Here is a 137,091-nt window from a genome sequence, read left to right as displayed (position 1 = left end):
TAAAAAAACACAGAACATGATGTGAAATATAAGAAAAGCAGTAACTGTGCACAGACGCAGTCTCTTAATAGAAGAAAGAGCCCACTCTGCTGCGTGTTTTGCAATATGCATGTTCTTGTGACTGTAAACATATGTCTACATCTGCAGAGATCTTTGTCTTTACCTGCTCCTGTCCCAGGATGAAGACCCCTCCAGGTTTGATGGGGTGCCAGGGAGAGAGATTTGTCCCGGACCCCCTCTGCACTCCGTCCTGGTAGACCTCCCACTGCCCTTCCCGCGTGGTCCATGTCACACACACATGGTGCCACTTCCCGTCGCTCAAAGACAAGGGCAAGTTCACAGCCTGTGGAGGGGATGGTGAAAACTCATGTGAACATGTCCTGGGACCACATCTTTTAATACAATAATACAATAATACAATAATACACAGTGTATTATAAGTCAGCAGAAAGATCTTCATAGGAAAGGCTTAACATCAGGCTGAAAAGAAGTGTTTCACTGCCCTCTTGTGGTTGGAAGTGGTTAGACATGTGTATCAGACCTTTGTTCAAAATGTTGTTACCAGCAGATATCTTAGTTATACTGTAAATATGTTAAAATTATAATGTATTTAACACCTGCAGAAATAGGTGGAAGCGATAGTCATAGAGCCCTATTCTGTAAATTGTTACAATCCATAAAGGCGTTATAAAAAAGGTCCTGACTGGTTCACCCAACATGCGATGTGGCGTTTTACAGTAGAAATGTGGGTTTCTGTTTGTTCTCCCTCACCTTGTCATCGATCAGCAGCTCTATGGGGTTGTTCCCCCACTCAATGAGCACCAGCTCGTTGGCCTGTCCAGGTGCAGAGTAAGAGAAGGGTGTTCCCAGGCCGGACCCCGCGCCCGCTTTTATCCAAAGACACAAAGTCAGAGCGAAGATCTCCTGCAGCAGAGTCCTCTTCACCCGCCCGTACATGTAGTTGGTCCTCATGGGGAAGCTGATCTGGAACGCATCAGGACTCTGGGATTTCTTCCTGCTGGAACCTGTTCAAGGAAACACACATTATATCCTTTCTTGATTTTACATTTTAAGCATATGGCACTGATTCAAGGACTTCTGTTTATTGTGGTTGAGGTTGTTGTGCCCATAGATGTTTGAAAAATACAAATGTCTGAATTAAGTTAGGAGATAAGAAAGAAAAACACATGTAGCTGTAAAAATAGAAGATTGCCAGGGGAAAGTGATCTTAAGTTTGTGATTGTGTTGTGTTGTGTTGTGTTGTGTTGTACCTCCGAGGTGCAGCTGATTGAGCATCGTTTCCAGTTTATTTGAGTGGTAACCAGTCCGTGGCCCTGGTGCTCTGTGTCCCGTGTGTGGAAAGTAACTGTGACTGTCTGCTTCATTACTGTGGTGATCACCATCATCATCATCATCATCATCATCATCATCATCAACATCATCATCATCATCATGGTGGCCATCGTCATGGTCACCATCTGCATCGTGATGGTCATTGTGGCTGTCATCGTGGTGGTCCGTGCGGTCGTCGCTGTCACTGTGACCGTCGTGGTGCCCATCGTTGTGGTTGTCCATCGGGTGTCCGTCATCGGGGTGGTCATGGTGGTCCCCATCGTCCCTGTGGCGGCTGCTGTCGTCGTCGTGGTGCTCCTGGCTGCTGAGGGATGCGGTGCGATGGTGCAGCTGCTGCTCCAGGTCGCTGATCTTCCTCTGGAGCAGCTCCTTCAGAGAGCTGGAGTATGTGATGGATGTGTTCCTCTTCTGCTGAGGGACAACACACAGGCCAGGTTAGAATAGCAAAGTATTTCCTGTAACTTCAGCTGGAGGGTTCATGTCTGCTTTGGCACTGACTCCTATACGCACAAACCTGTCTAAGGGAATCATGTGATCATGCATTGATAGAGAAAAGTTTTTGACTTTACTCTATGTACGTTTGCAAATAGTCTTTTATTGTCAAATGCAGCAGCACAATGCAGCTGCTTCTCTCTCACATTCATTGCGTCTTCCTGTATCTGCCTCTGCCTCTTTTCCCCTCAGGTAATCCAGGCTTTGTCCCGGAGCATGCCCTGATTACAAGTCTGTCAAGGGAGATCACGATAATTACTGCTGATCTTAGACCCCCCTCACACACACTCCACGGCTCCTGTCATCTGTCTGTGATCACGATGCTCCAAGAAGGTCAAAACGGACCGTAAAAAACATCCAAATATCGACCTAAACTAAACGTGCCACTCAATCCACTGTAACCTTGTGCAGGAGTCTATTAAAAGCTGTGACATCCACTTCTGAGTCTGTTGCTGCCCACAAAGGGACCTCAGAGTGACTCTCTTGCCAAGGGACTGAGTAGCTTTATGCAGTTAAGTATAATTGTCTCATCTTTTGTCTAAAGTACTTAGTGGACACACTGCTTTGGGATTTCGTTGTATGGAAAACAAACAAGTGACGTAAAAGCCATGTGGCGCGTAGCACATCAAAAGCCTTCCTCTGTCTCACACTTCTCACACTTCTGTTGAAATACTCGTGTTCTTTCTTTCTATAGTTTTGTATTATTCAAGTACAACGTTGTAAAAGTTCTCTCTTCTTCTTGCTGCTCACCTGCAGGTTGTCCAGTCTCTCCTTCAGCGCCTGCAGCATCCTCTCCATCTGCTCCGGTGATGATGTGATGTCCCCTGGTGTCACATGTTTATCTCTCCCCTGGTTGTTGCTGCTGCTGTGCCCTCCATCAGATCGCTGCCCTCCCACTGAGGGCTGGTGCGGTGAGTCCGGTATGAGGTTGCTGTTTCCATGGTGACCCTGCTGGTTGCTATAGTGCTCATTGTCAGTGTACGCATGGTGACTGGCCGTTCCTGCGTGATGTGAGTGCGAGGGTGAGCCATGGTGCCCGTTGTGAGGCGACACGCCCCGTCCCAAGCCCTCACACAGGGTGAGCTTGGCCGTCAGCTCTCTGATGGTCTCCCTCTGGTCCAGGATGGTCTCTTTCTGTTGGACAAGGCTCTCCCTAAGGTGGAGGATGGTGGCTTTGGCCTCTTCGCTCGCCCCCCACCAGCCAGCAGGAGGTGCACTTTGATGGCCTGGTCCGCTGGGCCCTGTTGCCCCCATGCCTGGGCCTGCTGCAGGGAAGCAAGAAGGGTCTGCATCCACGGGAATAGGGGTGCACACAAAGCGTGGGTGAGCGCCATAGTCATATTCAGACCCTGAACTGGCAGATGCAGTGCAGAGGAGGAGTGACAGCGAAGAGAACGCAATAGGAACAAGGAACAGCTGCAGAGACAGAGAGTTCCTCATGATCTCCATCCACATTTCAGCCAGGAGGACTAAGAAGCTTGGCTTCACTTCAAAACGTGTGGCGCCAACTGAAGCGAAGGATGAGTTGACTTTGTTGTTGTTGTAAAGGAGACATCAGGAAGCAAGATGACAAAGAGCTCCATCCACAAAGCACCCACTCATCTGTGGAAAACTAATCAAACAGTTTTCTATTTTTGTGTTGTTTTATTGTGGATGTTGTTTGGTCTCTCTCTCACTGAAGAAGCAAAGAAACCTGTGAAACAAAATATTAGACATTAGACAAAGTGCTTTTAATGGTATTTATAAATGCTGATTGACACAATATTCGATTTGATGACACATCAGGTTGTACTATGAGGCAACGATTTTTGCTGTAACAGATCTTCTAGTAGAAACTCTAATTACGTGTTTGTTCTATTAGGTAACGTCTATCAGGCATCAGATAAAAACTTGTCTCTTTCGCTGTTTTCATTTCTCCATAGGACATCACCAGTTAGCTACAGGGGATTTAACCAGAAACCTTGCATGTGAGAGGCATGTGCTAAAAGAACCAAAGCCAGACAAGGATTAGACCAAATGAGAGGTGTGACATCCTGACCGCACGTTAGTATTTCAGGTGTGACTTACTTGGACGGTGTTGGCTTCCTAGAAGCCTGAAAGAAGGTCACATGATAGTGTAATAAAGAGACTCAATTATTTTGAACCATACTGGATGAATTAGGTGTTTAATTCAGTCTCTCATCTGGACGATGATCGTAAAAAGCAGAATAGAGGAGAAATAATAAAGTGGACACATTTCTGATCCATGTGGCTGCATGCATCTGTATCATGAAGGGAAGCTGACCTCTCTGTAACTGTATCATGTCCTTCATTATACAGGGTCGGCATTTTGAAATGGCACACACGTGATGTGGCAGCTAAACCCCACTGACCACCTGTGGCTCGCGGTGACCAGCCTCTCCAATGAGTTTCACAGTGCGCGTTGATGGTTCATACATGATTCACTGTGTTTTATGAATAATGGAAAAAACGGAAACCTAATTAGCGACAAAGAATGTGTTCCTTCAAACCTCCACAAATGCTAAAAGGAAACTATTTACTGGCCCGCAGAAAGTGGAGAAGAATTCATTTCTTATTTTAAATTAAGATAAGATAATCCTTTATTTATGCCACATTGGGACCAAGGAACCACTTAAGAGCACGTTTCTTTCCAGTCTTAAGAAGACAATCTTTGTATCCGATATGCTCCTGTTGTCATTGACAGGGCTTACAGGAGAGACAGATGGTCGAGGCACAGAACGGTGTCACACCCAATCTCCAACATTTACCCTGAGTTTATTACCACCAACAGGTCACTCAATTAACCTAATTGCAAACAGTTGTCGGGGCTAACTTAACCAGAGATAAGTTGGCTTGCACGCTGCTGATGTGTGTGTGTGTGTGGGGGGGGGCTATCTGGTAATCCACGGTGAGCGCTGGGGTTGTTCCCCATCCCAACAACATATGGTCGAGGTGGATCTTTAAGTAGCGAGATTAGTCTTGAATTAAAAACTGACAAATGCAGTTAGATGTGTGATTAAGAAACTGTTGATTCTAACAAAACAAAGTGGTCTCCATTTGTAAACAGATGTTTAAACCATAATCATCCCAGAGCGTTACAAGATCAGTACTGAGACACACAATCAAAGGGTTTTCAAATCATTATGTTATATATTTAGGTTTTAGTTGTTTGGTTTTTCCCAGCTTACAGTATTACTCATCTCTACTCTAGGGAAGTGAGCACCAGCATTCGCCTTTTCTGATTTGTTTGTTCCCGTTCTTTCAAACTGGGGTCTAACAGAGCCAGCATTATCTTTCTTGAACAACGCCTCTATAAAGAAAGTTTAACACATTTCAGTAAATTGTTTAAAAAGTCACTGAAAAGCCCACTTTACTTTTTGAGTGATAATATCTACACACGTTCTCATCAGTAACAGTTTCCCCTCACACCTGAATACATCTCCATGCAGTCTGAACTTCATATTCCCTCTAATTGTTCATTTTAGGGAAATAAACACTCACTTGCAAAATCATTAGGTCAAAATATGTCAAAACAGTAGAACCACTTGTCAGTACAAGACAATACAACTCAACAGTACCACAAACCACAGCCTCCAACATGAGAACACAGCTGAACCTACATCACTCTCTGTTATTTTAAATGAACGCTGAACACTATAACCTTCATGAAGACAAGACTGAGCGCATGACTGTTTTAATAAAATGAATTCGATTTCACTGGTGTACCTAATGAAGTGAGTGTAGTTCAGCCAATTTTGGCACACAGTCAAGTAGAGTAACAGAAAACCAAATAAATAAAATATAAAAAGTTTTGTGCCCATTATAGAACAGTGGACCTGATTTGTTTTTCAGATAACCGTATTTCATTTAACTTCCCTTTAATCGGGACGATCTAAAGCTTCTATTTGTTTTAAACACCAACATTATGGTTCTTATCTGCGTTACACCTCTGACATTATTATCACACACTATCCAGCTGCACATATATGCATAAATGTACTTTACATATTGCTCTGCATGGGGTGAAGATAAATGAATATTGGAGTCCTTACCTTACAGCTTCCACGCTGTGAGTTAGTCAGTCCTCCCCACACACTGATCAGATTGAGAGATTTACTCCAGGGGAGTGCTCAACTCTTTTTATCCCTCCTTCATTGTCTCTACCTCTCTTTTCTCTCCTCCTCCTCCCCTCCTTCTTCTTCTTTGTTGTTTACTTTTCTTAGAAGGCCACACCTCTTTTCCTGTCAGACTTTTTGGCATCTGTGCTCCTCCACCATCTTTGTTTTCACCCCACTGAGATTAATCAGATTCACAACTCTGACAAATGTACTGTATACATTTTATAGTTTGGCCACCCCTTTACCAATCCTGTCTAACACGGAATAAATAGTGGCCTCACCTCCTCCAGAACATGCCACAGAGCTCACCTAGATCTCAGCACGAGAGTAATTGGGCTGATTAGTTCCTTGTCTGACTGGCAGCCAGACAGGCAGCGGCAGGACGGCAGATGGCCGCTTTAAGGTCAAAGAAAATCACACACGAACGACGGAGGCAGCATGTTGATTACAGCGTTGACACTTATACTTCCATTAACAAAGATAACAGGTTCAGACACAGTGGCATATGTCAGACACTTGCTGTGCCTCCGAGTGTCTGTTTAATATCCGGGTTAACAAAACAAAAACAGACACATTCAGTTTTTTCTTTTCTAGAAATTCTTCAATCTTACTATTGTTTTTTTTATCTCAGTCTTTTCAAAAATGCTCGTCTGCAGACAGTTTCATTGGTACAAGTAGACATTTTAATCCATCCATCTAAGAGTCAGAGCGGTGAGAATAAAGTTAAAGATGTCCTTTAAGGTCATTTGACACCTGTTGAAAGATTACTGCGGTGACCTTTTGGTGTGAATAAGGTGAGAGGTCAAAGATCATGACCTGGCTCTCTGACTTGTACTCTGTCTGTCTCATCATGTACATCTTAATTAAGAAAGTTCCCCAGAGGTGTCTGAACAGGATGTCAATGTTGTGTCTTCAAGTCTGCAAAACCTTAAAAAGAAAAGACTAAATACAGACCATTTGTTTTTGTTTTTTTTAAATCTGTATATTTTCTGAAGCAACGTGCTGTGAAATGTCAATGAGCGTACAGCTATAATTATGTCTTCTCATTCGACACACACACATGGCCACAATAGGATATTATTTTAGAACTACATCTAATTATAAATGATGTGTAGACAAATACTTAATCCACACGTACATGCTGCTCAGTCACTCAGCGTTTCTACTCAGTTTCTCTCACAGTTTACTTTAAATTAAAAAGTCCTTCTTGATCTTGTCTTTTCTGCATCTCGCATGATGGCAGGAACATAGATGGGAGAAGATGACTAATCTTTATTGTTAATAGGTCAGAGAGAGGCGTGTTGTCTGTCAATCTCCTTATCTTGTGCTAATTAGTCCCAGAGGAAGTGAGTGGACACAAACAGCTTTACGGCTCAAGTCCAAGGACATGAGACCACAGACGCTCCAATATTCCCCCTACATACTCAAACAGGTGACCCAGAACCACACAGAGCACGCTCGTCTGCTACGGTTGCTGAGCTGGAGTCTGATGATGTGACGTCTTAGCAGGAGAGGACGTCTGGTCTGTTAAAAGAAGAGATGCTTCCAGACAGCCTGCTACAGATTAAAGACATTTTGATCTAGTGTTTGATGTGTTTGATTTGTTTTGATAATAATTAAAAATCATTACAGAGGTCTGGTCTGTGGAAATACCTCAGTAGAAAATGATTTACACTGTGGCTCTGCTGAATGTCTCAGTGTCTTCATTTAAAATGGACTTCTCTGCTTTTTTTCACATACATTTCTACATGTGTTCATGAATTTCAGTTTCCTACCTAACTTTTTAGATGCTCCAGACACAAATGTAGCACTTGTTTCACCCCACTGTGCTGCTGGTTCAGTATCTTGGAGGGAACTTGCTGTAGGAAGTGATGTGATACGATCGCCACCTCTAGGGGAAACACCTGCTACTGCAAAACAAGACAAACACCTGAACTTTCCACAGGTGATGATATTTATATCTTTTGAAACATAACTGGTATTATACATACATGTATATTATTTTAATGTGGCCTTCAAAGAAATTTAAATAAACCCATAATACACAAGTGCAAAGCAGCATTCTTTTACATATAGTTTTTCTATTTTCATTGCAAACCTGCAAAATAGAAATAACATATTACTAAATAATAACTAAGGCACACATTAAAATACAAACAAACAAAACAAACATGTTAATATTAAATCCACTCTGTGAAAAAGATCATTACCTCTTTTCTCACCGTGTCTTACTTTTGTTTTTATTTTAAGCTGCATTTATTAGTTTGTATTTTACAGTGAGGGGGAAAAAAATGACCAGGAACACAGTTGTTAGTCCCATAGAGCTTCAGTATCATTAATTTAATGTTTGTTACCTTATAATTGAGTTCCCGTGCTGTAATCAAACTTGTTTCCAGCAGCTCAAATAAAGTTAGCGACTAACTAGCAATGTTAATTCAGTAGTTTTCTTCTTTGGAGTTTGTTGGGTCCAAATATAAAATGTATAATCATCATATACAGTATATAATGATATAACAATGTAGGGTATGTTTTTTGTTGTATATCTGGATATGTAATTACCATACAATATTTTGTTTATTCATATATATTTTGCTAAAATACAAGTCACTTTGCTGATGCAACATGGCAGGACTGCCAATATATTCTTATGGTTCTATGAAGTTCTTCTGCCCTCTAGTGGTCAAAATCCTTTGATGCAGCTTTAAGTTTTTAAGCACACACTGATTTACTTTTGCAATATGGTCTGTTAGGTTCAGTTTCAACACAAGTCAATCTTATTTCATTCTTACTCATCTACTAGACAGATTAAGAATGTATTTATAAAGCTATACGGTGTTGGGATCTCATGGCTTAACTCGTGTAAAGGTAAATCAGTAGTAAAAAGTTTATTTAGTAATCTTGTTTGTTGCATGAATCCCTAAAATGTGGTAATTTTGTTATTCCCGAAATCCAGATATTTTGGCAGTGACATTAAATTATGGCTCCAATTATAGAATAACAGTTTCTTTTATCATATACAGATTAACTCATTTTCTCAAACTCCAATTATAAAGTTATTTGAAGTGTCAAAAAATAAAGTACTTATCACTCATTGGCCCCGCGGTGTTTCTGTATTACAAAAAATATTTGTATGTAAGCAGCAATTTAATGTTGTAGGCTATTTTATTTACTGTTAGGTAATACTCAAAGTGCATTGCTTTGTAAAATATACGGCCGTCATTCTATTGCCATTCTTTTTGGATCAGTCTAAAGGAAGTGTACATTCTTCAGTGTTTGTTGTGTATTTTATAAACAGATTCATATATTGTGCTTTGAGTCACTGTGTTTCAATTTTTAGAGTTTTAGATTAGTTTGTTAACAATCAAATTTAAGGAAAGTGCAACTGAACAATTAACCTACACAAAGTGGAAAAAACAACAACAAGTAAAGTTAGATAGATTGGACCCCAGTGTTTCTAAACTCCTCACTAGGGCACTGGTAAAGTAAAATACTTTACTTATATGCAGTACTCAAGTAAATCTACTCAGTTATACTTCACCCTAAACTGTTTGGAGACTTTTTCCACCACTTTAAACTCCCCTCTGCAGCACCTTTATTTCTTATATCAGCCTTTAATCTTCTGCTCAGTTTATTGCAGTAAATGAAAGGCCAGGCAGTGTCCATGCAGGGCCTCCTCCTCCTCCTCCTCCTCTGTCCTCAGTCTGAGAAGCAGGAATGTGCGATGGGCCGGGTGTATGTAGGCCAGTGATAGGCCTGCCTGTGCTGCTCTGTCTTTGGCTTAAAAAGTTCAAGTCATTATTCTCCTCCTGCTGCTATTCAGGCGAGGTCCCGTTGGCTCATTGTTATTCTGCCTGAGTGAGAGAGGGAGACAGAGAGAGGCAGAGGCAGAATGGGAGGCTGACTGTGGTTTCCAACGGCAGGGAGCTGGTCGCACTGGTGGTGGAGGTGGTGGTGGTGGTGGTTTTCTGGCCGGTTTCTGCGGGCGTGAAGGCATGTTGGTAATCGGCTCAGTAATGAGGAAAGGTACTGAACGGCACCGAATATCTGACCCCGATTCCTGGGAGTAAAGAGAGGCAGAGTGAGGAGAGGAGAGGGAGAAGCTGTGTGAGAGAGGAAAAAGAGAGGGCCATGTGAAAAAGGGGTGGAGGGGAGTTGAGATTTAGTGCTCTGCTGGATGAAACAACCCCCCACTAACTAACGGAGAGGGAAAGTAGCCTAATGGGAAGAAAGGAGGGGGTGTTATACTGTTCATTAAACACTCAAAGACACGCAGGAAGCCTTTATCGTTTCCCACAATGAGACCTGAAAAGGTATGTAACTTCTTCTTCTTTTTTAAGTAGCTGAATTATTAGTTACTGTTGCACAAATGCTTGAGATCAACAGGTAGCTGGTATTGGACTGTGCAGCCAAAGGAAAAAAAACTCAGGAGAAATCTGCTCAGATTTATTTGTGTTTCCACTTAAAATCAAGCCTTGCATAAACTTCTGTTAATTATTTGGATACTTCTCGTGTCTCTTAGTCAACTCAAAAGACTCATCTATCTTAGCTGAGGGGAGACGGTGTGGAAGAGAGAGGTTAATTTCGTGCTGGAGTGCTGCTTTAGCTACAAGATTAAACAACTAATTTAGGTTTAGAGAAATGCAAGATGCATAACCGGGAGCATTTCACCTTAAAACAGGCCTTACAAAATTCAAAGTTATGTTTTCATGTTGCATGCATTCTTTACATTATGGTGTTTTTGGTGATTTTTGGCAGTGATGATAAGGCTATCCAGAAAATGCCAATTACAGTTTCTTTAAAGTCAATAGGCAGTTCTCACTTTTTTTTCCTGAAACCCAAATATATTGTTTCACAGTCTCCATCAAAACAGAGATGGAGAACGCAAACAAGTAAAATCGTCAAAGTTGCAGATTCTTTTAAATTGTTTATATCCTGTTACGTTTGAAGAAATTTAAAGAGGCACATGAATGCACCTTCTGTATTAGCGCCTCAACCACCTGCAGACTTTTCCTGTTGCATCCCGAAACAAACAGCACTTTATTTCTTAAACTGGAATATAAAAACTGAATCTTTGTTATTTGCTTAAGTTTGAAAAGTGTGCAGACTTACAAAACCCTGCAAACTTAATAAAAAATACAAAGTAAGGGCACGGTTTTCTCTTTTTATCTTGTGCTACAGCAGACTGTATTCTCCCCTAACAAATTACAGACCGCATCAGGGTGGCCTTAATGAGCAAGAGACTGGAAATGTTTTCTTTGTGTCATATACTATTAGTTGATCTGGGTCACCGTTCTCTGTAATCTCACTGCCATAACAAAGGCGGGCCGCTCTGAGAAAACCAGTCTTTTTGCCATCAAATCCAGACTGGAAATCCTCTGACCCCGCAGCAGTCCCCCCTCTTGATCGTCCTCTCTGCCAAGGAAACATTGTTGTCGCGTGTTTATTCAGAGCTCTGACACCTGTGACTCAGACTGGAGGAGTCCATTGTTCTTATCTGAAATGGTATAACTCGCCTGGCACACGAATCTTGAAGAAATATTTGGGTTGCAGTGTTGTGGAGCGATAATGTAAGAACTGGCAGCTGAGACACGGACGGGATCCTTGTGAAAATAACGCCGCTGCCCTCAGACGAAACCCAATATGAGCCTCGTCGCTTGTTGTGATGTCTCAGTGGCCTTGAAAGTCCTTTAGCTCATTTAAATCCTACACTTTCAGTCCTTTTTGAAAGACAATCCTGAAAAAACACAGTATGAAGACATAAACACTTCCTTTGGAGAGAAATCTTGATTGCAAGGAAGAATTTTCCAAAGTAGTTGTGATTGTTGGTTTAGTATTGGTATTTGACGGATTCACTGTGAGTTTTATTAATTGTTTTTATCAATTAGTGTGCACTTGTTAAATTGATCTGAAACCCAGAGATTGTCATTTTAGAATCATTTAGAAACTGTGTCAAGCCTTATTCATTAAATGCTTGTTTTGTGTGTTTTGATGGTCATTTTGATAAATTGCAATGAATTATATCTTCGTCTGTTCTCTTTTAGGGGACATGTGTTTTCTGTAGAGCTTAGAGACGTGAGCGCCAGGAGGACAAGACAATACAGACACACACAGTGACAGCGGAAAGTTTGCAGAAGGAAAAATGTCTCGAACCGACGAGGTCAACAAGATGACAGAAAATGTCTACAAGGTACAACTGCGGTCAAATATTTGTCTGGTCCTAGAGTGAATCCCACAATAAACCGTGCAATAAACCTGACATCCATAGAAATGTTCAACCGCTTTGTGGATTTAAATGTGACACTTGTGTGTATCGTTGCCATCAGGGGATACTGGACCAGTTCAACCCCAGTCTAAAGAACTTTGTGACTATGGGGAAACATTATGAGAAGGCCCTGACAGGTTAGTCCAACATAAGTTAACTCAGATGCCAAGAGGCTTTAATTTATCCTCAGTAAAGATGTAAGGATAATTTTTTTTCTTCTTCTTCAGGAGTGACCGTGGCTGCCAAGGGCTACTTCGATGCCTTGGTGAAACTTGGAGAACTGGCGAGCGACAGCCAAGGCTCCAAAGAGCTGGGTGAGTGGGCGGCTGGTAGAGGAGGACCGGGAGAAAATAAACATGAGTTTCTTTTAGACCTAATAAAGTTTATTGAGTCACCGTGACAGCTGGGGAGAAGTGGGAAACGGTCTGCATGTGTTTTTGAGCGAGGAGATGAAGACAAGAGGGGATGAGGAAATGTAGAGAGAGAGAGAGAGAGAGCGAGAGGCAGAGAACAGAGGCAAGGGGAGAGAGAAGGGCCATTGTTGGGAGATTAACAACACCACATGATCTCATTGTAATGCTGAAAACAGCGGGGGAGGCAGGCAGGAGTGTCGGAGGGCGAGATGCCAGCCACCACATACTACAGCGCTGTGTGACCGAGGGACAGACTCATAGCTGACCGCCACTATGTGAATCAGAAATTTTGTCAAAGCAGCGAGTTTATAACACTTTTATGGGCCTGTTATCTGCGTTTGATGCCGGTGTCTCGCAGATCTGTGCATGCTGATACAGAGCAGCCATTATCAGGGCACACACCACATATTAGCTCTCACTGTCCATACCTTCTCAAAGTCTGAAGGTGCACTTTTACAAATAAAAACAGGAAATGGTTTTCTTCAGACTAAATCATGTGACGCTGATGCCTTCACTGCTCTGCTGCTCCTCACAGGAGACACATTGTTTCAGATGGCCGAGGTCCACAGACAGATCCAGGTGCAGCTGGAAGACGTGGTAAGAGACCAGATATCAGCCTGATCAATTCATGCCTCTGTTATATAATCACATGATCAATGTTTGGGTGAATATTGGTGCCGTGATGCATTGTGGCAGGTCCACGTTTTATTTTTAGCAGACACTTAATAGAATATGAGCTTTGCATCAGAAGGTAGCATGTTTCTCAGGAGAAACTTCGACATGCATGGTGACATATCGGAGTATGTTGTTTCAAATGCTTCTTTAAATCACTTTATTTATTGACAGTTGAAGCTGTTTCACTCCGAGCTGCTCGCCCAGTTGGAGCAGAAGCTGGAGCTGGACATCAAATACCTCACAGTAAGTTAACACAGTGACGATCAAGCTATTTAACTGAATGTCAGTTTTCTAGGCTCAGTCTACTTTTGAGTAGTTGTGGGACCAGCAGGGTGTTCAGGATTACTTTTAAGAAATGTTTTGCTTTTAATTAATGCTTAAGAAGGTAAAGATGCAGACAAAAAAGGCACGGAGAGAGAAATTATGCACAACACAGTTTATTTTTGCAGAGTGAGTTTTAAAAAAGTTAAACATTTCCCGATTGTTGGTAAAGCTGTACTTAAATCTTCAATATTCATTTGATCAAATGCATCTATATCTGACCTTTTTCCTTTCCTCTCAGGCCACCCTAAAGAAATATCAGAGTGAGCGAAGATCTAAGTCCGAGTCCATCGAGCGCTGCCAGTCCCAGCTGAAAAAACTCCGCAGGAAGAGCCAGGGCAGCCGTCACCCCAACAAATACGGAGACAGAGAGATGCAGGTGACTGAAGTTTAAAGACCAAACTGAGTCAAACCGGTTACATGTGACCCAAAAGCTGTGAAAACAAGTATGCCAAAGTTAGTTTGGCCTCTTTCATTTGAGAAATCCTTCAAATACGTGGATCCTAAACATCTCAGGCAGCATTACAGCAGATTAAAAAGAGTTGCGTGAGCGTTTGTGTGGAAAAGATTAAAGGTCAATCTGCTTCAGCTGATTTTTCAGAAAACAAGGAACTCTGTGCAAAACCTTTACTTGGAGGAAATATGAATGATATAAGAGGGTGAGAGGATTTGGCCAAGAGAGGGGATGAAAAAAAGGAAATCAAGGGTAAAAAGGTCCCTGCTGCAAAGGATAGTGTTTCGTGATTAAGATTTTGTTATCATTTGGCAACAGCCAGGAAATTATGTCACATATTTCTTCAGGCCTCTCTGTTATTCCTCCCTCTATACATTGTACATCAAAGGTCACCTTATCTTTGGGGAATGTGCTTGTGATTAGAAATGCGATGTTTAAGTTTGCAGTAAAATCTCTGACTGTCCCTTCAGTTTGTGGAGCTAATGAGTCGCCGTCAAGGCGAGCTCGACACGCTGGTGGCTGCGGGATACAAGTCTGCACTCACCGAGGAGAGGCGACGATACTGCTTCCTGGTGGACAGACAGTGCTGTGTCACCAAACTGCTCATTAACTACCACTCCAAGGTAATCTGTTCATGCTCACGAGTCTGTCTCTTCCTGCCGCCTCACTCAATAAAAACTCCAAAGCTAGCAATTCATTCACTACATTCATGTTTGTATATGTAATCAAAGCCTTATTCCCCCTCAAGCTTATCCAAAAACATATACGGCTGCACTGTGGCTCTGGAGAGCATTAGAATGATCCCATATCATGATTCTGTAAAACACTAACCCAAGAATGTGTATTACTCCACAGCTGAAAATAATCCCCATTATATATTAATGAAAAATGGCACTGAACAGCTGTTTTAGGAAATGATTTTAATAATGGAACTATATATTTGAGAAGCTGGGAGATTGAGAGCGTAACACATTTATTTTTGGTTTTATAATAAAACTTGCTGACTAATCTAAAAAGACAGTAGGAAAAGAAATACAGCAATTATCATCCATTAACAATGGTTCTTATTTTTGTGTTTTTGGACACAATCCAGGTGAGAGAGCTTCTGTCACAGAAACTGTCCTCTTGGCAGCAGTCGTGTTCTCAGCCAACAAAGCTCCCAGAGCGCGCTCTGAATCTGCTGCGTCACACTGCGCCTCAAAGCTCAGGGGCTGCTGGGATCGCAGAGGTCCTCCGTCACACCAAGCTTGGCTCTGCTCAGCCCGAACAGGTCAGAGCCTGCTTATGTATACTCTATCTCTTCTGTGCTGTTCTGCACTTCGTTGAGACCTTTCAACCAAGTAGCTTCTTCAGTCCTAAATGACCAGTGGGTAGTTTAGTTTTGTTTAGGAACATCTGTTGGCGATGCCCACCTGAAACTCACATGACTGAGCTCTGTTAACCACCCAGTACTGTTTCTCGCCCAATGAATGTTACTCTGATGTTAGAAAACTGAGGCAGCTACTTGGATGAGTGGCGAGACGTCTTCAAGAAAAACCAGAAAGTCTAGTTGTTTTTGTTTCAGTTTTGTTTTTTGACACATTCACAAAAGAGTTATTTTTAAATAAGGACTACTTTAAGCTAGCTTTACTGCTGATCCCTAAGAAATTGCTGATTGTCGAGTGATTGATAAAAGATAAATTTATAAACTCTGAAGGCTTTGTCGGTCCTTGTGTGGTCTGAGATATCATCTGTTGTCGGCACACTTTGTTATAAATTTAATAGAAATATGTGGTCACAAATAATTTTTCCATCAAAGTTAAACAGTGATTTCTGATAGTTACCATGATCTGCTCTTGTTCTCAGAGGCTCTCTGTTCAAGAAGTCCCTCCTCTGCTGAATGGAGACTCCAATCGCTCCCAGCAGCAGCGCTCACTCCCTTCCTCCTCCCAGAGCGACACCTGTCCTCCTCAGGGCTCCCCCCAGACCTTCCGCTCTGCGTCCTCCGCTGGAGGAGCTGCTGGAGGTTCCTCACGAGCGTCTCCTCAGCACACAAGCACGCCCATCAGTGCTTCAGCCAGCCCCGTCCCTGACAGCAGCGCCAGTGGCAGCGCCAGTGGCAGCGCCAGTGGCAGCGCCAGCCCAGCTGCATCCACTCCCACCACGTCTTGCAGCTCAGCCCAGCAGAGCTCTCTCCTCCTGGCCGCAAACACGTCCAACCTCTCCCCCAGCCTCATCCCCTCCACAGTGATGTCTCTGAGCCAGCTGTCTCCGGCCAGCAGCTCTTTGCAGGGCATGACCCTCCCTATCCCCCACAGTGCACCTCACAGTCCTCCACTGCCCCACAGCGCTCCTCTCTCCAGAGCCATGACTCCAGTGCAGCTACTGCACCAGCAGGTGGGACCAGGAGGAAGCAACACTTTGTCTCCATCACATAACCCCTGGCTGCTGAAGAACACAGAGATGTGTGCTACTGCAACACTTCCACTGCCAAGGAGACCTGTCAGTGAAATGAGGCTGGGTGGTTTTCAGGGTGAGATGTGATGCAGCATGACAGTTTTGTTTGGGTCCTCATCCCCAGCCCTCTCTCCTCATTTCATTCTTCTGCTCCTCTACTCAGGCTCCAGTCTCCCCAGGATGCTGCCTCTGTCTGGACCTACACGAGTGGAGGCCATGTTTCCTCACACACCTGGAGCTTCGGAAGGTGGTGGAAGTGGAGGCGGTGGGGGCGGGGCTTGCTTGCTGCAGTTCCTGCCTGGCGATAACATCACTCTGCTCATCTCTGAGCCCAGAGATGGGTGGCACTACGGTCAGAATGAACGGACTGGACGGTAAGATTTGCAACTCATTCCCTCAAATGTAGCGCACATTAGAAAACTACTGACTATTAAATTAAGCATCATTATCAAGCATCTGGGGCCAGGTTAGAAAATGTAATATTTTTTTTTTTGCAGTATTACATGCAGTGAAATTTTCCTTTACAGGAAAGGCTGGTTCCCTTTCTCATACACTCAGCCACAACACGGCAAGATGGATCCCCTCGGGAGGTAAGAGAGCAAAGAGCAAACCCTGAAATTGGAAATCATTAATTCATCATTGGTCATTTTAAAACTCCCTTTATCAGTAATACTTTGACCAGAAGATAAGTTACAGCATCGGTCGATTCACAGAAAATTATATCTGGGATCATTTATTTATTCTCCTTTCCATCTTCATTCTCCATGAATCAAAATATTTTTCCTGCCAGACACACAGAGAGTTGCAGAAGCTCATAAAATGCTGTGAGAGTACTTCTCTTTCAATCTTTCCACCGTCTTTCCCCAACTCAGTCCCTTCTCTTTCCAACAGCAACAGCGCTGCTGATGAATCTACACAAAATCAACATTTCTCCACTATCAGTGTGTTTCCTTTAACCCTGTGTATTCTTTCCTCTCTGCCTGTGACCTTCCGCGTAGCTCGCTCTTCTTATCTAAAGCTAACAGCACCAGTACCGGACAGCTTGACAAACTGGGATCCTCAGGTCTCCCAGCACTCACCCCTGAGTCAGAGGAGGAGCGTTCCCTTCCTCCCCAGAGGGTTAGCACCTTCCGTCCACGCCCGTACAGCATGGCCGACAGCAACAAGGTCAGAAACACAAAACTGTGGGAGCAGGTCAATGCCTAGAGCGACCGAGAGGGAGGCACAGGTGCTTTGTAGTAATGGGGATTCAGAAGTCTCCTCTTTCTTCTACAGATCACCTCAGACTTGGCCTCTCCACCACCTTCTCCAACCAGGTAATTTTATAAGTCAACACCACTAATTAAAGGAGCAATCCACCAAATTCATAGACTTTGATATATATAGTATATATATTTTTGAAAACTGAATATTGGCGTTGGTTCTGGGGGAGTTTTATAAAGTCTGTGGGTTTGGCTTTGGGACTGAACATAAACCTTTTGTTGCAAACTAGGAGCATGGAGTTAGATAAACTCATGTTTACCAGGAAAAAGGACCTAAAGAAAGAAGTTATCAGGTATTTATGAAAGAAAGTCTTGATCTAAATGTTAATCTATAGCCAGCCTTAAGGATGGCAGTGATGGTCTGTTGGCTGGTCTTTGATCCAGGCTGAAACATCTCAACAATCACTATGAGATGCTGATTTCTAACGACTTTACTGATGACCCACTTTATCCTCACCCCTGTCAGCTGTTGTCATGGAGCACGGAGCATGATGGTGCAATACAGCCTCACAGAGCTGCTTAACTTTACTTAATGTTTCTTGCATTTCCCACAACTTTATGGAAACACTGCTCTAAACTGTTGAAGCGCCCCTTTAATTTGTCAGTTTACGTCAATTGAGGTGTTCCACATTTATCGTTTCCTCCTTTCAGGCCCAACCCATTTGCCCACGTCCGGCTCAGAAAAACTGTCACCAACGATCGCTCAGCTCCCATCATTGAGTGAGCCTTTTATTGCCACCACAGCAGGAATCCTGATCTCCGATCTCCGGTCTCTGGCTCATCAGTCTGCGAGGCCTCAGGCCGACAGCACACTGACTCATGATGACTTTTGTTTTTGAATAGTACTTTGGATGTTCTATTTTTCATTTAATCAAATACAGCTCGTGTCCCGTGTGCAGGAACAGGCCTCTTTTTTAAAACCACATATAAATGTTTGATATGTAAGGGCTAATCTGTTCTAAATATGAATGCAGTCCCTCCAAATTTTAGGTTTTACGACGACTGTAACATGCGAGAGTGAAATGAGGGCATTATTATAAACTCTAGGTTAGTTTTTACAAAGAGTTTGGTTGTTCTTAGCTTAGCGTTTGAGATCAGCATTCTGTATCTTGCTCATTCAGAATAACTAACACGTATAAATGTGTGTTCTTGTTTCTTGATTATTATTTGGTTATTTTTTTTCTGTGCCATATTCAAAAAGGTTTTCTGTCTTCAGCCGATTTAGGGACTGGATCCTAATAGCAGATTGTGCACTTTTACCTTAATGAAGTGTTTACAGGAAGAAGACAGGCTCCTTCTCTGCTACAGTATTATATTTTATTGAGGCGCTGCCATATTGGTGCAGTTTCCTGGTTTCAGTGAAGGTGAGCTTTTAAAGTTATTAAAAGTATCTGGTTTATTTTAAAATGTGACTGTTTGGATGAGATACGTAATGAAACTGGCACACAGTTATTTTTGTGTCACTTTTATTTTAGTTGTTGTTCGAATGCACAAGTTGTTTTCTGATGTATTTTATTTTTATGCCGGTTAACGCCATCCATTCTGCTGCTGTGAAGTTACATATTAGTATTTGTAATTATAGATAATTTACCTTAACTCTTTATCCTAAATACAAAGAAGAAATACTACATTCTACCTTAGTTTTGATTATTCCGATAAAATACAGCGCAGCAGAGAAAAGCTCATAAACTTCACAAACTGTGACCGTTAATATTTGAACGTTTGGATAGTGGCATCATTGAAGTGTTTTTTTTTTTTTAGAAAGTAGCATGTTGTGGAGGGTTTTACGTCTAAAGAATGAGAGATTTGCGTGTTTAGTCTTCGGATTTGATGTCTTCTTGATTCCCTTTCAGTCCCAAATCTAAAGCTATCGAACATCTAGGCTAGCTGATTGTAGTTTTATGTCTACCAGTCAGACTGAGCAGAATCTTAGAGAGAGATGTGAAAGCTAAGACAGACGGCAGTTTTACCGTGGAAATGTATCTTTGAAAGTGATAAAGAAAGTAAACAGGAAGTTGAGCAACGTCTGAGCAAGTGTTCAGGGTAAACTAGAGACATCCAAAGTAACAGTCTCTAGCTCTGTGCTCTCTGTTGCCTCTAGCAAAGTGTAAAGGTGAAATGTTGTGAAAACTGAAATGGTTTATGTTCCTGTTCTAACCGCCTTGAGCTGCTGTGATCTTTTAGCACCTTCAGAGTATCGCCTATAAATGTTGCAGAAATGGTTTCTAACAACATTTACCTTATATTACTTTGTGTAGTATTGCATCACTAATATAGCTCACTGCTAAATGATAGAACTTACACTTACTCATGCTTGTAAATAGTGCTGAAAACATGATTATATGACATTGATTGAACTTCTTTTTAAAATGATATTTCACTTTGGTAGAATACTCTCACTTTATTGTTATACAGACAAAGTCACTGATATTGGAAAACAGGTAATATACCTGAAACAATGAGGACAAAACAAAACACTGTTTTGCCATTACTGCTTACTACACAGACACACATGTGTTTGTGACGTTGTGTAGTATTGATCATGTAGAATTTAATCTAAGTGGCCGGTTTACGACTCAGCAGTAGTGAACCTTAAGATCAATGGTTGCCAGAAGTATGCATTAAAATAATAATGAAATTTAAAAATGAAGTGATAAAGTATATAGGGGGGAAATGTTTTATAACACCATGCGCAAAAAATATTGTTGATTCATAATGTGTTTATGTTTCCAATATGCAGAACGTCGCTAGTTTACACTTTAAACTGTAGCTAATTAACACAGATAACAGCCGTCGCTTTTTCATGACTCCAGTGAACAGAAGTGCAAAATCTTTCTGCTTAAGTGAAATATTGTTTAAAGACTAGACATAAGTTTATGTGATTTTATGCAAAAAAAGCAGCATGTAAACAGACTGACAGGCTGTTGCATCAATATAAAATCCTGTTGAATGCAGAAGTTAATATACTATGGTGAAGAATAATGCTGAGGAACACTGAATATTGACATGTTGAGAAATAAAAGTTCTATGAAGGATTTTTCCCCCATTGTTGCCAAGTGTGTTTGTCTTTCAAAGAGACTTCTGTGTGTTTTAAAATGTAATTTCACATTACAACTACGTGGTACACCATTCAGTCTTAACATTATGACCACTGACAGGTGAAGTGAATATCACTGATTATCTCATCATTGTGGCAACTGTCAGTGGGTGGAATATACAGCGAGTGAACATTTTGTCTTCATAGTCAAGAGGAAATATTTGAGCAACTTTGAAAAGGGCTAAATTTGGATGGCTAGATGACTGGGTCAGAGCATCTCCAAAACTTGTGGTCTTCAGTGATCCATGCAAGGAAAGTGGAGAACAGACAACATGGTTATGGCAGACACAGCTCAGTGATTCATGTGGAGAGTGAAGGCTGGCCCATGAGGCCCCTTCAGATGAGCTACTGTAGCTGAGGTTGCTGAAGAAATCAATGCCATTTTTACTGCTAGTTCAAGGTGTTGAAGTGGCCTCCAAATTCTGCAGAATGTCCTGGACAAACAAGTCAGATCGATGGAGGCCCTATATGTTGCAACTTGCAGATTTTATAGGATCTGCCGCTGACGCCTTGGTGGCAGATACCACATTACACCTTCAGAGGTCAAGTGGAGTCCATGTCTCCATGGGTCAAAGCTGTTTTGGCAGCAAAAGAGTGAGCGGACACAATATTAGACTAATGGTCATAACATTATGGCTGACTGGTGAATGTATTAAATGGTATTCTGTGTTCAAGACGTGTTTTTGTGTGTGTTATTCTAGTGGGTTTTGCACAGCACCTCTGTTGCATATGAAAGTAGATTGATGCAGGTGTAACACGGTTAATCTGATTCCAGTTTTTTCATACTAAGCCTCCTCTAAAGGATCAGAACTGTGAAGCTTAGTTTCAACTCTCTTTAGCTGCTCACAAAATCTAACAGCAATTTTAACCCAGAGTTGTGTTTTTTGACAGAAGAAAATATATTTTTCACCTTTGTTGCTGTTTGAGAGTTAATCTAAAGCATGCAATTTGTCCCCTTTAAAAGGTAAGTTTTAGCTTCATGTCCACCTTCACAAAGTATGACCATGTCTAGGACACAAACGTTAACCAGCTTTGCTTTAAGTTTATTTTTTCATTTTAGATCAATAAAATACTTGTTGTGACACCATAGGTTCTAATAACAATATTACATATTGTCTTAACAATTAAGACATTTTTGAAATATACATCTGACATTATTGTATTGTTACCAATCTAAACATATTAAATGAATCCAGGCAAATTGTTGTAAAGTAGAATTAAACAGAATCTTTATTGTGAGACACTGGCGATCGGCGCAACTGAGCAGACAGATATGAACAAGAGGAGAAACATAGGCGTTGATTGTGAAAATGGTAAGTTATAGCTTTTTAAGCCATTCTAAGTTCGGTCCTTTTGGCTCGGATGGATGTGCAGGAACATCGGGCATATTTCCATCATCTCGCACAGGAACTGCAGCGGGAAAATCGAGAGAATACGGTTGATTAAACAGATGCTGAAGACATGCGGCATTCCACAACGTTGAAAAACACAACCTGAAAATAAAATAAACAGGATCACTGCTTACCTGGGTAGGTGTATGGCACAGCCGCATTCATCATTGCTGTGTACTTTGTGTAGGGGCTGATGAATGGAAGTGCTAAACCTGAGGAAACAACATTTTTCCACTTAGAATAATATAACTAAGAGCATATGTGACTAGATCAGGGGGGCGTGAGAAGCAGGGGGGACTTTCTGTATTAGAAAAAATTTCCATCCCCTGGGGGGGGGGGGCAGGACATTAAATAATTGAGGACTACATTGATCAGTTGACATACATTAACCGGTTACAGTAGCTAATAAACAAAGACAAGACATGGTACACCTAAATACTCCTCTGAATTAACAGTCAAGTTATTGTATACCCTTATACTGAAGCTCCAAGAACAGAAATAAAAGGGGCAAGAAAAAAAGATACTTAGAGGTTTGAATAAAACAAACACCTCAGCAGCCAGTGGATTCTTATTGGCTATGTCACATTTTATCCTCTCTTTCATGGTAAATGTTGATACACTGGTATTCATTAGCGTTTCAGATGTACAAGTCTGTTTCCCTATGTTATGCTCTCTTTTACATTTTCGTTTGCTTACTGTAAGAGGCTTACTTACCCACCAATCCGATAGTACAGGAGGCAAAGATTACGGGCTCCTTATTCCACGCATTTTTCAGGAAAGTGGCGATTCCTGCAGGAAATAAAGCCCCATAGACATGTTAGCTAACATTAGCAACATATCCAAGGTCATGGTTCTCGTTTTATTTCAAATAAATATAAATGTCTTAAAGTCGTTTGAGGACATAATAAGCGCAGTTTTGGTTATTTAGCGTATTTATGTCTGCTAGCTGAAGCTCCCAGTAAAGCTAACGTAACTGTTTCGAGGTATAAAAGGTGACAAAATATAAGCATACCTGCCATATTGTCTGGTGTAGTTCCAACCGAGAAGTGGCTCATGGGAAATGTAGTAAGGGTTGAGTGACGTAGAATATCTGCGTCCGTCGCGCGTAAACATCAGGTTAACAACAGGAGTGGGAAATGGAGCAGCACCCGTGGCCTTACGTTTGATTTCAGTCAATTATTATCTTAGCGAATGTGCTTAACTAACAAATAATACACTTTTATACAGTCTGTGGTTTAGTTTGACTATGAAAGAGTGTTTTTGGACCGATTACTCTGAAATGTAAGTACGATAATATACCAGAAATAAGCATTATTTTACAAATAATTAAAATAAATTGTAACTTTAATAATAGCTTCGAGTTATTATTAAGTATTCGTCTTTTATAAATTATTAATGACTCGGTAATTTTTTTATATGTCAAAAATATAACGCAGAACCTTTCTCTCCAGATGATGGAGGATTTCTCTGGTTTGGCTCTGCCTCCTCTGTTTGGAGGACACATCCTGGAGGCAGAGCTGGAGCCTGGGGGTGTGGAGCTGGGACCAGGAGAGGTAACGTTGACGAACCTGCTACTAACAGTGTTTATCTGAGTGAGTGGCAACATCTAGTTAATAGTCAGTGCTACCTAAGCCACAGTGTCCTCAGACAATACTCATGGTGCATATGCGTCAATACTGCCAGATTTAATGCAACTAAAATAGTCTATTTAAATTGATGTTAAAAGCTTTACCTTTAAATAAAGAAGCTACAATCTAAATGATATATGGATGTCAAATTAAAACATGAACAACTCTGCATCTTGTGCGATGAACAATAATTGTAGTAGGAAGGTCAACACACAAACATTGTGGCTCTTTTTTTGTTGTTGTACCTTTTCTTCCTTATTATATCGATACACACTTTAAGTACACTGAGAGCAATGTGTAGCCAGAGTCAGATTCTATGTATATGTGAGCAGATATGGCCAAATAACGTAGATAATGATTCAGATTCAGATTTGTAGAAACTCAGCTTTATTGTAATAAATTCAGCAGCAGACATTTTTTTTCTGAATGTTCCACTAGTACCACTTTTCCTTTTAAAAACACATGTAGAGAACAATGTTTAATGTGTGTTTAAGGTGGAACTGGGCCCAGGGGGCAACGAGCTGCTTGAGAGCACAGCACAAGAAGATGAGGAGAGAAAGGCTCTGGATAAAAGAAAATACCTGGCTCTAAGCAGGAGATGCAAAGACATTGAACAGGTGCGCGAGCGTGCATATACTGTATGTGGGTCATTTTGCACACACTTCCTGTCTGTGTGTTTTGAGAAATGTGCAACAGAGTGAAACTGGATTCAATAACGCACCTGACTTTTGTTTTGGGTTTTTTTTTTTTTTGTAAACCAATCTCTATTTTAAATATATTTGAATCCACATACTGTAGTACATTTTAGGTATTGTTTGTGATTGCTGTTTTAATACTATGACTACGTCTGCAACCACAATGCACATGTTCTGTTCAGGTAAATCAGAAGATCCTGGGTCGTCTTCACCAAGTACAGAGAATTACACGACGTTTGAAGAAAGAAAGACGGTATACACCTTTATTACAATAAATGTTTTTGGATATTTTCTGAGACGTTTCCCACCTGATGGCTCACCTGAGGTTCTGTTCATCCTCAGGTTTCTCATGAAGACGTTAGATTCTCATGGGGATGATTACAGAAATGCGCAGCTCACTATACTGCTTGAGGTAAGAAGCAGCAGATAGGTTAAGATACATGTTACATATTTAAAAGAAGACAAAAAATCTGTTCAGTTGATTAAAATGTAGTTCAATCTTGGCTGGCAAACTTTGTTGCTGGATGGGACAATATTTTTGATATCACTCCACATTTCCCCCTGTTGATTGCCCCACCACAATAATACAGTCCACCTTGGAAATCCACATAGAATTGTCTACTTTATACATCACTTGAATCCAGGCCTTATAATATAACATGAACTTGTTTTACATTAGCATTTAACTTGTTTGGTGATCCTAGATCAGACCTACTAATTGTATAATTTAAAATATGAATTTGAAAGGCGATAATGCTACCAAAACCCTGTTTGTTTGTCACCAATTAATTAAGCTGAGTACTTTTAAGCATTGCAACCAAATTACCTGCTCCTTCCCGTTTGATCTGTTCTTGAAACTGAATGAGCGCTTTGAAACTAAATTAGTTTTATTTAATTTACCAGAATAAAGTAAATAAATAATGCAACTGGAACTTGTTTCAGGATGAGTCTGGAGTCCATTTAGATCCTGCTGCTGGAGTGGAAGATGAAAGGCCTAACGGCGTGTCTGGTTCCACTTCGTCTGCAGCGTTGCATAATGCAGCTGGACCAAAAAAGAAGAGGCACCGAATTCCTCGGCAAGAAAAGGATAAAGACCAACAGGTAGATGAAGAACTCAACTGATCTAGTCCTGTTCATGAAGGTGTGTGTGTGGATGCATAGATCTTTGACTAGGCCTTCAACAAGCATTCAGACTTCTGACAGTAATTGATTATCTGTTTCTGCTTCTTTTCCAGACTGAACCAGATATGTCAGTGTTGGCAGAGACGCAGTTTGGAGAAATGCCCAGCCCAACCTCTCTGTCCCACTGATCAATGCATCGCCCTGGATATCATAATGATGATGACGATAGGAGTGTCCAGTTTCTTTAACTCTTCGATCAACAATGCTGCCATTCATCATTCAGGCTTTGCGCTATTTTTAGTTTCACATGAAGAGAGAGAGGAGATTGAAGTCATGTGAGCTGAAATTAGATTCACTTGATATATACTTTTGTTTTGTATATATTATTTTTTGTTTTATACTTTAACCAGGACAAGTGAGTTTGGTAAAAATGTGGCAGCACAGATACAATCGTAATAGGGTAGAGAAATGTAAGCAGATATAAGTCAATATTAAAGTACTACACGCTGCTATTTACTTATTTCATTTGTTTTATTTGTTTAAGTTGTTTTTTCACCTGGACATCTTCCACAAAAACCATGTAAAGTTCTAATACACAGTATAATATGTCAGTTTTAGGTAGAAATAAAATAAAAAAGTCTTGAGCCACATTCCATAATTTTCTTTTTCTCAGAACGCCAAAAAGTTTTTAGAATTGAATGAGAAAAATCCAAACCTGTCTAAAGAATAAACAAATGGGCATATCTGTATGGCCATGTATCATATACACTCACTTCTCTGTGCATTAGGTAAACTAGTGGGCTAGGCTAAATAGCAGAAACACATTTGTGTTTAATTCAATCCAGCGACTACATCCTCCAAAATCATACATCATCATAAAGTTGAATTTCTGCAGTTCTTACGCTGTTTCAGGATAAACTGCACATTATAACAGTAATGAAGGGAGATTTGGTGCAGGACTGTTACATGAGAATGTATTAGCTTTCACTAGTGTACCTCATGTTTTGGCAACTGAGTGTTTGTAAAAAATATTTAAAAATGAAACACACTAACGTGAAACATCAGACACAGCGTTGGTTTTGTGTCCATCACAATTCACGCTGCCGAGCCAATAGTTGTCCTCATTCCAGCGGATGTCGCGCAGTGACAGGCGTGTGCTCCGTCCAATCAGATCTCACGGATCGGGTTTAGGGCGGGGCCTATAGGCGGAGGTGGGATTTTAGCTACCGTCCATCTTCAGCTACATTACAGTGAGCGAGCTTGTCGAAAAGAAAACACAATTTGGAAGTAAAGAAGACTTTCTGGAATTAGTTTTGGCTGTATTTGAAAAAAGACAAACGAAAGCCCATACCCTAGGTAAATGTCGTACACAAATATAAATCTAGATTATCGGGTTGACCCAGTTTCCCTTTTTCCTAAATTTGGCTAGCTAAGCTGCTAGCTAGCATTTTTATGCATTAGCTAGCCAGACAGTTAGCTATATTAGCTAGCAGGTTTACGGTTTGAACGGATTCTATTATATTGTGCCTTTCACAACGCAAAACCACCATATAAAAGCTGTGCTGGACCCCAGAATAATGATGCATGTATATGAAATTAAACCATTAATATGCTCTGTAGTACTTGTTTTGAAGCGGGCCAGTAGGTAACCGAGCGAGGTGGAAGAGCTAAGCAACTGGCTAGTATTAACGGTAGCTCAACAACGTTAGCTTGTTAGCTGGCTAATTTTAGCTGACAACCATGTCTGTCATAATGGTAACACTGGTGAAGATTTACGTTCACGTTAATGTAACGATAGATACATGTTCACACCTAAGTTAAGGTTGATTGGGGTTTAATTCTGAAAGGGTAGTGTCACTAGTGCTGCTAACGTTAACTGGCCGGCTGCATGGCAGTTGATGTCAGTTTCCCTCTGGAGGGATTTTGTCTTTGCTTGCACTGTGTTTTCATGCACGTTTTGTTTCCTTACTTAGCTAACTTCGTGAGAGACGGAATGTGGACATTGTCGTAGTCAGAGCCATGGCTGACAAGAGAAAACTTCAAGGTAAGGATGTTGTTGAAAGTGTTTCCAGTCATATCGCACTGTATCAGTCATGCTGTCGAAACCTGCAATGCTCACAGAGCCTCAGGCTGCTCTCAGCTATAAATGTTGTTAATGTTTTTAGAAATTCGTATTGGATTTTTGATCAGTGATGTTGAACCACATCCTCTGTCTCTGTAGGTGAGATTGACAGATGTTTGAAAAAAGTAGCTGAAGGTGTAGAACAGTTTGAAGACATCTGGCAAAAGGTAAGCAGTCGTAACACTGGTTTATTCTCTCTATTGTAAGAGCAAACGCTGTAAAATGCTGCGTATAATGTCTCATTTTGTTTGTCCACACTTTAGCTACACAATGCAGCCAACGCAAATCAGAAGGAAAAATATGAGGCTGACCTCAAGAAAGAGATTAAAAAGCTACAGGTACGACAGGTTAACAAAGACACATGTCAACATATTCATGATGGGATGTGTGTTTTAATGAGTTCTGTTCTCTTCCCAGCGATTGAGAGATCAGATAAAAACATGGGTGGCCTCAAATGAGATCAAAGACAAACGGCAGCTAGTTGAGAACCGCAAACTTATAGAAACGGTATGGCTCCTCATTATATCGTTTATAAAAAAAAAGGATTTGTGGTTACATAAGAATTGCTGAAGGAAATTATTGCATCAAAACTTTAAGGTAAACAAGGCTCATGTGATTTTTTTTTTCCCCATTTGTTTTAGCAAATGGAGAGGTTCAAGGTGGTGGAACGTGAAACAAAAACAAAAGCCTACTCTAAAGAAGGCTTGGGTCTCGCTCAGAAAGTCGATCCAGCACAGAGGGAAAAGGAGGAGACGGGACAGTGGCTAACAGTAATAACCCTGCTCTTATTTACACATTTATTTTCTTGATTTTTTTTAATAGCCTTTTGTGCTGAAGGCAAAACCTACAAATGAAAACAAAACCTGTAGAATTTGCAATTAAACTGGAACTATTTAAAAAAAAAATATCTGTTTTATGAATATGGTTTGATTACCACTATTTCCGTCTTCTTCCTCATCTGCAGAACACAATAGACACACTGAATATGCAGGTGGATCAGTTCGAAAGTGAAGTGGAATCTCTCTCAGTTCAGACGAGAAAGAAGAAGGGTGATAAGGACGTAAGTCCTCCCATCTCATTTCTACAATCTCTGAAAAATACTGTTCTTCCTGTGTGTACCCAGTGTAATCTGGTAATTTGGCTAAAACGATGCAAACCTCATTCTTGCCTCCTCTTTCTTTCAGAAGCAAGATCGTATTGAAGAGCTCAAGCGGTTGATCGAGAGACATAGATTCCACATTCGCATGTTGGAAACAATTTTACGAATGCTAGACAACGACTCTGTGCCAGTGGATGCTATCCAAAAGATTAAGGATGACGTTGAATACTACATTGATTCCTCCCAAGACCCAGACTTTGAGGAGAATGAGTTCCTGTATGATGACTTGGACCTCGAAGACATCCGTGAGTAGCGTGAATGATGGTTTTATTTGTTCAGATAGACAGAATGAGATCTGACACTGTCTCTGTCTCTGTCCTTTCTATTTTCATAGCTGCAGCATTAGTTGCAACTTCTCCATCAGGTCAGGGCAACGTGGAAGATGAGATGTATCTCCACTCTAGCAGCACTCCCACTTCCACGACCTCTTCCTCGCCCATCCCTCCATCCCCAGCCACTTGCACTGCTGTAAGTTCCTGTCTTTGTATTATTAACACATCTGTCAGGGTGTTAAAGGGATGCTGGGTTGAAAAAGTATTTTCTGACTCAATTTTGCACATAACCTTCTTTTTAAGTTTGCATTTGGTTAATCCTTCTACAAGCCCCAGTTGTGTTATAATCCATTGGCTACTGCTGAATCAACAATTTCAAAAGTGGATTGTCATATCAAGGTATCTCCTCCTATAGGAGAACTCAGAGGACGATAAGAAAAGGGGACGGTCGACAGACAGTGAAATTAGTCAGGTGAGAGGCTCTTAACTGTGCTGTGTCTGTAGATGAACAGTTTAGTGCAGTGCTCTTCACCCTTGGTCCTGGAGAGTCATGGTGGCTGAAGGGTTTTGGCACTCAGGCACTGAAACGGAAATGTTTTCTCTGTGGGACCATGGTTGGAGGCTTATGATTTCGTTTGTGCCATTTCCTGTATATTTGGGGCTCCATAAATCACAGTAAACTTTGCTCCTCAGACATTTTATACTTCTGTAACTGCCCGTTGGACAGTTTTGCTTGAGATGCCTTTCTCTGATGCTTTGTCATTTACAGTCACCTGTGAAGAATGGCACACCATCTTTGCTATCTTCTTTCTCTTCCTCCACCACCTCTGGGTCCTCCTCATCCTCCTCCCTTGTGTCCATGGCGAGTGTTGTCGGAGGCATTCCTGCAGTTCCCACAAGCAGCAGTCTTATAGGAAGCTTCAGCAGTGCGGTGCAGCAACATCAGCCTCAACCTGCACAACAGCAACAACAATCTCAGCCGCCAAACCAATCACAGCAGCAACAGCAGCAACCACCTCAGACAAAACCTTCGGTTCCCTCAAACACCCCCAGTCCACCCAGCAACCCTCTTCTCCCAGCCTCCACTGCCCCTTCTCATCCTACACCCAGCACACCCAGTTTATCAGTTCCCAACTCTCAGTCTCAGCCCTCTTCTGGGCCCACCTCGGCATCCAGTTTAGGACTCGGGTTGGGGATCGGATTGAGCAAAGGTGGCATGACGGGGACCAGCAGTGCCAACCATATGACAGGTTTAGGCCTTGGTGGCCACCCTACTTCTTTAAACACAATGGCAGGGCTCATTTCTGGGTCCACACCTGCCCCATACGCTCAGGCAGCAGCATCAGGAGGTCTGGGTTTGAGCAGCACCACGCAGTCCAGCATTTCAGTGGAGAGCAGCACTTCCATCCCCACCTCTGGCTCCAGTGGAGTCACCACCAACGGGGCAGGGACAGGGCTTGGTTTGCTAGGCTCAAGCCCAGCCCACAGCTCACTGAGTGGGAGTATTTTGGGTCTGGTTCCTGGGCAGAGTGTGGCCCCTGGTTCCCCTCAGGTCCCCCCAAGCTCTGTCAGCACTACACCCGGAGTAGTTGGCATGATGGGAGGCAATGGAGGAAATGTTGGTGTGGTTGGAGGAGTAGGAGTGAACGCTGCTCCTGCTAGACCACCGAGTGGACTGAAGCAAAATGGAAGCACAAGTAGGTCTTCTTGTCCATGTGTGACTATATACTGGTGGTTTTCTATACAAATGGTTTTCTTCTTCTTCCAACTTTTCATTCACCTCAGGTTACAGTGCTGTGGTAGCAGAGAGCTCCACAGAATCAGCTCTAAGCACACCGAGCCAGTCACAAAGCAGCCAACCCTCATCTCTCAGTTCGTCAACCAGTCAGCCGTAAGTTATTTGATCGGAGTCCTTAAACTTAACGTGTTTTTTCTTGATTTTCATGCTCGTTCTTAACTTTATTTCTCTGCTGTTCCCACTCTACCTGATGCAGTATGGACAATGGTCCCAGTTTAATCACCTCCATCACCCTGCCTCCCAGCTCTCCGTCCCCCTCGTTCTCAGACAGCACACCCGGTGGAGGGAGTCTTCTCAACGGGCCCCATTCCTACACACAGGCCTCTGACGGCCTCAAGGTGAGTCACGCCAGTTAGGTTAAAACAGTAGGTTAGAGTAAAGTGTAGCAAGTTTTGTACCCTACTTATACAGTACTAAGTTATTTGCTATTAGAAGGAGGACGTCTCATCACTGACCATCGTGATTATCAAACATTATAGCCTTACTTTACGTCATTCTTCGATTTAGACGATTTGAACGTACTGACTGTGCTGGCATGCACTTTTCTCTGCTCAACAAATCTCTGCTCTGAGCCAGGTTTGTACCAAACTCAGAAGCCTACACTTAAACAACATAGCATTAAAATAGAAATCATGTCATGCAGTTATTTTTGGCCAGAATAAAGGACATGTCGTGCTAACTACAAACACAAAGAGGACTGTCGCGGGTAGTATGTAAAGCCCAGAGCAGTCTGCTAACTCACACTTATGTAGTCATAAAATATTTAAAATCAGATGAGTTTCTGTATTTTGTCTTTTTGGACTACAGCTAATCAATAACTGTTGCTTGGCTGTAGATGCCATACTTTTTAAGAGGTTCTGCTCTTTTAGAACTCAAATGAGGGGGAATAGTTTTTGGTTTTTATGTTATTTTTTTAGATATTTATGTGTTAAAGTAGTAATTTCTTAAAATATCTTAAATTCCCTGAAATGTAGGTTTTTCTCCCTCTTCCCAATTTACTGTATTTTCACTTCAAATCTACCTTGTTCCCTCCTCAGGCTCCTGAGCCGCTCAGTTCTCTGAAGGCAATGGCTGAGAGAGCAGCGCTGGGATCAGGCCTGGATGGAGAGATTCCCAGCCTGCATCTAACGGACAGAGGTCGGAACGGTCAGATATTCCATGTTGACTTTCTGATAAATGATCAGCTCACAATTTTATACAGCCTTCAGTCTCTAATGCTGTTTTACTAAGGAGGAGGTGACATACATTTTCATTATATTTAGGATGCACTCACATTCGAAAGCACATTAAAGACCCAAATCCAGTTTGTTTCACACATTAGATTGCTCTGTTCTGTGTTTGGGATTGTTCAGTTGCTTACCTGAAATAGAACTGGAGTTGCAATTACTCTAAGCATGCAACTCCAGTGTGGATAAGCCACAAGGGAAATACGAGGGGTGATTGATAAGTTTAAACACTTATTAGCCAACATAGTCCTCCTTATACACCAATCCATAACAGCCATAACATTAAAACCACTGACGGGAGAAGTAAATAACATTGAGCATCTTGTGACAATTCAATGTTCTGCTGGGAAACTTTTAGACCTGGCATTCATGTGGATGTTTTTTAGACGTGTACCACCCACCTAGACCAGACCAGACACCCCCACCCCATAGCAATGACACTCCTTGATGGCAGCAGACATCCCCAGCAGGATGCAGCCTGACACAGGCACATACATGAAAATGGTTTAGGAACAACTAAAAAAAAAAAAAACATGAAAAACTGCACAAGGTGTTGACCTGGCTTCAAATTCACTAGATCCCAAACTGATCAAGTGTCTGTGGGATGATCCACAGAGACCCCTCCCCTCAACCCATAGGACCCAAACGTCCCAACTAACATCCTGTTGCCAGAGACCCTCAGAAGGCCCAACTGATTCTAGCCTCTTTGTCTTGTAGATATCTTCTCTGGTTCATCTGCGGCGCCTGGCACACCCGCCACCACTCAGCCGTCCGTGTCGGAGGTCAGCATACCCCCCTCGCTCGGGGTCTGTCCACTGGGCCCGACCCCTCTCCCCAAAGACCAGCTCTACCAGCAGGCGATGCAAGAGTCTGCGTGGACACACATGCCACACCCCTCTGACTCCGAGAGGATCAGGTGAGAACATTTCTCTCAGTCAGCCTCTGCTTTAGATGACTCAACAAATCAGATTACTTTCACAGCAATTACACAAGATTTACTTGATTATTTGACACTGAATGAAATATTTAGAAGAGCTTGAATTACGTAATCTGACCACAAAAAAAGAAACCTGTCAAACCAACAGTAAACTGATTCATTCATAAATTCCTTTGTAGCAAAAGCCTGATACAGTTTATAGCTTATTATTGTCCAGAATCGTCAGTTAGCCACACCATTGCACTGGGGGCAATATTTGGATGGTATGGTGCAGCCTGCTGCCATAAATACAATACATACATTAAACAGGACCCATTTTCAGATTTGCATCTTGAGCAGGGACCCGTGGGATTCGAGTGCCACTGTCAAGCTGGGGAGGTCGGGTTAGATTCTGGTTGTTCTCGTTGCATTACTTGGATCACTTACTTCTGTTGTTGATTTATTTGTCTTTTTCCTAATTTGAAGGCAATACTTGATGAGGAATCCGTGTCCCACCTTGCCGTTCCACCATCAGATACCACCGCACCACTCAGACTCCATAGAGTTTTATCAGAGACTGTCCACAGAAACTCTATTTTTCATCTTCTACTACCTGGAGGTAATCACACACCCTGACCACTTAGTGTGTCTTTCTGTCTTCTGTACGTATTAAGGGAGTCTTCTCTCTGTCTCAGGGCACCAAGGCTCAGTATCTGTCTGCCAAGGCTCTGAAGAAACAGTCGTGGAGGTTTCACACCAAGTACATGATGTGGTTCCAGAGGCACGAGGAGCCCAAGACTATCACTGATGAGTTTGAACAGGTGCGACTTCATCTCACTCCCTTTCCATTCACACTGAACCTGAGGACTTCTATACTTGTGGTTCTGGTTTGTTAATGGTTCTTTTCACTCTGCCGTCCCTCCAGGGCACTTACATTTACTTTGACTATGAGAAATGGGGCCAGAGGAAAAAGGAGGGGTTCACCTTCGAGTACAGGTACCTCGAAGACAGAGACCTGCAGTGACGGACAGAGGGACGCAAAAGGACAGAGAGACAAAACATGCTGCTGTTGACATTCCGAGACTGAACTCCAAACTGTGGATAGAGATTGTGATGTGTAGTAGAAACCCTCTCCTGAAACGGAGACTGGTGTCTGTATAGGCTGCATCTCAGCGTGAAGCCCTTGCTCCTCATGTAGTGCTCTGCTTTTGGCAAAAATGCCCCATGGGTCTGATCAAAGGCATTGCGCTGCACGAGCGGGGAGGGTTCCCGTCGGAGATCTGCGTTTGTGCCTGTCTGTGTGCACACTCAGTATGTGGCATTAGGAAAGCCTACCCCGTGCATGTTTCTCATGTTTTGTTTTCTTTTTCCGTTTCAACATGATTCTCTGTACCACCTACCCAACATGAGCCTGAAAGCCTTCGACTTGATACAAAACAAACCTTGGATTTGATTGTTAAGTAAACTGCCCATCTTGTATTTACTGTAATTTGGTGGTTTAGAATGGGGACGTACAGCGGACATTTAGTCATGGTGTGTAGGAATGGCTTCTTTTAAGACCCTACGATGCCTGTTGAATATGGTCACTATTGAAGATAGTGAGCGGTTATCAATAGTTTTATTGATATTGTCTTGGTCGATTAAAACGCTGATTGAGAGTGACCACAGGGCCTCTCCCTGTGACAGGGAAAGAGTCCTTATTGGACATGGATTAAATTGCTATGCAATTGAACTGGTCTCTGACTCCCTCTCTTTACAAATAAAATGTTTTTAAGTTAACCTGTCAAGGAAATTGCATTATTATGGCGCCATCATGTTTGTGACAAATTAATAAACTTGTAAAAATAAATCTCAGAATAGGGTTTGAGAAATTAATCTACTCAATTCTTACACCGCTGAGGAATTTTCATCCTCAATGCAAAAAGACCACGCTGAGCGTAGTGAATGTACCTTTACCCAAAGTCACTTAATTACGTGCAAAATACACAGATATCATTAGAATAAATCAGAGTTTAGTTCAAGTCAACTTCCCGCCTTTATTCTGTTGATGTTACTTCATCCGAGAATCCACTGTGTTCAATGTACCACCTGGTATTTAAGTGAAAACCCTATACAGTGAATGTGCACTGACAAAACTGTTTACATGTAGAGTTTAAACGCAAATTCAAAAATTCTGGTGGTAGATTTAACTTGTGGGTCGAGTAGGAAATGTCTCGTCTGCCATGGTTGTTCGTGTTTCACCTTGAAGAACAAGATTTAATCTGAATCTGGCGTGGGACAGATCCCACCTTTTCTTGGCTGAGGAAGACATTTAACAACCATAAAAACTTCAGATTTGTACTGCAGTTAACATTTATGTTATGTGTGGTTACTTTTTAGGCTTTTTTGGTGGGCGGGGGGGAAAGGGGGGGTCGAGGATGTGAAGAAGTGAAATACAGCAAAGTTCAGAGAGATTTTGCCTTTTATAGATTCTATTTTTGGGGCTTTTAAGGTTTTCAGAAACGGAAGGTCAGTTAAATTGCTAAAAAAAAAAAAATGTGAATTTCAAGACATATTTACAATTTTTTTCTCATCACAGTTCTGCATGGGAGATGTCAAAGTGAGGTTATAACAGGATTGTACAATTTCAATAAATACTTTTAAGAAATTACACGTCAGTGTGTGGTGTAAAGTCCCGTCATTCCCTCAGAGAATAAGGAGTTATTTATTTTAGTTCGGATTTAATTTGGTAAACTGGTTTGAATTTTAAAAAGACACACAAAGTGGTGTTTGGTTGAGCAAGTAACTGCCAGCCTCAGGAAAATAAGAGTAAAAGTTAACCAGTACAACATTTTAATGACTTTTTTTCTTAAAATGACTAGACGCTACTGACTAGAATATTCACATGTTTTATTAAACTGGAGAAATCATAAGTCAAAAAATTGTAAAAAATAAAATACAAGATGAAGCACAATGTGACACAAATTAGAAATAATGTGACTTTGCAATGTTGAGTGCAACTGTCCACGTGCAGGTGTGTGTGCATGAGTTCACATCTTAGCTTCTTTCTTGACTTTGAGGAACTCTGCCATGTTGGAGAAATACTTCTGGTTGGCTTCAGCCACCTTCTTCTCTGCAGCCTGTGGGTTCACGATCTCCAGCCCCTACAGAAGAGAGCAGAGTAACTGTGAGCCAAATGAACGCGTGTGATGCTAAGCGGATATTCAATGTGTTTACTTTTTTTTTTTTTACCTGAAGAGGAGTGAAGGCTACACTGGAGCTGGTTCCTGAAGAGCGATCTCTGACGGTGGACTTTCCTCCGTATGTCATGCTCTGCTTCTGCAACGTTCTCTGTTGTGGAAAACAAAACCAAGATGTTAGAGAGTAAGAATAATGTGTCAGAGAGCAGTGGAGAGAAGAGAAGTCGCGGTTGAGTTTACCTGGAGGGATTTGGAGATCCTAGCCTTGGTGGCCTCGTTAACCTGCGCCTGCCTGACTCTGCCGCTGCCGCTCTTCCCCAGCTGACCCAGACTGAAGCCCAGATCCTCCTGATATGCATCATCTTCAATCTGCAAGACCAAGTCAGAAACAAGATCAAATCTCCCCGTTTGTTGAAAAAAAGATGAAGCAAGAAAAATCACAAGCAGGGCTGCTTTCAATCCTAATTTCTTTCAGGTTTGAAATAACTACAAGAAAAGAGTAGTAACAGTGACTTTTTTGTTGTTTATTTTTTGTCGTTAAATGAAGGGATTTCGTTTTTTTTCATCAAACAAAACCTTTAAATTCACTGTCACTTTATATGTAGATGATCAGTAAATGATATCCAATGTGATAAAGACTTTGTTTCACTGCTGTGTATATATATTTATAAAGATCAATTTCCTTCAGTTTCTTTGGGTACAAGATACTGAAACATATTGATGCATGAAAATGACACTGCAGTAAAAATGAATCGTACATAGAGAAAAGAAATCATGTACAGACCTCTGCAAAGGTCATCCTGTTGGCATGTTTCCTGATCTCAGTCAGCCCAAGCCGCTCCTTCATCTTTCGATACCTTCAGAAAAACACAAGCAAGCAAGACAAGTGTTTGGTTATGCTGTATATACATTTATATATATATATTTATAGGTGATGGTGGTGTTCTAAACTTGTCTGTAAGAGTTATGCAAGCCTCTTCCAGCTTGCTGATCCGTCTCATGCTTCCCTGCTGAATGTTTGACTTTGTGTTGTTCTGAATGTTGATCAGTTTAATCTCAGTGACATGGAGTTACATCACTACACTGCAATGCACTTTATTCCTAATCTGCAGCCGGACCAGGAGGCCAGCTTTATCGCTAGTGCAGAGACCGTGTACCTCCTTCCTCCTCTCTTCTTCCTCTGCCCGTCCAGGGGGGCTGGCAGTGGTTTGACCTGCTTCACTGGCGGGGGCTCCTGCCATTTGTCAAACTTCCTCTCGATCTCTTCTTTTAGATCATATCCAACCTGCAAAAAGAGACACGCTTTTAATCCGGAAGGGACAGAAATAAACACGTTTTGCTTCACGCTCAAATCATTTACCTTGATGTAGCAGAGCAGCATTTTATTGTAAAGTGTTTAAGTTACTTTGGTCTTTAAGATCTGTAAATGCACTCAAGGAAATGTAAACTTTAATTTGCATTAATGTATTCTTTAAAAAAGTCACCTTGCCATCTGAACTCTCATGGAAACCGTCCACTCGTGCAGCCAGAGTGCATTTTGCAGCAACCAGTCGAGCCGCTTTCCTCCTGAGGTCCTGAGGGAACACAAAGGGCAGAGAGCAGTTAGCCTGCGTGCTTCAGTATACATTACAGTGGATTCATGCTGTTAAGGTATGAACATTCACTGACAGGTGGTAGTGACTGCACAACGTCGCAGTGGTAGATGAAGCCCGTGTGGGGAAGCAGGGAGGTGCTGCTGAAGCCAGACAGAGTTCTCCTCTGAGCTCCCAGCAGCATCAGGTTACAGGCCGGCATCTTTGAGAGGTTAGTGAGGCCGCCAGCAATACCTGCAGCCAGAGCAAGAGCGGTGAGGAAAAAAAGAAAAAAAAAATCACACATTTACACATATAGATCGTCTTTGCTGAGGAAGTCCGGATTCCTCTCTCACCCATGATCTTTGCAGCTGTCGACGCTCCAACAATGATGGAGAGATTTGGGGCGATGAATGACATCCTGGATTCCACGTAGTCGTATATCCCGTGTTTAGACTGGTTCAGCTCCAAGGCCATGTCACAGGCCTCCTCCAGCTGCTTCAGTTCATCCTCACTCAGCAATGAGCTAAACATTGGCAAAAATCTAATCAATACACACTTTGAAACAAAGAAAGAGTAATAACAGACTCTGACACGTAAATTTTATTTATATAGCGTCACTAACTATCCTCTCAAGACACTTTTTAGACCTCAGAACCTGAAAACCTCAGAGCAAGCGCCAAGGTGACGACAGGAAGGAAAAACTCCCATAACTATGGCCCCGTTCCATTTGGCTTGGCCAGTAATAGTGCATTCTGAGTCGCTGGAATGGTTGTGGCACATTAAATTATCAATTACACCGTGTTTATGTTGCTTTGACATGTCTGTGAAAGGTATCTGTGATCAGAAGATTAGGATGTTGACCTGCTGAATCAATGTATGAGCCCGACAGATAGACTTACCCCTGTGTGGTTGAGGCTGTGACACTCACAACCATAATAGTGGCGTTGGTGAGGATTTGCTGCAGAGTTTCATTGGTTTTGCATTTCTCCAAATTGTTTCCCAGTTCCTTAGTAGGGGGCACAAAGATGAGAGGGTGCGTGATGTTCAAACTATATATCAGAAAATGTAAATTGGTGCATCTCATTTACTTTTCACATGACTTCATCTACCAACACACACATCCAGTATTTGGATAAAATTGTAATTGTAATGTAATCCTCTGGTGTCACAAACTTACAAAGGTTTTAAGATCCAACTTACACACCAATTTCCCCTCTGAAGGATGTAGTGGAACAAGTCAAATCTAAGAAAGCCCTACTCCACCAGCCCCCACTGGCAGGTGGATGTGGCTGATTAGTGTATAAATTGCAATTTTTTACTGTCTCTGTGCCTACTGCCTTCTAACAATGTTCTGTCACACATTGATCGATCATTTACCTAAAAACATCCTACCCATCTAACATGGTTTTAATTTCACATCTAATAAATATTTCAACTCACCTTGACTGTGCGGATGTAATCTAAAGAATCTGGCACCAGAGACTCGAGCTCTGGAAACCTCTTGGAGTATTTGTCTCTAGTAAACTTGTGAATGATATCTGAAAACAAGACAGAACACAAGTCCGGTTATAAAGGAGAAATCAAAATCTTTAGATGAAGATTATATGCAACCACACATGAATCCCCTACTCACTGAGCTCATTGTCGATCTCCACTGTGAGGTTGTTGGCTGCTACAATCAATCTGTATTCTGGATCAGCTTCGACTGGGCCAGAGACTAAAAGAAAACAAAACAACAGAATCACACAACAGTAACCGAGTTAACACTGAACTTCTAAAATCAAATAAATAGATCATACTCACCCTCTGAGTTCTTGCGTTGCTTTCCTATATATACTGATATTTTGTCCATGATCTCTGAAAACTGTAAACATAAAAGAAGGTTATACAGAGATGACCAGACGCATTTATAGAAATATTAACTTGTGTAAACCTCTGGTGTGATACAAGTCACCTGTTTGCTATTGCGGAGTTTGGCAATGGACGCCACACTTTCTGCTTTACTGTAGTCCACCTCCATCTCCTCTGGAATGTCTTCCAGCCCTCCCTCTGTCCTTCCCTGGGTCGGCTCTCCATCACTGTCGCCCTCATCTCCTTCTGGATACAGCCCGTCCTCCCCTTCATCTCCGGCCTCCTCCAAGTCAGCCAGGAGCTCGTCTGCCAGAGACATCTGTGAGGAATCAAAAGGAAAAGTGTGAGGAAGTAGAGGTTCAATGAGATAAAGCTAAGCAGATCAGGTCTCCCTAGCAGGGTGTTGCACTGTAAAATAGTTAAGTTAGTTTTTCTATTATGTCTACTACAAGATTGTGTGTAATCTGAAAACATTGAGAAACTTGAAATGCCGTCCTCCTTGTCTAGATTCAAGTAATAATCTTTTCTTTGCTTGGTGTGCTATTTAAGTAAAATTAAAGTTCTGCTGTCAGAAACAATGATTGTAACGTAAAATATTACATAAAAGCATCAAAGCACAGCTGAGACATGGCCGTTATAGTGTTCAATTTACACTGAAACAGCATTAGAAAGGTGGTAATTAAACTGTATGATCATTTTGGAGGATGTAAGCTGTGGTGCTGTTAAACTGGACTGAATGAAACACTCAAGTGTTTGTTATTTAGCCTGAACCATAGACTAAAATGGGGTTGTCAAAATAATAGAAACACGTGTCTGTGTAAAACAATACAATAGTACTACAACCACAGCCTCCAAAATTACAACTGTTGAATCCATAGTTCTTTTATTTTTTTAACAAATGCTGAATACCATAAGCTTAATGAAGATTTAGTGATAGATTATGTTATATTAGAAATCATTCATTTATTAGTGCACCTAATGAACTGGCAAGTGGGGGTAAACATATTTTCTTACATTTAGATTTGAACATATTGCCCAACATTAACTACAATCAATTAACACTCGGCTAAGAATTGCTTTGGGCCCTTTTAGCCCCTCAAAAAACATCAATACAAATAGCCCATTACAAATAATATGAAATAATAAAGCTGACCGTGGCTAATACATTGGATTTAACGTTGTTAGCTAGCTAGCTAGCTAGCATTAGCAAACGTTGGTTGGACGTTACTCAACGCTTTTAAATGAACATTAACTTACCTCTGGAGGTCAAAATCCGTCCAACAAAAGAAACCAAACAAAAGCGTCTTATGGAGGCTTCAAATTCTAATGCGTGGAGGAAAAGCTGTTTCTTTTGCGCTGTTTTCCTCGTCTGTTTTGGGGTTGGATTTGTGCTCCCCTGTGTGTGGTTTGTCGCAGATTAAATACGTAGGCAGCGTCGCAAGGCGTTATGGGAAATAGTGTCAATGCACCTTGGAAACCAACACAGGCCTTGCATACAAGCGTTACACGGGTTTTCTTGGTTATAACTCCAGTGCTGTATCATTACAAACATTGCGATTTATTGTCATGAAACAGTTCAAATAAGAGGCTCACATTTTGTAGTTTTTATTTCCCCTTGTTTATACATTACCCCTTGAAAACCATTCTTTAAACAATACAAGTTTAAACGAACATTTAAACAGACTAAACAAATGGACTAGTTGAACTGCGACTGCATAATGGACTGTTATTAGTAGAAAATGGGATAAATTAACAAATACACAAACAAATGAGTTATTTACTCATGAAAGGTTTTGAGTTTCCATGCTAAGCTACATTAACTGTCATTAAACAAGATAAAATAATGTTAAGACAGCTAAAAATTCATTGACATCAGAAAATAATGAAACATTACAAGACATAGTTCAATACAGATTGGCATATATTAACAAGTAAAATTATACAAAATACTTTTTAGCAATTAAGACGTTTGGGAAAATATTTTGATTTATTTGTTATGAAGATCTTAGAGAAGGTATAACTTAGATGCATTCTGTCCCAAACAAATTATAGCTAAGTTTATATATGTTAATTGCACCAAAGCAAATAAATAAATAAATTAATAGATAAATAAATATATAAATAAAATATTGCATGGAAACTGACTTTACATAAATACATAAAATGATATAGTAACTATAGAAATGAATAGAGTGAAAGAAATTAGTGCTTTTAAGAACTAAAAGTATAAAGAAACATAGCTTGTTTCATTTTCCGTGCAGTCTAAGAATACATCTAAAAGTAAACAGCTCTAAAATGGTATTGTATACACTTGTATTATGATATTTGTACAAATGTTAATGAGTATTCTCAAATACAGGAGTCAAGCAATTTCTGTTTCAAACTGCTGCCTACAAGAACAACTGAGTGACTGCAATGGAAAAAGGTCTTTAATAAAGAGAGGACTGGAATCCAAGCGTTTACATAGACAGATGAATGACTGAAAAGTGCATTCCCCCTGCACCCGGGGAATAATACAGAATGAAGCAGAAAAAGAGAAGGTAAGCTGGTACACAGCAAGACTCCCACTGCATAGCTGTCAAATCTGTTTCAGATTTTACTCCAGGCTCCTCTTCTTCTAGCATATGCTGCCTTTTCCAAAGACTTCTTTAGCCAAAGGCCATGAATAAACTCTGTAAACAGTGGCAGGCAGGAGCTCAACGAGCTCTGACATACAAAATCCTGTCGCTGGTAAAACCTGGAATGTGTCCAGCTTTTAGAACCGGAGTCTCAATCTTTCAGTTGCCTATTCAATAAAAAAATATCCTCTGGGTGAATGGCTGGTTGTTGGGTTAATTCACTGGCCAGTCCAAGAGGGTTCAGCTCTTAAGGTTCCCATGATGCATTGTACCATCACACCAAGTGGGGGTCGTTGGCAGGGCTGACAGTGAAGCGTGATGAAGTCACTGGATTGGCCCCCACAGGCGACCTTGGTTTGATTGAGAAATCCTCTTTCCTTTTTGATTCTCTGCTTTTGACGTGTGGCCCTAGAAAAGAGAATAAAATTAAGCATAATATCATAACTGTGCTAATTCTAAAACCATCAACATCAGGACCACAGAAATATTATTATATATTATCGGGTCTACCAGGTATAATCCTTACATTAGGTGCTACCAGCCTTACAAACCCAAACGTTCAGTGGTTGCATCGTCTGTAAAGTATGAAGGGTGGGGTGCCTATTACATGTCTGTGCCCAAATAATTCCTCTGTGATCGGGACACATGTAACTACCAATACTAAAACAGTCAAATCAAATGCAGAGGAAAAAAATAAACTAATAATCTATATCTATTAATATAACCACACTCAAGCAAGATGGTTTTAGTTAAAAATAACTCAAAGGGAACACAGTCTCTTCTTTCTGAGCTTTGAAGTCTCAACTAAAAAGGCTAAGAAGGATCATGAAAATATCTAATTTTGGTGCTTCTGTGTGTGCACAGCCGAAAGGAAATTCAGAACTCCGACCTTCATTACTCTGTGTAATGAGGTGATGAGTGTATGAGTGGAAGTCAAGAGAGCAAGGGAAAATATGTTGGAAAACACAGTTTAGGCTTGCATTGTTGAATGCAGGATTAATGTCCCTGCTCGGTTCCACATGTCACAGTGTCGAGGGGGATAATTACGGGAGATTAATTCTGGATGCATATTTGGAGAGGACATGGTTGAACTGAGGGTCTACCATTTTCAGTGGGAGTAGATCAGCTAGTGGCAGTCAGATTTTATTACACCATTAGTCAGCTCAATGTGGAGGCTAACCGAAGCTACATGTATAAAAATAATTGCAGACATTATCTTTACTGATCTGTCAGACATGTGGTGTTGCAGCTAGGCACTGCTGTGCTTTAAGCTAAAGGCAAAGGCAATGTTAAAACGCTAAATGATGCTAAATGCTGAGGTTAAGCAGATGTAATGTTTACGGTGGCCCTGAAGGTCAAAACACAACATTTCAGAAAACACAACGACATTTCAGATTAAGGAAATTGTAGGGACAACGCTCTCACTCTTGTTTCTGATTGGACAGAAATCGACAGTGTAACGTCATTTCCTGTTTCTACTCAGCTGTGTCCGTGCACGAGTTTTAAACCACGTTGGAAAGAATGGAGGACGGGATGGCATTAACAGAGGAATATTTTGAAAGAGAGCATACACGTAATGTCATTCTTGATATGCTTTCAACCCATCATAACAATAACATTTCCCTCGGAACCCTGAAAGCACGGTTGAAGGAGTTAGGCCTGAGGAGACGGGGCAACTACGTCCTCATCGTGCGTCCCCTCGGCCTCTTTAAATAATGCCAATGTCTTTCCGCAAGACATGCAGAAATTTGGCAACGGCTCATACTTCTTTCCACAATGTGGACAGTACATGATGTCTGCTTTCAAAGCGCATCACAGTGTATACACTTACGCGTAGCTGACCATTCACAAAGCATCATTTCTTGACTGGCAGCGAAACAACCAATCACATCAGCTTATATTTTCCATAATCTGAAATGTTGTTGTGTTTTGACCTTCACAGATTTAATTTAGAACCCTAGCATGAACCAATTAGCACCTAGCACACTACTGCTTATCTATTAGCCGTGATGTGAATGTCAGTTTTGTAATTATTTGTCCAGATGGTGGGACTACATGTCAAATTATTAAAAAAAAATGCAAATGTTATGACAGTTCATCCTGAGAGATGGATGTAGGAGTATACCAAATTTCATCAAGATCCATGATCAAATACAGAAAAAGTCAATGGATCAATAACCAATCCTATGGGGAACCTTCTTAGAGAATGGGAACATCTGGGACCTATCCAATGACCATGGCATGGCTAAGAATGACATGTTTAATTCTGTGAGGTGTCAATGAACTTACCATGCAAATCCAGCTTTGTGCTCTTGACAGACACGGGGGCTGGACTTGTGGGAGCTGAAGTGCCCAGCTCATTGGTTGGCGTTTCCTGTTGCAATGAAAGTGACAGTCAGTCTTTATTTTATTCTACAACTGGAATAAGTCAGTTATAACATGGACCGGGAAATACCTGATCAAAAAGATAGATTGTGACATCATCAAAAAAGGACACGTTTCTTCCTCTGTCCTTGTCTCTGTCCATCGGCTCCTTTGGCGATTTCAGCAGACTCCTCAGCCCAACGCGTTTGTCCACGTCTGTCTCCGTGACAACAATCACCCTCCGGGAGCTTTCATCCTCCTGCTCATCCTCCTCCTCCTCCTCGTCGGGGTCGTTTCCTGACGAAAGTCCTCTCCGTCTTCCTATCCGATTCCCAATGGCCCCATCCCCAAATCCTCCTTTACCAGTTGGGGTGAGGGGAAGAGTCAGAGCCAGAGGAGGGAGGGCAAGAGACAGGCGAGCTAGCTTTGCTATGAAAGTGAGAGCAGACGTTAGACACGAAGATTACCTGACAGGAGTCTTTGCTGTCAACTAACAGGAAACTGACAACAACACCTTCTCATAAAATCTGGATTAGAATAAATTAAATATGTACTAGAATTAGCACGAATATATTTATTCAAAGAACAGGGAGTTCAATTATATAAAATAAGCTCAAGGATCAGATATGCAAATAGAATAATCATGAGCACTTTCATAAGACTTTATTTTAGCTTACAGTTGTGGTCATGCATAGCAGAAATAGGTAGTTGAGGCTAGGGGTGAGGTTAATTTGTGGTGAAAGAAAAAAAGAAACACAAATTGATGGAGAAACAAGGCCACTGTAAGTGTTTGAGGAGGAGTAATCATCCAAAAGCTAGACAATACTGAGACTATACATGTTAAAAGTATTTGCAGTATGTAGGTACCTTTCATTGCTTGGTTTGCAGAAGGTTGAGGTGTTGTGGCCTCAGGTTGTTCAATCACAGTGAGTGTCTCTGCTTTAGTTTCATCGGACTCTGTGAGGAGCTGTTCGTTGAGGGCAGCTTCCTCTTCCTCTTGGCTAAAACCACAACAGATGAAAACATGAATATTAAACAGGTCACCAAAGTTAAAAAAAATAAATAAAAATGGACGAGTATACTGTAACTGGAGTAACATGGACATGTTTGTTTTTTCATAATTGTGTGCACCACAAGATAAACCCCATGTACTGGGGTGGATGAAGACAGTGCAAATGAAACCAAAACCTGCACGACACCTTTCAAGAATCTGAGGGCTCCATAAAATACTACTAGAGAGAGAAATCAATGACAATGTAAAAGAAACTGACATGTTATTCGGGATAAAATTTCCAAGTTCAGCCTTCATACCTCTCATCTTCTCCTTGTTCTTTCACTGTGACCAGCTCACTGCTGCTCTCTGCGACTTGTTCGCCCCAGGGCCGGAGCATGACCGTGTCTTTGACAGTCGATCCCCAAAGCACATTTGTTTTCACGTTTTCACAGAGGGAGAACTGCAGTCTCTCCTCACACACCTGAAGCAACAAAGTAAACCAATAAAGAAATAAGTGAATTGACTTGAATAGGTCACAAAAGGAGGGCTACATACACCACCAGAAAAGGAGCTCACCTGCATCATAAGGCCATTCTTAGTGGTCATCTTGGAAAGAGATCCCTGGTCCTTGACATCAGGTGTTTGGCCTGCTGATCTCTGTTCGTCATGCCTCTCCTCTTGTGGTGACAGAATGTCTTGGGAATCCAAGATCATGGGTTGTACAAATTCTGCCAACTTATCAGAGTGATCAGAGATCCGGTTCTCCTTCAAATCCATCCTGCTACCCTCAGGAGTAGAGGAGTCACATATTTCACGACCTGTCTCACTATCACCAGCACTGCTACCTTTCTGATCGGGGGTTTTCTTCAAAGACAAGAAAAGGTCCCCCAGGGTTTCCTCCTCATCTCCAGATATGCAACACAGTTGTTCCAGTTTTTCAAAGTCCTCCAGGGGCTCCTCATCCAAATCTTTCCACTCGGAAATGAACAATTCTGGTACATTGTTTAGGGGAGGAGTAGAGGGCATTGGAGGGCATTTCTGGCACAGGTTGTTATGACCATCCAGACTTTCTACATTGGATGTAAGGTTACTCTCGTTGTTCAGTGTTATATGCACACTGGGGATCTTCAGATTGGCTGAGATCCCTTTACTCTGAGTTGTAGCAGGTGGGGATTCTTGCAGAGATTGCTCTGAGGCATCTGTGTTGTTAGCTGGGGAAATACAGGGCTCTGTGTTGTGTGCTATAGAAATATAGGGCTCTGTCTCAGTACCGGCAAGAAAGTCGTCTAGATTAATGTGACTAATAAAGTCCTCTGCCTCTATAACAGATGGTGGTGGACTCGGAAAAGAGTCGTCTAAACTCTCCAATTTATCATCTTGCACATCAAGATCTATGCTTGGTGGTGGACTTGGAAAATCTACAGAGCTGAAATTGTCAACAGGCGGAAATGAGTGATCCATCTTATCCTGTGCATCAAGGTCACTGGGACTGGACGGAATGGGCATGTCTCTATAATCCTCCTCAACTTTCACAGTGACCGTTGTTTCTTCTGGGTATTGCCTAACAAGCCATGGGCTTATTTCAGCTTCTGCATGAAAGCATGATTCAACATTTTCCAGGTCTGAAGAGTTAACCTGAGGAGCTTCAGTGATGCAAATAGATATATCAGAGGTTTTATTCTCTTGAATGTGGCTCAAGTTGTTCTGTAAAGTTGATGAGTCTGCTTCTTTGTCACCATCTACGGCGATTGTCTCCTCATCTGTCTGGATCCTGCAGAGTTGATTCTGAGGCCATCTGTTAAAATCTTGGTTCTCCTCTGTCTCTGTGGAGTCTAGCCGACCTTCTCCGTCCCTGACTGGCTCTGTGCATGATGTAATCTGCCTCTCTCCTTGCTCCAAGGACTCTTTCTCTGGTATTTCCTTATTCTCTACTTCAATATCTGAGCTTTCTCTTTTTGGATCTCTTTTAAAACTCAAATCAGTTTCCCTCAGATTCTCAACATTTTCCTCTTGTTGTACGTCTTCTACAATCTGTCGGTTATCTCTGTCCTTAAAGTCCCACATTTTCTTCACAGGGAGTTTGCCACTCAGTCTTTGTGTTTCATTGTTCCAGGTTTCTTCACAGCCCTCCAAGACAGCAGGGTGAGGTTCACTTCCTGCAAGTTCATCATTTTCTTCAGTCTCCCAATACTCTTGACCCACAACAAGTCTCTCCCCCACCTCCCACGCCTTGTTACCAAAGCCAGAGAGATATTCCGGTCTCAGTTCGATTCCTTGGCACATCCTCTGTGGAGACGCCCACTGGTCATTTTCATCAGGCCACAAGCGCAAGTCGCTTGACTGTGAAAAACGGTGGCAGTCAAACTCGCCCCTAACTACTCCAGATCCTGGATCTTCTTCATCCTCCTCCAGAGCACTCCATAACTCTTTAGTTGTTGCATCAAGCCCCTCACAAGAGTTGTTATCCACATTGTTAGCAGAGTCCATTTCTATTGGTGCTCCCCTCATTGGAGACTTTTCCTTCAAGGCGCTACTGAGCTCTGCAGCAGCGTGCTGTTTCTCCATCTCTATCGTGACCCTCTCGTCCTCTCTGCCGTCTGAGTAGTGAAGGTTCCTCAGGCCCAGCTCGTTGTGGTCTACACCGGGCTTTTCTTCACATCCCTCATGCTCTTCAACCCCCTGGTCATCCCAGTGACACATTGAATCACTCACTTTATCATCAAAAGGCCTCCCATCATCTTTTGGCTGAGTTTCATCTTTAAGTGTGACGTCATTGATTTGAATATCACACAGTTTAGATAAACTGGATTCTGCATAGTCAACTTTGGATGGTGCCACAATTTCATTTTCAGATTTCAAGGAATTCAGTGCACTGAGATCACTGACTGTCTCTGTAACACTTGTGTAATCATTGTTGCTTGGTCTAAACATGCAGTCCTGGCTGCCAGACTTGATCAAACTATTTGTCTCAGCAGGGCTCTTGGAGTGTAGATTATAGTCGCTCTCTGCAGAGTCCTGGTATTTGTAATCTGTTATCTTAGAAATGATGCCATCTGTGTAGTGGCTGTCTATCACATAACTATCGCTGTCTGAGAGCCCTTTGAGTGGCTCAGCATCTAATTTTGAAAATAACGTATCAATTAGGTCAACACAGTCGTTGGCCTTGGGATCGCACAACAGTGCCGACTTTCTGCTCTCGTCATGGAAAATGCCAGAATCGTCCCTTTGTGCAGATTCCAACCCTTTGCTTAGAATATCTCCGTCATTACCTAATTGAGAAATGTTATTTTCAGATGCATTTGAATACAGTACAACGTTCTCTTCATGCATCTCAATAGTTATCCCTTTTCCAGTTTCAGTTTTGATATTTGACATCTGTATGCTATCTCGCAATGGGCTCTTTTCTCCCATCTCTCCCTCTTCTTCGGTTTTCTCCTCTATCCCAGTCAGTATTCCCCGATCACCTCCTCGACCGCTGCTCGGCCTGGAGGCAACAAGGCCATCAGTGCTCCTCCTGTTCATCCCATCACCCTCCCAGTCACTGTCACTGAAATAGGCAGAGTCTCGATGTGGTGTTTCATTTCCCAAAGCCCGCCACCCGCTGCTTCCCACTCCTCCTCCTGACCACGAGTCACTAGGTGTGAGGCAGTCAGCTGAGCTGGAAGTCATAGGTGACAGGACAGAGTCGGTGGGGGTTACGAGTGAGACATCAGAAGACGGGTCCCAGTCTGGAGTGGTTGGAGTGACAGCAGGAGTGGGTGCCTTTTGGGCAATATGGCAATGGTTTTTTTGACCACTGTCATTGTGCTGAAATGAATTTTCTCTTTTTGTGTCCTCAAAGCGTTCATTATCATGAGAACCAACATTTTGAAAATTCTCCAAATCACCTGTTTTCTCAGGGTCATGTGTGGTATCAGCCTTTGAACATGTTTTATCTTCTCTGTCGGGGCTGTGTGCCTGTAGGTCACCTTTCATTACCTCACCATTTCCTATAACAGCAGCCTTTTCACTTTCATTTGTATTGAGTGATTTGCTCCTATGCTGTGTCACAGTGTTGGACTCAGTGGATTCAGTAGGGGGGTGCTCCGACAGATCTGTTTGGTCTCCTCTGGCAGGTAAGGCAGGTCCATCTGAACACACCTCCTCTTTTTTCTGAGAGGCGAGTGTTTGATTGTGTAGTAGACCATTTTTGGGCATGATCTCTGAAAACACAAACTCACCAGACTGGCAGTGGTCAGCATTGCTTCCTGGGCTGTCCAGTTTAAAAGGTTGTTTATTTGATCCTATGTGAAGAATTGGGATCTCAGGTTTCATGGAAATCTTTATCTCGCTCTTCTTAGCACGCTTAGTCACTTGGGCATAAATGGCCTCAGTTTGTTTATCATCTTTGCCTTTGCTGGATGCTCGTATGGAGCTCTCGGACTGAAATCTGATGGTCTGAGCAGAGTTTGGGTCTATGCATATGGACTCATATTCAGGGGACAGTGGAGTTGGTGAGTAAGCTGAATCGGCATCCTTCTTGTTTGCAGCAGCATTTTGTCTTGATATGATTTCAGTCAGAAAGGTCTCTGCTGACTGGATCTCTTTAAGGAATTCCTCCCTGGTCATCTCACTTCTCCGTGGCTCTTTCTCAGTCAAATTGATTCCAGACTCTTGCTTCTCAATAGTGATCTCTGACAGGAGAGAGCGGGATCTCCGTATACCTTTTGAGTAGGCTTCCTCAGCCTCTGTGTATGAGGGCAGGCCAGGAGCGCAGACGTAGGGCCGCAATCTGGATCCTGCAGGATAGAGGTATTTGACTGGATCGCTTTCAGATCCTCCTTCCACATCCATGTCCATCCTTCCCGTGTCGATCTCTGTGAGAAAAAGATCCCCCTGGAATGATTCCTTAGTGACTGTACTGTCCTCAGCTCCTGTCCTTTTGATGTGTTTCTCTGGTCCCCATGACTGTCCTGCTGAGCCCAACTCTGTGATCAGCGACTGGGAGCGGCGCATCCCTCTGTTGGGAAGCACAAAGTTCCCCCATTTCTCTCCATCCCTGTTTTCCTTCTTCTCCCCAACCCATGGCGCCTCTGACTTGGAATCACTTGACTCTGTCACACTCGATATCTCCGTCAGAAATAGATGCATTGGGGATTTCTTGGCTGCGGCGACACGTTCTGCCTGAAGTTCAGCATCTTCCTTCCAGATGGCAGGCAGAATAGTGTCCAGGCGTGACTGGGTCCTTTTCATTCCCCTGAAGAAGTTCTCTGCGGCGGCTGGGTCTGCATCTTCAGACAGGCTGGAGTGAGTAACAGTCGTCCCACCACTGGGTCTCTCAGGGGACATGAAAGGAGAGTCGTCCTCGTCTGAGTAGGTGGGACTGGATGAAGACTGTCTATCAATCTGGGAGTTTGTGGGCTGAGGACGGGGCAGATTTCGGTAAATAGGGCGCAAAGGGTTTTCTCTGCGAATGGGAGAGTCAAAGTCTTTTGCACGTGAATAAGAAGTGTCCTTGGAGGGGTGCAATGATGCTGCAAGCCTGGCGTCACTTTCTCTATCACATGACAAATCACAGGATAGCGGGTCTCTGTTGGATCTCTGCATTTGCGGCCTATTATATCTTGAGAGAGAGTCACCTGTGCTGTTGATGTGGTAACTTTTTTGTGGTTTGGAGTGGGGAGGGAGAGGGGGAGGACACATTTGGGGAGGTTGAGGGTAAATCGGATGACTTGATGGGGGAAGAGAAGGGGAGAGAGATGGGGAGGGGGGTAGAGTCTGTCGGGGCCGATGGAGGCCAAGGTGATCGAAGGTAGAAGATGGGCAGGTGCTCATGTGATGGGGGTCCGTCTCAATTTTTCCACTGATCGTGTAGTGAGGCAGCCCCCTGCATCCATGAGGAGGGACGGGGAGGGGGCGTGAGTGAAGGTGGTTGGCTGATGACATGGACATAGAGCGAGGCTTCGGAGGGAGGACCGGAGCTTGAGCACTTGAGGATGATTTTCTGTCGGCGTCCTGGCTCTTTGTCTTCTCCACGTCATCATCATCATCCAAATCGACAACTGAGAAGTCAGTCACTCGGCTCGAAGTGTCTCTGAACTCAGCCACACCTGTGTTGGGCACCTGGATTTGGACTTCGCTTGACCGGACGGTCTGGAGGCCCCTGCCAAACTTGTCGGAAGAACAATAAGGGACTCGTTCTTTTCCCAACATTCCACTGCGAAACTCCACAAGCTCCACGTCTCCGGGGCAAATTGAATCAGAACGGAAAGAGGACTGTGGCTTTCCTTTAAGAGTGGGTGACTTGTCTTGGGGAGTGTGCTCCTCTAGTCTGATGTAGTACTCGCTGGCGAGGGAGGGGCTGCGAGCGCTTATCACTGGGACCACAGTAGGAGTGTCCAAAGACTGCCTGTGGTTATTGTTCACAGTCGGGATTGGCTGAGGAGGAGGAAGAGGTTTGTAGCCTCGCCTGGCATGAGCCTTCTCCCAGAAATATTCAAAGTTCAAGCCTTTGCTAGTTTCAGTGACTGTCAGGATGTCATCCAGTTCAGATGAGGAAGCGGTGATACAGTTCCCCACAGGGTCCAGCAGGGGGTAGGAGTTATCCCTGCCTTCCCTGGAGTACTCTCTCTCCCTTTGCCGCTCATTTGCTGCTGTCTGAAATGCAGGTGGACGGAGTAAGTCCCATCGCCTTTCAAATGACTCGTCACTTTCCCCTCTCCTTCCTCTGCCCTCCTCATACTCCTCGTCCTCTTCATCTTCTTCCCCGACACTCCCCCTCGCCATTCCTCGCTCAGCAGCCAGAAGGGAGGAGAGGAGGAGGAATATCTCAGCTACAGAAGGGCGCTGCGATGGAGGTAGCCAGCATGACTGCATGATCTCATACCTGCAGACGGGAGAATAAAACAAAAAGACATAAGTTTGGAGAGACTTTCTATTATTCATTCATTCATTCATCTACTGTAACCGCTTGTCCTGTGATGGGTCGCGGGGGGGCTGGAGCCTATCCCAGCTGTCATCAGTTGAGAGGCAGGGTACACCCTGGACAGGTCGCCAGTCTATCTCAAGACTAACACAGAGAGACAGACAACCATTCACACTCACATGCACACCTACGGCCAATTTAGAACCACCAATGAACCTAACAAGCAGGTCTTTGAACGATGAGAGGAAGCCAGAGTACCTGGAAGGAACCCACGCAGACACTGTGAGGCATCAGTGCTAACCACCACGACTCTGTGCCACCTGAGACTTTCTATTACTTTCCATTAATGGAATCACAATTTATACAGACTACAATTAGTATAAGTTAAACTGGAAGTACTGACCAATAGTCTGCATGGGAGAGTTTGAGTCTGGGCTGGGCCAATGTGATCTGCCTCTCCCTAATGACGAAGGTCAGCACCTCTTCATCACTCAGGTGTCTGTGGGGCTGAGAGCCAAACTCAAACAGCTCCCATATCACCACCCCCAAGGACCTGGAGGGAAAAAAAAAGAGTTGACATAGTGAGAGACTAATCTTCACATACCCCTTGGTTTTTTTGTTATGTAATGCTTTTACAGTAACACTTTGTGTAGCTTTGACTTCCAGGCAAAGCTACACAGACATAAAACAGATCTGTGAGTTATTCGAGATGTTTTATCATATTAGAGAAAAAAAAATGTGTTTTGTGGAAGGAATAAGATAATAAATACTCTTAGATACTCTTCCTGTGCTCGTGTGTGTTGCTGCCAGAGTATTTTCTTGTTGGCTCATTCAATAAAATTGAAAGTGGAGGTTGTAATATTGGAGCCTGAGGGTTCAGCCCTGTTTGCTTTCATTTCTTCATGACTCCCTGTGGTATTTCTGGGTCTGGATATTGCACTAGGATTGCTGACAGACTGAAATGGACTCCTGGACTCCGCTTTAACAAAACTGAAATAACACTAATCGTTTGTACTTGTGCTAAATACTTCAAAGGTTTGTTGTGATGCAGCTGCTGTTGTGCCTTTAGTTTCATGACAAGAGTGCAATACTTTAAAGGTTTGAGCCCAAACCAAGATCTGACTGAGATTCTAAAAAGAGCATTTCGGATTATTTAAGTAAACTGCTACTAAAGTTGTCAGCTGAAGTTGCTTTGTGTCTGGACTGTTCTTACATAAGGTAGTAATATGAAAACGTCCCACCTGCATAAAAAAATGGACACCACACAAATAACAACTTACTATAAAAAAAGTCATTATGAACTGGCCACCACTGAAATAAGCTTGGTTTGTCAGTTTACATTTTGCAGCACCATTGTTCATTTGCAGCACTGTTAACTTTAAAACGTACCACACATTGCTGGTCTTGGTTTGGTCAGTAACTATGAGAGATCCGCGGTACTCCTCCAACAGCTCAGGAGCAATCCATCGCAGTGGGATCCATAGTTTGTCTGGAGTCAGGTAATAGTCCTCCTTCAGAATGACATACAACGAGTATTATTAAGGACTTAGTGGATGGAAGATGTGTTAGCCAACATGGATAGATGCTGATTTCATTCATTTCTGAGACACCCACCTTATAATGGTTGTGTGAGAGGCCATAGTCCCCTATCCTAACAGTGAGGTCCGAGGTCAGAAGGCAGTTCCTTAAAGCCAGGTCACTGCAAGCACAACATACAAAATGCTTTCATGCTTTGGTTGGAGATCCTCTGTTTATCGCGCTGAAAGTTTCACAACAGTTTTATGACTGGAAGACTGAACGTCAGGACTGACCTGTGGATGTAGTTGTTTTCATGTAGGTGCAGCAGACCCGAGGTGATCTCAAAAGCCATTCTCTGAAGAGTCAAGAGGTCCCTGGTTGGCAGGTCTGGAGTCATCCCATCTGACTTACGCTGGGCTCGCAGATACCTCTTCAGGTCACCCTAAGATCACAACAATGCTGCTTGATGAGTTGTACTGTATGTGGATCTGAGTGGAAAATGAATTAGACCCAGCTTGGCCATAAGCGTGTGAGCCAAGTGTTTTATTCATTCTCCTAAAACAGAAACAAAATCTGCAGCAACCCCATATAGACAAAGCTATTTGTGACTTCTGCAGTAAACCCATCACTTTTTAGGTGTTCTCTATCGCAGAGCCTCAAAAGCGGCAGAGGAATTGTTAATGAGCTGGCAGCCTTTTGTGCGCCAAGAAGGGCAAGGAAATAAAATGAGGACTGCAAAACAGGATGAAAAATATCTGTGCAGAAAGGAGGGTAGGAGACTTTTATCAGAGAGGGTAATAGCCATCTTTGAGAACCCCAGTGTTGTTTGGCTTCTCTCCACTGTGTTGTGGTAATTGATCTGCCTGTGTGTTTGTTTGGCCCAAGAGTCCACTCATACGGTTTTCTTAATCAGTCTGTGATTGAACGGGCTAAGCGAAGCAAAACAAACCGATTGCACTGACATAAAACAAATTTCAGAAATACCAGAGCATCTATAATACTAATTCCTAAAAAAACTAAATAGAAGCACATTTTAAAAAATCAAACATTTCTGATGTTACTTAAACCTGCTAGGAAGACTGAACAATATAAATAAGTGACAGAAGAGTCCAGACAAGTGACACAAGAGCAAGAATTTTAAGAGCAACACGCGACAACTGGCTAAGCTTTAAAGATGCTTTAGCATTTGCAGCAATGCTTTGTGTACTTCCTATGACATTTCTGTGTTATTTTGTCCCTTTATGTTCCAATTTAGCTTTGTCCCAGATTACAGTTTGTACTTACCAGCTGACAGAACTCCATAACCAGGAGGAAGGGGATGCTCTCACTGCACTGCCCCAAACATTGAAGGATATTGGGATGCTTAAGGCTCCTGAAGGAAGAAACAGAAACCAGAGATAAGACAAGATAGATAGATAGATAGATAGATAGATAGATAGATAGATAGATATTGTTAACATATATAACTTCTTATATGTGGGCAGACTCAATAAATATTAATAAATTAATTTGCTGTGAATATGCTTATTCCCTCTTCTGTTTGCTTACAGTACCTTTGTACTGCCATGCTATATCTATCATAACTCCATATCCACATCCACTTGTGCTTGCAGTGCTTATTGCTCAGCAAAAACAGCATAGTCTCACTTTAAGGCCTCAAAATGGCTACTCGAGTTTTAGAAGTTTCTCCCACCTGTACGGCTCGCACTCAGCCAAGAACTTCCTCTGCTCCAGAGGGCTGGCGCTGACACGCAGCTCCTTCACCACAGCTTGAGAGGAGCTGCAGTCACACAGCACTTCAGCCAGGATAACCTAGAAGAGATTGATGGACAATAGTGTGGAAGGGTGCCCAGGAGAAGGAGGCTGGCACTAAAACAACTATTTTGAATTAGGACTTGTGATATGGTTGGCAGCCAGAACTAAATCCATGAGAGAAGAATATGCTGTAAGAATGTAAATCTTAATAAAAAAACAAGGTGGTAGCTGAATATGAGGTGGGATTGTGTTACCTTTCCAAACCAGCCATTTCCTATCTCTTGAAGGTAGTTTAAAGTGTGTCTTTTGAAGCACTGGTATTTAGAGTCTGAAAAAAGGACAAAATTAAAGAAAATGAGGACCACACAGATGTCAGTATTAGATGCTTTTAACATTAACATCGTATGCTATGAAAACTGGTACACTCAGGTAAATGCAGTATATACTGAGTGCTGCAACAAACAGCCACATGTATTGCAAACATTCAAGATCCACAATAGGTATGTTTTGAGAACCCCGAATCATGTGAAATAGACAAATTCAACTACTCTGATAACTTATTAATCGTTGAAACTGAGTTGAAGCTGAGTATCTCTTGATTTTTGTGACGTATCATATTAAAATAAATGTTTTTTTGGGTTGAGACTGTCCATCAAATAAAATTAAGACATGAGGACCTGACAAGAAAAAAATAAAGCCACGCTGCGTTAGAGGAGACTGTGACAGACATTTTTCATTTTTTGATGTTGTGATAAAACATTCATAGATGCAGCCTTGCTGCAGTAAGGGTTTCTGCATCACTCTTGCACAAGTTCATACATTTAGGTCTAAGCATTGGGCAACATTTTGTCTTTAACAGATTTTGGAACAATTTTAAACAATTTAAAACTCTGCCCATACATTAATCCGCATGGTTGAGGTCTTCAATATGAATTGAAGAAACAATACATCAACTTCTTATTTGAGCTGAAGGGGGCTTTCATAAAAAAGAGAGACAAAATCCAAGCATTCCACTCTGTGCTGGCACTATCTCTGTCTGTGGCCAATTTGGCGTGCTCTCTTGGAGCCATGATGCAGAATTTTCTCAGATTAAATAGTTTCCACTTCACTGAGGTTCAGTGTAGAGTCCAATGCACTCAGTTTAAGACCTTTAATGTATCCACATCAGTGATTCAGGTAACAGACCCCAAGGGAGTTTATTGCAGGACAGTACGTCATCTTCATTTTAAGGGGTTTAAAGCTATGCTTATATGAGAGTCGGATGACATTAGCTTCAGGCTGTTACCTGCTCCATCCTGCAGGGACGGGCAGTTGGGCCGGTCTCTGACTGGCAAGGTGTAGACCTCAGGGAGGGAGGGACATGACGACAGGCTGTCCTCCTGGATAGGACTGGAGCCTCCAGAGCACTCCTCCCCATCTGCATTGTCAAACTCCTAGTTGTGGCACAACAGCATAGCAAAAAAAATTAAAAATACTGGTGTAAATGTCAATATAATATAGATTATGCATTCTTTCATGCAACAATAAACCTGAATTTAGCAGTAACTCTCAAGAGCTGACATTAAGAAAGAAATTATAATCTGAAGCTAAACACAACACTGTCAGGTCTAAAGATGGAGGCTCAAGTTCAGTCTGAGAGATGACCATTGCTACTTGAATTTCTGCATTTATATTCCAAATCTTTTGGGGGTTTATCATGTCAGGTTCATATAAAAAAACATACAAACATGCACAAAAAGTGTGAGCAACTGAAAAGGCAGAGAGAGGTGAATAATTCTCTTACATGTTGAAGACTTACATTGAACCCCACACCTCCTCTCTTACAGCACAGACAGGTGAGGAGCAGCAGAACGAACGAGACGAGCCCCGAGCAAGAGATGAGGATGACAACGTAGGGCGGAGGAGAGAGGGACGCGGCCCTGGTCTGAGAAACTGGGCGGAAAACAGGAAGAAAATACAAGGGAGGAAAGATTTAATGCAGAAACTCCGGGTTTTTGTGCTTCTACAAGGAGGGCAATGACAGGTTTGAATCAGTGAGAAGGAAAAGAGAGAGTTCACTGAATCAGAAAAGTGTAAAATCTTGTTATATAGGTGTTTTGCTCAGAGGGTAACCATTGGAGCGTTTTCTTATAGCGGCAGGGTTGGGACACAGTGAAAAACCCCAATGGACAGTTTGCTTCAGGGATTTGGGGAGAAAAAAGCAGGAAAACAAACTGAGCTCAAGAAGAAAAACATTGTCTGAATCAGTAAAAGAAAATAGAGACTGGAATCAAAGCTTGAAACCAGGAGAATATACCATTCCAGTAAGGAACAAAGCATGGGGAAAAAGGGAAATATCAGAAATGGCATTCCACTCAGGAAACACAGTTAAGAAGCAGGGGAGGGTTGGCTGGAGTTATCATTTAGGTAAAGAGGAGTGCTAATTAGGAAGGGATTGGAAACTGGAAAAGAATTACTCAAATTGGGAAGGTTTGCTACTCAGGTGAGAGAGGAAGGGATTGGGACATTTGATATTTGTACCTCAACGTAGTCGATTGTGAGAAGTGAACCATCTGTAGAAAAGAAAAGGGGCAGGGCAGCGAGGTTAAATACCCTTCAGGTGGTGTTTATAGGTTTCATTATAGCCAAAATGTAAAGCGTACACATGACTAACATTTTATACATGCAATGACATCTAGAAATAGTCAGAAGCTGTCCAACTCACATACTGAATGACATGAATATTATAAAGAAACCTCTGTAAATAAAGACCCAGCCTTTCTTCTATGTGAACAAAACTGCTATTTAGACAAACATCAGGAGGTTAGTTCATGGAAATTTACCCCTAAAGACGGTCCCAAAAAACTAGAGTAAAAACAGGTGGGAATTTATATGGGAAATATACCTGCAATATGCTTTTCTTAAGTCTGTGCTGTCTCAAATGATCCCAGTTTCCTTCTCTGTCCCCCTTATAAAAATCCCAAAACACATTCCTTCACAAGGTTGTGATATTGTAAACACTGCATTCATAAATTGTAAAGTACATTTAATAATTCAGCAGTTTAAATGCTGTAAAAACTGGATCAAAATATGTTAAATGATGTCAGATTTTTTGTCGGAAGGATAAATCTTGCAGTGTCTTGCACATCATTCTCTATTTATTTTTGTTGCGCTCACAAAAAGTTTCGGCATAAAGAGAGCAGGATGCAAACAGGCAGCCACAGAGAAAAGGTACCTGGAGGTGTGCTCAGAATATAAAACCACCTTTGTATTAAACTGTAGGCTGGTGAAAGGCCCGGTCTGTTCCTAATAAAAGAAAAATGCCACACCAGATTCCGCTAGATGAATTATCCGAATGAGATTGAGCACGTGAATGCGAGATAGATGTAACTGGTGATCATATAAACGTGGATCATTGCACCAACAAAACAGGTGCAAATGTAAAGCATAAACGGCCCCTCGCTGGCTGTGCAGCCCCCTAAACATGCACCACCAACATAACTGGTGGCTCCAATCCTGACGCACAATTCCTGAGCAGTGCTATTCTTTCATCTTTCCCTAGACAGATGTCCAGACAGACACTGCATATAAATAGGAACCTAACACAGGGCCTTTTCCACCAGCCTCTGTGCCAACAGCTCTTATCAAAACAATACACCACAATACAATGACTGCACACATTACACAAACACAACACTCTGCCAGCTCTTGGTGTGGGGGGTGGAGGAGAAGGCATATTCAGGTTGGAGAAAAATAAAGATGCCAGCAGTGGTTAATAGGCTAAATAATCTCTAGTGCCAAGCGGAGGCTATTTATAGACGAAATATCTCGCACCGACCGACGATTTTACCCTGCTATTCATGCATGTTGTTTTGAAAAGGCATCGATGTGAGGCCCGAGACCGACCCCCCCCCTCCACCAGCACCCCCAATATTTTCATCACCGCATGCAAATATGTTCCCCTACCCATCACCCAATCAGCCTCGCTCCTGCTATGATTAAATCCGCCACGTACTGCAATAACACTTCGCATTATGTCTCAAACTGATAACACAGTATGAACGTGGAGAGGCCTTTTCATAACTGACTATAACATCCCCCTTTCTCTCCTCCTTTCTCCAGCATCACTGACAGGTTTTTAAACCCCCCTCCTCCTCCTCCTCCTCCTCCTCCTCCTTCTCCTCCGACTCCTCTCACCTTCCCTCTGCGGAGCTCCGAGGGCTCTCTCCGGGCTGAAGTACGACATGATCCCCGCCACGGCTACCATCACCCAGCAGTGTGGCCGCATCGTCGCCGCGTCCGGAGCAACAACACCATCCGAGCTGTCGGTGTCCTCCTCTCTCCCGTCAACCCCGCCACGGTCTGTGCCGTCTCCGGGCTCGCGTCGGTCTCCGTCTCTCCCCCCTTTTTTTTTTCTCCTAATAAGAAAGAGCGTCTCCTTGCCTTCCTTGTTGTGCTCTCTCCCCCTCCTCCTCCTCCTCCTCCTCCTCCACCACCACCTCCACCCCCCCTTTGCTCTAATCCGCAATTAAACACGGTGTGTGAGATGCTCTATTGTGCATCCTCAGGCCGCCGCTCGCTGCACATCTTCCGCTGCTCTGCCTCCGTCTGCTGAAAACAACCAGCCGCTGTTTCCCCCCAGTTATATTAGTGTATTTTCTTCCTCCCCGTCTCACGGTGTTGGAGGTTGTCTGTGTTTTTCTCCTCCGCCAGCCTACGTCAGACACACGGGGCGCGCATTGTCATGGTCCAGCTTGATCATCATAATGGTATTAAAAAAAAAAAAAAAGACCTGTGATAATATCCCCAGTGGGAAATAATGGTGTGTATATCACGGGTTTATATTGATCTCAAATTGGATTTTTAAATCCTGACAAAATCACCTCAGTATTCATAGCAGGACCATTGGGTTATATATGATTTGATTAAGGAATTTTTTTTATATAAATCATGTATGTTCACTGTGTTAAAAAGATTTTGAGGATTTCTTAATAAAATAATTATTGTCTCGAAGATATAAATGAGGTGGACAAATTGTCAAATAACCCAACATTACTCATAAAAGTAGTAGTTATTTCAGGGTGGGTGTGTTTACACATTATACACTTGTAAAATAAACCACAAACGTCAGTCTTTTGTGTTGGTTACTACGCTACATCATATCTCTATATGATGCAAAAGGTCTATTTCACATTCTGACTTGTGATCTGTCCAAGCGTCCCAGTAAGCCGTGACAGTGTGATGGTGGGTCAGCATGGACAGCACCAGGACAATAAAGCAGTTAAATGGAATACACTTGTTTTATTATTCATACCTGTGCTGTCCTACTGCTGAAATGTCTTCACTGAAAAGACCCATACCACAAACAAAATGAACAAATGTACACTTACTTTGAGTGTCGCCACATAACAGAATTTTTACTTCTGAAAATTATTTTAAAAATGAACCGTAAACAATGTATTTTCTTTCTAATGATCAAACTTTACAGATTTTTGTCTGTACTTGCCAGTTCATTAGGTGCACTAGTGAAAACAAAAGCGTTCTAATATAACAGTCCTGCACTAAAACCACTTCATGTTCTCAATCAATTCAACTGTATGATAATTATGAGGGATGTAGTTTGTGGTCCTGTTGAACTGCATTGAATTAAACACAGAAGTGTTTCTGTTGTTTAAAATTGCCCACCAACTGAAAGGGTGTTGTCAAAATAATTCCTTCATGAACCTAATTTAGTGTCGGACCGGTAAATTAGAAGGCATTGGTTTTCACTAGTGTACCTAATGAACTGGCAAGTCAATATACATTTCCTGAAGCCCAAGGTGACGCCTTCAACTAGTTTCTTTTCATGTTACCACTAAAACCAAAAGATATTCATTCAGAAAAGGAAAAGCACCAAAGCTCATAGATTTCACATGACAAACAGTTAATCAGTAATCTGTATTAGATAGCAATCAAATAATCGTATAATGGATTTAAAGGTTCAGCACAGTCACAATCTTCTTCATGCATCCAGATTTTTACATTAATATAAGAACAGTTGTTCACAGAGTGTTGTCTGTGTTGACAGCCTGAGCCTCAAGCCCCCTGTGACGGCAACCATCTGCCCTGCTGATGCGTTCAAGAGCGAAACGCTGGAGGGGCATAGGAAGCTGCAGCTGAACATGACCCCTAACCTCCATGCAAGATTTTTTGGCGGGAAATAATTTAAATAAAAATGGATCATCAGGGTCCTTAAATCTCATCAACTTTCAGAAAATAACACAATGTTCTTGATGAAGTGACACCCAGCAGTCTTCAAATAACAAGGACAACTCAAGATTTCAAAATCTCCTCTCTCCAGCTATCCTGATCCCGTCTTTGTCGTTTTCTGGCAAGTTCTGGGAAGTAGGCACTGTTGTAAGGCCTCTCCCTCTCGTTTATTTCTCTCCCAGGCTCCTTCCCTTTGCTATTCTTCTGGTCGAGAAGGGCCTGAGCTCTCCTCCTTTCTTCAGCCTCCCTCTGTAACCGCTCAGCACGTAACCTTTCTATGGAGCTGGACAAGACATGAGTAGACATTTTGTTACTGATGATACTCAGCACATCATGAATCAGTACAGCACGTTAGACATGACTAACAAGTTTGACACAGAGAGAATAAGAACACCCAATGAATACCCACATAGCCCATATTGGCTTTCTTACCTCTCTCCACTGCTCCTCTTCTCCCCTTTGTCTCTCTTTTCCTTTTTCTTGCTCTTGTGCTCTTTTCTGTCTTTCAAACCCATAGCTTTCTTCATATCTTTCAAAGGATCCAAACTGTCCTTCAGTCTACGATCTTTCTTTTCTCTCTCCTCTTCACTAATTCCCTTCCTCTTTTCTTTGTCTTTGCTCTCTTCTTTTTCTGTGCCAGTTTTCAGGTACCATGGAGTCACCTCAGTCCCTGGCTGAGGTCCTAAAGACACCAGTAACCCAATGGCTCGCTCCTGCTTCTCCTAGAAAGAAAAAAAGGAAAACAACGGAAAACGTAATTTGTGGTGTCATTAATTTGAACTGAGTTCATTCAGAAAAGGTAGTAAAGAAAACCTTAATATACAATCTTTTTCATTTCTCTTGGTTATGAGCAACATTTTGACATTTTCTAAGATGTGACTTAAAAACCTCATATTTATTTGCCTGTCTGAATTGTTGTATGGATGTTGGTGCTGGGTTGCAGAATATATATAATATATTCCAAAATATTAGCTACAATAATAACAAATACATTCTAACATAATTGTACTGCACTAAATCCCCATTCATGACTGTTATAATGTTCAATTTATGTTGAAACAGCCTCAGAAAGGTGGCAATTAAGCTTAGTGAGGTTTGGAGGATGTGGATTGTGGTTATGTTAAAATGTATTTTATGAAACACCAAAGTGTTTCTGACATCTATGCGCACTGACTAAAATGGGGATGTCAAAATAATTTGTTGGTACAACATAAATACATCATAACCGCACTACAAATCATAGCCTCCAAAACAAAACACAGTTGAATCAACAGCTCTCTCAGTGATTTTAAACAGATGCTGAATACCATAACCTCTATGAAGCTAAGATTTTGGACAGGACCACATTAGAATGGATTCATTTTCACTAGTGTACTTAATGAACTGGCAAGTGAGTGTATTTTAAAATTAAAAAGCTTTGGATCAACTAACAAGAAACATTTTCAAAATAATAAACATGGGAAATAGTTAAACAGTCTTCATTTCACTGGGAACGTATCATTTGTTTCTGGTGATTATTGAAGATAGACGTGCACATGAACATTTCATGTGAAGGAACATCACAGAGTGAGAGAAGCATCAGCATTGTCACCTTTTCATCTTTTTTTTCTTTGAGATACTCTTCATTCCCTTTCTTCTCTGAGGACTCCTCCAGAGGAAACAGATTGAGATGCTCCAGAGCTTTACTTCCTCCACTCTGTTCATCATCATCATCATCTTTCCCTCCTCCTGCCGCATTGAGAGCAGCTCGAGATTTCCTCCTCAGATACTCTGTACGTGCCTGCGGAGACAATATCATAAAGTAAATATATAAACAAGAATGAAAGATTTCTATCACAGACATTTACCAGGCAAGGGCTAACTTTATTTTTTAATGTTTTGTTATTAGGCTTCAACCATGAAGAAATGAATAAGTTCTATTTGCAACATTTTAGACAGAATCTTTACAAATAACACAGCAATAGTAGACATAAAATATCCTTAGTATTAAATTCCAAGTCCTTGGAGGATTATTTTCGTAAGTATTACCAGAAACAGTGAAGCAGTAAACAGGTATTTGTAGCGTATGATTGCAAACACAAGCTCTAAAAATAAAATCTGAAATTATTTATACTTTTTAAAACACATTTTAAGATAAAATATTAGAACACAACCTGTCTAACTAAATGTTTTGCCATGATACAGTTTAATGTGTCGACGACACTATGTTTCAGTCACATAGAACATAAACACATGATTGCTAAACCCATTTATATTACCACCCTTGTTTTCATAATGGAGCTCCATTTAAGATGTGTTCTATTTAGTTTAGAATATGAAAAGGGGCTTTATACATTTATGTTAAGGTTAATGCTGTGCTGTCTAACACATGTCAAACTATCGCTTGATTACCACGATCAAATATCACTGTCTTCCAAAAACATTGCTATCTCACAAAATACACCATATTGTTGGGTACATCCAGCCAAATCTACCCATTTGTAATACAGCAATTAATAATGCCTTAATGGGGGTTTTAAAGAGGTGTTCATTCAACACCGTGGTCAGATTTAGAGGCTGTAGCCTTGAAGTGTTTATGTCACCAACATCAACATAGCAGATAAAATTTAAAGCACCTACAACACATGTCAAGTGTTCTTGAACATGTTTCCGTGCTCATTAATGTGGCTTCTTCGGTTTTAAATTACTAACATCTATGGTTGGTGAACACCTGACACTCACGTGATCTGGTTACAAGCAGATATTAACTGCAATTAGAGGAAGTTGTTCAGATTGACCTGGGCTGTTCTGTGTTTTTCTTTCACTTAGTGGTTCTCATACGACCCATTAATGGCCAGAAACTCCAGACTCAAGGTGTAAACAGGGATGAAACCTTTTGGGGACAAAGGTGAAGACTCCGTTGTGACTTAGTAGTGCCTCAGTCCACCTGCCACATTCAGGACTGGATATTTTACATAGAAGGCTTTCTTTACTCCTGTTTCAAACCATCATTTGTGCTCTCTTGCTAAAATGCAAACATTGCTGTCCTCATAGAGTGTCCCCTGTCATTCAGTGTAGACAGACTGCAGACCCAAAGAGCTGGCTTTCCTGTGTGGAGGCATGGGTTTGTGGAGGGATTGTTTTGATCCAATGGAAAGATCTGTGAACTTCTCACTGCACTGAACTGCATAAACCACACTGCTCTGCTTTTACCTGGGGGTTTTGTCTTTTAGGGTGAACACATTCATGCCTCGAGTGTGTTGGTGGACTTGCTGGCAAACAAAACAACTTCATCTGAAGTCCAGTTACCTCAGGTTTAACTCTGTTTTTAGATACACTATAATTTGGCTGACTGACAATCTACACAGACATCTTAAAAACAACCACAGACTGAACCAACATATCTTAAAAACTAATTTTAACAAAAGATTATCTGAAGGGAGCATTTATTGCACACCTGTGGCATTAAATTGGGTTATATTTACCTAAATGTACGTACTAATGTTGAAAATAACTTCTACTCATCACTGTTTTATCAGCATCATTTCACCCTTGAAATAACGTGACAACACCTCTTGCTCTGCTCGCTCCACGCGACGCTTGGCCTCGCGCTCCTCTTCTGCTGCCTGGGCTTCGTCCTTCCGCACGCGCGCGACGTTGTCTTTATTGCGAACATGCCAGCTCTTCTTCGGAAGGATGTTCATTGTTGCCTTGGCGACTGTTGCTAACCTACAGTACGTTAGCACCCAATTAGCTGGGGGGGCTAGCTCCGACTATAGCAGAAGAAAGTAGTAAAATTTGTTCACAAAACCTGAACCGTGTGAAGTGAAGAGGAAGTGGGTGATTGAGTGAAGCGGTGAAATGGCTAAATATAAAGGCAGAAATGCCAGAATAGCCAACGTATTCACAATAAGTCGGCTTCCCTTTAAGCTAACGTTAGCCGAGGTTACTTTTTAACTACTTCTTCCCAACGTTTACTTTAACCAAGCCGCGAACAGACACATTTAACTTACACTCACACAGCAAACTCATATTTTCATGATTATAAGGTTAAAAAAGTCGATGAAAACTTGCTGTCTTGCAGGAGGCTGCAGCAGTAGCACACACAGGAACAAGTTGACCCAAACAGGAAGTAAACATAAGCTGCGCTTTGAAGCAGGAATGCAGTTGTGACACTAGATGGCGCTTTAATTCTTCTCATTTTATTATGCAAATGAAAGAAGACATACAAACTGATTGTCTTGGACAAACAAAATTAGTACAACTTTGCAACTATAGAAAAGGCATTTATGTGGCTTAAACATTAAATCATTTAAACCGATTTTTATACATTGTTCACTATTTTCATGCTTTACACCTATTTTTATACATTGTTCACATTTTTTCATGCTTTAGACAATAAGGAGGTTTACAGAAGCCAAACATGGTCACTCTGTTCAGTCTTGCACTCCTGCATTTTCTTGTGGCAGTCGACGACTCAGCTCCTGAATCTGCCTGACCAAGAACTGCTTGTCTCGTCCCTCCTGAAAACCACAGAGAGTATTAAGAAGCCGTACATATGTTCAAAATGTAGATTGTAATGTTAAATTCCAACAGCTTACCAGTTTAAGCTGATTTTTCAGCAGTGCAACACTTTTCCCGTAGACCGAGGCTAAAGCTATGAAGTAGAACATCACCACACTGTCAGGGAGAAAAGAGACACTTCTTAATGGACAGTGAAGAGCCATTAAATATGCATGGTTGCATTTTATGGCTTAGTTTATAGAGCTGTACGGTACATAATGCTTGGGTAACGGTCTCACCATGATAATGCAAAAAGAGGGATGGAGAATGCATGAGAGCCAATGAAGAACAGAAACTCTTGTGTAACTTCAGAAAGGCTGGAGAAAGAGTTTGGAATAACCGTCCACATGCTGGATGAGGAACGGAAAGGCCCACAAACCCTAGAAGGATGGATCCTGTTTGGAAAGAGTGAACCATGGAGAATGTTTTTATGCAAAGATATTATATTAAACATAATCCTGTCAGTTGTCTTATGATGGACATTTTGACCAGCCACTTTTGTTTTGACTGTTAAAAAGAAGAATGAAGCAATCAGCACTCACTGAGCGACACTGTAAACCAGGACAACCGTGGCCAAGCCCCAGCCAAACAGGAGCACAAACAGGTAAACAATAGTAGAGGAAGTAGAACGAAACGTCTTCAGCGCTGGTCGACAGTTATAGAAGAGTGTGATCTGTGAAATGAAAGTAGGGGCATAAAACAGGATTAGGGACCAAACTAACAAGTATTGTGTGAAATGCTGGGTATGTTAAAAGTGTGACTTCACCTTCTTGCAGTAGAAGATGATGATAAACTTAACGGCGTTGATGATCGGCAGCAGGGGGCAAAAAAGAGCTCCTGTCCAGACCACAGTCTGACCGTAAACCAGGTTGAGCACATTGGAGGGAACCACAAACTCCTGGCGACCCACCCAATGAGACAGCTTACTAGTCCAATTGTCCACCACCATCCTGACACACAAAAACACCACACAGTTAAACATCATACTTTAAAACACGTCAGACTGTTTTACCATTATCTTAAATATGTTTGCATAACGTCCATCTTATTTAATATAGACTCAGTGATTTATACCTGCGTGGAACTTCGGCCAGAACCAGCACCGCAATGTTTATGATGAGGTCAAACAGTGTCAGTTTGTACATTTCCTGTCCCACGCGGGTTTCCCAGCACTTAAACATTGGACAAACAACAACAGGCAGACCTGTCTCACAATGTGTACATGATGAAAATATTCAAAATTGATATTCATTTTATCAGGTTAAGGTTGAATCATGTCACTCAAAGAAACACATATAATCTAATATGGTAATCACAGAGGCTGTTATGGCTCTAGACAGTGAGACCCTATATCAATATTCCCATAAATGACTATAAAGCATGCTGTGTTATTTATGACTGCATTCAATATTAGATAGTGACAGACTGAAAATTGGAGAATTTATTTTTTCATCTTAAACGCTGTCATCTACTAAAGACTTTCCCCACTTTACAGCTTATTTTACTGTGTACTGATGCAAAAACAAACATATAACAGAATATGTCGGCCATGTACACAAGGCCACAGCAGGGAATGTTAATACAAACAACAGAGGTTCTCATTTAGAGAACTCCCTGTGTGCGTATTATGGTTTGATGCAAAAGATGATGTTCAAAATGAGCTCAAAGATAGTCAAGTGGTGTAATTACCGGGTATTGGTAGTTGTACTGGCACACTTTACACTTGTCGTCACTTTCGTCTCCATTGCAGGTGATCCGGCTCCACAGACTGAAGAGGAAAACGGCTAGACTTACCAGACGCAGGACCACTGCCCTGGATGTGGACAAAAAAATTAAAAAAATTACTGTTCATCCAAACCGGATTTTGATCTCTAATCTTCAGTTAATAACTGAACACATATCTGGGATCAGATGTGTCAGATCAGTGGTGCCCCAATGCAGTCACACATTACAGGGTACACTTACAGGCAGGTTAACACAGTCTCAAGGAAAATCAGATGTCACCGTCAGATCTTACCTTATAATTTTGTGTTTTCTCAGTCTTTTCCAGCTTTTACAAAGGTGAATAAATGAAATGCTCTTATAGAAACCTGTGCACACCTTAATAGCGCCACTATGATAGTAGTGCTGGGGGAATATTTCTCAACTAAGGCGATCTGGTCACACATCAGAGGCACCAGGGAGTTTCCAGCAGTGATGACAATGGAGGGTAGATACTCGATAAACAAACCAAGGATTCCTGAGAACTTGACCATTTTCTGTATGAGAGATGAGAGGCGAAGGCATTAACAAGGTCACATCTTCTGCATCTTCTCACTACTATTACACCATTCACCTGGCTGAAGTCGGTGGCCTTGAAGATGGCATAGCAGGCTCCTCCAATGAGCCCAAGTGCAGAAAAAAACATTAAAACACGGAGGGAGTATAAGGCAATTTTTCTCTTCAAGTTCAGAGAAGCTGCCTGTTTCTTTATCCTCTCCTCCTCCAGATCCACCTGGCAGAGGGAGACAAGAGAGATGTGGTCAAGGGCCACTCACTGTTTGTACCACTGCCATCGGGGAAGAGGTACAGGATTATTAAAGCAAGGACAAATAGGCTGAGAAACAGCTTTTTTCCCAGAGCTGTAGCCTTCATCAACCCCCCACCCCCAAAATGTGCAAATGTGCAATAACACTGTTTACACACTGGATACAACTGCTACCTCCATTATTTCATTATTTAATTCTGGTTACTATTTAATTACTACCTATGCTCCTTCCACTGTGACACTTTTTACATTTCTACAACACTTTTAATTATATTTTATATTCTATTTTATACTCATACTTTATTTTAACTTAGTTTAACTTACTTAATTACCTCATATTATACTGTATTATACTGTTTCCAAGCTGTTTCGTCTCGTTTTGTTTTGTTTTGTCTTCTGTTTTTTAAGTGCCACCAAAATTTCGTTGTAGAAATACAATGACAATAAAAATCTTGAATCTTGAATCTTGAAAGGGCCAGCTAATTGCATTAAAAGGAATGATCATATAAAACAGCGTACTCTTTTTTTCTTTCCCTTCATCCAGTTAAGTAGGATAGATCCCTGCTGACCTGTAGCTGGTAGCGGATGTTTTTCTGCTTCAGTATGGTAGCTCGGTCTCCCAGGGAACCGTAGTCCCATCCGGTGAACACGATCCTGCTGTAGTTGCCGACAGTGCTGCCTCCCGTTGCCACAACAACTCGAACTGCACTCCCCATGCTGTGTGCAGCCAGTCAGAGAAAACAATACAGATGTGAGTCAAGTTGACTGAACAGGGGCTTTTTTAAAATGTCATTCTGCCTCTTGAAATAATTGATCTGAGCCACAGACTGACCGTGCTATGATGCAAATGAGGCAAAACACAAAGTAGAAGGCAGCAGTGAGGAGGTAGGCAAGGGGAATGTTGTAGGAGAAGTTTGAGTCCTCCACCACGGAGTTGCTGTAGTAGTAGCCATAAAACAGCCAGGAATACTCCATGAAGCCCTGAATATAGAGGAGAGGTCACTGGGCATGACAGATATACTTAAATGTACATAAAATGTGGTTAACATTAATCGGCTGAGCACATGCTGCTGCAGAATTGTAGCACCTACAATTAAGGATCTATGGAGATTTTTGCAAGTTGCTTTCACGTTCTAAATCAGATCAGCTAAGATACTCATCTTCCATAACTGTAGGCGTCACTTCATAATACAAATGTAAACAGCCACACATTTGGACCCGATGTAGAAGACAAACACGGGTGTAAATCATAAAATGAATCAAGGCTCAATCCCATTTAGCTGCTTCAGTTTCAGGGTTGTGTTGTATTCTGTGTACTATCTTCCTATTACACTTATATGACTGACAAGAAGAGCCTTAATATCATTAGTAACGCCTGTGCTTTTCTTTTTATGTGAGCTGTAAAACAAGCATAATGAGCCAACATTAGGAATAAAAAGGACTGTTCATACACGGGTGTATGTTGTGCAAGTCTCACCGTTCCCGAAAGTAAGTCGAGGAAGTAATTATAGAACACCACCAGGCCTTGAGGATTAGGGTCATAATTCATGCACATCGGTGGATCTGTAGGCAGGATCTCTGAACACATAATAATGTGAACACATATAATATTGCTATAGGTCTGAACATAAAGGTCATTCTGCCGCCTTTCATTTCAACAAATGAAAGTTAACAGAGAGATAAAGAGAGATACAGTGGAGACTAAATCTAGGCCTGTGGGTTACATGATTGCAAAGTATTAATCCCTACACAGTCATCTAGATTAGGCAAATTTCCTTGTACAGTTGGAAAAAGTGATAAATCATCTTATTAAAACTACTTTAGGGTTTAAAATTTTTCTGTATCTGATATAAATGAGTCTTACATTCTTAATTAAATATTTTTTGGGAGAACATATTTAGCTCATTCACAGATGAGTTATTTTTTTCCTTCAGTTTCTGAGGGAAATACCACGACTGGTAACGCTGCCCCAACATTACTCCCTCGAACGCCCCAGCCTCTATGTCAGAGCTGTTGCCTGCTGCATCAAACTATGAGAGGGCTTCCTGTTTTTTTTGTGTTTTTTTTATTAGAAATAAGTATTGTAAACGAGGAGAGCATGTCATACCGCTGCCATGAGTTGCCCTCGAGTTGAAGCAAAATGAAACGCTGCAAGCTAACAAACCTGTTACGTTGTTGTTGCTGGGCTCCACAGATCTGAAGATAATGCTGGGGATCAGGACAAATCCAGCAATCAGTAAGAAAGACACAAAATTGAGAACCACCAGGAATCTCAGGAACAGGAAGTAAGACTGGACGCCACCTCCAAAGTTCCCTGTAGGGGGGAAGAGAAAGCAGTTTAGTTCAAAATGCCAATTATTCTGCACAGTCTTCCTTGAAAGACACATGTTTGATAACTAACCTCCAATCTTCTGTATGGTCCTGGACCACGGTGTCAAAAAGTGAGCAGCTTCATCTTGTGCGTTTCGGAGAAAACGTAGAAATTTGGTCTTCCTCCATTTCCAGGAGTCCCCTCTGGAAACCACAGGCACCTTCATTTGCTTCACCTGCCTGTAATGGACATTTTATTATTACTTTAGTAACTCTGGGGTTGAAATAGTTTTATACATACCACTTAATTTCATCACTTAAAGTCTATAATTCCCTCATAATTTCCAAGACATTTCAAAAACAACTATATACTTAATAATCAAGTACAATACAAGGGACTGAGCATAAAGTGTGCACATGCAAGCTTATGCAGACAATACAAAACAGTGCAAACAGGACAAACAGTGCAAACGATGCAGACAGCGTAGACAAACTGTGTCAACAGTGCACACACGAGAGACAGTGCAAAGACAAACAATACAATACAGACGGTACAAAACATTCAGGAGTTATAAAAAGACACGACACAACAACAACAGAGAGCTGCGCCGACTAATAAGCAGACTAACAGAGTATGAGTTAGGGTGATTGTAAACGTATGACTGATCACCAGCATAGTGTGTGCAAAGGATGTGGAAGGATATAAGTGTGGTTGTCAGTGAGTGTGTGTATTGCGTATGTTCGGCCCACTTTCAGCGAGTTCCAGTTAAGTGGTAATATAGCTTAAAAAAAATAAACATTTAATGCATGCCAAGCAGGTCAGCTGAACATACATTAGCATGCAATCTAACAATAGTGGACAACGAAATGTGGGTTTGCTTTCAGTGGAGATTATTAGAAAATAGACTTTAATGATATTATTAACTGACCAACATGAGAAGAGTTTTGATCTCTGAATAACATACTGAACCATGTCTCCATCTTGTGATCTGAGCTGAGGTCTATCTACTACCTAGATAGCAGATAGTATGTGTGTGTCATACCAGACAGCCCGTTTCAGTGCCATGTGCAGAGCAGTATTCCTGAGCTCCGGGGATGTCCCACTGTCGCTCTCTTCATTGTCCTCCGGAGGACTAGGGTTCCAGTTGAACTGAGGGTAGTTCTGATTGGACGCTTGAGATGAAAGCCGTCGTAACCTGAGTGACTGTTGCTCACTAAAGTAACTAGTCCCTGTGGGTGGTGGATTCAACGACAGAAAAACAGTGAAAGACGTGACATGAAAAAAGACTCCATCAGCAGTATCGTCATTTTCAGATAATGTCAGTGTTCAAAATAAAGGTGTTAAAAGCAATCAGTAGGGACAAAATGTATAAATAAAAACTTACTTGACCATTGTCTTTGTAGTTTGCCTGCCATTTCTCAAACGCAATTCAACACAACCAGCTTTACTCTGTACCCACATCTAATGCACGACAAATTCAGAATAAAACAAACAGGTGAACCAGCTCTTCATAAGGATACTCTTCCTCTTCCTTGTTGGCTCTCATGGACTTTACTCCCTCTTGTAAATGACCACACAGGTACTTCCTTGTATACTTTAACCCATTATTTCCAAGGTGATAGTTGCTGCCTGCACAGTCTAACATGTTAAAGGTAAATCACTTGTCCTAAAGTTTTATGAGAGGATATATTTTTAACATAGTTTATAGTTGTATAAAACATTTTATTTCTAGTTACTTTCTATTTTTTATCTATCTATCTATCTATCTATATTTTAATACACAGAGTGGTTTAGACCTGGAGTGAAAGGAGGTACTAATGTTAGCAGGTGTTTTTTGTTTACTAGTCAACTCTCTGTGTGACAACCAAAGAAATTTGAGCCCTTTTCTATCAGCTCAGTCCTAGTATTAAGACTGTACAGAAAACAAATATTTAAAACATAATGATAGAAAGGAGATTTTAAAAAAAAAAAGGCAAGCAAGCCACACTGGTGAGGAAACGTTGATATGTATTCAACATATAACAAGGCAGTTACAGTAGGTGCAGCATGTGAAGCAAAAGTCAACAACATGGAACAGACAAAAGGCAGAAAAATAAATAGTCTGGAGATGAGCTGTCAACAGGATGACTAGTATTCACGATCGTAACTGTGCAATAATAAAACAAAAGGAAAGTATTTCTCCAAGGGTACAGCTTTTGGCACAGACAGGGGAAAGCGTCATTAACACAAAAAAACTTTTATAATTCAAACAATCTCAGGTCCAAGGAGTTGGGAGAACAAAAACATCACACAGGAAGACATGGTCACTGAATACTGCTCTGAGTCATATTTATATAAAATACAGTTACAGCAGTTATCATGCAGTTTGAGACAAGAATGAGTGAAAGAACTAAACAGGTAACTGTAAACGGTTTACATTTTCCTGCATTTGGCAGCAGGTTACTGTTTTCTATCATCGCTTCAGACAACCACTGGCCAAATACGTGTTGCTTAAAACAATACAAAATTTGTTACTTAAGTTTTTGTATCACAGAAAGTCAAAGTTTATTTTCTAAATTGCCTCTTTCTTACATCTTGCCAATTAACAACGTGATAACGAGAATATCGCCCGGTCCTAACTGTGCTGTAGCTCGTGACTTGCGTCGGCAGCTTGTAGTCACAGCATAAAACTTGCAGCGTTTTGATTCGCTGCAAGTCGTTGCTGTTTGGTCCCAACCCTGGATGGTGCATAATGGCAGTACAGACATTTTGGCAGTGAACGGGCAGTCGCTATCTTTCATATGGCACACGCTTCACCGGATAAGAACACTGCTGCAATGTTCCTGGTACGATCTAAACGGCTGAACGGAGAGAGGGAAGAATCTAAACAGAGAATCATTTCGGATTCACAGGAACAATGGTGTAAGCAAAAGCACAGAAATGATAGGACAGGATGATAGGATTTTACTCGTGTAAATAGGCAGAAAAAGAAACGTAATCTGGAGTTTAAAATGCTGCTTCAAACTTAAACATTTGGATTCTACCATTGCTATTTTAATCCAGGTCATGACAGCTGAACCCTGATGCTGATCCCATTACAAAGTTATTTCTATACAATTCTTGATACCAGTACAGGCTGCACCATAATATTATCTGTCCATCACAAGCTGCTGGAATGCTTGGTTGTTATGGAAATGTGTAATACACCAATAAATTCAACATTTCTTAATTTGTCTTTTAACTATTTATAAAATAATTATTTACTACCTGTCTTTCTGCATACTGACGTTTCAACCGCCGGCTTTTTGACTAGAAATGCAATTCCAAAAAGTTAAAACTGGACTTGGTGCTTTGAAATACAATCAGAAATCCACGCAGACGAGAGGAGTGAATTAACCGTCTACACCCAAGCTGCCACTCGCACTAGAAAAATAACATTCACTGAGCTCAAGCATGCAACTCCCAATCTTCACAGTACCTTTGTGTATATTTAAAAATGTGAAACGTCTCCTGTTGTGACCTTTTACTGTGATTTACAAGTCACACTTTGCCTGTGTTTTGAATTGAGTTCTCACCAGATATGAGATTTGACCCGTGTGATGAATGATGTTGCGATCAGTGTTCGAAATTCTAGCCATGAAACATCTCCTCGTCGTGTCGCAAAAAGCATCCGACCATTTTTTTTTCTGTACCTCCATTCAGTCGGTTTTTTCTCCACTTTTCTCCTTCACGTTTTCTATCTTCTCCCCCTCTCTTCTCTGCTCCTTATCCTCTCTCCTCCCTTCTCTTTTCCCTCCCTTTAGGACCCTGCCCACTATTATACAGAAAACGGCAATGACATGCATGACAAAGTAGATGGACATCCAGTAGTCGACGGTGTCCGAGGCCTTCAGCAGCACGAAGCCCATGCACATGTAGTCGTAGGCCCTCATCTTCAAGAACCAGTGAATCCAGTCAAAGATGTTCTGACCACGGGGACCCAGTTTAGATCGGACAGACGCCTCCATGGCCAACTCTGCTGCAATGCACAGGGGGATGGTGAGGAAGGAGAGGTAGTAGCCGGCATGTAGCCCATGCCAGTAGGCGCTGATGAACATGGTCCAGCCAGCCCTGAGAGTTAGAGACAAACAGAAGAAACTTATTACTTGAAGTCACAAGATGGTCAATGTTATTTACTTCTCCAGTCAGTGGTTTTAATGTTGTGGCTGATCGGTGTATATACCCATTTTTAAACATTTACATCTTCACTAGAAGTGGGAAAACACTGAGAGACAACATAAGACAGGTTAGTGTGTTGTGGGATGTGATAAAATAACACGTGTAGAATAATGCCAGCCTCGCTCTTTAATGCTTTACTTTATGAGCCAGCAACAGAATTACCTTAAACATTAATCTTAGTGGTATGCCTGCTGACTTTATATATTTAGAGATCATAAGATCCAAATGTATCAGTGAATTATTACAGAATGACAAGAAAACATAGATTAAAGTTTGGAGATGTGCTCTCTGTTATCTTTGCAGCTTTTCTGATGAAATGTAAAATAAGAACATCCTGCAGCACATACCTGAGTGCGTATGCTTTAAATGGGGCGTTGGGGTAGATGTAGTTATGCAGCCACCACTGAACTGTCATGTTCCAGTAACGCATGCCGTGTCGGACCTTCACGCAGAAGTCCGTGTTGTAACAGTCAATATTCTGAATGGTTTTGAAGTCATATACCTCTTCAGCGCTGGGATCAGCGCTAGGCGCAAGGGAAGAGACAAGAAACAGGTATAAGGGTAATCTTTCAGCAACAGAAATATGATTATTTTATGTTACTCATACAAGTATTGATGAATCTTCCTTTCGTGTACATGTTAATCCTGTGATAATGTACCTGTAGTTGACACTGGGTCCTCCTCCGGGTTTGGAAAGTGCCTTTTCTGGATAGCAGCCCAGGCCTGCACTGATGCAGCCAGCCTCAGCTCCACACCACGCTGAAAAGAAACGCATCCGGAACACGAAGAACACTGCGACCATGTAGAACATCCTGGTGATGGAGAGAGGATCAGAAAGAAAAGGTTATTTACCACCATCTTATCATATCTAGACCACTCCTTACACAGTTTGAACTGTACTCAAGCGAAATAAAGTTTTTACCTTGACAGGAATGTTTTTTTTTTTTTTTTTACTTTCCTTAACCACAGCAGTGTTAACAGGCTCTTGCTCCAAAATATTAGACCTTACTTACTAGTAGTTTTAAAAGCCGTCCGAGGGCAATCAGATTACAACTTGTGATCTGGAGCATCTGACAACATACTGTAGTGTAAACACTAATATGTCCTGATGCGTCCCTGACCACAGGACAGTACGTCATCAATGTAGTACATGTTGGTTGTTTAGGTGACAGTGCACCAGTGATTGAAATGATCGGTGATATGCGATGAGACCAATGTAGGTTGGAATATTGCACGGCTGTACAGTATATAAGGTCTAGCTCGCACTTGCAAACTAACTCTTGTGTTTGTCTGACGACAGACTGACGTAATAAGTGTGAATGATGATGTGTCTCGCCTGTCCGCTTGGGTTTTGAGCACCAAGACATATTTTAAAACCAGGGTCACACCTAGTCACACATTTAAGACGTAGTTTGGTCAAGGCCATGTGCTGCACGTACATTATGGAGTTTTTAAAGTTGGAAAAAAAACACTGGGTCTTGAGAATTGCGACAAAATCAAATGTAATGAATCCTCCAAATACCCAATTAAAATGTTGTTGCTTGTTTAGAAACACACTGTTGTCTAGTTTATAGTACTCACTTAAATCAATCCAGTGCATTCTTCACTTACCACTAGATAACATAATAAATCGACATCTTATATGACCAGCAAACAACTGCTAAGCTACAAAAGGATATTATCAGGACAGTGAATCATTGCAAAAAATACCTGTAGAGAACGTTCTCATCCAGGAACTCATCTGTGCGGACGTAGGCCAGTGGAAAGACAGAGTTCACAGCCAGGAACAGAGCGGCGTAGACAGGAACCATCTTCAAACGCTGCAGACATGGCACCCAGCACGGCAAAGTCAGCGGACTCGGCTGCCTCAGCCAGTCAATGTAAGTTTGGAAGCGAAAGAACGGGCCTTCGGGGAGATGGAGGGATGAGACAGAGGAATAAACGCGGTGGTGAGAAGGTAGTGACAGACAAAAATGGGACAACAAGGACAATGCAAGATACAAAAGGGAACAATGGAGGAAAAGGGGAGAGGGCGTTGAATAGGAAGGAGCATGAAACAAAAGAGCAGAGCTGTATGAAAACTGGACGTAAACACATGTAATACTAAAAGAAATATGGACTCACAATATTGGACAAGTAGCAGAAAGTGAGACAAAGAGAGACAGCGGTTAAAATTCATGCAAAAGCAAATGAACATTAACAACAACAGCACATGGATATTAACAGCTCACACACATTTAAATTTTGAATGTTTACATAAATGTCAGAGCCTACACATTATTATAAGTAAATATATCTCCATACACTTACCAGTCATCATACCGACATAACAATAACTATAGGACAGAATGTCGTAGAGGGAGGGCTCCTGAGACAGACCACCAATGACAGGAGACTTGGCAAAAGAGCTCACTTCCTCCTTCTTCTCCATGTGGAAGCTGCGTACCTCGTTGGCTAGACTCACCATCTGAGTAAGAAACAAAAAGATACATCAAAGATAAACTGATACGGTAATTTCTCTGCCGCACGGACTTTATAGTGAGTTCTCAGGTTTCTGTACCTTGAGCGTGAGAAGCAGCTGGACGGCGTTGGCGAACGGAGTCGGTTGCGGGAGGCCAAACCAAGTGATCATCCGGAAAAAGAGGAGGTAGAGGAAGGTCCAGCCGAGGCTCAGTGCTGGGGCTTGCCTTGTAGACGGAGACACATGTTATGAGTATCAGTTTTTGCCGGACATTCGAGGTCAGACAATCAGTCAGCTTTCAGTAGATTAATATGCAGCTAGTTTGATAAGTGTTTCAGTCATTTTTGTCCAGTGTGCGATTTGTTGCCATCACTTCAGTAGGTGTGATTTTGAGCTATTGTAAAAATGCAATTTAAGACATGATCATTTTTGACATTACACCAACTTATCAATTGACCTATTGATCCGAAGTTTGCACTCACAGTGTCTATGTCATACAGTGAAACATGTTTGTAAAAGCATGTCTGTTAATCCCTCACCGCCAGCTGCTCTTTATAATAATCCATGTTCCGATTACGGTCACCAGCGAGTGGAGTGTGTGGATGTGACAGGTGGCGATGGTGATGGTGAGGCCCAGAAGAAGAGCTGCCCCCTGCTTCACAGGCGGACCTGACATGATAGAAAGGTTACACAGCTAAGGCATCGACCAGATATACTGTTGTGAAAAAACTGTAAATCTGCAAAATCAGTTGATTTCCACACATTGCTCTTTCCTCCTGCTCCAATGGCAACAGATAAAGTTGGTAACCCCAATATAACATGCTTGTAAAAGTCTTCTGTATGGTTTACAGAAAAGGACTGAGATTTTTGTGATTTATGGTTGCTCTACATACAGGAGTGGTCCAGTCATTCTTTTCATATGTTCAAAACAACCATGCATGCCAAAAATGAACAGCCACAGCCAGCAATGACAGAAAAACTGCATATTAAGACACAGTCGCAAAAGAGAAGACTGATTACGGCCTTAACATGAGATGAAGGAGCACAATATCTGGACTCTGGAATAAAAGAACAGATTAACAAGTGTTTTTTCACAGATGTTTTCTCTCCTCAAGAAACAGATGAAACATTACTAATCCATAATAGGAGGCTAGGAAGTAGAGAGTGCTAAGCATATTTTCAGCTTCTGAAGTGAATGTACGTCCGTATCTTCAACAGAAACCAAAATACTCACTGAGGTAACGGAAAAGGACTCCAGCAGGGATGGAAACAGCAATAATTCCCAAATACACCAACTCATCAGGAGACATCGCGCTGCTGGCACAGAAACATGGAAACTTACTCACGTAGAAGAAAACTAAACACATAAAAAAAAAAACATAAAGACGCCCTGCAATCGATTCTGCTCTTCTGTAGCTAATGATGATAGGCAAGTACTATGTACTGATTAAATCACATGGCATTGTAAGGATGTTACAAGTGCAATATCACATAATATAGCAAAAAAATGTTGTTTTTTCCCAAAGTTACATACATATAGAGTTGGGTTTTTATATGCATCAACAGTGTGACTTATACTGCCGACTAGTTAGCAACTAGGCTGGAAGTCAGACCAACGTCCCTGCCCACATATTTGTTTGTCAGGCTGGTTAGCAACACTTATCTGGACTCTGAAACCAGAGGTGTGAACAGAGTTGTTATTTATATATATATTCAAATTTAATTTGTATTATTATTGCCAAGAACTTATATAGGTTGGTTTTGCCACATAATGTCTCTCTATCTATGCAGACACATGGTAGTCAACAAACATACAAAGTAGTCACTCACTTGTGAGAATTTTCCCCTAAATAGCTTTAAGATTGAACAAATATGAGCTGCAGTAGAGGAACGTTACTAAGTACTTTTACTCAAATACTATCGTTGAATTTGAATTTGCGCAATGTACACATTACCGTAGTATTGTCTTGATTCCTGTTTTTATTTCTATTTCAAGAGGAAGAAAAAGGCTATAGTATATGAGAATTGTATACTTTCTCCACTAAATGGTTTTACTATTACATTCAATAGCTACTTACTTTTAATAAAACCAGACTGTATACAAAGTGGACCCGAAAACATATCAGTGAGTCAAGTGACATAAAATGAATTCGTGCCTACTACTTCTACTTTCCATGATGATTAAAATTATTAATATTTGAGGTTTGGGTAGCTGGTCGGACAAAACAAGTACAGCAAAGGTTTTTACTTTTGTGAGGGGATTTCTTACTATCTTATCTTAAATTCTCAGAAGTAAGTAAACAATTGCCACAGTGAAGCATTTATTGTATTTTATATAGGAATAACACGAAACTAATGGCTGAGAAAGATGGAAGCAGTTCTGCATTTTATCTTTAATACTGTAAATTCATGTCCTGATCATACATACATACCTTTACTTAAGTAACAATATAAACTCATGACTTTGACCTGGCATTAGTACTTAAATAAACTACCTCAGTCATCTGAACATTTCCTCCTCAAAACCAAGATCAAGAGATTAAGAATCTCTTGTGTATTTCACAAGTGTCTCTTCATTTGAAAGTTGTCAGATAAAGCAACTTCCGGTGAGAATCATGCAAGAACGCTTTGTGACAGATTCCTGTTGCAACATGAAAGACTAGCTTCATTTGGTACCGACTAAAACATGGCTATAAGCTTTGATACAATCGGGGGTTACTACACTACTATGTCAAGTAAGCCTCCGTTAAACAAGCAACTAATTAAATTATCACTACCAAACAGCAACATATACCACCTAAAGGACTTCAGTGCTGCTTTGTAAACTAGAACTGCCGTTAAGATACGTTGGTTTTGTTCACATGTATAAGTCATTTAGAAAGCTACGCAAACGTTAGCACCAAGAGTCTAAACTAATCGCGTAAATGAGCAAGTTTTACTTACATTTAGTGTTAAGTCGCCGGGGTTTAAAGCAGCCTGCCTCTGATGAAGCCTGCACTCCTACCTACCCATCCACACCTCTACGGTAGATTTCGTTCACTTCCTGGTTCATGTGATGACGCCACTACGTAGGCCACGCCATTCTAACTGTAGGGGTGCGGACTGTACCACTCTTGCCTTACACATTTTCACTGGCCTCTGAATAGTCAACATTCCTTGGTGCAATACTACAATGAGTTTTTAGTTATAGCTATAGTATAAAACTGTACAAACTTTAAATAAATGCAAGAAAAATACAACCACAGTTTTCTGGTTAGACCAATTTTTTATTTATTTATTTAGAAGTTGACAGAACAGGGAGTATCATAACACCTCCTGGACGACATCCTTCTTAATCCTCCTCCTCGTCGTCAGCTCCTCCAGCTCCACCCTGGCCCTTCTTGGCGTTCTTTCTCTTGACGCGGCCTGGGCGTCCACCGCCGTATGGAGACCTCAGGGAGAAGTCGATGTGCTTCTGGCTGTCCAGGCGAACCACAAAGGAGGGGATGTTCACCACCTGTTTGCGCACACTGCCAAGAAACAAAGGGGATTTTAGAATACATGTTCAATTATTTTTCACATGTTCTGCTTTCAATAATACAAATAACAATGATCTAAATGTATAAATGTTAACAGGTCAGCTAGTTTAATCAGTTTACTGCAGGCTTCATTGACGAGGAATTCTTGACACCACAGGGAATCTGAATATGTATCTTAAATCATCAGCCCACATTACACGTGCAGTCAAACTATAATTGCCCGAGGTGCAATCCCCCATACCTTACCCGACAGCCACAACACCACAGTGGCACAGTCTCAGCCCTCAGCGGCAGGATTGGCTCTGGGCAATGTTTACTGACAAGGTATACGGTTTTGATACCGAATTGACCTTGCTGAAATGTTTAACAGATCTCAACGAGGAGTGTTACAGCTTGGTGGTCCTCTGATGGAAGAGGAAGCGACATGACAGTTCTTGTGAGTCCCTTTAAAAGACCCTTCATTATATGACATTTCTTTCCTACAAGTCTTCGAGCTTACCGGATGTGCCTTTGGCGGATAAGGACACGGGCATGGTGGATGCTCTTGGCGAGTCCGAGCTTGAAGACTTGTGTCTGCAGCCTCCTCTCCAAGAAATCTTCAACCTTCAGACCCAGGATGTAATCGAGCTTCATCTTACCCTCATCCAGCACACCGATCCTCACCAGACGCCTGAGCAAAGCATTACCTGGAAACCCACACAGTAGGGATTTACTATTCCAAACATAGGAGCACATTCAGATATTCACATATAGTAAGTTGAGTAAAAACAATATTGGCCTCATTGACGAGGAATTCGTGACACCACAGTAAAAGTCTGACAGTTTGAAGTTAAATCATTGGCCAACATGAGTTTATTTGAATCTGTTTGACTAACCTTCAAACAGACGCTTGGGGTCCTTCTCGTCCAGAGTGAGCAGCTCTCTGGCAGCCTTACGGATCTTTGCCAGTGTGAACTTGACCCTCCACACCTCACGCTTGTTCCTCAGTCCATACTCACCTGAGGAGAAGATAGAATAGAGTTAGTGTTCAGTGCACAACCAAGGGCAACAGAAGATATAACAAAATGTTCTTTTGAATCCAAGCATACCAATGAGTTTCAACTCCTGGTCGAGACGGGACTTCTCGAAGGGACGACGGGGGGTGACATATGTCTTACGACAAACCCAACTCCTGGCAACGGGCATGGTGGCTTAAAGGTGCCTGCAATACCAACAAATAGCATTAGATTTAACACATTAAATGTCAAAAAGTGACACTAAAACCGCCTTACAATAATTGATTACAGTGTAATAAAACTGGCTTGGAACCAATGCTACGATCCTGTTGACTAGATTGTAATAAACTGATGTATATATCATATGCCCTTCACATTCTTTGCAATTTAGGCTGGATCAAATTCATAACTTGTGCATTAAGTGTACATTAATGTAAATTCGGTTGATTTTCACTACATTATTTCATAATGTGTGTCCCAACAAGAGGGCATCAAGAGTCTGCACTGTAAAGCTAAGTCTTGACACTGTAAGGTTAACGGAGACAAGATATTGTGTAACTTAATGAACTACCAGCACCGGTATAATACAAAAGAAAAATAAGCGTGCTTATAATCGGAAGAAATGTTTAAATGCGCCAGAAAACAGCTATTTTTCCACCATGCGACTAGGCCGCAGCTACACCGCACCACGTTGTTCAACGTGACAAGTTAGCATTAGCTTAGCCGAAACACGTTTCTACTTAAAAAATACGTTGTAAAATAATATACGGGCTACTTAAAAATATACGTTTGCGGTATACTTTTACTTCCTATTTACTTCTGTAAACGCATGTGTCCATAAACAGTGAATATGTGCTGTGATGTACGATGTGGCGGTTGTTCGTACCTGTCTCGCTCAGGCTCGCGTAGTAAAGAGGAAGTTGAAGGAAGTCCCCATTAATTTATAGGACCTGGCTGAGAACTACATGTCCCATCATGCCTCTCACCGGCCGAACGGAAGTAGACATGTTAGAACTGTCGTAACCTGTTGGTCAAACAACAATAGCAATAGCAGAACACGTTGGAGGGTATAAAAGTTTAAAAGTAAGCAGGTTTAAAAGTAAGCAGTGTACCTGCTTGTTTATATGTGAATTGTAAATATAACAGTCTTACAACTATTAGATGGTGGAAAATATAACTTTACTGTGCACAAACCACTTACTGAGGCAACAGGCCTGCTTTGGACATGAAGTTTTCTCTCACACTGGAGCTACAATGATCCAAAAATGTCTAATAAGTTGTGAGAAACCTTGCTTACAAAACGTGTGACAGTGAGGGAGGTAAGGTGGTAAACTCGGAGAGAAGGACATGGGTGACTATTTATATAACTCTGAAATGGGACCCTGAGCATGTGCTTCTGTCTGTCAGGCTGCATGATAAACCGATGGACACACAGAAGCTCAATTGCTTTCTCTTTTACTGGTCTATATCCTGTCTTTTCCAGACACTGAATTGGCTGTTTTCTGGAGCTTCTAGTCTGACTCATCTGCAAGCTGACACAGAATCTTAACCTTTCTTTCCCTTCACCCTCTTGGATCTTCTGTTTCCTCCTGTTGGGATTTTTCTTCTGTTTTTCCGACCAGATTGCCTGTTCTTCGGTGTTCAAACCAACCCTTCCTTTTCCCCTGCTCTCCTTTTCCTCCCATCGTCCTCTGTTCCCTGTCCCCTTGTTTTTTTGGCTATGCTCTCCTCACCCACTGTGATTCTCCAGCCTTATGGACTCCCCGTCTACCCACAGACAACCACATGCTACCCCGGCATAGTTCAGGTAAACCATTCCTCATTTGTTTTGCACCTGTACAGAGCAACATAAATGTTTGTTAAGACTCATTAGGAGCCTACATTTGTAACTACATATTTGCATTTTTAATTGAGTGACTCAGATCCAGAGACCCAAAATTAGCGACAAGATTTCTAAATGTTAAGTTCACAGCTGCAAGAAATCACAATTTTCACAGATTATATCAGTTGGTAATGTGAGAGAAAAGTGTGAAAAATGCCCATCATGATGTCTTAAACCCCAAGCTGTTTCTTAACTGATAAAAACTAAATTATAATACTTATTGACCAAAAATTGATGATTATTTCTGGTAACTGACTAATTCCTTTTAACTGTAAATTTTTATTTTAACCTGGAAGCAAATGTTAATGTAGCCAGCACAAAGGCAACATATTCCTGCTGAAGAGGAAAACATTCAATTCCTCAGAACAAACCAAAGGACCAAAATGTTTCTTGAATAAATGAGTCACATCTTCCATCTGATTTAGTTTAGTGATCTATTGCTTAATATCTCAGCTCTGCAGAGAATAGAGGAATGATGAATCAAAGATGGCCAGATGGGAGCGGTACCGAACACACTGTTGTGAAACATCTTATTTATTTAATAGTAAGGAGACGTTAAGGGTTATCTTTAGTCCAGCGGTCTCAGTGTCCCTGACATGCCACTAATGCCAGGACGCCTCTGGTCTCTCTCTACCTTGTCTCTGTGTTTCACACCAGCTGTATTTTTAGCCCTCCTCTCCTGCATTATCACAGAAGGAGATTCTGTCACCTATCTTGTTTTCTGCAGGCAAGGGTGTTTAAAAAAAAGTGTGTGAAACCTGTTGGCTGTGCATTTAAGCATTCAGTATTTAGACTTTCAAGCATAATATACGCTTCTTTTTTATGCATGAAATTTTAATGGGCTGCTTTGAGAAAACAGGTGCAGAGTTGGGGATTGTCTGAAGGTGACTGGGACTGAAAATAGTTTGAAACCCGAGTTTTCAAGGCCTAAATAATGACATACTTCTTATTGGAACAGCCTGATTTATTTATTTATTTATTTTTATCTGAGGACAGAGCCCTCCTGTAGTAGTTTCTTGCAGACATTTCTGTGGGATTTAAGTGACATCTGTTTCTGTATTATTTAAGAGCAACATCTGTTTAAAGAGAATACCCGCTAAACTTTGCTGTTGGTTTGAACTCCATTCAGAGATTATTGTCACGATCTTCTCCTTCCTCAGGAAGCAAAAATATTTTTTAATAAAGCATGATTTGCAGAATTAACAGATGGAAAGATGGAAAAAATTACTGTTAGGTTCCATTCATTAAGCTACGTTTTGCGAACATTTGCAACTTGGCCAGCACTAAAAGGCCACATCTGCAGTTAGCTTCAGCTTGTGTAAATCCCATGGCAGCTGTCCCAGCAGGCACCTGGCTCCGAGCCGTTGACCTCTGACCACAAACTGACAGCTGAGGAGGGAGACGAGAGAACGAGGGAACAAATGGCAATCAAAAAAAAGCCTGTTAGGGAGGAGAGGAGAAGACAGCGTCTGCACACTTGCTGACACCATGATACCGAATCAGGCACAGTGGCTGGTAGTTCCAGCCTGTGGGAATACAAATAAAAGAGAGGAGGGTTGACAGTGATATCTAACAGACTGCGTTATCCTCCAACATCTGTCAGTGTTTTATCCGGGAGGATGGCCGAGGCAGCTGCTCATTGGTTGTTTCTTGAGATAAATAGGACACGATACAGGCACAAGTTAGTGTTGACATGTTTGGAAACGTGCTGCAGCATGTTATATATGGTGTAATCTACAGAGTGACTGCACTCAGATGTGATGGAGTTGAGTTACAAACTTGTGGAATTCGTCAGTCTTGGACAAGGGGTGAATTAATTGCATTGAAGTCTCTCTCAATTTTTGAATTATTGCTGAACGGCTTTGACCTTTGTGGCTTTCACTGAAATATCTGGACTTGTTGTGAAATTTCATTGAAACTTTTTTGGTCTCGTAAAGACAATACATATGGAAGAGATATATCTTTTTGTTAATGCCCCAAAACTGCATGACTATTGACATTCCCATCAGACTCAGAATTACCAGTGCTCATTAGCAAATGTTAAAATAGTAAACATCAGACTTCTGTCACTGTGTTAGCTTTAAATGTTAGCCTCACACTGCCACTAGTTTTGTATATAGACAGTATGTTCTGTATGTAAAAGAACATAACATAATGGAAACCTTTGTCCACTTAAGTGCAATTAGCGTCATCGCTTGCTTCCTCATTATTGTGCTTCTACGGATCTTAAAATAACATTTGCTGGCGTAACCTTACGTCACTGAGAGTCCTTACTCCAATTTAACAAAATGACAGAAGCCAAATCTTCTATTTCCTGGCAAAGGTTGTCAATCACCAAATAAACAACAGGGAGACCTAATGTAATCCAACTGGACTTTCTCCTTTGTGTTGTATTTGCATCTACAAACGTCTAATTCCTGCACACCTCTCATAAGCAGAGAGCCTACAGAGTTACATGAGACATTATGAGATGACAAGGGAGGGAGTTTTAATTTAATACCTCCAATTCCTGATCGTGGCTGACTCATTTGGCTTGGCTTGAACTCCTCCAATAAGTGAAAATACCAGCGCTGCGATAGAGGAGTTTCCTATTATGACACATTACTGTTTGGGGAAGTCACTTGTTTTTATTTTAATCTCATTAAGATAAAGTTGCTTCAATAGCCTGAATTAATAACAACAGCTGTGTTTTATGAGCTTATCTTATAATGTCTGCAGCGTAGTAAAGATAATAGTAGGCAAACGCATCCAATTACAACATTACAACAGCTGTGTAAATGTATTCAGCTCCTGTATCAGTGTGTATAATTCTTAAATGTCTGAGATGATGATCCAGAAGATGTCTCTCAAATATAAACCAAAACTGTTAGATCCTTACTTGAAAGACAACACAAGATCATTTGGGTATACATTGAGGTAGTGAGACCATCTGAGGCCTGATATTCTTAGAGGTGACCTTTAGCGTGGCGTACTGTTTGCAGGACATTCATCGATATCTTATCTTGGGGCCAGGAGCTCTGTCTGCTGTCTGTCTGCAGTAGGTGACTGCTGGGTGGGTGTGGGTAACCAGGTGATTGACAGTTACAGATGTCCACAGCTGGTGTGCCCCAACCCCCCGCCCGCCAGCTCCTTTTGCTCTGGCTATCATTTGATGTGATTGGTGGATGAGTAGAACTTATGGCGCGGTGGGCGGGTGGCCAGCCGGCATTTAAACATGCGGCAGCTATTGGAGAATGCACCAGACATCGAGGAATGGAGTGAGGGGGTAAGACAATGCTTTTAGATTTTGACACTTTTAACTTTTCACAGGACGATTATATGTCTCTGTGTGTGTGCGGTTTAGTTCTGTTTCCTTGTAACAGAAAAGAAAATCCAAAAAGAGTCACAGCATCTTATTTCATGGTGATTAAATCTTGTTTTTCCCTCATAAATGATCCTGTCAAGGCCTGGTGTGCTCACTTTTTTTGTTTTTTTTGTCGAGATAACTGGTTTGGATTAGTCCGAGTAATGGGTCTTTGACAATTTAACAAGTCCAAGTCCGATTATCCAATTTTAAGCATCTTTAACTTGAATTTCTGATAGTTTATTCCTAATATGAAGCAACACGGGTTTAAATCTCAGCCCTTCGTCCTGGTTGTTCGATTTTTTTTTGTACTAAATAGATTTTCATCAAGTCTCTTATGCGCACCCTTATAAATATGAGTCAGAGTGCTGAAAAGTTTTGCATTTTGCATTTGTTTTCAAAATGTGATTTGAGGCAGTTAAATCAAAAACTTTTATAGTGTGAAAATAATATGAAAAGGACATTATGATCCAGTTGTTGTTTTGAAGAATAACTCATAAGAAACGGAGGAGATTTTTAAGAAATGAAACTGATGTAGGCATCTACCTGGTGAATACCTACATCTTTCAAACTCTCCACCCCAAGTCTGTAAAGACAAACTGAGTCTGAGAAAACAGATTCCTTCCTTAGGGTTGTGTTTTCATATATACTTAAACTGTTTTCACAGAGTATTTCTCCCGGTAACTGATTATCATGTGTAAAATTGGCAGAATGTCCCTTTATTAAGATGTTCATACATCTGTCACCGTCGCCGTGGTACAGTTTGTTTGCAGCTCAAGTCCTCGTAAACTTTCCATCATCAAGCTCACATCTGTTCACCGTGTTGTAAAAGTGGAGGAACAGCATCAACGTCTGGTAGCCGGCTTGTTTACATTGACAACAGCTGACATTTCTGCTCTCTTCCGCAGGGGGGCCCCACTCAGGAGGGCGGCCCAGGCAGCGGAGACCCCACCCTGCCTCAGGTCTACGCTCCACCTCCCTCCTACCCCCCACCAGGTCAAGGGCCTACATCTGCAGGCCGACTGCCATCCCTAGACTTTAGCTCTGCACATGCCACTGCAGAGTACCCTGAACACCCCCAGCTCAGAGTCTATCAGGGCCCCCAGCTCGATGGGGCCGACACTCTGACACCCACTAACACGGTAAGAGCAGTTTACTGACGTGACTGGAATTCACATCGTTCATGTAACAAGAGCTTCATATCCAGAACATGATCTTCAATAAGTTAATGTGACAAGCAGCCCTGCAGCCACAGGTAGTCCTTTCCTATGTCCTACCAGAGGAACATGGCCAGATAGAGTTTCCTTCTATATTTAGAGCCCCACCTCCACTATCATGCCCTTGTAAGGAAATGCCGCTCATACTCACAACAGCAAATATGGGGGGCAGCTGACAGGATTTCTTGTTGTTCAAAATAAATTCCCACTTGTCCTTCCTCGTGTCTTATTGTTCTTTGTAGTAAAACAGATCGCCTTTCTCGATTGTACCTGTGAAATCCTGTGCTGATATTGACTGTTTACACGATGTTTCTGTAGTACTTCCTTCAAACTTGGAAATTGTAGGGAATGAAGGGGTAGACTGATTTTTATGTGACACTGCAAAAAGCTTTTATTATCGAATAACTTGTGCAGGAAGATTATTTCAACCTGTCTCCAGTAAACAGATCTGGACATCACTGAACTCTTATCGATTCTTGTGCAGAAACTTGCATTGTACTGTGATTTTCTTTGTCCTGCATTAGGACTTCCTGAAGTTTTTTTTATTTTTTATTGGCATTCATGTTCCTCAGGGCTTGAATCCCACTCGCTAACCTTAACACTTTTGATTTTTCTCTATAGTGCCACAGTGAGGTTAGTATTTCTGGTGTTGAGTGAGATATTGACTTTTATGGATTTCTGTGATTTGCTATAAATGTTCAGGGTTCCCACAGGTGGTGACTTCCTGTCCACCTCTGCCATCAGGTTAAGCTTCAATTAGATTTAGACCCTTTGTGTTTTCAAGTGAATAGCCTTTCTGTAAAACTAAAGCCTAACGATTAATGAGCATGCTGAATCTGATAAACATTATCTTTGTTATTGTACTGATTTATCACCAACATGTTAGCATGCAGGGGCTACGTTCAGCTCATAAAGCGCCACTCCTAGGCAAGCCTCACAGAGACAGCAGACATTTGGAGACAGGCTGAAATATTCTGAGCAGATTTCTCATTTTTATGAAGGTAATACGGGCAGAAATTAGTACTACTGTTTTTTTGCAGTGTGTCCGTCAGGCATGAGAAACAACCACTCTGATTAAGACAGACTTGTTTAGCTCAGCTCGGCTCTGTGTCCTGCTTCTGCAGCACATCTCTCTTCCTCCTCTCATAAATGGTGTTTTGTGGCCCCATCTATATATTTTATTACTAGAGCCCCTGACATACTTGGGTCCATGATGATTTTCGGGGGAAAGTTGAGACGCCGCCACGGAGCGAGGGGGTCAAAGGGGGAGGCTGACCAGATGACTCCCCTTTCCCCCCTCTGAAATATCACTCAGGTCCAGAAACCCAATTCTGCATCGTGACATGACACCACCACCCAACTCAACCCTCCCTGTCTCCCACTCCCCTCCACTCTAGCCTGTGTGTGTGGGTGGATGTGATGGTCTGCTGTACACAATAGTTAGCCACACCTCGCTACTGTAGCGTCCGTGTGTGTTTATGTGTTTGTGAAATGCCTCCCTGGGTGAATGTGTTCCCTTCTTCTGTCTACACCCTACTTATTAATTATGCCCCTTGAAAAATGACCTTTAACCTTTGGCAGAAAAGCAGCACCGTGACCCCAGACTGACCCTTCAGTTTTGATCTCTGTCCCCTTTGCTTCCCCCCCCATCACCCTCTTCCTTTTCGAGCTTTTTGCGCACCTTCTTTGCCTTGTTTACTTTAATTTTATCTTTCACTGCTGCACTGAGCCCTGAGGTTTATCTGCCTCGTGGTACTAGAATGCTAATACTCAAGTCTTGGGACTGCAGTTGTTACTTCCATTAGAGTAGTACATTTTCCAGTAATTCTTCTGTGCTTTTACATTTTATTTTTCTTTCCTGTTCTCTCCGCTCTTTCCCTTTCTGCTGAAGCTGACTCTCTGGCAGATCTTTTCATTCTTACGTTCTTGTTTGGACTCATTCATTTGTCTTACAAATCTATTTTTTTAACACTTTTCTTGCAATTATTGACGATGCTGGTTTTTACCAACACACACACATGCACACACATGCGCACACACTAGCATCGTGGTGCATTGTGGGTTAGTGAATGTTTTGGTTTTGGCACATTAGTCCTTGAATTGTTCTGCATGGGGCAGTTTATATTTTTCCCACACAGCGCAGGTTTACCGATCAGCCACAACATTAAAACCACCGTCTGCTGAAGGGAATGACACTGATGGTCTCATTACCATGGAATGTTCTTCTGGGAAACCTGGGTCCTGGGATTGATGTGGATGTTATTTTGATACTTACCACTGCCACCTGAGCATGCATACCAAGCCCACCCACATGGCAACAGCACAAGAAGTTCCTGGCATCTTGCTCCCCAGATAATTGAAGCATACGGACACATCAGACTAGGCCAACTTTTTCCACTATTCCAGATTTGAGGCTCACATGCTTATTGTGGGCAGATTCGGCAGTGGAGAGCTCAGCATGGGCGCCCTGACTGGTCTGTGGCTACACGGCCCCATAGAAAACAAACTGCGACAAAATGTTCTAACCACTTCTATTAGAGCGCAGCCTTCCTTGGATCTGGCCAAATGTGCTAGCACATTACATGACACCAACATTTTTCCCCTTTTCAAAGTCGCTCATTTCCTTCTACTTGTCCATTTTTCCTGCTTCCAACACATCAATTTTGAGGACAAAACGTTCACTTGCTTCCTATGTATACCACCCACTGACAGGGGCCATGGTAATGAGATTATCAGTGTTATCCTCTTGACCAGTTCTTATGATCATAATATTATGGCTGATTGGTGTAAATGTAATTCTTTTTGTAATTACAACAACTAAGGGTCTAAGTTAGTGCTTTCCAGGGGAGCTTAAAACACCTTTTCCACTCTTTACCACAGCTGGAGTGAGCACATGTAGTTTTAATATCAGATACAGTTTGTATTTTTTACCATCAGTGTGCTGGGCTTCAGTCGTTCTACTTTCCTACAGGCATGTATTCAAAGACGCCTCACTAAAATGGAGCCTTTCACGCCTCCTTACATTTGCTTGAGAAGGATCACTGGTTGCTGAATGCTCGTTGAACTTTTGGTTTGGTTCACTTGATCTGGTGAAAATGGTCTTTGCTTTAATGCGATGCTTTCGCGACTGAATATTCACACACAGAGAAGTTCTCTGAAAGATGGATGTGTTGGATTGACTTTATCATTTCTTTTCTTTTCTTTCTTTGCTTTTCTACTGATGCCCTCTCCCTGTTTTTCCTCACATCTATCTCCACCTCACTCATACCCTTTCCATCTTTTGTTCTCCATCTTTCTGTTTTTGTTTGTTCTTTCACGTCCCCCTTTTCTTCTCGTCCTTTCGTCCACGTGCTCGCCTCCTCCTCCTCCTCCTCCTCCTCCTCTTCTCCTCTTCTCCTCTTCTCCTCCTCCCCTTTTTTTCCTGTTTCATATTTTCTCACTGTCAGGAGGAGGCTTTGGCCCCTGTGACCTCTGACCCCCAGTCTCTCAGTGTGTCAGTGTCATCAGGGGGCGGAGCAGGAAGTGGGAGTGAGGAAGAGGGGTCAGGTAAGGCCCAACCGAAGCGCCTCCACGTCTCCAACATCCCTTTTCGCTTCAGAGACCCGGACCTCCGCCAGATGTTTGGGGTGAGATATTCACCGTGCTTGAACAAAAATTTACAAGACTACACATACACAGTAAATTAAATCTATTTTCATTTGTCTTATTCTGACAGCAATTTGGAAAGATCCTTGACGTAGAAATTATCTTCAATGAAAGGGGATCAAAGGTAAGAGGGACGGGAATATTGTCAGAGACAAAACTAATATGGAAATCAGTTCTAACAGTATAACCATGCAAACTTGTAGGGCTTTGGATTCGTTACTTTCGAGAGTGCCACTGAGGCCGACAGAGCGAGAGAAAAGCTGAATGGGACGATTGTGGAAGGGAGAAAGATTGAGGTGAGGAAGGATAAACAATGCTTATTTGTAGGTTTCCACATTTTTCATGATTAGCTTTTTTTTTTAAATAGCATTTTGCTTTTTGTTTGTATCGTTAGGTTAATAATGCCACTGCAAGAGTAGTTACCAAGAAGCCCCAGACACCACTTGTGAATGGTGACATTTCAAGTAAGCTCATTAATATAATTTATTTTCTGGACCTGACTGATTGTTGGTGGTTTTGTAAAAGGCACATTTTCTTTTTCTGTGTAGCTTCTCCGTGGAAGATCAACCCTGTCATGGGGGCGATGTATGCGCCTGAACTCTACACAGGTAAGTAAACACTGCTCTGTAAATCCCGAACAATGCCCAGTGTTGTAAAATTCAATATCACGTGTCTATTTCTTTCTTTAGTTGCCAGTTTTCCGTACCCCGTAGCGACTCCAACCCTGGCCTACCGGGGCTCTGCACTGCGTGGTCGGGGTCGAGCCGTCTACAACACAATCCGCTCTGCTGCAGCTACACCTGCTGCTATGCCTGCCTACCCTGGGTATGACTCTGTGCCCACTGCCTACTCTCCATTTATTTACTTCACTGCTGAGCACTTTGATAATGGTTTGAATTGTTCTCTCAGGGTTGTGTATCAGGATGGACTATATGGAACAGAGGTTTATGTAAGTAGCTGCTGTAGTTTATATTCTTCACACATTTTTCCAAAGCTAATTTTCTGTTCCTGTATTATTATTTTATCTTTCTCTTGCAGGGTGGCTATCCTGCAGCTTACAGAGTGGCTCAATCAGCATCTGCTGCCACTGCGACCTACAGTGATGGGTAGGCAGACAAACAATGAATGTAGCTTCTTAATATACAACAATCAGCCACAACTGACAGGAGAAGTAAATAGCACTGACCATCTTTTGGTAATTCAGTGTTCTGCTGGGAAACTTTTAGACCTGGCATTCATGTGGATGTTACTTAGAGATGTACCATCCACCTAGACCAGACCAGGCACCCCCACCCCATAGCAATGACACTCCTTGATGGCAGCAGCCATCCCCAGCAGGATGCAGCCTGACACAGACACACACACAAAAGCGGTTTGGGAACAACTCACCAAACATGAAGAACAACACAAGGTGTTGACCTGGCCTCCAAATTCACTAGATCCCAAACTGATCAAGTATTTGTGGGATGATCCACAGAGGACCCTCCCCTCAAACCCATAGGACCCAAAGACCCCCACTAACAACATTATGTTGCCAGACACCACAGGACACCCTCAGAAGAACCATGTCCATTCTCTGATGAGTCAAAACTGTTTTGGAGGCACAAGGGAGACCTACACAATATTGTGGTCATAATGTTATGCCTGATCGGTGTAAAGCAGCTTTTAAGCCTGAGTTAACAAATTCAAAAGATATTTCTAGTTACATACTGTATATACAACATACAGCATGTGCAGCCCAAGACCGTAGCTACAATCAAAGGTTATCTTATGTATTATATTAGTTATTTGTGCATTTATTTGTGGCTTGTTTTGTTTTTTTACTTGAAGTTCAACAAAATACACACGGTGTATTTTATTAAGGCTAATTCAGATTTAATTTTATTTATTTATTAAAGCCAAGTGTGCTTTAATGTATCTATTATTTATGTGAGCACTGAAAAATTAAATAAAAGCATTTAGTAATTGAGAGCGTGGAAAAGGCTTTAAAACATTTCAGTCAACATGAAGAGGAAGCTTCCAAAAATCAATCTGCACAGCTAAATGAATGAATGAATGAAGGAGGCTGATTTGTGTGACACTTACATTTGCTCCCAACGTCTTTCTCCAGATACGGACGGGTTTATGCAACAGCTGCCGACCCCTATCACCACTCAGTTGGACCAACGACGACATATGGAGTTGGTACAATGGTGAGCTCTAAGTCAAAGACATACACAGCCTCTGTTGAGAGCTATGTTGTTATAACTGCCCCTGCTTACACCTGGCTTGATGCGTCTGTCGACAGGCCAGTTTGTACAGAGGAGGATACAACCGCTTCACCCCGTACTGAGGGGAGAGGCCTCTTTTGAACTCTGGGACTGGCTGATACATGGACGCTGCGGGACAGGTTATGAAGTCCTTAAACGTCGGACGTGTCTCCACCGCAACCGGTCCGAAAACAGACTGAAGTTTTGAATACTGTAGGACCCATTCACAGTCCGCTCCGCTGGAGAAATTGAAGAAGATGTATTTATAGGCAGCCTTTAACTGATTATTATTTTCTGAAAATTAAGAGTATTGATGTGATGGTTGATGGTTAATCATAGATGGTTAATGCTGGTGACAAATACTGTGAGGATGATTTTTTTTGTGTTTAATTTCTGGGATTTTTTTCAGGGGTCAGACTGTACAAAAACACTTTGTACAGTGTTAAATGACTTATTTCTTTGAGTGTGTATATGTGTGTGTTTGTGTGTGTGTGTGGTCTTGTACAGCTATCTTTCTGAGGACCTCACCAGGCCGTTTGAGGGTTAAGATTTGGTTTTAGGGTAAAGGTTACAATTATAGGGTTGGGGTAAAGGGCTAGGGTATGCATTATGTCAATGAATGTCCTCACAAGGATAGCCATGCAAACATGTGTGTGTATGTGTGAGAGAGAGAGAGAGCGTGAGAGCACAGAGCACATGAGATTATACTGTACATCAACACTGTTGACTGACAGACAGCTGTGACACTGGTTTCATTATTCAAACACAGACCTACTGTTTGTCTGGATGTAGCTGGATTTTGATTTGTTTTTTTGCCCCTCTGACTATCTACCTCTCAGACGTTTTTAGCTTTTCATACAACCGTTTGATCGCAGTATCTCTGACTTCCTTTACTCTCCACCTTTCCGCTCGTGAATCGTAACTAACAGGACTAAAGGCTCCTCACCAGCAGGATATTCATTTTCTGGCCGTTTTCTCACCTTTACTCTGCAGTCCGTAGCCTTTACTGTCTCCTTCTCCTGTCTGTTTCCCTCAGTGACTTCTTGGCTTGTGTCAGCGAATTCTTCTTGACTTATCTTAGTTTCTGTTGCACTCTTTCCTGCTTTGTTTGATGTTTACTTCTAAATAAAACTGTTTTCCCTCTCCTTTCCTCTCTGTTCTTCATTGACTCTGCTCATTCTCCGTTTCTTTCGTTTCCATTTCTCATCGCTTGATGTGTCTCTGGGTTGTTTCTGAGCGGCTCTGTTGCTGCGTACTGTAAAATGTTTATGGCCTCTCTGCTGATAGTCTCTGACAGCACATTGGTGAAAGGTATGCTGTTTTTACTGAGGATTTCAAAGACTAGTTCCCAGCTCATGAAATGAGTCTGGATCATTTGCATCAGGTCTCACATAAAAACAGAAACAACCCGTTTTTCTCCTTTTGTCTTTCTATTTGCACTCTTCCCTGTTTATTTAACCGTGTTGCCTTATCCTTGTTTGCCCTCTAACTCTTGTATCTCGTTCCTGTCTTGCTCTGCACCACAGTTTATGCTGTACATGTTTATACATGTACATGAAATCCTGTCTTGTCTTCCTCCTTTATGCACTTTCTGCTTTTTCATTCTTTGGTTTCCTTCTTTCTTTTAGCAGTATTAGTGTGTTTAGTTTTACTCCGTATAAGATTTCTTATAGATTTGAATCTTCTTTCTGCTTATTCTATAACTATTCTGTGACGCTTATTTCTGTCTGTCTGCAGCTTCTTCTTACGATCTTCTCTCTTTTTCCATGATATATAATTCTCCTCCTCGCGCCTTCTCTCTTCTGCTTCTCTGTGTAGTCTTAACTTTATTACCTTGCTAGCATTTGCTCCTTGTTCTTTGTTTCTTCTTCTCTCTCTTTTATCTATTAGATGTTTTTGAACTAAACTCTTGCAGCTCTACTTTTCCAAGTCTCTCTTCTTTGTAGTTGTTTGTACTACTTTTCACAGCCTCCATTAGTTTTAAATCTTTCTCTTTTTCTCTAGTTGGACAGCAACAAACACAGTCTGTGTTTGTTATGCAGTTATTATACTAACGTTTAATATGCTGGGCATTTTCTCCTGAACTCTTGGCTTGTGTTCTTTGTTTCTTCTTGTCTGACTTGCAGCTCTTCTTTCAATCTCTCTTGCTTTTTTCCCGTTCCTCTTCATATTTTCAATTTTTCTGTGTTTCATACTTTCTAAGCAAAACACAACGATTTAGGAAAGCCTATTAAATACCGACTTGTGTTTGTATGTATTTATTGCTTACATTCAATATACTGGACATTTGCTCCCTAAATCACATTAATTTTTTTTCTTTGACTCTTCTTCCAATAATCCCGAGCAACACTCTTTCATCTCGTCTTCCAGTCTCTCTTTCCTGAATAGTTGTTTTATTGCTCTAGTTGGACAGCAGGGTGATGTGGTTATTAAAAACAGATTTATCAAGAAATTAGAAAAGCTGATGAACTACTGTGGTGGCGATTTCTGTTGGAAAATAAGAAATCAGAACACTCTGGTCTTTCTGCGTGTTTAATTCAGACGGGCTCACAGCACAGACAAAGCGCCAAGCATTGAGAGCGGCAAATGAGCCAAGAATACACAGTGTAGATCTGTTTTATACTTCTTATTAACCAGAGGTCACATTGTTCACTCCTTTCAGCTGTCTGGCTCCCAGACACAGGCCCTGAAAGAATACAAGAATACTGCAGAACATAGGACATACACTGATCAGGCATAACATTATGACCACTTTCCCAACACTGATCTCCCTTGTGCCTCCAAACAGTTGTGACTCATCAGACAATGGACATGGTCCTTCTGAGGGTGTCCTGTGGTGTCTGACAACAGAATGTTGTTAGTGGGGGCCTTTGGGTCCTATGGGTTCAGGGGAGGGGCCTCTGTGGATCATCCCACAGATACTTGATCAGTCTGGGATCTAGTGAATTTGGAGGCCAGGTCAACACCTTCTGTTCTTCATGGATTTTTAGTTGTTCCTAAAGCGTTTTTGTGTGTGCCTGTCAGTCTGCATCCTGTTGGGGATGGCTGCTGCCACACGAATGCTGCACTAACATCCATTGTCACAAGATGGTCAGTGTTAATACTTCTCCCGTCAGTGGTTTTAATGTTGTGGCTGACAGTATATACCTCAATAGACTTAGATGTTAAAGCAGCTATGTATATTGATTGTGTGAAAAATGTCCGATACACTACACTACGCTTTTACCCAAGCATTCACTCTCCTCTAATTAGTTTTTCTTTTGAATTATTCAGTGAAGATGACCTAAAAGTGTATAAATATTATACATTACTGTATTTGGAGCACAAATGATCAGTTTTTCAAGTTATTTATGAACTTTTAATGTACTTTCCATAAGATATATCCTGCTGTCCTTTCTCTCACTGGACTTCATCTTCTGTAACTGCTTGTTCTGTGAAGGACCATTGTGCTTTACTTGCCCTATTACTCATTAAACTTAACTGCATGCTCTCCCGACTTCTGTTTTGATTGCATGTTATTTTGTTCCTGCTGTACTTTCTGTTCTTTTCCAAGTGATTGTCCTGCAATCATGGAACACCAACTTGTTATGGTTTCAGCTGCTCTGTTGTTTGTTTTATCCCTCAAGTATGTTGGAAATCAGATCTGTCAAGCTTAAGTGTGTGAACGGAAACGTTGGAAGGAAATTACTTGATGGTATCAAGTCCTCATATCTTCCGGTGTCACAGGTGGCTGTCACTCAACACTATTATTTTACAATAAACTGACAAGTGGACTACTCACTTCTGTGGCTTCTTATTTGAAAATGCTCAGACTATTAACTGAATAATAACTCAAAATCAACACTGGATGCTCTTTATACTTGAATTTTATTAATTTTTTCAAAAGATAATATTTACACAGTATTTACAAAATGGCAGTTTGTCATATCGGATCTGTGTGTATGAGAATGAGGGGTAGGGAGGATGCGTTGCAGATAAACCTTCAGCTTCAGTTGTTAGTGAGCTGCAACGTAAAACTATTAAAGCTCTGCAGACGTCGTACAATACTTACTATTTAGAGTGACTAGTTGCACACAGCAAACAGTCACAGACATACTCAACACAAAAGGAAAAGAATGAAAACAAATACTGGTTAGAGGTTTGTGGGAAGAGAGCAAAAGAGGGGAGGGAGGACTTCATGCAGGGAGAGGACAAAAAGAAAGAAAGAAAGAAGACTAGTTAAAGAGAAATGGCAGGAGATGAACACAGGTGAGGGGAGGAGGATCTTCCAGTGTCAAATATCGAGGAAGGAGTTACAAGGACTGATGGAGGTATACAGTAACACGGGAGCAGAAAATACAGAAAACATGACTCAGGCACCAGAGGGGAACAAAACTAAATGAAAATGTGTACCGTTAGTCATCCAGGGGTGAATTTACTAAATAATAAAATAAAAATAAAAATAACAGCAAACATCCTTGGTTGTTTCAGTGCTGAAAACCTGAGACATCACATGTACACTATCTAACCTGCATAAAAAGCCTACATCAGTGGTCAGTCAGTCATTACATGTAATTCCTAAGCATGGGAGCACACACCAGCATGTCAAATGATAAATCTTAAGACCTCAAAATGTAAAGAAAAAAATATATTGTGTATCTATATATATATCACTATATCTATATATAAATGATTTTGAGGATATGTTCTGTATGTCCAGACACATTTGTTGTTGCAAAGGGATCAAACTCTCAAAGCTAATCTATAACTCAACTCTACAACGCAACTGACAAAATCATTTTTAACATCTATCGTTTATCAGCAAACATTATTCAAAAAGTGCAAATGCATCTGGACAAACAGAAACTAGCAGTACATGGCAACTTAGTCAATAATCTAACATTGTTTTAGAACAGGTATCTCACAAAAAAAAAAAAAAACATTTTAAATATTAGCAGCAATCACATCAGCAGCACATCACATGTTCCACATTTTATTATGTGAAGCTCCCATGTGTTTTTATCAGCTGTATGGCTTCAACTTGAGTGGGTCAAAGCAAGACTTGGATTGCTCACAATTCACTCTTCCTCTGGCAGGCGTCTTGGAAGAGGCACGCCCACTTATCACTCCCGTGTGCTCCTGCAATGCAGCAGTGCTACAGGCTGAAGGATGAGACGTCTGGTGGCGTGTGGGAGGAAGGTTTGGGGGTGAGGGGGGGGGGGGGGGGGGGGGGGGGGGGGCAGCGAAGAGGACAGGGGAGAAGATAAATGAAGGAGGGGGAAGAAAGGAGACATGTTGAGATCATTGTCATTACCAAAAGTCTGCTAAAATAATGGTCAACAGTGAACAGTACACAAACGTTTGGCGAGGAATGTGTCTGAGCTCAGAGAGAACTAATCTGCCAGCACAAACTCAGCAACACAAGTGTGACAGACTGCCTAAAGGGTTGATTTCAACAGCAAGGGTTTTTATATATATATCAATCTGACCATGACATCTCGCCAAAATTTAGTTGGACAGCCTGTGACAATGTTTGCAGGCTATAGTGAGAGAAATAGCATCAACTCCTCCACCATGTCCACTGCTATGACGATGAAACAGCACACAATCCAATCCTGTCTGTGTTTACATAGTCAAATAAACGGTCTAAGAGTTTTGTGAAACCAAGGAGAAAAAAAAAAATCAAAAAAAAAAAATCACACTTACCCATGTGTGAACAAAAAAATAACTATGCACTAGTTGAGAAAAAAAAAATATCACAGGAATATCATACATTATTTACAAAAATATACTCTGTCAATAAGTAAACATGTAGATTGTACAGCAAGCCTGCGTTCACGTGTGTTCCAATGCTTTACACCACACTCTGCAATGTTCCCACAACGCTAATTAATACTGGTCAATAAAAACCTCCAAGCTTAAAAAGGGAACACTCGGAAAATTTCCAACTTCAGTACAGCCTTCAATATGCAGTTTTGATATTTAGGATCTGGTTAAAATGCAGAACATTTGACACGTATGAGCCATTTCGTTTTAACTATTAGATGGAATTTAAGAGATGTTTTCCCAATTATCACCTCAACAAAGTACACAATGCTGCCAATATCATTCTGGGTCCTAAAACGCACAAGCCTCCTGAAGGTAAATGGATCTAAATCACATTGGAGAGATTCAAGACGACAGCTCCACTGCCACTGAAACCTTTCATGCAAGGCAACCAGTTTCTGCTAGAACTGCAGCTTTTACGTTAGAAAAGCTATAGCTACCAGGAAAACAGACGTAAAAGCATTAGTCTGCACTCAAATCACGCAGCACCTTTTATTACATTACTGTCTACATCAGTTCCAAACTCATGTTTAAATACTGCGTCAATTAGACAGCAGCCGCATCCGTGTAGTAAAATTTCAGGGATCTGACCGAATCCAGTTTTGGTAGTTGGTGAATATTGTCAAATTTGTTCTGACAACTAATTTATCCAAAGAGCAACCTTACTGAAACCATCATTGCTGTTCCATAATTATTTCCATTTGTCAAGAGAAAGGCCAATACTGCTGTCCACAAAACGCAAGACATAGAACATTTAAAAGAAGGCAACATCTCTGTTGAGCTGTGATTCGCCTCACTCCAGAAGTCCCTTTCTCTTACCAGCCTTGCAGACACCAGAACCAGACGTAGCATACAAACCACTTTTTATTCCTTCTGGAAGAAGCTGCAGGTTTCCCTCCAACGCTCCACCAAAGAGAATTCTCCTTCAGCTGTGTCAGCCGATGGCTCCCATTTCTCTTGAACAGCTGGTGACGTTAGGATGGTCAACGTGAATGAGACAGGCCTCAGCGTTGCGCCGCTGTGCATCATTGTGAACGGACTGTGCTGGGTTCCAGGTGACGGCAGGAACTTCTACCTGAGAAAGATGGAAGGATTCCACTCTGCTTTTGGATACTTGGACTATGGAGGTGAAGCACGCCTTGGAGTGTGGGGGAGTGAGGAAGAACACTTTATCATACAAAGTCAATGCTCATCGGATGGAGACTTCTTCCTGGTGCTGGCCAATCATTTCATAACCGTGACCAGTGGATGAAGAGCACTAAATCAGGAACAATGCTTTAGACCTCAGTTCATTCCTTTCATGGGCCAGACAGGACCTGGAGATAAGGACATGATGAACAGCCACCTGTAGACGATACGCAGGGCAGGACATACAAACCACCACCTCTTCTTTCTGACAAACTGCTGGCATCTTCTCACAGTCTCTAAGAGAAAAGTGTAGAGTTGACTTCATTCTGTAGGCTTGACTTCAAACAGTGAAGAGCTGGATGAAAGACTTGAAGAAGAGCTGTTTGCATCTCCATTTTCCGACTGTGATGGCTTGAATCTTCAGGGCTTTGAGCTGTTGACTTGAGGAAGGAAAAACATAACAGAACACTGTTAGCTTTGAAATCTGATGGTGGTAAAGGAACCATGAGGGTGAGCGCATCCCTGATCTGCTTGTTACTTCTTGGACTCCAAGTGCTGAAATTACACGATGAAAAATCTATATTGATCCCTTGCTATTCTGCCATCAAAAATGTAATTGGATGACTATCTGAGTGACTGCGTTCAGGTATTCCTTTTCATTTTTAAAAACAGTTCAGCATTTGAGGTCTGACAACATACTACACTAGCACGTATCTGCCTGTATTGGTCTGACAGTTGTGTGTCTGCTGCTACTCTATCTGAACTGACTGAGATGTCTGAAGTGCAGTGCATTGAACATGTAAGGATCCAAGATGCCCCCCTAGCATCTCCCTTCACTGTGCTACTCCCCACCCCCTCAGGAAGCAGCCAAAGAGGCTGTGCTGGTTTTGCAGTCTATTTTTTGGGGATCTGAAGGAGTGAACGTGACACCTAGCCCAGTTAAAAAGGCCATACAGGAGTCTAAGCATGTGAAGCCCAGAGCAGACTGCACATACTGCACTGGTACGTCAGGTCTGAATCTGTAGACAGAGGAGACGGAGAAACAACATGTGTCAGTTTGCAAGTATCCAAAACTACGCAATATAGATGTTTTTGGAGCATGACTTACGTTTTGACTATGGCCCGGAGTGCAATCTTTCGTTCTCTTTCTACAAACTTGTCAATGAGGTATGAAGCCATGCGGGGGGCTTCCAGATAGAGTTTAAAGAAACGGCGAAAGTTTCCTAATGCCCAGGCAGCACGGAGTGCAAGAGCATGAGCCACGCACTTATCTGCCCGCAGCGCAGGTGTTATGTACACCAACTCAGTGGTCAGGTCTGGAAGGGACAATGAATGGCCAATATGAAAATGTGAAAGGACATAAAAGGGTAAACATTTATGTAATATTCCATGTTCTTCCAAAAGACATGAACATACCTCCAGAGTTTTTAGTAAAGATGTAATACAGTAATCTATAGGCTGTAAACTCTCCAATGTTCTCAGAGGGATGGTCCTTATACAGGGCCTTCAGCTGAGTCTGACACTGGTTGAACTCCTCATGGTCTCCCTAAAGACAAACAACATTTAGTGAGTACTGAATAAATTCTGTTGCCACTTTAAGGTAGCCTAACAGTAAAAGAAAAACAGACTCACCTTTTCCAGAGCAATGCGTGCATGGCACTCGTACACTTCCACTGTGAAGTCAGTACGAACTCCTTGGACCTGGGGCAGGTAAAGTTAAATATTAATAATCGAGTAATAATCACGTAAATGAAGGAAAAGAAAAACAGAGACAAATAACACATGTATGCAAATGACCAACCGTGAGGTCCTGTCGTATGGATTTCATCTGTTCACAGGCATAGACATAGTCCTGGTGGGTCTTCCAGTGTGCTTTCACAGCCTGCATAGATTTTCTCAGCACCTGGGTGAAAGCAAGTTAAGAAATGGATTAATGCCCGGATCTTTGCGCTCTTGTGATGCAGAAGGTTAAGAAAACGTACAGATAGTTTACTGATTCTATCCCCTTTGGTTGTGTTTCATATCATTCCCTTCGGCACTGTGTGTAACACTAACTCTGAATGTTTTACTAAAAGAATGATTCAACACGGTATATCTGACATCCAAAACATTTCTCAGACCTGTGAAAGTACATAAATGCCGATTTATAAGGCGGACAGGAAATAACAACTTACATGCACAGGGCGCACAGTAGAAGGGTCAGGTGCACAGGTCAGCCTCAGGTAGGACTTGGTGATATCCTGACATGTTCCCACAATGGGGCAGTCCTCCCAGCTAAGGCCCTCCTGTGTTCCATCAGGCAGGTCCAGAGAATTGATGGAGAGAACCAGGGGCTCTGAGCGAAGCTGCTTGTGGAAGCGAGCTGCTCTGCTCTGCTTCTTAGCTTCTCTGTTGGGGTCATGGAAATCCATACCAGCACTGCCGCCTTTCCTCTTCTTTCCAGTGGTTGAATTGGAATCCTCCATATTACTATGAAAATAAGTTAAAAATGTTTCATAAACAATGTGACAAGGCAGCGAAAAGAAATCCATCTGAGGCTTCCTCAAGAAGAATGATAACATGTTTATTAAAATACCGTCTTCCTCTGTTGGCTTTTCCTCCTCTTCCTCTGCCTCCACGTCCTCTATCCTTGTCATTACCACGACCACGTCCTCCTTTCTGACCACGCCTTGACAGCTGAGATCGGAGGTCACTGGAGATGCTGCTGTCGGACTGTGAGTCGGAGTCACTAGCAGGATAGAAACATAAGACATTTAGACAGGAGGTACACAGGACGTCCACAGTAACTAAAGACAAACAGGGGAAACACTGTCTTACCTGCGCCTGTGTCTTTGGTTGCTGCGATCCCTGTGCCTACCATGCGATGGTGATGGTGAGCGGGAGGAGGATCGGGACGAACTAGAAGATGGGCTCCTTTGAGAAAAAATATTCCTGTAGTGGCCCAATCTGTGTCCACCACCCCTACCTCGTGAAGCTGCAGACACGGTGCTTCCACCACGGTTCATTGAGTTGTCTGATGTCCTCTGGGATGAAACAGTATCCCAGTGTGTCTGCTTGACCTTTAGTCTATAAACAAAAAAAAACAGAAAATCTTAACGTATGTAGTCCTCAAGGCAACACCATCAACAACTCACCAGATGGATGTTCAGAGAAAAACAAGAAATGTATCACTCAAGTACAGACGGTGCAGTTTGCACAGTGCAACTTACTGCATTACAATTCCAGAATATATGCATGTCAATGCAAGGCAAACACACATCCACAACTAAACTCACTCTGGCAGTGGTTCACGAGTCCAATCAATGGTGTAAGCGGAACCATCCTTTAACCGGTCCTGCAGAACTTCTTTTAGCACCTTCTCCGTATGATCTTTGTCTTCCTCCGTCTCACAGGCGGTGAAACAGCGCTGCACGTATTCCTTCATGGCTTGTGGCCAGTCCTGGGGTCTGGAGAGAAAAACAATTATAGTCAGTTTTTATGCTCACAGATTATGAAAGACATTACACTACTGGAAACAAACCAGTTCTCACCGGGTCTGAGCACCTCCAGGTGCAGCACTGGCAGTAGCTGGAGAGGAAGGTGTTGGATTCATTCCTGACGGCTGCTCGCCTGGAGGAAAAGCTTGATTGGAAAGCGGGGAACACTGAACCTGATAGGGCCTCTTGGGAAGATTAAACTTCACAGCACCTGCCCCAGGAGCCTCTATGAGAGCCAAAAAAATAAAAAAATAAAAAAATTAATTAAATCACAGGATTATTATCCTATTACTTTTGCTGCAATGACATCAGTGCTCTAATAGTTTACATTCTGGTTTGTGTGTAAACATTGTGCTCGATTGCTAAAATAGAAAAAGCACAATAGAAATAACATATATAAACAATATCCAATTCGAACACCCACATAAAATTCTCTGTAGTATTCAACTAAAACTAAATGATAAATTGTAAGGAAATCATACGTTTCATACGGTGCCAGAGTTGTTGTCCTTGTTTTTGGTTCTTGTTTTTATTGGCATCTCCTCGACCAAGCCCAGGCCCATATTGGTTCTGTGGCTGTTGTTGCTGAGAGTTATTCTGAGAGGACTGATAGGTGTTCTGGGCCTGGAAGCTCTGGCCATAGTTTGGCCTGCCTTGGGAATGATTGTAGACTTGCATTTGGTTGGGGTCACCAGGTGGGTATGACATGGAGTTGTTGGCACCATAAGCATTTTGTGATGGAGGAGGGGGGTACTGGGAGTTGGGTGGTGGAGGAATAGGTGGGGGTGGAGGAGGAGGGGGGTTTTCTGAGGTGGTTGGGCTCTGGGGTGGCTGGGGAGCAGCAGGGGGAGGAGGCTGTGTTTGGGAGGAGTAGCTGGAAGACTGGTCTTCCATTCCAGGCACCGGGGGAGGCTAAAAAAATAATAAAGCAAGAAAAAATTGTTTTAGTAGTACAAAAACATGCTACAGGCATATCTTAATAGTAAAATGGTTACACTAAATACTGACTCAATCAAATGTTCTATCATACTATAACACCTACAGCTAATAGAGTAAGCTAAATTCAGGACAAGACTCAATATCAAACCTAAATATAAAGGACAATCAGATTTAATAACAAAATACTTGGTACCTGTCCATTGGAAGTTGGAGTTCCTGGGTATTGACCTGGGGGTACACCATACTGATTTAGTGGATATGCACCTCCGTACTGAAAATTCAGATAAAGCGATGTTATTCAGTTTGTTAATTTAAATACATAATTTACATGCAAAAGTTTTGCATTAGATGTTAATTTGGGGAGACACTGATGTAACAGCAATCCTGGATGTACTGATTTGTGTTTGTTACCGACATAACATACTAACAACAACTCAATTCCTCACAGAACTTACTGGAGGGTAATAGTAGTTGTAGGGGTATGTATATCCAGGATAGTGCTGCTGAGTTTGCTGGTACCATGGATAATACTGCTGCTGCTGCTGCTGCTGCTGCTGCGGCGGCTGCGGCTGCATGGCAGCGGAGTCAGTTACTGCTGGCTGAAACTGGCTGGCCTGAAAACATATACAAGCACAAAATGCATTACAAACAAAGTTGAAATCATCTGGCAAGAACAGTAAAGAGGACATGTGGGAGTTCTTCTCAGTGAAACGGATAAACCCGTTCTTCATAGCATACTGAACAAACTATTGCACATTCCTCATCATTTATTCATTTAAAAAAAGATTAGTATGAACCAAAACACAGAGAGACGAAACACACACCTCTGCTGTGGTCTGGTTAGCTTGTGTAGTCTTAGCAGAGGTCTGATTCTTGTTAATGGACGCTAGAGCTTGTCTTGCTTTCTCCCATTCTGGATTTTCATGAACCTGGCCTTCTGCAGCAGCAGCACCATAGGACCTGCCACCAACACAAAAACACTTTGTAACACATGTCATGCCAGCCTTTCCCTTTCAATCAAGGAAAATTCTCCAACGTAACGTTTACCCCGGTGTCACACAGGCGTAGATGTTTAAGAAGACCACAGTCGACCCATCTTAATTTACATAACACAACCATCTTGGTTCAAACAAAACCGCTAGCAAATAAACAAGCTAACGCTAGCCCAATGAAGGGACAAAATTTCCCATCGAGTCGTTATTTTTAAAGTCAGGTGCGTCAAACCATATGACCGATAACTAAATATGAGTTAACCTGTATACCAATCTAAAACACTAGCATCTAAAAGATTAGATTGCTGTTAGGCAAACCAATGGCCTGTTCATGACGCTAGCAACCGTTAGGTATGCCAATACTTGCCAACACCCTGATATGAGCTAATATCGTTAACACTAACTTTAGATGTGCTTAAAATACCCATCTGTCAAATATCGTACTAACACTGAAGGCGTGTGTTATGTTATATTCAGATAGAAATAGTTGTGACCTACCAGTTAGGTGCAGGGGTTGCTTGTGTCGTGTTGGCCGCCATTTCGCCACAGACTTAAATTAGCGTTAGAAAGCTAACGCTAGGACAGCTATTAGCTAGCTAAGCTAACGTCCGGGTTAACCGGGCTAACGTCGTTAGCGTTAGCTCTCCTACTACCGCAAAAGGTAAACAAGATGAAGTCCAACACGATGGCCAACTGTCTGGTTACAAAAAGAACTACCAGCCGACCGCAGATTACGCTATCTAACTAAATGAATTGTTTTTAATACAATCTGATGCAATGCGTAAATAAAAACACCAAGTGAACATTAGCATATTTGTTTCCTTCTTCTTTGACGACCAACTTCGTCTGACGGTTAGCGGAGGTACAAAATGGCAGCTACATGAAATCAGCCAAGTCCAGTGACGCTTGGTCACGGAGACTCTTGGCCCAGAACCACACCTTTCAGGCAGACATCATGCACATGTTGCGCGGATATTCTGCCCTGCCCCCCGACCATTTCCACCAAACAAACCTAACTATATCGTTTCAGTAAGTCCCAAAGAGCCGTATTCATATACTGGCCTGTCAATCAAACTAAATGGGAACGCGATGCCCGAGAGACTAAAGGAAGTTGTGCCTGAAAGACCAAACACGGGGCATTTTAGACACCAAATCTGGTCTAGCGTTCTTGACTTTTCTAAAGCTCTATCACCTATCACCAATATTATCAGTCTTTTATTATTTTTTATCATTATCTGTCTTGTTCTCAACAACACAAATTTCACTATAAGATCAGTATTATTAGTTTTGAGTTTGTGAAGCGTTTTTAATATATACTTATAGTTTAAATATTTAATAAAATAAAATTTTAGAATATTAGTTCTATTGACCATATTTGGACATCTGTGCAGGTAATTGTTTACACAGCCAACGATACAATGCTTTCATGGTTCTCAGGCTCCATAGATCTTAAGTATACCCATTTTCCTCTTTGCCTTCCTGTGAAGCACACACAGCTGCATAGTGTGTGGTATGTGTGTGTGTGTGTGTTGTAGAGAGGGGAGTCATTTCCTGTCAGAGAATCTCTCCCACACTTACTCCCCCCAAACATTTTAGTCTTTCGGAAATCTCTGTGGAGTGCACATGATAACTGATAACTATTGCTGCACAAATCCACCAAGTTTCACAATGTCTTTTAAATAAACCATCTTGGTGCCATTCTTCCACCAAATTATTAACCCCCCATATGGTTTCCATATTCTAAAATTAAGTTGTGTAAAGCTTCTTAATGCTGATACAGACAACTAGCTGTATGATCACGGACTTTTCTCTTAGACTTACGCAATAAAGCTGTTTCACACTTGTGGGAATTGTCCTGGTTGTCCGCTTTTGTGAATGCAGCTTTAAAATAAACTGTATTTATTGGAATTCCCAGTCTATTTCTCACAGTGAATGAAAGTGTGTGTCAGATGAATGAATAGTCCGTTCCCATTGTTGAACTGTCGGCTACATCATCACACAGGCATGCTGAGCATTTGTGACAACATCCCGAAAAGAATGACTCACTACCGGCACCACTGTATGAGTACCTGGGACTATTCAAGGAAGAGAGGAAATTGCTAACACAGATTCCTAAAAAGCATCTCTAATCTACTCTATTACTGATCTAAACACCTTTTGCAACAAACTCCTTATCATTGGAACAGGTATCCTTATATGTATATATACTGAGCTGTGTCCCAAAAGGATTTCTGACTGACTGACTGACTGCATTAGTAAATGATGTGGTCAGCTGTATGAGTTAATTATGTAGCAGACACCCTTCAAAAATATGATGCAGTGAGGTGGTGCCGCATAAGAGGTTTAACTTCATCGACTGCATTCCACGAATGACAGCATAATTGCAGTCAATTTGAAGTCGAGCCCTGCATAATAATTCAGTGTAAAGTTAAATCTGTCTGCTATACTGCTGTAGTATAACCATAGCCTGTAAGACAACCTTTAATATGTGACTACAGCCTAGAGAGGCAACTACAGAAGTCATCTTTTTTCTAGTAATTTGGGGGTTATAGCAAACTTAACATTAGACGGATAAAAATGCTCACACATTGCAGACAAATTCTGGTCATTTTAAGCTCATGGGGAGACCGTTTCAAAACAGCATTTTGACATTCATATATACTATAGCCTTATGTGTTGCGTTTTTCAATTGTGTTTTGGGGTAATAAATAATTCTGAACACAGGGTAGTCTTTACAATTAATTTAGTGAGCTGTGCTGAGTTAGTTGATCTTCTAGAGGAATTTGCACAAAAAGCTTGATATTATACATTTTAAGCAAATACATTTAAAATAATAATAATAATAATCAAAAACTGACCTTGTTAACATCAGTGTTGCCAACCTCATACCTCAACCCCACACTGATGTCCAAAAACAATTAAAACACACTGGTGATCAGAAATGAAGTGACATGAACATGTGCAACTGTTCTGATTCAGCAGCAAACTTACAACAGGCTTCTGTGACCGCACATCCCACTAAGATACAACATCCTCCTCCTAACAAACGCACTGGTCGCTCTTTTTTTAATGTAATTTAGAAATGTTGTGCATTGCAATTAATTTATTAAATTAAATTACACTGCCATTAGTACTCCTTTTAAAAAAATAAAAAAACCTTTTATACAATACATACATTGTACATTGTAATATATGTTTGTGTTATGTGTTATATTCTCATTTTATATGTGAACTGTGATAGTAGTATACAAATAAATATAGACATATGTCCATAAATCACAGTGAATAAATAATAAATAAATGATAATTTTGCGTAGCCTGCAGTGTTTAATGAATGCTTTAGATGTATTGTTGTAATGTTTAAATATTCTTATATCTACTCCTAACAGGGCAATATCAATGTGATATTTTTAAATGTGGGCCCCAGTAAAACTGAACCCAACAAATAAACAAATACAACTAAGGAATAGTCCTTTAAATAGAATTACACGAAAACTGACTCAAAAATAAATTCTAGTAAATGACTTGTGCGCTGGGGCAGGTTTTCGTTTTCTTATTATTTCCAACTCTTCAATACTTTGACTCAGTAACATCAATTAAAGTTGATACTGTGACAGAGACAATTAGCTGCTTTCTAACAACACACAACTCCCATTCACAGTAACTAGGCTACACTGTAAACAGAAACTTGTTGTGCTGGGAGTCGGTTGTACTCTACATTAGTGTGATAGAGTCCACATGCAGCACCGTGATCCAGCTCTGCGCTCTAACGCGTCACTTCCTCAGCCCTTGCCCATCCCTTTGGAGAGAAAAAAAAAAAAGGAAAATTCACACAGGCAAACGACGGCGACGAAAAGAGCGAGGGAAAAAGTTGAGAGGGAAGCGAAAGCGAAAAGCCAGATGAAAAAGTTGGATAGTCAGGAGGAAGCCATCCAAAGACCAGTATATACTCTTTAAAGTAAGTGTCTGAGTACTTTAAATCTTTTGCTGACGCTCGCTCAACTCAGTTTGTGAGTTGAGTTTTACACTGATCCAAGGGTTCCTATCACAGCTTAGTCAACACTCTTGAGCACTCATTACCACCGGGTTAGTAAAGTTATGGATCAGGTTACATGTTGAACTGATAAGCAGTTTAATTTAATCAGTGCTGGAGATCTTGAAAGTTGGGCTAGGCCTGTGAGCCCCCTCCCCTGCTAAATCTAACTCTCACACAAACACACTTTAAGAAAGATTTTTGTCATATATACTTGTTAACATGTATAAAATGTCATTAATCTCAAGTGAAATGCCATCAGATACGTGTGGCTATGAAGGCTATCACCTAGTCTTGTAATTATTAACTAATATATAAAAAAAAAGGGGTATGTTTTTTATGCTGATATCTAAAGTGGATCCTCACCAGGTGCTTCAACTGTTCAGATTTGTTTTTGTAGATAAAGTCACAGTCTTGTTTTTGCCTACATACAGCCCTGAGGGCAGAGAAAAGTATGTGCTAACGTTGCATATGACTGCTTCAAGTACAAGTCTCAGCATGGCCTTCACAGCCGCTCCACCGCCAGAATGCTCATTGCTTTCCCACAATATTGCACAACACGGTGGATTTTGATGCGGCTCTGTCCTGTCAGGACGCGGAGCCAGTCTGTTCACTTGCTTTCTGCACTTTTTTTCCACTGTTATCTCATTAACTCTGATGAAATCATCCTCTCTGTTTTGGCTTCTTTCTCCCCTTTGCCCTGCAGTTCTTCAGCCATGCCACTCCACAAATCAACTCGGGCCCCTCGCCTGGACCCCACCATGATCTCGGCCCCGCTTGGTGACTTTCGCCACACCATGCACATCGGGAGAGGAGGGGATGCCTTTGGCGACACCTCCTTCCTGGCCACTGTAGGTCCAAGCCCGACCAGCCCTGACCCTGGTAGTCCAGGCACCATCCCAGATGCCGACGCTCAGGCGGCGGTCAACCACAATGATCTTCATACAGATGCTCCAGGAAGCCCACTGAACAATGAGCTTCACCACTCAGAGTCGGTGTCTTCATTCGACCTGGACCTAGACCTGGGCCCGTCCATGTTGGGGGACGTATTAGGAGTGATGGACGGCTTGGGACTTGACTCTAATGAGGAGGATGTGTTCAATCCCAACGGTGGTACATCAAAACAGGGGAAAGGGGGCATGGAGATGTCTGTGAACATGCAGAACGAGTTGAACGGGAAGAACTTGGACGGGCTAGATGGAAACCAGGTGGGAGACAGCAGGATACCAGATGGCAATGGAATCAAGCCAAAGGGGTTACGACCAAAAGTGAGATTCAGCGACAAACGAGAGGAGATCATTCGCCAGGCGTCTGAGGAGGAAGAGGGTCAAGGGTTCGAGTTCCAGGATCAGCCGCCATGTAATAGTCCGACGAGGGGTGAGAGCGAGAGGGGAACGAGCCGAGAAGGTGAATCCGAGTCCACCGGTCACAAAGTAGATTTGCCACCTAGTCCTGGCTCTTCAAATAGCTCGGAGTATGAAGGAGTCACTTCACTGGACAGGAGGAGGGTTGACAACTGCCACTCAGAGACTGATTCGGAGGAGGAAGAGGAGGAGGAGGAGGAGGAGGAGGAAGAGGAAGCAGGACGAGGATACACATTTGAAGATGAGTTTGATGATGAGATTGGTCTATAGAGGATGGGTATGGTTCTCAGAAAGCAGATTTTTGATGTCAAGCATCAGATCTTAATGCAAACTGGATTTTATAAAACTCAGTGAGATGTATACGAGACGATGTTGCTCAACTGGAAAAGACATTTTGTTTTATCTACAAGGGTAACAGATTTGGAAATCGGGGGAAAAAAATGGTCATTAAGGCTATTCCAGTGAAAGGTTTGTAGCACTTTGATTCATTGGGAGCATTGATATCGGTCTGAAGCTCAGTGAAAAGTCTGATTCAGGTAACATGAATGATGCTTGCATTGCTAAAATTTTGCCATGATTTATGTTTGACATCTAACCTGCACACAGTCGGCTCTGTGTTCATTGAATTCTGTCTTATTGTGCCTTAAAGAGAGCTGCATGCTCACATTATTGTATACTATGTTATATCAGTGTCTTTATAGTTATTTCTCGTATTGCATGTTTATTACTGTCTGTCTGTTGATTTAGCATACATTTGAAAAGCTTTACAAAGTGTCCCCAAAGAGGTCTATAATGAATGACTGTGAATTTGTCACATTCCAAATTTGGCAACGAGAGTCTCTCTGAACCAGGGAGACTCTCGTCGAACTAAATTATGCGTGTTTTCATAGTGCAGTTATTTTGCATGTTTTCAGTTTACCAAAGCTATTCTCTGGGGCTTCACGCGAAGACAATCATGGGATTTTAAGGTCAATCATACATTAGGACCAGCAGTGAGTCTTTGTACATGCTCTTAGCTTGTATAATGTTTTTTGTTTTTTTAAAAAAAAAATATATTTCCTAATGCTGTAAAAGGGAGAGACCGATATGCTCATCTGTTGAAAAATGCTGGTTTAAACACGTGTTATCCTGTGGTTTCATGAGGATTACGGTGAAAACAATAAAGTCATTATTGGGATTTTAAAATAACAACCAGTCTTGGCTTTGAGTTTTTCTTGGTAAATTCTCTGGGTGTCTGAAATCACTGTTTATTATATCATCTGTCTGCCAATTTATGTGAAACCGGTGAGAAATTTACTCCATTTAGTGCCCACAGACATTACCACGACTACAACAACCATGGCACAGCACGTATTTTTACTACTAGTAAGGAAAGTCAGGTGTATTAATGCATAGAAGTCCTCTCATAATTACACACAGGTGTCTGTTAAAATGTCTGCTGTGAAAAAGATCCTTCTATAACAATTTCGCAATATTTCGTACTCATGAACGTCTTTTGAGTTTTCTCTGCAGGAAACGCACTCGAGTCGACACATAGGTAGTAGAAGACTTTTATGTAGTGACAAGCTGAAATAAAGTAATTCCATGCTTTTCCTTCGGGCAGACAACTCTCCTCCATCTTTATAAATGTTAATTCAGCTGAAGACAACAGATGTACAATTTTAAATGCTTTATTCTAAGCATTCATCAGGCAATGCCTAAAACAGCTAACACATGTGTAAATGATACACACTGAACGTTTAAGAGAAACATGTGGTGCCTATGTTGGCAAGTAACTGTCAAAGAAGAGTTTTTACTTACATAACAAAGTTCTGTACATTATTACAAGCTCCGTACTGCCCATTACACGTGTACATTAAATGTGTACTAAATGCAAAATCATCCTTTTATCTAAAAACACACACACTACACAGATATTGTCCTGAACACATTGAATCCAGACAGCGCCGTGGAGATCATGACGCCAGGTACTTGTGGGTGCCAGTGGACCTCTTTGATCTCCGACTGGCCCTGGTGCAGGAACAGCAGTTGAGGGGGCAGGTCCCTCAGCCCCTCCACCCTGGCGCCCACGTCGCAAGACTCCACGGACAGGTCCCACTGGCTGACGACGTCGTCCGCTCCCGAGGCGGCGAACACGCTGGAGTCCACTGGGTTCCACTCCACCGACGTGATGGGAGCGCTGTGCTGCTTGAAGTTCGCCACCGGCCGGCCAGTCTAGAGGTAGAGGACAGCAGTGAGGTCACAAAAAGTAAATCTGTGTTTTTCCTTAAGCTGCAATAAAACATTACAGAAGAGTTGCATTTGTTTTATAGAAATTTACTGGCATTTTGACAAATGCGTTTAGATTTCTGGTCCTCACTTAACTCTCAGCCAGAAAGCATATTTCCCAAAATGTTCATTTATTCCCTTCAAGAGTGAACTGAAAATGGCTTCCTATATTGAGACTACAATAAGGTACGAGATGGAACAAAGGTTAGTAGATGGGTGGGGCCGATGGCTTTCAGATAGTGTAATATTATAAGCCCTAAACATTGTTTTGCATGTGGTAATAATGGTGGGTTATATATGAATCATATAAACACACAGTGATAATAACTCAAAGCTGTACGGTTGTCAGTGGCATTGTCTAACTTGTGTTCAATGATATCATCGTCATTTTGGTTTTTACCTTAAACTGTCGCAGATCCCAAACTTTCAGAAGCCCATCGTCCCCTCCTGACAGGAGGAATGGTTCGCTCCTGTTCCAGCTGATTACATTGACATCTGAGGAGTGAGCGCCGTCTGCTGAGAGCATAGAATTGGGCGGGGCGCGGATATCCCAGATCCGAATAGACTGATCTACCGAGCAAGATGCAAAAACCTGCGGCAAAACAAAGGAGAGCAAAGAGATTTGGACTTTGAGACGTGAGTTTAAATATTTACAAAACATGAACCTTATCACCATCTCATACACGGAAGGCTATTTAATACTCTGCAAAGAACATGTGACGTGCAGCAGTCAACACCAATTAGGTCGACAAGTCCCAGGGGTCTGACGTAAAGAGAAGAATGTACATTCATGGAAGTGAAAAGGTAACAATCAGCGTCAGTCTGTAAAATGCACATCCACATACCACTGACTAGTTTGGTGACAAGCTGCAGCACTAAAACTAAGGCATATAAATAACATATTTCAGTCTGTAATTTACATAGCGACAGTGTTACCAGTCGTCATGTTTTCAACACAAGTTTCAATCATTCCAACTATTCACCTCTCTCAACACATCCTTTTTTTTTTTTTGCCTATGAACTCTCAGCAAAGCATTTCCTGATCAGTACATAATTAATCCCTGTGAAAAATGTGTCATCTGCTTTTCATTCATCCTCCAGCTGAGGAGGAGGCACTGGGGTCAAAGGGGAAAATGAGGACAGATAGCTTGCAAGTCAAATCCCAACATGCTTCTCTAACACTTTGCATCCAGATGTTTGAGGGTGCGGAGGAAGCGCACACAAACCCAGAAAGGTTTCATTCAGCACCACGTATGGAGGCGACCTGCTATGTCAGTCTACAACGTACTGTGGCTTCTGTAGGCGACCACTGTAGGTCCTCCACGGACTTGGTGTGGGAGCTGAAAGGTCGCTGGTCAATCTGCCATGACGTCCCTCCCTCCCTCGGCTCCCACACGTGTATGTTTTTTTTGCAGTCACCACTGACGAGACGACCTGTGAATAAAATACAGGCACAACAAGAAACATTTTAGTTGAGAGACAGGCTCGTCTGTACTATGCTTTTATAACATAAAGCTAAGTTGCTAAAGTTAATTAAACTATGACCTGTCTACAAACTTCAGATTTAAAATAAGATTCAAATATTAATTTCATTTATTTTTTTCCTTTTTTAGTATGGGTGACCTGGCATTGCTCATAGCAAAAAGGCTCTGGCTGAATGATTGCTCCTCTCTTTCCGTTAGCCCTGTGACAGACTTGCAACCTGTCCAGGAGGTGTGCGAATATTTTGTGTGGGTTTATTTTGTTATTCGGAGATTTACTTGCAGAGCTCACTTACCGGGTACTTTAGGTGACCAATCAATTGCAAAGCCTTCAGTCATGTGACCTGAGAAACTGAAGAGCGCTGTGGCTTCCTTCTGCTCTTTGACGAAGGCAGCCATCACAGCAGAACTGTGGACGGCTTCCAGCTGAGGTCGGAGGTCAAATATTTCTACTTGTCCCTTCTCCGACCACACAGCAGCTAGAGACACATCCCCACACCGGGTCACCTGGAAATTAAGACACAACATTAACCAATTTGGAAAGTAAGTAAAGAATTTGATACATTAGGTATTTATTTGAGAAAATGTCAACATACTCTGACTCTGTTGATACCTCCGTAGTGAGGCATCATGGCAAGTTCCATTTGCGGTTTCTTGTCTTCATCCTCCTCCTCCTCGTCATCGCTTTCTTCATCGCTGCTTTCTTCCCCCTCTTTTTCTTTGTCTGTTCCATGAAGGTTGTACATGCGCATGACCAGAAGTCTGCAAGAAAGTCAGTGCGTGCATTTAAGTATGCAAGAGCAAAACGAATCAAGACACTGTGGGTTTAATAGGAAAGAAACAAAACCAAAAAAAAATGTTTCCATTAACCTTTATCTGACCATTTAAGTTTCCACTGAAGGGAAAATCTTCGCTCTGCGTTTTTGTGGTCGACATTAAGACAAAGCGTAAACTCCCCCAGAGGAAAAAACCCTACACCCTGCTGTACCGTGTCGTGCCTTATTGTTAAGAACCCCAAATCTGCTGTTTAGTAGCATATTTTATCTTTTCTACCACTGGCGTCCACTGTTCGTAATGAAAAGGCTGCGTTAATGGAGCTCTCATACAAAAATAAATTAGTATTATTATTCACTTTTTAATATAGCTGTAAACAAACATTAAGATATGAATGAGTAAATATGAGTGACAATTCATTTAACAAGGCATTAGTGCATTATCTATCAACCATAACGTTATGAGCGTCTGGCCAAAATCACTAGTCAAGTGAATAACACAGACCATCTGGTTACCATGGTATCCATCAGTTAGAGGGCTATATTAAGAAGCAAGAGAATATTTTGTCCTCATGGTTAATGTGTTAGCTGGAGGAAACATGGGCATATGAACTTGAGATCCTGGTCTGCAGTGGTCAGTACTTATCAGAAGGGATCCAAGAAAGGTAAAGTGGTGACCCGGTGACAGTGTCACAGATGGCCAACGCCCACTGAGTAAAGCCTGGCCTGTGTTGTCCAACCCAACAGACTAGCTACTGCAGCTCAAATTACTGAAAAAGTCAATGCTGGTTCTGACCGAAATGTGTCAGAACAAACAGTACATCATAACGACGAAGAGCAAGCGAGCATCAGAACTGGGCCACGGAGCAATAGAAGAATGTTGCCTGGTCTGATGAATCATGTTTTCTTAAACATCACGTGGATGGCCAGGTGCCTGTGTGCTGCTTAACTGAGGAACACATGGCACCAGGATGCAAGAATGATAATGATGGTGGTGGTGGTGGTGCTTGGACTGTTACAATGTTCAGGTAGTGGCATGTATCAAAGTAACATCCACATAAATACCAGCACCCAGGTTTCCCCAAAGAACATTACATTGTAATGAGATCGTCAGATTGGTGGTTTTAATGCTGTGGGCGATCGGTGTATACTGTACACACCTAGAATGTAGTGTGAAACAGCTGGGTGATTTCCCAAAGACACAAACTGAGGCCATGGCCCAGCTGAAACTTTCAAACTGTAGTCGTGACTCCCACACACCTGTCCTGAAAGTAGGACCTGCTAGGTGAATTACAGCTGAAGCTACAACCAGTTTGGTTCAATCCTCAGTTCACTCAGGCCTCTCTTTCTATGACTGTTAGGTTAAAGCAAATTAGTTGTCACTTTTGGGTTGTCCGTCTTTGAAAAAAATATATTAGAGTGTGTGATCTCTGCAGGGCATACCTCTAACGTCATATGGGTATTATGACCTAAAGTTACAGACCTGTGCAGATGTACACATGTAGCCCACCATGCAAAAGCAATTCTGTGTTTACTAGTGATGTGCTGGACCTTGATTAAAGTTTTGACTAATATGTTGCCATGGTTACCACCCTGGAGAACCAATAGTGTACTTTGAAAGTAAGGGTGCTTTGGTCTAAATTTAACTCATGTCAGGTGCTAACATTAAAGAACTTGACCCTGTGAGTGATGTGTGTGCTGTCAGGAGTCCTCTACCTGTTCTTCAGGGCTGTATCAGCCTGTGTGCCCGCACACAGCAGCATGGACAGGGGAAACTGCTCCCTGCTTTCTCCATCTCCATCTCTCAGGATGTCGAAGCTCAGACAGGGCGCACCTGAACACAAACAGCGAAACCACTGTCATGGATTACACCTACACGCGCTTGTACTGACAAACAGATGTCAGCGTGGATAACTTAGTGGTGGAGTTTGTCTCCAACTTGCCTGTTTGGCACTCGTGGTACATGCGGTACGCGGAGCGGTCCATCTCCAGCTCCTGCCCGGGCTGCAGCGGCTCCATCCCGGGCACGAACACCTTCGTCCCCTGCTCTCCGTCCTCTCCTTCCTCGTCCATTTCTTCTCCTTCGTCGTCGTCGCTGCCCGCTTCGTCCATCTCCTCCATCTCGCCTCCTTCCTCGGCAAACGTGTCCTCGTCGGGCGCAGACATCTTGGCTTAGGCACTTCCGGTATGTTGCGCGGCCACGTGGTTTAAACCCTGCGCCGTCACCCCCTCCTATCCCTCTCCCTCTCTCCCCTGTGTCTCTCCTCGCATTTACGGGAATTCAGCTGGCTTCTTTGGCGCTCGGCTCTTTGCTGCCAGGAAAGCTCAGACTAGCAAATATTTGTCTCAGAAAATGCCAGAAACTACAATACCTACGCATTAATGTTAATTTCATGGCGGTTAAGTGATTGTTCAGTGTTGAGTGGAAAATAAGTTTGAGAAAAAATGAACTGTCATTTCCACATTTGGCACCAAATGCATGCATTGCCGCAGGAGAGGGCACTGAACTGTATCGGAGTGAGTCATAAACGATTTTAGGGAGCTGTGATTTGAACGTCCTGGTACTGACCTGGGTCAGGGGTCTCTGTAACTAACGCTGATGGGAAATGAGATGTTGGCTCACTGCTAGGCATCGACCGTCAGTTCAGATATTTATGTATTAGAAACGACAGGTGCTTGGAAATGGGCACTGTGCATAAAAAGAGACGTCCTCTGTCAGAACTCAAGTCATTTTTCTCTTCCAAACTTGACCAAAAACTTGTGTTAGCTGACACTGCTCTTTTACATTTTCCAAATTGCAACTTTAATTCAGTGCAAAAAGCCTAAGTAGCTAGACAGGTCTGTTCCTATAGTGAGCGCTGCAACATACGTCTGTACTTAAAAGATTGCGAAACTCCCATGAGGGCCCTTCAAGAACACCGGTGCATTAGATGCGTGGGTGTGTACAAGCAGGGGCAAGTGCGAGCACCAACAGGGTGCACTTTGTATATCCCCTGTACATTTTGACAGGAGTCAGACCATCTCTGGAGCCCATCCACAGCACATACCTCTCTCATTTATAACTTATCTTTCAGTTTTTAATCAGAGTTAGGTTGTAGAAAATCTGTCGTACACAACTCTGGCATGGTTGGGCTCACATGAATATACTCTAGTGCTGGAATGCAAGATGGCATCGCTTAAACTGTAGTCTAAACATAAAAAGGGTTCGTACAGACAAACGGCAGTGGGGTAAACACTTTTTACTGCACCAATACCACACTGTAAAAGGTGCAACAACAGCTATGCAGGATATCAAAAGCAAAAGCACCTATTGCATTTTACTGTTGTAACCAGTGTGAGGTGGGGCTGAGTGTAATGACTTCATAACATGTTTGGTCTTTCTGTTTACAACAAATATTCATGAAATCTGTAAATAAGCAATTTACTGTCAGATACATGTGGAGAGAAAGGTACACTATTTCCATGTAAATAGCAGTAGAAGCAGCAGCTACCTTAAATCAAATGAAGTATAAGTTTACTTGTAACTGTACATTTCCGTCCTGGATGCCAAACAAACAAAGACCAAAATAAATATAGCTTAGCAACCATGTCATATATCCAAGTTAAACCAACTAATGCATAACTAAATGTCTTTAATTTACATATATGTACAAAAGTAAACACCCACAGACTGTGAAAACTTTCCTTAACATTCGTTGTAAACAGTGATGAAATCCACACAGACGACAGCGTATGTGCATTGGCTAGCTCAGCATTTATCTCTTATTAGCATGGAGAGCATAGCTAGCTGGAGCTTGTGGCTGGCTCTAGAGAAAATGGCTATAAGATTAACTTGTTACAGAGCACTGATGGACAGACGACCAACTCTGGACATTAAATGCCACGTGTGCATGTCACTTCATATTAACAAAGCTTACTGCATTAAAACACACAGACACAAACACAAGAAAACAATCATTCAGTGCCAGGGAAAGTCTTGCATTTTGTGTGCATCCACAAACAAAGAAAAAGGTCCTTTCTAGTGACTAAGGCAGCGACCAGTAAAGGCTGAACAGCAAGGGGCTCCAGACAAAAGCAGAATATGTTCGGGGTAGAGGACCACCACTGGATGAAGGCTGTGTATTATCCATAAACTTGTCAGGCTGTCCTTCTTCTTCTTCTTCTTCTTCTTCTTCTTCTTCTTCTTTCTCGTTACTAATAGCTCGGGTGACCAAGAGTCTGGCCCTCGATGGGCCGAAGTCCTTCCTTTCAACAGAGGGGGGCAAGGTGGGCAGGGGGCAAGTTTCAATCGAAGACAAGCAGCCGACTTCAAGCCATCTACTAAAAAGTTCTGATGTTAGCTTCAGGAGTTCTTCTGGAGAGGAGGATAATGTTGGGAACTGGGCTAGGTCTGTCTCTTCCTGGAACCTCTGCAATGAGAAGACAAAGATGAGCAATCAAAGAAAGAAAAAAACACAATCACAAAATCTTCTGTAGAAGTTATCTAATAAAGTTCGAAACTATTAATTAATATTAATGAAGTGTGTAGTCCCATCTTATTTGAGGTATGTCTATAAGGCATTAGGGGAAAATGTCAAATATTAATGAATGCCCTACCTCTGTATTTTTGTTCTTTCTGATGATTCTATCCAGTGTCAGTTTTAGATCCAGGATTAAGGAGTGATTTAAGTGTTCATCCCAGAGGTTTCTGAGGAGGACATGCCAGGAGTCCTGGAGGACTACTGCAGCAGGGAACACACAACACTGCAGGCAGGTAGAGCAACACACCGGAGTTAGAGTTAGCATTCAGAACAAGTGGCACCAAAAGAACCACACCATTTGCAGTTACATAGCAGTGAGTGTTTCACGTTTATGCTACAGAAGTAATCTAATGAGTACACTGTTCAAAGACAGTAGTTATAAAAACATCAAATGTACAACCTATTTATGGCTATATGACACCTCACTTCTTCTTTTTGATAGATAAACAACTCACCGGGTCAGTGTCGCACAGCATGCTTCTGGTGTATCGATGCACTACATAGTAATCTTTTGGGAATACTGTCCGCTAATGGAGAGAGAAAGAGAGAAGGAGAAGAGAAAATTACATTTATGGCAACTATACTGAACCATATAATACTTGATACTAGCCACACAAGTGAAAACTCAAAACGTTTGATCCCCTTGACTTGTTACAGTCAATGTCATGTGATGACTTTGCAGGTTGTCAGATGACATTACTATTCTTTGGAAAGAGCTATTTACATCTGAGCTCTTCGTGCCAAATAACCCAACCAATGCATATTCTTTAAAGACTGTATATATACTGGGTAAGCAAATAGATGGTGTTATTTCTACAAAGAGGTTATTAGTCACTTAAGAACACTTTATTTACATAAAGAGTCAAAACTGAATCACTTACAAATCCAGTTGGATTAGAGTCAGTGGTCGACTTAATGTTTCTGACGCCTTCCAAGTCAAAGCCACATCCACCACATTCGACAGTTAGAAGTGATAACAGGAGTATAGCTGCTGACATGTGACAAAGAAAGAACAGAAGAAAGAAACACAATCAAATAAATGTTGGAAACTTTCTGTGGTTTGTTCAAACTGCACACCTACAAAAAAAAACATCACATCATTTCCTGTGTCAATTAGGTGTTTCTGCAGAAAACAACATGAAACATGAGTTACTGCAGCCAATCTAATTGAATTGAGATGCAGGAAATGCTATTGTTACAGAACAGTGCAAGTGGTATGAGAAATCAGTTTTAATTCACCAATTAAACTTGTGAGAACCAGTTCTGCTGTTTCATTATTTACCCACGGAGTCCAGAAAGAAAGTCAAAGAAAAGACTGAATGTATTTCTCGCTCCTCACCTGGCAGTGACATCCTTTTATCTTTCTAAGAATGGACACCTCTCCATTTCTCTTGTTGACGGCAATCACTCTGCAGACGTTTCTGTGTCAGTCTGTGAAAGGCAAAGTTTCCTCTGTGGTTTCTTGACAGAGTACGCTGCTGTCTCTTCTCCTTCACTGTTTGATAGTTAGTCGTCTTGCTGACATCCCTTATACAATCCTTCTTTGCGGGGTCCTTTGGTACTTTCCAAAAAATGCCTCATTTATCATCTCGCCCCACCATGCTCTCTCACTTTGGAGTTTCCCACTTAAGTGAAAGGCTGCAGCCCTTTTCCTTTCAAAGCTTTTGTTAGTTTTCTTCTTTCTTTTTTTTTTTACAGTGTGTTTTCCCTTTCCCTTTCTTTCCCCTCACTACTGACCTGGAATTTTCCTGAACAGCCTAATTTAAACCACTCCTCTGTCCTTTCAAAGTGGTTAATGGATAAAGCGACGGAGACACTGGCCTCCTCCTCCTCCTCCGTATCTCTCTCTCTGGTCACTCTGTGTATCCTCACTCAGACACAGGCTCCGCTCAAAGTGAAAGTGCTTGGGTTGGATTGCTTGTCTGCTCCCTTTAAGTTACCGCCCCTCCCACGCCACACGTTTTACCTCACTATTGACTGACCCGGCTCCCTCCCCCCTCTGCTCTCTACATTCCCTGACACCCACCCTCTTACCCCCATCCTCCCCCTTCCAAACCTAGGCCGAGGAGGCTTAGTCATGCAATTGGAGCGTATGTTTTTCATTTGGACTCTCCCCCACACCTCTGCGCCTGTGGATCCCTTGCTCTTTATCCCTTCACATTCAGTACGCAGTGTCATCCTGTTTAATCATCACATGATCTGTTTTTTTCCTGCACAATAAATCCGGAGTCACATTCCTTGTAAAACCGACTGAAAAAATGACTGCAATGCTACATTGCCTGAACTTGCAAGTCATCCCACATGTGACAGCTTTCTTTAGTCATTACCGTTAAAGAAGGGCCCACAGATGTGGACGGTGTGACTGTGATGTCTAATATTGTGCACAACTGTCATCATCCTGTCTGCAAAGTGTTGTTCCGTGCCCTCAGGTTGTGTGAAGCATCACGCTGCTTTGGATTTTTGGAGTTAATTACTAATGAAGGGAAGGAAGTGCGATGTTGTTGTGTCAAAAACGAATTGTTCTTCAGCGTTTTCTTTCTGAGCATAAGCCAAAGGACGAGGGACAGCTTCCACAAGTACATCTCTGCTGAGGGGAAAAGGAAACAAAAGAGCAGCAGCAGCAGCAGCCTCACCACAAGCCTTAACACTCCCCGAGGCATCATCAACTCAAAACCTCTTCACCTATACGAAGCACTTTAATGACTGGGTAAAAATATCTAGTCATTGTGCCGCCTTCCTGTTTCGTACTCCACATGCATGCAGAGGGAGGTAAATGTGTGACTAATTTATGAAGCCACTACAAATTATGTTTGTGCGTCCATTAGCGGAACTTGCCAAATGAAATCCAGACTTGAGTTTTTGAGAAAAATATTACTCAACGCAACAATTTGCTGTCCTTTGGACTAAAATATTTGTTTTTGGTTTTTTTTTTACACAGTCATTGCATAGTTTTGGATGACTCCAACAATTTATGGAGCCCGCTGCCAGGTTTAATTGACTACAGTCTGCAGCAAACTTCAGCAAAAGCAACAGGCTCAAAAAAAACAAAAAAACAAAAACAAAACAGGCACAGTGGATCAGTGTGGCTCATTAAGGAGCTGAAATCCTCCTGCTGATGTGGTCAGCCGCACTGGAGCGGGGCCTTGTTATGCAACTACATTTCAGGACATGAGAAAACCGTAAAAAGTGTTTTCTTACACCACTTGAGACTTGGTTGGTTGAAACAAGTGAGGAAAAAAAAGTGAGGAAAAAAAGTGATCCCCTCCTCCTCCTCAACCACTTCACTCTCACTCCCTCTTTAATCTCCCTGTTCGCCACAAGATGGAGCCAAGGGTAGAATTAAAAAAAGAGGACGTCAGACTGAAAGTCACGTTAATTTCATTTTATAACATCAAAAGTAAACAAAGTGCAAAGCCTTTTTTTTAATAATAAGTTAAACTTTACATATCAATAATTCCCTTTGACAAACAAAAGCCCACATGCTTTAACTAAATTCACTCAGTGTGTTAGTCTGTGCAGAATAATAATCAGAGTTAAGTACACAATAGATCTCATGAGTTAAATTGTCAATAATGGATGAACAAATCAACACTGTCATCCCTTCACAGAGGTTTTTCATTCAACTCTAAAGTGTTTATGAGAAAATTCTTGCTTTCACTTTCCATTCTTTGGTATTCCCCCCCCTTTTCAGCTCCCTTTTATGTATCCCTTTATCCCCTCCTTTCTTCTCACTGGCTGGGGCTTCTCTCCCCTCCTCGTACAGCTGTCATTAAATGACTCTTGTATGTTTTGCTGAGTCCAGTCATCCAGTACTTGAGCAGCCTGACGTTGTCCTCCTCCCCTGGGCCCGTGGCACCAAGGAGAGTCAGAACCTTCTGGGTGTCCTCCCTCCCTCGACCGTCCACTTTGGAGAACTTGAACAGCACTTTGACTTTACTGAAAGAGTGAGAATAAACTATGAGAGGGCTTCCGTACGGAAAAACTGTGCAGTCTTACACAAATCTGAGGCGTCTTTACTAAGAAATGGAGTAATTTTGCTCACTTCATCCACTCCTCCTTCAAGCAGAGCAGGCAGTGAGACACGACGTCCACAGACAGGTTCTCATTAGACAGGGCCACCTCAAGCTTGTTCAGTAATGTTGGTCCTGGGACAAGATGACAAAGATTCAGTTAGTCAATAGCGTGACAGTTCAATGTCCTAAGTAAAAAAAATAAATAAGAAATGAAACGGCAGCCTCAACATGTTTTTTTCTAATTTAAAAGGGGTGTGCCTCTGGTCCCTTTTATTATTGTTCCGTTTGTTTTCTGACAAAACAGGTTTGACTGAACGTTTGTAGAAAGACAGATTCGTTTCTGAAGCGAATCTAGATCTGGCTTTAGACTCATTCTTCTCTTAACCCTTGCAAATGTGGAAAACATACTGTATCTCCAACTTCTCTGCAATAATTTACTTATTACAAATATTTTAATGGACTCCATACCATTGTGGACAATAAAAATGGAGTTAGGATGGGAGATCTATCTTATTTTGTGTGATGCATCTTCAGATTCATAGTCACTGCAGCAACGGCATGGCTCCCTCCTTTTTAAGTTGAACCATGCACATAGTACACACAAAAGCGTCAGCGACCGTATAGTGATGGCTCACCCCGATCTGTGGGTTGTGTGCTGGCACTGCTGATGGTGAACTGATGACGTGAGCAGATATCATCTTCACCTACAGCTGAGATCTGATAGCTCTTCTCTGAAGTGACATCCACCAGCACGGAAAACTCTACGGGACAAACAAAAAGATGGTGAAATTGTCCCAATGTGACCTGTGCGTACAAACCTACAGTTTGCGTGAAGAAAGTCCTGTACCCGAGGAGCTGACATGGGCTGGAATAGGCACATCTGGACTCAGACCCAGGAAGTTGCATTTGTAGGCCTCCTCATACTGAGCGCTGTACGGCACAGAGCGCACACAGCCTACTGGGAGCAGAGACTGAGGGAAGACGAGGGAAATTACGATTTGAAACATGCTCAGCCTATATAAAGCCCTTATTAATTAATTATTAGTAACACCTATGCCTTGCAGAAAATAAAACAACTTCAACAGAAAACACTGGAAAGACTAAAAACAATATAGAAGTCGTCACAAAACTCAAATATCTTTCAACTGAAAAAGTGAACAACACGCACAAAGCAAACACTGTTGCACACTCTATCTAGTTTGTTCGTGTTGCATAAAAACGTCATAGAAGCATGTACAGACAATTCAAAAATTTAAGGCGTGTATAAATGACAATCCGTCTATAGGCATTTACTGGAAGTTTGACAAACAGTGAACGATCAAAGAAACTTCTCTTTATGGAGAAATAACTGATAAAAGATCAAATATGATGAGTTCATATGACACGAAAATGATTATCTTCAAGTTTAGTAATGGATCACTTTAATAAATAATCTAATTTCACAACATTAAACTAGTCATAACAAGCATGTTGCACTAAACCGCACTCAACTAATTAAATTAATTAAACAAATAATTACACTATGACTCAGCCAACGAGGGCCCTCCCAGGTGTGATTACCCACCTTACTTCATATTTACTCACATCATAATTAAACTATCTCCCTAAACGAGGCAGAAAGGGGAGCCCCAGCACGGCGGAGTACCTTGAGCACTGTAAAAGCTGACTGGATGAGCCCGGGGTCCGCGCCTCTCCATATGACCTGATTTCCCATGAGCACGTGCCACGCTAGCTGTCGAAACTCAGCAGCCCCGAGGACCTGCAGAACAAACCACACTGTGTACCGGGCAGCAGCTCACAGATAAAGTATATGAGCCAATAAACATGTGAATCCATTTTTTCATCACTTTTTGACTCATATCTTTCAGATTAACACCAGTAAATGATTTTTTTTTTCACTGTGAAAAGAAAATCCTGTATCTTTACCAGTTTCATATCAGCTTGCACGGTTAAGTTTATGGACTTATGCACAGCAAAGGTACACACCTGTCTCAGGTGCCTCAGTGACCTAAATTTTGGACCAGGTAATTCGTCTAATTTCGCATCTTCGCACAGGAAGCTGTGGCACAGCTCGCTCTGTGATTGGTGCCGCTGTGACATTGAACCATCTCCTTCCGCTCCCTCCCAGCAGCTCATTTCCTCCTCTTGCTCTTTAAGAAACAGAGTGACATACACACAGAAATATTTTAAAGTGAGACTCTTCATCTGGGGAATTTCCACAGGAAATTATTACAAAGTGCAATCCTTACATCACCCTGCACAAATAGGCTCTTATGTGATGTGCACATAATATTACTCACATTTAAAAAACCAAAATCAATATTGTGTAATCTCACCTCTCATCTGTGACCTATACATATATTAATAGACTGATCGTTACATGAGGTGGCACATGATTTTTCAGCCTCCCTCGCATATTGGATCAGCTGATACGGTTTTACAGTTTAACATGTTATGACTGATGATGCATTGTTTTCTTGTATTTTGCTGACACTTACTTCACGTGTAGTACGCTTTGTGTTTTAAGTGTATTTTACTTCGACTTTTTATATAAGGGGAGTGGGTATTAAAATTCCACAAAGGAATAGGTGTAAATCTTTTAATCACTTTCTAAATCTTGACTAAAGTTGCGCAAACTTTTTGTGCAGCAGCAGTGTATTGGAGTGCGCCGGTCGAGTGAATCACCATGTTTTTCCACAGTGTCTCTATACAGACTGACCGAGTGAATCAGACACAGGAGGCTTTTCAGACCGATGATAAAACCATGGGACATTGTGTAAACATATATCACCCACCTTCCCCGTGAATGTACTAATTGCATGCCATTAGTCAATGTTTTGTTTTCAGCTTTAACTTGGTTACAGTGTTTCCACGGAGTTAGATTGGTAAATGCGGATATTTGTGCTAACATCTCGTTCCGTCCAGGACAATGTCTACCTGTCTGTCTCTCTATGAGCACCAGTGTGTCCTCGGTGGGGGCCCCTTCGAGGAGCTTCTCTGTCAGACGACTACCACAAGCCTTCAGCAGCCTGGAAATGAGGTGAAGACACCCATCAGCGTGGCCAGGTGTGAAGACATGTCATTGTGGGACTGAGAGTCTATTGACTCACCAGCTAAAGGAGGAGTGCAGGCTGGCCCAGAGATTGGGATGCTGGGTGAGAGAAGTCAGGGATCGGGCTGCGTTGCCACTCCTTTGATGAGGGAAAACTGCAGGTGAAAACACACTGTTCATCCTCATGGCTCGCTGGGGGCAAACTCCTTGTTCATTGTCAAACACCTGAAATAGAGTGAAAGGCAGAGATGTTAAGATCCCTTCTCGATACAAGTCTGCAGAGTCTTTATTTATTTGAGTACATAAAGGCATGCATTGTCCATGTGCGCACCCTACCTTTAGAGCTGTGCTCTGCAGGCTCTGTATAGTAAGTTTCATGTGGCGTAACAAGAAAGGCCATGAGTTGATAAGGTATATTCTGTCCATGGCTACCATCACAATACTGTACCAGCGCTGGAAGCCCCTGGCCAGGCTGTCTTTGATAAAGAAAGTGTGTGAGAACACAAATCCGTGTTGCTCATCTCCAAAGAAAATAGGCCCCTCACGCCCAGGACACACCTGAAGCAAAATGAGAGAACATGCATGGATGCAGAGGCAAAAGGGTTAAAACATTCATTCATTCATTCATTCATCTTCTGCACCCGCTTATTCCTGTTAAGGGTCGCGGGGGTCTGCTGGAGCCTATCCCAGCTGTCAGGGTTAAAACAATGGTACTTTAAATTTAGTGCTTGAGACATGTGTGACTCACACACATATACCCAGACATACTTCACTGTTTACCTCACAGCTGAGACTGCGCACGCAAGCCTGGCGGACCACACTGAACAGCTGGGACTGTCTGGGGTGCTGGTGGCTCAGGAAGCGGATGCCTGTTTCATCATCGATGCTCACAAAGCCCGGGTGAGATGCAGGTAGAGATCGACATCCCTATGAGGGACAGAAAAGAGAAGAGGGTGAGGAGACTACGGTAGGAAGGAATATGAACTTCTCAACAAATACAAATGAGAACTGAGTGTAGGGGAGAGTGACTGAAATGAAATGAGCATGGCTGGATGACATACTGCGGTCTGTAGCCCTGCACTCACCTCACACATTTCCCCTCTCTGCGTGGCCGAGCTGTTGGCTCTCATGGTCAGCCCTTCCCCTTCCCTGTCACCATCTCGGTCCCTGTCCCCAGGCACCGGGGCACCGGCCTGGGATGAAGGTGTCGGGGATGGAGGGTGTAGTGCCTCGGTGCAGAACAGTGTTCGAGGGCCATGAAGCTCACAGAAGTGACAGAGAGCCACCAGAGCATTCATCTGTGCGAGAGAAGACACGTTTTTAGATCCTTACAGTGCTGAATATGTGTTAGTTAGATGTAAATCAAAGAGTCAGCTTGGTTCTGGTCAGCCACTGACACTACTAAGCCACTCCAGGGTTAAGACGTGGTCATTACAGCTGGGAATATTAGATTAGATCTTACCTTCAAAGCAGAGCCAAGTTAAACAAATGACTGGTGCTCAGTGCTGCTTCACAAAAGGACATTCATTGGTCGTAGTGCTTAAAAAAAGCTGTCACATAAAAAGCGACGAAGACAAAACAAAAACAAAAAACAAAACTCGACTCGGCCCTTTTCAAAATCCCATAGTTATTAGTTCTTAGATGGAGGTTTTCATACTTTCTTGTATCCTTCTGAGCTTCAGCTGCTAGCAGGCAAAAACAAACCAGTCACATGACGCAGAGTCACGCGCTCGAGCACAGACGACGCATGGCTGCCAACCGCACTAATTCCTCAACATTTTAACCGCTGTTTCGAAAATGTTGCCGATATTTTTTGAATTTACAAGAAAGTGCACAAACAATGTATTTGCTTGATGGCTTTTCTCGCTAAAATCGGGCTTTATTTGCCACACAATATGATTTTTTAGACGAAATCCAAATCAGAACTACTTTACCCATAACCCCCACCGGCGTAACAAACTAGGGGTCAAAGGGCGATTTAAGTCAGAGCCGTTTTCTTTGTCGGTTAGTAAGGGTGATTTTTCTTATATTTTAATGTTTTTGTGTTTATGTTTGAAATTCACTGTCTTCTTTTCACAGTTAATTTCTCTAAGAATTGTCGGATTACGGACGGTTTATCATATTGTACAACGCAAACTAGCCACTTCCGCGTCAGTATTGAGAAGTTGTGAATTTGGATTGACACGTTTTTTTGTTGCTTTGACAGGTCAAACTAAGTAAAACACCACAGTAGCACAATAGTGAAGTAACACTGCTTTCTGAGCATGGCATCGGGAGGACCAGGTGTGTCCTTAGAGGACCAGGCAGATGATGGGACCCACCAGAAGCCCACCACTCTGACTCCCACACAGGGTCCCGGTCTCGAGGTGGGGGTATCAGCTGACCGTAGTGGTGAAGACATGCTGAAAGCCACAGCAGGTAAATCGCTTCCCCAGTTTTACACATAGTGGAACTCTATATTTGCACTTACATGGGTCTCTGAAGGCTCTGAAGTTATTTTGTCATAATGAGACAAAACAGCTACATTCCACTCATTCTGGTAACGCCTATGTCTGAAATCAGTTTATTTTCTAAGTAACTATAGCATTTTTACCACAACTCTGGTATGTTTCTGTGGTACTGTCAGCAGTTTGATTTCCAGCAAGTATTGGAGCTGGAGCCCCTTATACTAAAGAAATGGGCAGAATGAGTGAATCAACTGACCACTGTCTTGGAAATGTAGTGGGATTTAGGATATGAGTCAAGATACTCATATCAGCCTCTCATCTCCCATAAAAAAGAAGATTTACTGTCTGCTTCTACTCCTGTTTTCTTTCACTTCATGACTCAAAGCAAAATAAGCTTTCCAGCGAATAAAGACCCTCACAGTTAAATATTTTACCCAGCTAACTTCCAGGCACTTCTTGAGGTCTAATGCCTGGAAGCATTCGAAAGACTCATCACAGTCTGGTGCTGTCCAGGTCAACCTGTGTCAGTCAGTGTCAGATCTCTCTAAAATAAGTATTACTGCTAATAATTAAAAAAAGTGAGTCACATTCAGTTCTCCTATCTTGAAATAGCGTTGCAGGACGTGTGGCATGTGTTTGGGTAAACAGGCAGCCACCTCCCAACTACTTGGCTGACATTTGAGTCCTCTGGGTTGAGTCATTCCCACCTGTTACATGATTTAAACTCTTTGGAAGTGTATTGGGGACGGATTATATAATATCCTGACATATTAATTCCTGATTTGAATTGTTAATTGTAATATTGGAGAGGCGAGGATAAAGATAAAGAGGGAATGTAGTGAAAGAGTAAAAAGGCAGCTAATCAGGAATCCTATTCCTGTCTGTGATATGACTCACAGAAACATATCTCATGGACATAGAAACCTAAGCAACCATATCTGGAAAACAAACACTCGATATACACTGAGTAGCCGTAAATCTTATGACCAACTGGACAGAAAGACTGTTCAAGTGAATAACACTGATTACCTGGACATCATGGCACCTGTCAGTGGGTGAGATATACTGGGTAGCAAGTTTGCCCTCTTAATTAGAAGCAGGAAAAATGTCCGGAAGTGGAAAGATTTGAGCAATTTTGACAGGGGCCAAATTGTGATGGGTTGTGGCGTCTGACTGGGTCATAACCAACACTGCAGCTCTTTTTGGGTATTCCCAGTCTTCAGTGGTCAGTACCGATGAATAGTGGTCCAAGGAAGGAAAAGCAGTGAATCGGCTCATTGATGCACGTTTGGACCAAAGGCTGACCCGCGTGGTCTGAGAAGTTGTTAAAGCACAGTGTGTCTCTGTTTGTTTTGGACGGGACTGTGTAGCTGCAAACCAGATGTTACACCTCTAGATTTCTCTACTTTGTACCTGGAAGTTCGTCCTACTCTTATCAAAGTAGAATTATTACTCACCTGCTCGTCACCTGCCGAGTGACCTTGTAAACTGCTATAAATCAGTTTCTATGTCTATAACAGGGGCCCACTCTAGTCAAACTTGTTTTTTCTTCTTGTGATATGACTTATTTTACATCATTTACATTCTTTACAGGCTTTAAGTACAGTTTTATAAGAAGTCTGTTCCTGTTATTTTGTCTTACCATCTGTCTTTCTCTCTGTTTTCGTATCATTCACAGAATCTACAGGTGGGGACAAGGATGGAGTCAAACTGTGCCAGTTTTTCCTGAGGGGAAAGTGTCGTTTTGGCCCCAGATGTCGTTTATCCCACAGGTTCGCTCACCTTACCGTTCTCAGCAAAATCACCAGCAATATAACTTAAACTCTAAAGAAATTGGAAGTCATTGTAGTTCAGCTCCTTATTAGCTTTAAATAGTGGTGTGTCTAAATATTAGCTCTTATTTCTCTGTCCTTTAGCTCTTTTTCAAATGGTAATATTGAAATATTTTTCAAAGTTGCCATGGTATGCTTTTGGCTGCACAGAGGTTGATTCTTCATTCCTAGCATTGGCCAAATGTGATTCATACCCCAGATGATCCAGACCCTGTTTGACCCCTTGACAAATTGATCATTTTTTTCCTCATTCGTCATGTTTCATATGAATATTTTTACTTTTCTTTCCACTGTTGTTGCTCTCATTTCTCAGTGACCCTTCAGTGGAAGAATCAGGGGCTCTTGACATGGATGACAAAGACGATGGAGAAAATATGGAAACACACAAGAAGAAAAAAGGCGGTGTGAACAAAGTGACAAAGCCAAAATGCGACGAAGGAAGAGGTCATTCCATATTTATTCATTTTTCTGTGTAATCTGATAATGACATCTTTTAAATCCTGATTCACCTTTCCCCTTCACTGAAATGGTGTAACCTTTTGTCTCCAGCAGAGGCGAACAAAAAGCCTCGTATGCGAACGGCAGATGATGTGATCTCTCGGATCTTGTGGGACTCATCAGTGGATGCGTCAGACTTTGTGGTGGGCTATGTGGATCGCTTCCTTGGTGTGCTGGAGCGTCCCTTCTGTGATTTCAACTGGGACACCAGCCCCTGTGACTGTGATTACACCACTGAGCTGGCCCTGCCCAGACACAGGATCCAGTACTTCACCTACAGAGGGCACCGCGTCTGGGATCGCCACAGCAGGACCGACAGGGTTTTTGGCTCCACTGGTCAATCTCTGGCTCCCCCCTTTGGAAAGGAGGAGGAAGTAAAGGGTAAGACAGGATCCTTCATTGCTACCTTATCTTAAATGTACTCAGCTACACTGCCTGGCCCAAAAAAAGTTGCCACATGGATTTAACTAAGCAAATAGGTACGAGCCTCCTATTGGATAATTACTGCATGGCTGATTATCTTTCAGCTGGCAACAAGTTATTTAACCCCAACTGATGTAATGAGTAACTTTTCATTTCTTAAACAATCATGTCTAAAGACACATCCTGTGGTCATGGAAAAGATGTTAGTCTGTTTGAGAAGGATCACATCATTGGCATGCATCAAGCAGAGAAAACATCTAAGGAGATTGAAGAAACTACTAAAATTGGGTTAAGAACTGTTCAACGCATTATTAAAAACTGGAAGGATAGTGGGGAACCATAGTCGTCAGGGTAAGAAGAGAGGCAGATGCCTACCGCCTACTGTACAAGCCTGTGGGGGCAGTGCTATGATCCGGGGTTGCTGCAGCTGGTTAGGTCTACGTTTAGCAACATTATGTGCCCAAAGAATGAGGTCAGCTGACTACCAGTGTATTTTCTATTGTCCGAATATGACCATTTGTTTTAGCAGAAACAAGCAGAGACGCAGAGGAGCAACATGACCATCTTGAAACAACAGAAGTGCAGCCACCTGCTGTCAGTGGGCAGGATGAGTGTGAAACAAAGGAGTGTACTCATACCAAGAACACACATCTGGAGGAAGAGAAGCAGGATGAGAAGAATACTCACACCCCTGACTCCACACATCCAGCTCCAGAGCGTGGAGGAAACACTTCTCAGGAACAACCGGAGTCATGTGTTGCGGAGGAGGCTGAAAATAGGTCTGGTGTTTGTGGTGATCTTTTAAATTTAACAGAGAACAGACAAAATTTCCCGTGCAGGACAAAAAAGCCATATTAACACTACATGTTATATGGCCTCTGCAGACAAAAAAAACAGTCAAAGTGAAACAGCAGTTAGAGCACCTTTAGCTTCAGTTATGTCAAAGAGAATATATGGGTCTCTTAAAAAGTGTGATTTATGTCAAATCCTTCATATCAGAATAGATCATTTCAATTCCATCTTAATATTTAATATTAGTTGACCTCCACCCACATCCAAGTCTGGAGGAACAGGAGAAGAAGGGAGACATGAATAAATAAACTCTATATGAGGGGCTGAGTTAGCTTGTCACCCCAAATCACAAAGATGTGACACATATTTCACATACATTAATCACCTAACAAGAAATGAATAAACAAATGACCAAACATCAAGACTTAGAGGATGGATGATATACGTTTCTTGGTTGGCGACTTGGAAAGCAATCTTGGCTTTAATAATTTTACTCACCTGTTTTGATTTTAGACTTCAGTCTTCTGCAGACCAAAGGTCCTCTTCCCTAAAAGAGAAGGGTGAGGAGGAGACTTCGGCAGAATGGGAAGAAACCTGGGAGGGCCATGAAGATTCTGTGGTGGGCACATCACATCAGATCATTCCATACGTTCTTGTTGCTTTGCACGAATATATTTATGTTCCTCTTGTACTACACAGAGTTATAATGGAGCTGCAGCAATTGTCCACAATCCATCTGCACCTCCAAAGAAGGGAGAAGGGAAGCGTGGTGGCCGCCCTCCTAAAATACACCCCACGCACTTCATCACCTTCAGGGCCAACACTCCTGCTATCCTCTCGTCTTTCCAGCAGCTTCAGGAGGATCTCATCGCCCTTATACCCTCCTCCGCTCCTCACTGGCAGACCGCCGCCACCCTGCATGTCACCCTGTGCCTCCTGGTGCTGCACACCCCAGCCGAGGTGGCTGCTGCTGCGGAAGTCCTCAGAAGATTTGCCCATTTGGATCGCAACCCTCCGGTGGCTGTTACCTTTCCCGTGAAACTGAAACATTTCAATGGGAAGGTGCTGTTCCTGAGTCCCCAGCCTCAGCTTCCCCTCCAGCACCTCAACAGCGGCCTGCAGGACGCCTACAGGAAGGAGGGCTGGCTCCACAGGCACTCCTACAACCCACGCTACCACCTCACCCTGGCCAAGGTAAAGGACATTGAAGGAGAGAGAATTTTCGAAGGGGTGGCGGACCTGAAGGTGGGGAAGGGTTTAAATTTTGGCCGTCTACCAGTGAACACCTTACACCTCTGTGCCATGGGTATTTCAGATGTAGATGGTTTTTATGAGACCGTGTGCACAGTTACACTTCGATGAAAATCATCTCAACAGCACAATCCACAGGCATGTTTTTCTATGTCGTCAAAAAAGTGCAATAGTGTGTGTCCCCTTAACTATCAAAATTGATGCCTGTGTTTTAACTTTAGTTTAAGTTACTGTTTTTTCTGATGAACTACACTTTTTAATAAACACATTTTTATAGGAGGGGCAGAAATATGTAGAGTTCAGTCCCATTTTAAGCTACATTATGCCTTACAATGATGATTGACAATGAAAGCAAATACAAACATCTGAAAGTGCAGCTCTACAACATTAACTTGATTGTTTTTCATGTTATAAATCATCAGTCTTCTTATTTTCTGGCTTTAGCTAATAGAGACCCATTTTAAACAGAGGTGTTTTAAAATCAGACCAGCTATAGAGGCTGTAGTCCTCAGGGCAGTGACGCAGGTTCAATTCTAGCCTGCACACAAGCCATGCCCTTTCTCTCACTCAGTTACTTTCTATGTTTCTCTCCACTAGCAAATAAAAACATAAGTGGTCAAAGAGAAAACTTGATACTACAGAACATGATAGTTTACTTTTATTACGGGAGGGAAAACCTGATGATTGTATTCGTTTTAACAATTTTATATCTTTATTTCTATTGCACTTTTCAAATCAACATCACAAAGCCATTAACAAAGATCATTTTTGCTGTTTTAGAAACCATAAAACATGGATAATGAAAACAGTAAAACACACAAAATGCAATTTAAAAACTGAATTCAAACAGGATAGGCTCTCCAATAGAAGTATGTTTCAAGAAGAGAGTCAGCTGACCTGATTTCTTCGGGCAGATCATT

The 137,091-nt window shown here is 41.9% G+C and overlaps 18 protein-coding genes across 27 annotated transcripts in view; 6 read left to right on the top strand and 12 right to left on the bottom strand.

Annotated features, from left to right (window-relative positions):
* Positions 1-3,873, bottom strand: part of LOC311497665 (neuronal pentraxin-2) — a 4,190-nt gene extending 317 nt beyond the window's left edge. The window contains exons 1-4 of the mRNA XM_084558011.1: positions 2,596-3,873; positions 1,272-1,764; positions 772-1,025; positions 164-343 (exon numbers count right to left, since the gene is read on the bottom strand). Of these exons, the coding sequence (XP_084414137.1) occupies positions 164-343; positions 772-1,025; positions 1,272-1,764; positions 2,596-3,300 (1,632 nt within the window). The 5' untranslated portion in view covers positions 3,301-3,873. The remainder of the gene's footprint in view (positions 1-163; positions 344-771; positions 1,026-1,271; positions 1,765-2,595) is intronic.
* A 7,321-nt stretch (positions 3,874-11,194) lies between these two features.
* On the top strand, positions 11,195-19,037 carry LOC311496705 (BAR/IMD domain-containing adapter protein 2). The gene is made up of 15 exons (XM_084556660.1): positions 11,195-12,150; positions 12,287-12,362; positions 12,453-12,539; positions 13,174-13,235; positions 13,485-13,556; positions 13,876-14,013; positions 14,559-14,711; positions 15,182-15,358; positions 15,934-16,600; positions 16,688-16,898; positions 17,052-17,114; positions 17,523-17,691; positions 17,800-17,840; positions 18,017-18,079; positions 18,438-19,037. The coding sequence occupies exons 1-15, from the start codon at positions 12,103-12,105 to the stop codon at positions 18,508-18,510; spliced, it is 2,100 nt and encodes a 699-aa protein (XP_084412786.1). The 5' UTR covers positions 11,195-12,102; the 3' UTR covers positions 18,511-19,037.
* Positions 19,038-22,095: 3,058 nt separating this feature from the next.
* On the bottom strand, positions 22,096-23,329 carry ndufa3 (NADH:ubiquinone oxidoreductase subunit A3; the record flags this gene model as incomplete). The annotated part of the gene is made up of 4 exons (XM_084557360.1): positions 22,096-22,293; positions 22,409-22,486; positions 22,989-23,063; positions 23,287-23,329. The coding sequence occupies 4 exons, from the start codon at positions 23,327-23,329 to the stop codon at positions 22,202-22,204; spliced, it is 288 nt and encodes a 95-aa protein (XP_084413486.1). The 3' UTR covers positions 22,096-22,201.
* Positions 23,330-23,344: 15 nt separating this feature from the next.
* On the top strand, positions 23,345-26,369 carry tfpt (TCF3 (E2A) fusion partner). Of its 2 annotated transcripts, none has more exons than XM_084557359.1 (7): positions 23,345-23,555; positions 23,726-23,827; positions 24,397-24,519; positions 24,780-24,850; positions 24,940-25,009; positions 25,540-25,738; positions 25,833-26,369. In XM_084557359.1, exons 2-6 carry the CDS (start codon positions 23,726-23,728, stop codon positions 25,717-25,719), a joined length of 546 nt encoding a protein of 181 aa, XP_084413485.1. In that variant the 5' UTR covers positions 23,345-23,555; the 3' UTR covers positions 25,720-25,738; positions 25,833-26,369. The 2 variants fall into 2 exon arrangements, with proteins under 2 accessions (XP_084413485.1, XP_084413484.1); XM_084557358.1 differs by having other exon boundaries at positions 23,348-23,555; positions 25,540-25,698.
* A 573-nt stretch (positions 26,370-26,942) lies between these two features.
* cnot3a (CCR4-NOT transcription complex, subunit 3a) lies at positions 26,943-34,367 on the top strand. 4 transcript variants are annotated; one of them, XM_084557167.1, is made up of 18 exons: positions 26,943-27,075; positions 27,693-27,763; positions 27,941-28,008; positions 28,105-28,179; positions 28,259-28,348; positions 28,483-28,611; positions 28,806-28,901; positions 29,026-29,245; positions 29,335-29,468; positions 29,688-29,744; positions 30,042-30,969; positions 31,058-31,163; positions 31,267-31,408; positions 32,108-32,207; positions 33,014-33,212; positions 33,699-33,831; positions 33,908-34,033; positions 34,138-34,367. In XM_084557167.1, the coding sequence occupies exons 2-18, from the start codon at positions 27,739-27,741 to the stop codon at positions 34,234-34,236; spliced, it is 2,727 nt and encodes a 908-aa protein (XP_084413293.1). In that variant the 5' UTR covers positions 26,943-27,075; positions 27,693-27,738; the 3' UTR covers positions 34,237-34,367. The 4 variants fall into 4 exon arrangements, with proteins under 4 accessions (XP_084413293.1, XP_084413292.1, XP_084413294.1 ...); XM_084557166.1 differs by having other exon boundaries at positions 32,108-32,216; XM_084557168.1 differs by lacking the exon at positions 29,688-29,744 and having other exon boundaries at positions 32,108-32,216.
* A 1,717-nt stretch (positions 34,368-36,084) lies between these two features.
* prpf31 (PRP31 pre-mRNA processing factor 31 homolog (yeast)) lies at positions 36,085-41,223 on the bottom strand. Its single transcript, XM_084557170.1, has 14 exons — positions 41,074-41,223; positions 39,920-40,135; positions 39,769-39,829; positions 39,599-39,682; positions 39,406-39,503; positions 38,865-38,971; positions 38,319-38,488; positions 38,060-38,217; positions 37,876-37,965; positions 37,549-37,676; positions 37,176-37,248; positions 36,632-36,760; positions 36,444-36,542; positions 36,085-36,355 (listed from the first exon to the last, which is right to left on the bottom strand). The coding sequence occupies exons 2-14, from the start codon at positions 40,133-40,135 to the stop codon at positions 36,242-36,244; spliced, it is 1,527 nt and encodes a 508-aa protein (XP_084413296.1). The 5' UTR covers positions 41,074-41,223; the 3' UTR covers positions 36,085-36,241.
* Positions 41,224-42,708: 1,485 nt separating this feature from the next.
* On the bottom strand, positions 42,709-49,557 carry lmtk3 (lemur tyrosine kinase 3; the record flags this gene model as incomplete). The annotated part of the gene is made up of 6 exons (XM_084557856.1): positions 46,369-49,557; positions 46,110-46,273; positions 45,666-45,799; positions 44,890-45,227; positions 44,724-44,808; positions 42,709-42,842 (listed from the first exon to the last, which is right to left on the bottom strand). The coding sequence occupies exons 1-6, from the start codon at positions 49,459-49,461 to the stop codon at positions 42,709-42,711; spliced, it is 3,948 nt and encodes a 1,315-aa protein (XP_084413982.1). The 5' UTR covers positions 49,462-49,557.
* Positions 49,558-61,866: 12,309 nt separating this feature from the next.
* Positions 61,867-66,291, bottom strand: leng1 (leukocyte receptor cluster (LRC) member 1). Its single transcript, XM_084557165.1, has 4 exons — positions 65,749-66,291; positions 63,789-63,977; positions 62,630-62,919; positions 61,867-62,480 (listed from the first exon to the last, which is right to left on the bottom strand). The coding sequence occupies exons 1-4, from the start codon at positions 65,878-65,880 to the stop codon at positions 62,261-62,263; spliced, it is 831 nt and encodes a 276-aa protein (XP_084413291.1). The 5' UTR covers positions 65,881-66,291; the 3' UTR covers positions 61,867-62,260.
* A 180-nt stretch (positions 66,292-66,471) lies between these two features.
* On the bottom strand, positions 66,472-72,992 carry tmc4 (transmembrane channel-like 4; the record flags this gene model as incomplete). Its single annotated transcript, XM_084557855.1, has 16 exons — positions 66,472-66,699; positions 66,778-66,856; positions 66,979-67,134; positions 67,282-67,412; positions 67,506-67,689; positions 67,814-67,911; positions 68,429-68,552; positions 68,840-68,997; positions 69,075-69,233; positions 69,836-69,983; positions 70,099-70,247; positions 70,744-70,844; positions 71,431-71,580; positions 71,668-71,816; positions 72,620-72,863; positions 72,962-72,992. 16 exons carry the CDS (start codon positions 72,990-72,992, stop codon positions 66,613-66,615), a joined length of 2,148 nt encoding a protein of 715 aa, XP_084413981.1. The 3' UTR covers positions 66,472-66,612.
* A 575-nt stretch (positions 72,993-73,567) lies between these two features.
* Positions 73,568-81,433, bottom strand: mboat7 (membrane bound O-acyltransferase domain containing 7). 2 transcript variants are annotated; one of them, XM_084557065.1, is made up of 9 exons: positions 81,179-81,433; positions 79,470-79,552; positions 78,775-78,904; positions 78,335-78,461; positions 78,085-78,241; positions 77,485-77,680; positions 76,434-76,586; positions 76,122-76,298; positions 73,568-75,666 (listed from the first exon to the last, which is right to left on the bottom strand). In XM_084557065.1, exons 2-9 carry the CDS (start codon positions 79,543-79,545, stop codon positions 75,255-75,257), a joined length of 1,428 nt encoding a protein of 475 aa, XP_084413191.1. In that variant the 5' UTR covers positions 79,546-79,552; positions 81,179-81,433; the 3' UTR covers positions 73,568-75,254. The 2 variants fall into 2 exon arrangements, with proteins under 2 accessions (XP_084413191.1, XP_084413192.1); XM_084557066.1 differs by having other exon boundaries at positions 79,470-79,549; positions 81,179-81,254.
* Positions 81,434-81,480: 47 nt separating this feature from the next.
* Positions 81,481-83,676, bottom strand: rps9 (ribosomal protein S9). Its single transcript, XM_084557067.1, has 5 exons — positions 83,635-83,676; positions 82,842-82,954; positions 82,629-82,751; positions 82,253-82,439; positions 81,481-81,744 (listed from the first exon to the last, which is right to left on the bottom strand). Exons 2-5 carry the CDS (start codon positions 82,936-82,938, stop codon positions 81,567-81,569), a joined length of 585 nt encoding a protein of 194 aa, XP_084413193.1. The 5' UTR covers positions 82,939-82,954; positions 83,635-83,676; the 3' UTR covers positions 81,481-81,566.
* Positions 83,677-83,717: 41 nt separating this feature from the next.
* rbfox1l (RNA binding fox-1 homolog 1, like) lies at positions 83,718-97,708 on the top strand. Its single transcript, XM_084556578.1, has 12 exons — positions 83,718-84,555; positions 88,882-89,115; positions 92,637-92,816; positions 92,906-92,959; positions 93,039-93,131; positions 93,230-93,299; positions 93,384-93,443; positions 93,525-93,660; positions 93,745-93,784; positions 93,874-93,941; positions 94,946-95,027; positions 95,123-97,708. Exons 1-12 carry the CDS (start codon positions 84,469-84,471, stop codon positions 95,165-95,167), a joined length of 1,149 nt encoding a protein of 382 aa, XP_084412704.1. The 5' UTR covers positions 83,718-84,468; the 3' UTR covers positions 95,168-97,708.
* Positions 97,709-98,932: 1,224 nt separating this feature from the next.
* Positions 98,933-108,452, bottom strand: leng8 (leukocyte receptor cluster (LRC) member 8). The gene is made up of 15 exons (XM_084556348.1): positions 107,923-108,452; positions 107,257-107,392; positions 106,888-107,046; positions 106,626-106,703; positions 105,976-106,405; positions 105,548-105,719; positions 105,293-105,463; positions 104,835-105,083; positions 104,593-104,745; positions 104,192-104,486; positions 103,819-103,920; positions 103,650-103,718; positions 103,434-103,563; positions 103,126-103,333; positions 98,933-103,036 (listed from the first exon to the last, which is right to left on the bottom strand). The coding sequence occupies exons 1-15, from the start codon at positions 107,961-107,963 to the stop codon at positions 102,874-102,876; spliced, it is 2,556 nt and encodes an 851-aa protein (XP_084412474.1). The 5' UTR covers positions 107,964-108,452; the 3' UTR covers positions 98,933-102,873.
* A 2,793-nt stretch (positions 108,453-111,245) lies between these two features.
* cdc42ep5 (CDC42 effector protein (Rho GTPase binding) 5) lies at positions 111,246-114,012 on the top strand. The gene is made up of 2 exons (XM_084557511.1): positions 111,246-111,382; positions 112,164-114,012. The coding sequence occupies exon 2, from the start codon at positions 112,174-112,176 to the stop codon at positions 113,089-113,091; it is 918 nt and encodes a 305-aa protein (XP_084413637.1). The 5' UTR covers positions 111,246-111,382; positions 112,164-112,173; the 3' UTR covers positions 113,092-114,012.
* A 133-nt stretch (positions 114,013-114,145) lies between these two features.
* Positions 114,146-119,559, bottom strand: grwd1 (glutamate-rich WD repeat containing 1). The gene is made up of 7 exons (XM_084557510.1): positions 119,287-119,559; positions 119,060-119,177; positions 117,167-117,332; positions 116,867-117,077; positions 116,378-116,523; positions 115,490-115,681; positions 114,146-115,035 (listed from the first exon to the last, which is right to left on the bottom strand). Exons 1-7 carry the CDS (start codon positions 119,507-119,509, stop codon positions 114,727-114,729), a joined length of 1,365 nt encoding a protein of 454 aa, XP_084413636.1. The 5' UTR covers positions 119,510-119,559; the 3' UTR covers positions 114,146-114,726.
* Positions 119,560-120,958: 1,399 nt separating this feature from the next.
* On the bottom strand, positions 120,959-123,804 carry LOC311496503 (uncharacterized protein). 2 transcript variants are annotated; one of them, XM_084556388.1, is made up of 5 exons: positions 123,203-123,804; positions 122,745-122,854; positions 122,319-122,390; positions 121,940-122,086; positions 120,959-121,752 (listed from the first exon to the last, which is right to left on the bottom strand). In XM_084556388.1, exons 1-5 carry the CDS (start codon positions 123,213-123,215, stop codon positions 121,369-121,371), a joined length of 726 nt encoding a protein of 241 aa, XP_084412514.1. In that variant the 5' UTR covers positions 123,216-123,804; the 3' UTR covers positions 120,959-121,368. The 2 variants fall into 2 exon arrangements, with proteins under 2 accessions (XP_084412514.1, XP_084412515.1); XM_084556389.1 differs by having other exon boundaries at positions 122,745-122,851.
* A 1,426-nt stretch (positions 123,805-125,230) lies between these two features.
* Positions 125,231-130,674, bottom strand: flcn (folliculin). Its single transcript, XM_084556843.1, has 12 exons — positions 130,391-130,674; positions 130,014-130,226; positions 129,709-129,855; positions 129,265-129,486; positions 128,987-129,153; positions 128,814-128,905; positions 127,863-128,026; positions 127,522-127,635; positions 126,724-126,847; positions 126,512-126,637; positions 125,906-126,008; positions 125,231-125,799 (listed from the first exon to the last, which is right to left on the bottom strand). Exons 2-12 carry the CDS (start codon positions 130,224-130,226, stop codon positions 125,592-125,594), a joined length of 1,680 nt encoding a protein of 559 aa, XP_084412969.1. The 5' UTR covers positions 130,391-130,674; the 3' UTR covers positions 125,231-125,591.
* Positions 130,675-130,783: 109 nt separating this feature from the next.
* Positions 130,784-136,294, top strand: leng9 (leukocyte receptor cluster (LRC) member 9). Of its 4 annotated transcripts, XM_084556839.1 has the most exons (8): positions 130,784-130,932; positions 131,135-131,346; positions 133,054-133,147; positions 133,521-133,651; positions 133,757-134,086; positions 134,655-134,907; positions 135,434-135,539; positions 135,620-136,294. In XM_084556839.1, the coding sequence occupies exons 2-8, from the start codon at positions 131,193-131,195 to the stop codon at positions 136,280-136,282; spliced, it is 1,731 nt and encodes a 576-aa protein (XP_084412965.1). In that variant the 5' UTR covers positions 130,784-130,932; positions 131,135-131,192; the 3' UTR covers positions 136,283-136,294. The 4 variants fall into 4 exon arrangements, with proteins under 4 accessions (XP_084412965.1, XP_084412966.1, XP_084412967.1 ...); XM_084556840.1 differs by lacking the exon at positions 130,784-130,932 and having other exon boundaries at positions 130,964-131,346; positions 133,760-134,086; XM_084556841.1 differs by lacking the exon at positions 130,784-130,932 and having other exon boundaries at positions 130,964-131,346; positions 134,658-134,907.
* Positions 136,295-137,091: the final 797 nt, after the last annotated feature.

The sequence above is a fragment of the Chelon labrosus genome (assembly GCF_963514085.1).
Source record: "Chelon labrosus genome assembly, chromosome: 12".
Classification (NCBI taxonomy): domain Eukaryota; kingdom Metazoa; phylum Chordata; class Actinopteri; order Mugiliformes; family Mugilidae; genus Chelon; species Chelon labrosus.
The sequence above is the reverse complement of the archived record's forward strand: the minus strand, read 5'-3'. Positions and strand labels throughout refer to the sequence as shown.

Coding starts and splice junctions, on each gene's coding strand:
- LOC311496705 (XM_084556660.1), top strand. CDS start 12,103: ATGTCTCGAACCGACGAGGTCAACAAGATGACAGAAAATGTCTACAAG. Junction 13,236..13,484: donor AGGTGCAGCTGGAAGACGTG/GTAAGAGACCAG, acceptor ATTTATTGACAG/TTGAAGCTGTTTCACTCCGA. Junction 13,557..13,875: donor TGGACATCAAATACCTCACA/GTAAGTTAACAC, acceptor CTTTCCTCTCAG/GCCACCCTAAAGAAATATCA.
- tfpt (XM_084557358.1), top strand. CDS start 23,726: ATGATGGAGGATTTCTCTGGTTTGGCTCTGCCTCCTCTGTTTGGAGGA. Junction 23,828..24,396: donor TGGAGCTGGGACCAGGAGAG/GTAACGTTGACG, acceptor TGTGTGTTTAAG/GTGGAACTGGGCCCAGGGGG. Junction 25,010..25,539: donor AGCTCACTATACTGCTTGAG/GTAAGAAGCAGC, acceptor AACTTGTTTCAG/GATGAGTCTGGAGTCCATTT.
- cnot3a (XM_084557166.1), top strand. CDS start 27,739: ATGGCTGACAAGAGAAAACTTCAAG. Junction 28,612..28,805: donor AGACGGGACAGTGGCTAACA/GTAATAACCCTG, acceptor CCTCATCTGCAG/AACACAATAGACACACTGAA. Junction 33,213..33,698: donor TCTGACTCCGAGAGGATCAG/GTGAGAACATTT, acceptor CCTAATTTGAAG/GCAATACTTGATGAGGAATC.
- prpf31 (XM_084557170.1), bottom strand. CDS start 40,135: ATGTCTCTGGCAGACGAGCTCCTGGCTGACTTGGAGGAGGCCGGAGAT. Junction 38,972..39,405: donor ATTACATCCGCACAGTCAAG/GTGAGTTGAAAT, acceptor CCCCCTACTAAG/GAACTGGGAAACAATTTGGA. Junction 37,966..38,059: donor TTGTGCAGTCACTACCACCT/GTCAGTGAATGT, acceptor GTGTTCCCTCAG/GACCTCAGGAGGAAAGCGGC.
- leng1 (XM_084557165.1), bottom strand. CDS start 65,880: ATGAACATCCTTCCGAAGAAGAGCTGGCATGTTCGCAATAAAGACAAC. Junction 62,920..63,788: donor AAGAAAAAAAAGATGAAAAG/GTGACAATGCTG, acceptor TTTTCTTTCTAG/GAGAAGCAGGAGCGAGCCAT. Junction 62,481..62,629: donor AAGAGGAGCAGTGGAGAGAG/GTAAGAAAGCCA, acceptor TGTCTTGTCCAG/CTCCATAGAAAGGTTACGTG.
- mboat7 (XM_084557065.1), bottom strand. CDS start 79,545: ATGTCTCCTGATGAGTTGGTGTATTTGGGAATTATTGCTGTTTCCATC. Junction 76,587..77,484: donor GATGAGAACGTTCTCTACAG/GTATTTTTTGCA, acceptor CTCCATCACCAG/GATGTTCTACATGGTCGCAG. Junction 75,667..76,121: donor TTTAAAGCATACGCACTCAG/GTATGTGCTGCA, acceptor TCTAACTCTCAG/GGCTGGCTGGACCATGTTCA.
- rps9 (XM_084557067.1), bottom strand. CDS start 82,938: ATGCCCGTTGCCAGGAGTTGGGTTTGTCGTAAGACATATGTCACCCCC. Junction 82,752..82,841: donor CCAGGAGTTGAAACTCATTG/GTATGCTTGGAT, acceptor TCTTCTCCTCAG/GTGAGTATGGACTGAGGAAC. Junction 82,440..82,628: donor CCCCAAGCGTCTGTTTGAAG/GTTAGTCAAACA, acceptor GTGGGTTTCCAG/GTAATGCTTTGCTCAGGCGT.
- rbfox1l (XM_084556578.1), top strand. CDS start 84,469: ATGCTCTCCTCACCCACTGTGATTCTCCAGCCTTATGGACTCCCCGTC. Junction 89,116..92,636: donor CTCTGACACCCACTAACACG/GTAAGAGCAGTT, acceptor TCTCACTGTCAG/GAGGAGGCTTTGGCCCCTGT. Junction 93,132..93,229: donor TGGAAGGGAGAAAGATTGAG/GTGAGGAAGGAT, acceptor TTGTATCGTTAG/GTTAATAATGCCACTGCAAG.
- leng8 (XM_084556348.1), bottom strand. CDS start 107,963: ATGGCGGCCAACACGACACAAGCAACCCCTGCACCTAACTG. Junction 106,406..106,625: donor CTCCAACTTCCAATGGACAG/GTACCAAGTATT, acceptor TTATTTTTTTAG/CCTCCCCCGGTGCCTGGAAT. Junction 103,334..103,433: donor CTTTACTAAAAACTCTGGAG/GTATGTTCATGT, acceptor TGTCCCTTCCAG/ACCTGACCACTGAGTTGGTG.
- cdc42ep5 (XM_084557511.1), top strand. CDS start 112,174: ATGCCACTCCACAAATCAACTCGGGCCCCTCGCCTGGACCCCACCATG.
- grwd1 (XM_084557510.1), bottom strand. CDS start 119,509: ATGTCTGCGCCCGACGAGGACACGTTTGCCGAGGAAGGAGGCGAGATG. Junction 119,178..119,286: donor GTACCACGAGTGCCAAACAG/GCAAGTTGGAGA, acceptor GTTTGTGTTCAG/GTGCGCCCTGTCTGAGCTTC. Junction 115,036..115,489: donor GGGATCTGCGACAGTTTAAG/GTAAAAACCAAA, acceptor CTCTACCTCTAG/ACTGGCCGGCCGGTGGCGAA.
- LOC311496503 (XM_084556388.1), bottom strand. Junction 122,391..122,744: donor ACTCTAATCCAACTGGATTT/GTAAGTGATTCA, acceptor TCTCTCCATTAG/CGGACAGTATTCCCAAAAGA. Junction 121,753..121,939: donor GAAAGAACAAAAATACAGAG/GTAGGGCATTCA, acceptor TTCTCATTGCAG/AGGTTCCAGGAAGAGACAGA.
- flcn (XM_084556843.1), bottom strand. CDS start 130,226: ATGAATGCTCTGGTGGCTCTCTGTCACTTCTGTGAGCTTCATGGCCCT. Junction 129,154..129,264: donor TGCAGAGCACAGCTCTAAAG/GTAGGGTGCGCA, acceptor ACTCTATTTCAG/GTGTTTGACAATGAACAAGG. Junction 127,636..127,862: donor CACTGAGGCACCTGAGACAG/GTGTGTACCTTT, acceptor TTTGTTCTGCAG/GTCCTCGGGGCTGCTGAGTT.
- leng9 (XM_084556839.1), top strand. CDS start 131,193: ATGGCATCGGGAGGACCAGGTGTGTCCTTAGAGGACCAGGCAGATGAT. Junction 133,148..133,520: donor AGATGTCGTTTATCCCACAG/GTTCGCTCACCT, acceptor CTCATTTCTCAG/TGACCCTTCAGTGGAAGAAT. Junction 133,652..133,756: donor AAAATGCGACGAAGGAAGAG/GTCATTCCATAT, acceptor TTTTGTCTCCAG/CAGAGGCGAACAAAAAGCCT.